The sequence below is a fragment of the Camelus bactrianus genome, chromosome 17 (assembly GCF_048773025.1).
Source record: "Camelus bactrianus isolate YW-2024 breed Bactrian camel chromosome 17, ASM4877302v1, whole genome shotgun sequence".
Taxonomy (NCBI): domain Eukaryota; kingdom Metazoa; phylum Chordata; class Mammalia; order Artiodactyla; family Camelidae; genus Camelus; species Camelus bactrianus.
In genome coordinates this window covers 34,372,961-34,517,139 of record NC_133555.1, presented here as the reverse complement: position 1 = coordinate 34,517,139, position 144,179 = coordinate 34,372,961, and the positions used below count along the sequence as shown (strand labels likewise).

The following is a 144,179-nucleotide window of genomic DNA, read 5'->3' as shown; positions in this document are numbered from 1 at the left end:
GCCTCTTGTCCAGATCCAAATAAATGTCCTCCACGAGGAAGGCCATGGACTCCGTCACTGCCTGAATGTGACTCAGACTCCACTCCCTGATTCTACACAGAGTGGAGACCTGAGGAGGGACCTCTGGCCCATCTGGCCCCTACTGTGTGGACTGGGCTCATACCCTCCCATCCTGCTCCCTGACCAGTGACCCAACATCGACAAAGGACCCCACACACCCTATGATGTCCACACACCTCACTCACATCTGGGTCAGCCCTCTGGCCTCTGCCATAGCTCTTGAGACTCCACGGCCAAGGCCAGCAAAGCACTGCCCTCTCTCGTGTCCTATGTCCATTCCTTCCCTGCAGCCTGAGAGACCTCTTGGCCACCCACATCTGTCTCATCTGTCACCTGCCCCAGATCTCACCTCCTCCCACACTCCCTGCTCTCTCCCCGACTCCGTGTTCCAGCCATGCTGGCCTTATTGCACTCCCTCCCATGAGCCAAGTTCGGTCCTGCCTCATGGCCCTCATCCTGGCTGAATCTCTGCCTGGAACGCTCTTCCTCCCTTTCTCCATCATATCCCCAGCACCCAGCACGATGAAGCTGAGAGCTGGAGCTCAACAACACCTGTCAGGTAAGGGCCGGACACAGTGTGAGGGTGGGGATAGGGCGGGGGCAGCAGGGTGGACCCAGGATGGCTCTGCTGCCCACCCTCACCTTGCCCTCTACCAGCGAGAGGAGGACCTGCTCCATGACAGGTGAGCTGGCCGGCACGGAGGCCTGGATGTGACCCACCACGACGCCAATGGCCACGCGGCACAGCTCGTGACTCAGGCCGGTGTTTCTCCGCACGAGCTCCATCAGCTCTGCCCCGATGGTCCTGGGCACGGCAGTCTCAGCCATGGCCTTCTCCTCTGTGGTCCCCAAGCTTAGCGCACCCAGGGCCTCCAGCTCATCAGGGGCCGAGGCTGTATCACCTGTCACCTCCTCTGTAGAGGGCTCAGGATTTGGCACCTTTGAGGGAGGGGGCTGAGCTTGGGACACAGTGGTGTGGGTGCCTCGGCGGGGCACAGGTGGGGGCGTGGGTGAGCAGCTGGGGCCTGGCTCAGATGAGCTGGAGCCGGTATAGAGCGTGTCAAGGGAGGTGCTGCTGACAGAGGAGCCGCTGGACACAGAACTCCCCCCGGAGGGTGTGGTGTTGCGGCCGCCTGTGGGCAGAGAGCAGACGCTGTGCTGGAACTGTTTCTTGGGGTCCCCCACCCTCCAAGCCCAGAGCCCCTGACCCCCATACAGGGCCCAGTTCCCCTGCCAGACCCTCCCACCAAGCCCAGAGCCCCCAGTTGCCCCGTCATGTGCCCTGTCTTCCCCCAAAGCCTGGACCTGACATAGGCACAGCAACCATTCCGAGCACAGGGCGACTCCCAATTCCCCCAACCCCGGCTTCTCACCGCTCCCCAAGGCCACCAGGGCCTCACGGTCTCGGCGCTTCACGGGTGGGGGTGGGGTGGCGGGTGCTGCTCGGCGAGGCTGTGGCGGGATCTGGGAGGATGGAAGTGGGGTCTGAGGGGACAGGCTGCCATCCAGGGTGCAGCGTGGCAAGGGCCCAGAGCTCTGGGCTGCATCACTGACCCAAGTGAACCCTTCGAGCCTCTGGACAAAGCCTTAAGCCCCACGCACTTCCCTTCCCCAGGATGTTCTCATCACGTACCTGGTAGAGGCCTCCATCAGCCCCAAGATACTCAGAACTGGGCAGGCTGTGCTGCCGCTCGAACCCGGCTCGACACACCCCATTGGGCTGCCTGGCAGCAGCAGCATCCAGGTGGTGGTCACTGGTGGACGAGGTCATGGCTGCAGGGCTGGGGGCTGAAGGGCCTCTGCGGGACAGGGTCTCTTTTCGGTGGTGGATCAGCTTTCTGACAGAGGGACAGCGAGATTATTAGGGGATCTACCTTACAACTCCCAAAGTCCTCACATGCTCCAGGGGGATGCTGCCCACCCTAGCCCAAGCCCCTCCCCACTCCCCCATGCTCCACCCCGCTCTGCACTACCAATTCTGCACTCTGGCAGGACCCCAACCTCACCATGCTCATTGGGAGGGGTCCGCCCCCCAACACTCACTGAAGGACTCCGCGCTGCTCCAGGCTGTACTTGCCACCATCCCGCATGGCCGCATTGTGCACAGCCTCAATGGCCCGGTCAATGGCTTGGAGGACATCCTGCTCCAGGCCCTGTGGGGGTGGACAGTTAGGCCTGGGGGCCAAGAGGGTACTAAACCCAGATCCAGCCCAGGACAGAGCCTGGGGCAGACAATGGATCATTGCAGCTAGTCTGGAAGACTAGATCTGAATAGAGCAAGTTGAACTAGAATATAAGGGTTCACAAACCACGTCACTCAGGGAGCTGGGGCACAGGGTGGGCCCAGTGCTGCTGCTTTATATTGGGGTCCCGCTCAGGATTTTACCTCGCAGTGAGGCTCTCAGCTAAGATGTCTCTGAAAGCCTGGGACCTAGAGGAAAAACACAGCCCAGGGACCCCGAGTTGGAGGCCAGGAGTACACACTTAGTCTATCCCCAGGCTTGGCTCAGGTCCCAGGCTGAGATGCCAAGCAGGGAGCCTCTACAGTCTGGAAGTCTTCTTAACAAATCACTCTGGATCTTGCTGATCCTTCACAAAACCAAGGTCACACTCCAGAACAGCCTTGTCCTCGTAGAGCCTCTTGCAGGCCCTGGTAGCTGAGGAGGGGCCGAAAGGATCTCCTCTTCCCACCCCTGCTGCCAGCCCCCATCCCCTCAAGCTGTTCCAGGAATCTTCCAGACCTGTTCTGGGAAGCAGCAATTCTGTATCTGTGGCAAAACACAGACATGAGAGCAGGATCTGGCCCTTGCCCCAGATTCAGTGCTGCTATCTGAAGCAACACAGGGGTCCAATCGACCAGCTTGGTTGGCATGGGCTGGGGAGCAGGGGGTGGCAGCTGTGGGACCAGCCACCTCATCCCTCCCTGTCCCTGGCGCACATGGTCCATTAGGCATAGGAGCCTCAGAAGTAAGGCAACATCAGTCCAGAGCAGGTTTGAGAAGCTTCTCTGATAGGGACAGACAGACGGACCCAGAAGTCAGTAAAGCCCTCCAGGTAGCATGGGTGTGCCAGAGTGCAGGAGACAGCAGACAGAAAGGGGGACAGGAGAAAGACAGACTACACATAGAAAGCAAGAAAGACAGGGAGAGGGAGAGAGAGAGAGAGAAGCAGAGGGAGACAACGCAGAAAGAAACTGAGATTCAGAGACAGAGAAGGAGAGAGAGTCAGAGGAAGAAAGAGACATACGTACGTGGAGAGTCAGAATGACCCAGAGATAGAGAGCCAGGGAGATGAAGACAGAGGGAGATATGCAGCAAGAAATCAAGAGACAGAGAAGATGGTAGCCCCTCTGCCCTCCCCAAACACCCAGCCCCTGTGGCCCTGGTGGGGAAGGGGCCTCACTGGCCCTTGGGGAAGAGGCAGGACTTTCCTCAGAGATCTCCAACAAACCCCCGGCCCCACAGAGGCTGGGTCTGACATGCTCACTCCGGACCCAGCAGCCCTGATGTCCAGGGCTCCCACTCTCTCTCCAGACTCTTCTAGGCAGGATGAGACCAAGGGTCCAGGGCCCAGGGCCCATCCCCTTTGGTAAGACCAGATGACATCTCCAAATTTATCCTGTTATTTCTGTCCTGAACTGGGTTGGGACAGGATGTTTCCTAAAGGCTAGAGACTAGGATGGGGCGGGGGTGTCTGGCACAGGCCAGGCTGGGAGGTTCCAGGCCCTCCTTCCCTCTGTGATCAGAATAGATCAGCTGGAGACAATGCACCCCTGCCCCCACACCAGGACTATTCTTGGGGAAACACGAACTGGGGCTGCAACCTCCACTGGAAGGAAATAGGGCCATGGTCAGACCAGGGGAAGCCATAAGGAGGTCCCACTTCCTCACAAAGGGAGCAAGGCAGGACGGAACTCCTTCACTTTCAGAGAAAGGAAGTCTGAAAGGTCAGGGTCCGAGGCTTGTGAAAGAGGTAGGGAAAGTAGTGGCAGGCGTGTCAGCAGGGGCTGGGATCTCCGGTTCAAAGTGGGTTGGCAGAGGGTGTCTTAGGAAGAGCTTAGGGGGTGACTGAGTAAAGGCTAGTAAAAATACTGAAGTCTCAGGGCTTGGGGGGTCATTTAGGGCATGGGGTGTGCATGGTTCCAGGGACCAAGTTGGGGACGGTGAGGACATGGAGTATGGTTGGGGAAACAGATTGTGTCCAGGGCTGCTGGGGTCTCAGCGGTGGAAGCTGAGGGATGGGAGGCAAGAGTACGGGATCCTGGGGATCCAACGAAGGGGCCGACTAAGTATGTGATCTCAGGGATCTGGGAAACTGGTCGGAATTTGGTGGTGCTAGACTGACTCAGGACTGACTCTTGAATTCTTTTCGGATGTGGGTTCAGATGTTGGGTCCCAATGAGTCTGGGATCTGAAGGAGCCTCAGTCCCTGACTTAGGCTTTTGGTAGGTCTGGGGTCCTCAGAGTTGGCTGTCAAGGGCCTAGTCTTTTGTCAGGGTGCGGGCTCTTAGGGTCCCAGTCCTCGTGGGGTTTCTGGGTCAGGTTCCCAAACTCCTTATTTCCTGGAGGTCCCGGCGGGCCTGGGGTTCCGGGTCGGTCCTTCGAGCCTGTGATGGAGCTCGGTCTGGGGCGGCGGAGGCCGGGGAGGGGCACACTCACCTGCAGGCGGCGCAGGTAGGCGGGGGGCACGTAGCCAGTCTCGCCACTGCGCGCCCGCGCCGCCAGCCACCAGTGCGCGCTGCTGCGCTCCAGCACCAGGAAGGTTTCGCCCGCGGCGAACGCCAGCGCATTGGGCTCCGCGGAGCGGAATGCATACAGCGCGCGGTACATGGGGCCGGGCTGGGGCAAGGGAGACCGCGGCTTCCGTGGAACGAAGACGCCAGGCCGGGAGCGCTTCGCCGCGCGCGCCTTGCCCCGTGACACACGGCGCGTGCGCGCGCGCGCCCGCTCGCCGCAGCCCCGCCCCAGGAGTGTATCAGGCCTCGCGCGGAAGCGCGGCGCCCCCTGGTGGCCACAGACGGCGCGGCCCGGCGCCGCTCGAGAGTCCGCCGCAGCTTTCGTCCTGGACTTCTGCGACTACAAGCCCTTGATCCACGCGCCCCGGCACCCCTCCTAGAGCCCCAGCCTCAGTTTCTCTCGCCCGGCCCTCCACTCCCTCTACCCGCTCAAGCTCGAGTGCTGCGGCCTGTCCCACTTCCCGTAGGAGCGCTCCTCTTGAAGCCCAAAGGCAGAGCCTGTGTTCTGTGCTGATAGTCCCGTGCGTCCCCACCACCCCGGGGGAGTGGGTCCTGACCTACTAACAGTAAAGACGGCAACCCAGTGAGTAGTCCCATTGTTGGATCTCGATACTTGGAGGCCCCGCGGGGGCTAGGTCTCCTCGATGTCTCCAGTCCTTACGACCCTGCTTACTGCGCCAGTGGTGGGCAATTGGGAGCAAGAATGAGGAAAAGGCAGTAAAAACAGAAACCCGGTCGGGCCATTTCCCTGTCCAAAGTCCTCCCATACTTGCTCCCCATTCCACCTCTTCTCCGACACTAGCTTCTCTCTTCCTGTCTAACGTGGGGTTTTGCATGTTGTTTCCTCTGCCTAAGGCACAATTCCCTCCCTCAGTGTATAAGGTAGTCACACTCCCACCCCTATCAAAATGCTATCACATTGCTCTGTTGTGGACTTTTTAGGACTTCAACTCCAGTTTATCTTATTTCAGACGTTTCGGAGAGCAGACGTGACTGGTGGAGGGTGGGAGTGAGGTACCCTGTGGCCTTAAGAGCTAATTTGACTAGCCGGCCCACTCAGCCCTGACCTGTTGAGGTCTTTTAAGCCCTATGCAGGTGGGGGAGGGAACCGAGGGGAGAGGCCCTAAGGGTCCTGGGGACCTCCCATTCCTGTCCAGGGGCTGGTCCAGACACATTCCCCTCTGGAAGCCTGGGTCAAGGGAGCAGGCCAGTGTAAGCAGCTGGCCTCTTTGGATATAGTAGACACAGGCATAGTGGGCCTTGGAGAGGAGATACTGAGAGGTTCAAGCGAGGAGTGGGGCAGCAAGAACTAGACATCCAGACCCTACCTTCTTGGCACTGGCTCTGTGTTCTTCTCCCTGGTGTCTGGTTCTGTAGTTCAAGACCTCCTGCCACACTTTCTCCTTCTTGAAACCCTCCTAGCACTGAGCAGAAGTAGCTCTCTTAGGGGCTACGCTGGCTGGAGCTACATGAAGGATGGTGCAGTTGCATGGGGTCCAGGGGTGGGCAGGAGTGGTGACAGGTGGTGTGGCCAAGAGGACCACATTGCGCAGAACACCCCCTCCCATCAAGCCCCCTATCTCCTGGGACCTCCTGGGACCTGTACCACAGAGCCAATGGCTGCCAACAGACCCAGAGCCTGGTGGCTACCTGACGCCCCAGTACTGGCTCCGGGACGTCTGACATCACAATGGTCAGCCATTAGCTGCTGCCAGTGGCACAGGAGCTGGACCCAAGGTTTGGCACACCTGCTGCCCAATTTTGGCTTAAGTCACATGAGAACAGGGAAAGACCTGTGGTTAAGAGTCAATTGTAGCTATTTACATAAAGGGTGCTGGGACATCAGGCCAGTACAGACCCCAGAGGGACCCATTTTAAGGTTTTGTGTGTGGGTGCTAGGGTAGGGGACTCTGAGGACCAAGCCAAGAGGCTGTGGTGACTTTAGGGTCCATGAGGTGGGGGCACAGGCAAAGAGGATGTCACTGGCCCTGGGGGAGGTCACAGCACGTGTGAGGTTTCTTGAGGGTTGGGGGGGGGGTGGCTGCCTATCCCTGGCAAGAACGACAGCAGCACTGTTTACAATTAACAAAAAGGTTTGTATTAGAACATTTACACTCAGGGAAGAAAGAGGTATCTGCATCATCAAATGTGGAATGTTGAAGAAATAGTTAAAATAAATAAAGACTCCAAGCGCGGCTGGGGCTGGCTCAGGCTGGGACTCACAGAGGCCTCTGCACATCAGCTCCAGGCTGCAGGGGCCACCGCCGGGCCATACTGGCCTCCTCCCTGGCGCAGCACAGCTGTGCCTGGGACACAGAGAGTCTCTCAGGTGCTGGTGCAGCCGGCAAGCTCACTCCCCACTTTCCTCACTTAACTCTGTGACAATGTCTATTAGGCTCTGGAGCCCGAAGATATAGCCAGCATCCTGGCCCTCGTGTACCACACTGTCCTCGCCATACAGCCTGCAGGTGGTGTGTGCGAAATCGATCATGCGCACGTCCACTGAGCTTGTGCCGATGGGCTTATAGGCATAGGCACCAGCAGACTCGTCGGCTGACTCCTCTGACAGGTCCTCCAAGTCCTCAGCATCTGAGTCCAGGGCCACCTCAGGCCGCTCCTTGCCATCATAGATGACCAGCAGGGAGCTTGAGTAGAAGCGGTAGGATTCTTGTCGCTCCAACACGGCCTTGAGCTCAGTCAGCTTCCTAAGCACAGGGCCCAGGAGCTCCCGGCGCAGATACCGCCCATTGTGGAAGAACTGGAAAAGTGCCTCCTTGAAGCCCTGCACTGACAGCTTCCGTCCATGGTATTTGTTCATGAACATGAGCTGCCCACTGCCTGCCTGGTATACCTGTGGGAGGGAGACCAGCAGGTCAGGTAAGACAGTCATCTATCTCAGAGCCTGGTCCTGGGGACTGCAATGATATGACAGCCCTGGATCAGATTCTTTAACTTGTTAAGTAAGAATACCAGTCACACAGGACTGTCCTCTCCAGTCAACACCCACTCAGGATATAGCCCTCTGACCTGGGTTCCATCCCCAGGCCCCCGGCTCAGCATATGGGTTGGTGGAAAAGGGCCTAACCCTCTTGCCTTTCTCCCCTTCCTGTCCACAACCTCAGGACTCAGCCAGCCAGGCCAGTCCCAGAGGGGATCACCCAGGCATGCATGCTTTCTTTTCTAATCAGAAAGTGACAGATTAGATTAGTCAAATCTGTAATCTTTTAAGAAAATGGGACTATGCCAGGGTGGGGGAATGGCAGTTCCTGTATGCCCTGGCCAGCCCACACCATGCCTAACACTCCTCTCACCTGCATGCCACACACACGCACACCGATGACCGCAGATGTGCTCTGCTGGCATTTGCGGATCTGGTTAGCCGCCTTCTCCTCTGAAGCATCGTCACCATGCTGGCGCGTACCCATCTTGAGGTCCAGGACACAAGGCACCTCATAACGGGAAGTCAGGTTTTCCAGTAAGATAAATTCTGAGTAGTTAAGGACAATACCCCTCTAAAGAAAAGGTGCTGCTCCACGAGGCCTGGGCACTCCCCGGGCACAATGCCTGCACACAGTGCTTCAGAGATCCTGCTACCTCCCATGCAGGGAGCCCAGGTCTGACAAGAGGGCTAAAAGGCCCCTTCAGTTCTTGTCAGGGAACTGGCCTGAAAACAGCCTGGGTCTGGACTCAACACAGTCCTGGTCTCCCCCAGCCTCGGTGACACATATACCATTTCCTGAACTCAGCAAGATGTGGGATCAAGGTCCAAAAACATACTGTCCTAAATCACAAACAGAACATCAAGTAAGTTTGGTAAATCCTCATCTTAAATATGAACTAGAAATATCAGTATGAACTTATGAAGTTTTCTCTTTAAAATAAATATGTATTTCCCAGCTGTGGGCAATGAAAAGGTCTAGAAACCACAGCCAGATGTATGAGCTCCCCTAGTGCCCAGACCAGTGCTCCTAGAGCAGGGACTGGTGACCCATGACCTACTGCCCGTTGCTCTACAGCCTGTAAGCTAGGAATGACTGGTTCTTACACTTTTAGGAGGTCAAAAAATATATACTTCATGACACATGAAAATTAAGTGAAATTCAAATTTTTCAGTGACCATACATAGAGTTTTATTGAAATACATCCATGTTTGTTTACTTACATTACTGTCTATAGCTGCTTTCATGCTATAAAAGCAGAGTTGTGATACAGTGCATGGCCTGCAAAGCCTAAAATATTTACTATCTGGCCCTCTACTGAGAAAGTTTGCAACTTCTGCCTTAAAGAAATACTGAATTCACATATGGAGTAGGACACATACATGACCCTGTACCATCTCTTCATACCAGGGAGTAAGACAGCCATCACAAACTACTGTCATTGTGTCAAAATGACTCAGAAGCCTATTTTAAAAGGCTCTCCTAGCCAAACGTGGGACAATTTGAGCATCAGTAAAGATAACTATAATGGACTAAAACACATCAAATGTTTAAATTCATGGATTCATAATAATGCTGAAAAACTCGGTGGTCACCTTTGAAGGATGTTAAAAAACCATCTCATTATTCCAAATATCTAGTAAATAAAGGAAAATAAACATTTAACTTGCCTTTCCTATATGAACTATACCTCAGAATAAGCACATAGAAGTTTCTCTTCACAGGTTTCCAGCTAATAAATGAAGAAGGAATGAAAAAATTAGAAAATCACCTAATGAAAAAAATGGATTTAAGGCAACGGCAATACAAAAGAGAAAGACAACTAAACACTGTGCTTCCTCATGGACAGGTACAATACCATCTCTGAGGGATTCTTGCCCCCACCCCCCTAAAACTGGACCTGAATCTGATCAAGCCTGTAAATCAAATTATCAACTTAATGGAAACAGAGAGGAAAGAGTAACATGTAAGAGACACCACAGAATGTAATCAGTAAAATCCAGATGGTGGGAAACTCTAGAAGACCCAGTTTTTTTTGACAAGAAATTTCCAAGAAGAGAAAAAAGAAAGAGTATTTTAAAAGACTTAACGTTTCAACCAAATGCAGTTTGTGAACCTCGTTTGGATCCCCATTCAAACAAATAATCAAAAACAGTTACGAGACAATTAGGAAAATGGGGACACATACTAGATATTTGATAGTAAGGAATTACCGTCCACTTTTCAAGGTGTAATAATGGTATTAATGTTTTAAAATGTCTATCATTTTGAGATACATGTTGAGGTGTATACAGATGAAATGATCTGACACTTGTATCAGAAGAGTTCAGCTGGGCGAAGCTGGGCGATGCTGGGTGTATAGAGACAGTCATGGCAGGAGGCTGATGTGAGTGGGTTAACTCAGTCTGGGTAACTGGTACTTAGAGGTTCAATGCATCATTCTATCTGGTACATCTAGGTTCCCTGATTCCCAAAAAAGAAAGGATCATGTATTTTCTTCATGTGCCAGTCTGGTCAGTCCTCCCCGTCAGCCGCAGACCTTGGCAGTTAGGCTATTTGGGAGTTTCCGCAGGAGTTTGAAAATATGAGCCAGCAACTTGCACTCTAGGCTAAAGCCTCCCTGATGCAGGTAGGTCCCGGTCCCTCCATGAGGTACCCCTCACCCCTAGGAACCCATCAAACCCCATTCCCACCGCCTGCACTCCCACACCAGCTCTCAGCCCCAAGGGAAGTGATAGTTGCCCGTAGTTACCATGTAGGGTGTCCTGGCACAATCATAACTAAAAAAATACAAATTCTCTCTACAAGTTCCAAGGGTCTCCTCACTTGCTTTCCCCTCCCCTCCAAGGCAGAGATGCCCTGTGAACAAAGGATACTGTACTGGTTCCGATGTTTTGCATTCTCCTTCATTCTCTGTAACTGTTGCTGGTGACACTTCATGCTCCATGGGTTATAGTGTTTAAACTGGGAACTTACGTTCCCCTTTTTCTCTACACTGTAGTACAAGACTTCAGATTTCTTCAGCCACTCAAATTCTTCTTCTAATTTATGGCTATAAAGAGACAAGAAACCAGTAAATCATACTGTCTTAATTCAAATTCAGGGCCAAAGAAGCATCAAGGAACTTTCTGGACTGATAGGAAGTTTGATATCTTGATGTTGGGTAGTTGTTTCAGCGTACACGTAAACAATGCAAATGGGTACATTTTACTGTATGTATATTATACCTAAAGACAGTTGATTTAAAAATATTAAGGGACCAGTTCACTGTTTTTCTACAATAAGGAAACCCTAAAATGCAAGAACAGCCTCAGCCTCCACTTTGCATCCTGCAAGGCAGCCTTCACTGCCCTCTTCTTCTAGGCAGTACCACCCCCCGACTTCTGGTACATTCAGATTCCCTGACTCAGAATGCTGGAGACTGGGACAATCTGAACTGAAGTTCCATGAGAATAAGTCGACCTACTTAGCTACATTTTATATGTGTATGTAATTTTGTGTTTTTACAAGCTTTGCCAAGGTGCAGTACTCGGTGGGCTCTGCTTAGGTGCATCCCCAAAATTTGGGGATGCACAACTGACCATTTTGTCTCCCACTATCAGTGAACAACCTGGGGTGAGCGGATGGCTCCTGTCTGGGTCACTGCTCCATCTCTAGGATGCAGCATAGTGCCTGGCACAGGGCATTTGCAGAAGGAATGAGTGACTGAAACCCTTTACAGCTGCCACTACAGTTATCTTACCCAAAGTGGCATGATCTAACTCAGAGTCAATTAAAGAGAAGCTGGGCATGCCATGTGGGAACTGATCACAGACTGACAAGGCACCTAAGTCCATCGTGTGAGTCCTTAGCCCCAGGGGACTGCGCTGTGACTGAGATCCCTCTCCACCCTCCCACAGAGTCCAGTGCCCTCTCCGTCTATACCCACCTCTTCATCTTCTCTTCTTTCCGATGTTGCCGCACCCAGTCCTTGGGGGTCTTTTCTGTTTCTAGGACATGGTGTTTTTTGTTCGTCCACCTTAGGAGCTTACTTTTTGGTTCACAGTCTGAATTATCTACACTGTCCACATTTCCATGGTCCCCTTTTAATGGATATGCTATTAAACACAAGTTCCTGTCTTCATCTTCTTCAAAGCGCACAGATACCACACCTGGAAGGAGGGTGAGGAACAGAGAGGACTTTTAATTCCATAGGAAGATGTGTTATAAATAACATGATTGTAACAGTTGTTTTTTTCTTACCCTGTTCCTTAGTCTCTATGTTGCCAGAGGCCCAAACTCATCTGCAAACCTAACAAATATCAAAACAGCTAGAAAAAATGACACCATACAAGACAAGTGATTAGGGAGCAAACATGGCTGAGAGTCTTCCTCAACAAGGCAAGAGCCAAAGAATTACAAGACACATTTTTCCATCATTGAAAATGTTTATTAATTTTTATGTAATTCTTCTCATCCTAAGAGAGATGTAAAAACATTTGCTCTTTATATCTTGTGGGAATTTTTAATGCCCTAAACAGAAACTCCGACGGCCCTGAGGCTTGCTTTAAAGCAGAGCCTGAACACGGGAACACAGATTTGCCTGAGGGGTATGAAGCATCCAAGGGTAAGGGAAGACTGGGCAAGCAAAACAAAATAAAGGAGCAAACAAAACAAACCACACAGCACAAGACACCCTAGCAAAGGCTTCTTGCAGCACCCCCCACATGGTGGGCACCCCAAGCCTTTTGTCCTTAAATATATTGCTTTATTGGTCTTTGCAGTCTCATGTCACAAAAGAACAAAATGAACACAAGGCAAATAGGGTTAGGCTGGGAGCACAGACGCGCAGTAGCCTTGAAAGCAGCTCTCCCCGAGTCTCTAGAACCTGCCATGTGTAATTAGACAGTCTTTGAGGAGGGGGCTGTCAGATGGGATCATTTCAGCAGGTGCCGACGAATGCCTTACAACCGACTGGCTGAACACCTTTCCTCCCAGGCCTCTCTGGCCTGGGTTCACTCAATTTGCTCAGTCCTTGCTGCCCGCCCGCTCGCTCGCTGCAGGGGAATGCGTGCTCAGAGAGACGACACTTCTGAGGTAGTCCCCAGCTCTGGGTGCAGAGGAGCCAGGGTGGGGAATTCAGGGGACCACGCTTCCCTGTGGCCATGGGGAAAGAACCAGGGGAAAAATGGGGCAGGGATGGCCAGCTAACAAGGGGCCTTTGGCTTTGTCCTGGAAAAAACAACAAAGAAGGACCAAGTGAGGGCCCCCAACTCCCCCACCCCCACCACAACACACATGCATATTCAGAGTACAGAGAGAGGCTCCCGGTACATTCTGTCTTCGAAGAGCATGTCTCAACAGTCCCAGAAGAACCCAGGTTGTTCAAGAGTCTTTTGTATAACCAGGCAATGCAACTTTAAAGTTAATTTCCTTAGTAGATTATTCCTTGGTTTACAAAGGATTCCCCGCCCCTCCAGGAAAGACCACACCATTCTGGTGGCTGTTGATGCCCCCTCAATTGCATTATAAAAAGGAAGAAAGAGTCACCATATATGAATCAAAGTGTTGCCGTAATACAGCAATTTCGGGACATTCCGTAATAGCAAAGGGCTTCAGCTAATCAGTAGAGGCCTCCCACTCCTGCATTCCATCTGACTCAACCCTGCTCCCAGCCTACCTAATCACCAGGGCTTCTGGTTTTCCGGAGGACAAAAAGCAGGCAGCAAGTATTCTGGGTAAAATCCTCCCAAAGTCTTCCCCCGCTGTCCCCTCATGGGAACTATGGGTTACCATTATCAAGAGACACCTGAACATAAAACACAACTACACTTCCACCAAAATAAACTCAAAACAAATCCACAAAACAAAACAAAATCGAGCAATCTTACCAGGGCTTGAAAACTGAGGGTGTGAGGTGCTGGGCGGAGGGCCAAAAGGAGGAGGAGGAGGGAAAACACGGAGTGAGTGGGAGGGGGTGAGGGCTCCCGGGATGGCTGCCCCGGCCTCGCATGTCCTCGCCAGGCGCTCGAGACCCCTAAGGCACCTGGGGGCTCACCTTTGTACTGGGGAGTGAATTTGCGCATCTCGGCTGGGAGGGTCTCGTAGAACTGGTGCTCTCTTGGGACCAGGGGCTTGCACAGGGTCGTCTCGTTGAAACGGAGCACGCACGAGTGCCCCCCAACCTGGTGGACAAAGGGCTCCAGCAGGACGCCCTTGGCGCGGGGCTCCACGTCCATGGCCCTGAAGGCTGGGCTCATTCTCCAAGTGCAGGCAGCAGGAAGAAGGGGGAGGCGGCGGGGTCCAGCGGCCAGCGCGTCCTCCGTCTGTCGTCAGTCTGCGCGTCCGTCCGTCTGGCCTCAGCTTCTCGGCTGTGCGGGCCAGAATGCTCTGCCGAAAGCGAACAGTGACAAAGAGTTGGAAGCGGCCTGGGAATTGCCTTGGAGGCGCTAGTCCTCCTCCTCCAGCCGAAAGACAAAACAGCATGAGCTTACGCGCGGCCCCGCCCACACCGCCCACTCCCGCCTCGCCTCCTGCTGCAGAAACAAACAGCCAGAGCTCTTGCCGGGCGGGACCGGATGTCGACAGGCAGTGATGGCTCCGGAGACCCCTAAACAGCCCCAATCACCCCGCCCGGCGTTGGAAAGCCACTACCGCGAAGCCAAGACAAGGTAAAATCACAATTTCAAGCCTAATATTGGGATTAATTCTTACATTTTCTAATAAAATTGTTAAACTTAAGGTAACTGACGTCCAAGTCTCTCCGTTAATTATATTTAATACTTTATTTTTAGAGCAGTTTTAGGTTCACAGAAAAATTGAGAAAATACAGAGATTTCTCATATAACCATCTGCCCCAAAGATGCATAGCTATAGCCTCCTCCATTATCAATATCCCCCATCAGAGTGCACTTGTTACATATGATGATGAACCTATACTGATGCAGCATCAAAGTTCAAATTAGGGTTCACTCTTGGTCATTAGTTGTTTTTATAAAACGCATTTGAAGGGAAACCTGCTTACGCACCATCTAGTAAGATTTACTCCCCCACTTTGTCTACGCACACTGCCCTGCTTAAGGCCAAAGACAAGCCCCATTAACCTTATTCGCAGAGGAGCTTGGGCCTAGCTTTAATGATTAACGTCTGCATCTAAAAACAACCGATCAAGGCTGGCTAACTCCTTTTAAAAAGATACACAGTGTTCTAGGTCACTGACTATTTTTATCGGTTCTATCTTGATCTTCAAAAGCTGGGGCACACCTTTAAACCAAAGCTGCACTCCTGGGGCACTCAGGGGTCTCATCCAGTGAGGTCCAGGGCCTTAGACCTGACTTGGAATCCCCAAGCACACTGGATCTCAGCAGAGCACAGCTGTATGTGCCTGTGAACCATTTCCAACTCATTCTGTTTTCTGTCTATAATTCAGACTACACAGTCGCTACTAGCACTACTAACAGGGCTTAGGCTACACTTCAGTATCTGTATAGGGTTCTTACTGGGAACTCCTCTGATTCCCATGACTCCAACTGCAAGATGGTGGTGGTGGTGAGAATGGTTCGGTTAGAGTGCCAACTGTCCTCTAAGGAGGGTAAAGCACTGACTCTGTGCTAGGCTCACTACGGGAATTTGCCTCATTTGGTCTTCAGGATACCTTCTATGAGGTAGATGCTGAAACCAATTAAATTGATTTGGGGAGCTGAGGAAAACTCACCCAGCGCTAGGGACAGTAAGCCATACTTTCCAAGTGAACCTCAATCTGCTGGATGTCCCCACACAGGTGCCTCTGGGGCCCAGGGTCTCTGGCATACCTGCTGTTGTATAGCACTCAAATATACATGGGACATTTAGCCTGTCCTGTGACAGTGCTTTCACCATGTATTTACATTTTCTATTTATAAAACATCCTCTTTTTTCAAAAAAAAAAGAGTTTAGCTGGTGTTAATCTCTTTCTTTCAGAGAGAACCGATGGTGGGCCCCAACTGAACTCGAGGATAGGAATAATAAACTTTCCTTTACGTAAAGAGCAGCAAACCAAAGGTTCTGATTTCTCATCTGGCACTATATTCTCACCAAAGGTTCTGATTTCTCATCTGGCACTACCTTCTCACCAAAAGTTCTGATTTCTCAGCTGGCACTTAGTTCTCATCACAGAAGCCCTCAGTAGGGCATGTGTTGAGGAGTCCCAAGACACTACAGAGGCAATCTGCTTAAAGGTTGAAGAACTTCCAGCCATTCCAGACTCTCTCCAGAAGGTGGAGCTCTGAGAGGCTTGGCCACACAAGCCCTTTAGGTTTATACAGACAGGTTCACACTAGTTTTTCAGTAGTGAACAAGCCCTCTTGAGTAAGAGCAACACCAAAGGAAAGCTACTGGCTTATGGTCAGCCTGCCAGTATCCAAGCAAGAACCAGGTACCATAATTATTCAATTATGAAAGAACAAGATACTCCTCATAGGCCAGGCAGTTCAAATCTTTCATAAACATGTAAAACTGTTCTTGTAACCAGAGTAATGCTAACACTAATACAAATACCTTTCCAACTCTGTTTGAGATTCCTTAAATGTATTGAGTTAAGTAGGAAAAAAAAATCTCTGTCCAGGCATCTCTCTTACCTACCCCCAATGAGAAATCCAAAACAAAAACTGGTCCTTCATGGCAACTCTCTACAATATGGTTCATGGCTGGAGGCTGAAAAGCCCAGTGAGGGTCTCCACCAGCTTCTCCCAGATCTCCTGTGTGTTCACTAGCTGCTGGGTATAACATGGCACCTTGCCACCCTCCCCCCAGCACCCAACTCAGGCAGTCCAAGGGACATTGCTCCTCAGAGAAGAATCATCATCAGGTAAGAAAGGCAGGAAAAATAAGGCTTATTCTCGCCTGTACCAATACTGATGACAGAGGAAACTCCTAAATGTGAGGCAGAATTAGGGAGAAAATGGATTATCCTGTAGTGAGGTGGAGCCAGCTTCTGGTCCAAGTTCTGCCACTCAGTTACTTGGAGAAAGACTCCAAGTCCCTGGCTCCCTTTGGATTCCAGTTTTCTGGTCTGTAAAATGGAGAGGAAAGACCTGGCATAGAGCTCTACTCTGTGGGTTGTGTAACCAAATTAGTGAGTGGTAGCCGGTGGGGGAAAAAAAAATCAAGTCGGAAAAAACAGTGAGTACCATTGTATTTCACATAGTAAGTCCTGTTTTGTGATTCTTTTCTTTCATTATGTTTAATCTCTGAATATGAACATAAGTATGGCTTCACGGTACAATATATTTCTCATATTTGGGGTTGCAGACAAAGAAATGGAGCTTTTGCTTTAGGGTCCTTTATAGGCCCTATCTCTGTGGGAAATGAAGGATCAACTTTCCAAGGATTACACAACAGATCAGCTTCCTCTCTAGTGGCCTCAGCCTGGTCAGAAGAGAGAAAAGTGCCCAAAGCACCTGCTCTGTTTCACTGCCACTCTTTCTCTGTTTCACATACAGTTTGAGCAGCTGGATCTCTTAAAGGTTTTTAAATATCTGAAGTCTAACGCCCAGTTTCCCAGGAATCCTAGAGTATTAATGGTTACTAAGAAGTCCATGCGATGTGTGGACCCTGAACCTATGGAGATAGAGAATAGTGTAAAATATTGGCTTCAGATTAAGCAACTGTTTTAGCTTTCCACATTTCCTCACGTTTGTCCATGAAACTATGACCAGGTAAGGAACACAGAACATGATCATCCTAGGAGAGGACACAGATTTCTCCCACAGCCCATCCCCTTAAATCTATCAAATTGGTTTAAGGATATATTGGAAACAATGCCTTAATATTAATAGTCTTAACTTTAAAATATTGCAAATAAAACAACTATGATTCATGAAAACCTCCGGGCCCTTAGCTCACACATCTAGAATCTAGTCCATGAGGCTACAAATGGGATCTGCTGGGGCCACTTACTCTGCCTTAAGAAAAACCCCAGGGTTAGGCAGTCACAGGGGATGGTGTGAGGCGTATTAGCCTGATGGTGAAAAACAACCTTCACCACATGCACCTCCTCTCCATAAGCCCCAGAGCCACCGCCCACATCTGCACACATCCATACACAACCCGTGATTATACCACCAGGGTTGCTCAATGGATTCCCCAAACATTGCTAGTAGGAATGAAAATGTACAGCCACCTTGGAAAACAGTTCGGCAGTTTCTTATTAAGTTACGCATATACTTATTATGTGACCCTGTAATCCTATTCGTAGGTATTTACCTAAGAGAAATGAAAACAAATGTCCATATAAAGGCTTATACATGAATGTTCACAGCAGCACTATTCACAATAGCCAAAAGGTGGAAACAACCCAAATGTCCATCAAATGGTAATGAATAAACAAAATCTGGTATATCCATATATGGAATATTATTCAACAAAAAAGGGAATGTATTGATATATACAACAACAAAGATTAATCACAAAAGCATTATGTTAACATTATGAAAAAGTCAACTACAAAAGACTATATATGACTGCATACATCTGTCAAAACTCATCAAATTATAGACTTAAAACTGAGGAATCTTATTGTATATAAATTACATTTCAATAAAAGGGCTGAATTTTTCTTATACTTATTCTGTTACAAAAATTTTATAGTAAGTACGTATTTTAATAATCAGAAAATACTGTAATTAAAAGATACTAGCTGTTAAATAGTTTCTACATGCAAATGCATTGGCTGAAATTAACCTTCCCATCCATTCTAACAGGGCTCATTTGCCTTACATTGAGCATCTTGCCTAGCAAGGTACACCCGGGTCACTATCTTGTGAAGATACTCTCTGATGGTAGAGACTTTCAGGGACAGCCATGTTTTCCCTCATAAATCCCATTGCTAATCCTAAAGCCATCTGCTCACTTTGAAAGCCTAATTTTTATCAGGGTCTTTTTTTTTTTTTTTGAGTTATAGTCAGTCTACAATGTTGTGTCAATTTCTGATGTACAGCACAATTTTTCAGTCATACATGAATATACATATATTCATTTTCATATTCTTTTTCACCATGAGCTACTACAAGATCTTAAATATATTTCTCTGTGCTATATATCAGGGTCTTAATACCAGCAAACCTGTACCAGTTGCATGGCTATCTTTTTCAATTCTTGTAAAGTGAAAGCAAAAGCATCCTTTACATACAAATGAGCAGAACAGAAGCATACTGGTACAATAAGTCTTTCTGTAGAAAAACCAACAGCAAATGTGCTCCAACTATACTGGCTTTTTTATTTCTCAAACAAGTCCGATATACACCTACCTCAGGGCCTCTGTCCTTGCCATTCCCTCTGCTTGGTACACTCTTCCCCAGATATCCTCTTGGCTCACTCTTTTACCTCCTTCAGCTCTTTATGCAAATGTCACCTCTTTAATGAGGTCTTCCTTAGCCACCCCATCTAAAAGTGCCTCATCGCCCCATCCACACTCCTTATAAAACCCTGCTCTATTTTCTCCTCAGCACTTAACTGCCATCTAACATACTGTTTTCTTATTTGTCCTGTTTACTTTGTCTCCCCCACTCTGCCCCACAAGAAAACAAAATCCATAAAGTTAGAGATTTTTGACTGTTTTGTTCTGAATATCCAGAGCCCAGAAGAGCACCAGCACAAAGTAAGCACTCCACAGGATGTGCCTCAAATTACAACTGTGTTATGAATACCTGCTGCACACAGATCAACAGAAAACTCAAGAGGTATCCACTGCAATTATCAAACCCACACCAACCATACAGAGTACAGTTATTAAAGAGGCATGCCATACACTTTACAAAATGTATTCTCAGCATCGACTGGGTGTTAATTTTCCATTTATATTCTCCCACCTTATTAAGTCTGCATTAACTGGGAAATATAAATGAAGGACCCAGCACCTAAGCACTCATCTGGGACCTGATGGTGTGGAAACATTTCATGTAAACAAAGTCTAAGCTCAGGTAAACAAAGCAACCTCTTGAAAAATTCCCTTTTGTAGAAAATCAGGCAAAAGAATGGTCCCTGAAGAATAAACTGTAAAAATGTGGCTATCAGAAGATTAACTATCATAGTTTAAAACAAATATACTAACTAGCATTCAGAAATTCTGTGTTGGTATTGAGTTCACATCCCAAAGACCCAAGGTTTTCAGGCTGCTAAGTTATAACTGAAAGGTAATTATCCCCATCTTTTGCAGGCAAAGCAAAGAAAGGCCATGGGTTGGTACTGGGTATCTGCTGAAGGACTCTTCAGCAATGTTGGCAGGTCTGCCATCCAGCTTTAAACAAGATGCCTCTGCAAGACAATGAAGAAGGAAAATTACTCCCTCCATGACCTGGACTTCCAGAAAAGCTGGGCAACAAATGAGGCACAATCTCTGGTGACAAAAATGAATAAACAAAAAGGAGTTTTAGCAAAATAAAGCCAGGAAGGAAGAGTAAAAGTATCAAGGACAGTGGCTGACCAGATTGACCCACCTGGGTCATGGGTATATGGCATCAAACTACCATCAACCCTAGGAAGACTCCCACCACTGCTCCATAAACATCAAGTCCCGGCAGGACACTTCTTATCCCCCAGCATGAACGCACTCACCTTCACATCCATCAGTAGGGAAGTGTATGATGAACTACTAGCATACTATAAAACATTTGCCTATTAATTTTACATGTTTAAACAATTTGAGAAAATGCTTATGATATGCTCTTTAAGTGAAAGAAGGAAGATACACAATTGTATGTATGATCTATATTGTCTGAACTATGTCATAAGACATACAGAGGAAAAGATGGGCAAAAAGTTCCAGCTATGCCACTAAATTGTACACTTAAAAATGGTTAAAATGGTAAAGTTTACATGACATATAATGAGTTATAAAGCTGACAGAAATTGTTCTAAGTTGTCAATAACAGAAAGCATATGAGGATTAACCAACCTAGAGTAGTGACTATGTGACTTTTCTATAGAAAAATTATGACACTGCTGTCATAGAATGAAGCAGTCAATATGCTGCCCAAAAATGTAGGGAAAAAATTACTGAAGTATTGATTTTTGAAATATATAATGTTTCGTGATTTCTTTTTTCAATCCAAATATTCACTTTTTTATACAATTGTTTTCATAATTATAAATCTTTTTATTTAAAAATGGTACTTATATATTTTGTAGAAAGTAAATTATATATATTACATTATATAAACTTCAGACACCACAAAACCTGGATCTGCCCTGTGCTATGTGGTAAGATTGCTATTCCCTCTCTTTAGTTTCCTGAATGTTCCAAACTTTTTGAAAGATTCTCAGACTTGGAGCACATATTTGTTACTTTTAAAACTGAAAGGGAAAATATTAGGGGGTAAAATAATTCACTGCAACCGAAACAGGAAAATCCAGATGGCTGCTCAGCTCTTTAAGGTTTTAAACTCATCCACACACATACACAAAAAACACACTGATCCAATCCACACTGCATGCTCAGAGCTCTACTCCATGATGGAGACCCTGGGAGATGGACCACATGCAAACAAGTGAGGATAATAACTCCAATACATGCTGTCCCTAAAGTGTGTACATGGTGCTGGAAGGTCAGAGGAGGAAGTGACCAACTCCTCAACCTTCAATGACAATGAGATACAACCATGCCAGAGACAAAAGCTACTGTTCATTGAGCACTTAGTCTGCTCTGTAACTCCTCCACTCCTACAGCAGCCTTCTGGAGTAGATACTAAGATCACTTCCCCTACAGATGGGTGCCCCTAGGCACCATATCTCCTAGGATAGATACTTTGAGATAAGAGTCACTGCTAAGAAGGCTGGAAGGGTCAAACCCATGCCATATCAGGGGCTGGCTCCACCAAAGGAAGCAGCAGGAGCAGAGAGACAAGACACAGAAGCCCTGCATTAACCTGACACAGATGCCTGGGGTCCAACAGCAGGTGTTCCTTTTCTCCCTCATTAGCATTTTATTCTAGTTTTAATGAAGGAGAAACTACAAGTTGTAGGTGGAACTATTTCACAAAAGTCACAATAATGCAGATCCTTTCACCAATGCTGAGGGACAAATAAAACAGCAGACTGTTCAAAAAATCCAGACAAGCTTTTTCATAAGGGAAACAGCAGCCTTTCAGAGGCTTCTCCTCCCTAGAACCACCAGCATGATCACACTGCCCCATCTCTTTGCCTCATCAGATCAGATTTCTGGAATGAAAGACTAGAGGGCCCCAAAATGGTAGGGGACAGGGAGAAGGCGCTTTCAGACTACCTAGAAATATGTTCATCAGTTACACAGCTAGAATTACAGTTTTAGCAATTTAAAAAGCTTCTTCTAGCAAAACTGTAGCACCACTCCTTCAAGAAAACTTAAATTATTGATTCTAAGGTGCCATATGTCCTCTTTATCAGAATATGAAATTTATTCATAAATCTCTAACACGTATTCCATACATACACCAAGAATTACCAGTCTTCCTTAAAAAGCCCGTTACTCTTCAAGAGTAAATCTCCATCTCCAGTCTCCTCCTCCTTGGTACAGACTATGACTCCCACCATCTTGCAGGAAACATATACAACAGGAACATGCAGAAGTGACCCTGTCAGGCTATGGGCAAAATTGCTACAAGGTCTCCATCTATGGGGACTTTCTTTCTTTGAGTCATGGTTCTCTTGTGTGCTAATAAGTAATGGTCCATTGGCTTCAGACAAGATTATATGCTCCCTGCCTGTGGTCAATGTTTACCCCTGCTCATCTCTCAGCAAGTCCCCAAACCAGATTAAACATGAACTCATCCTCTGAAGCAAATGGTGCCAAAAATGATTCAGTCTTCATGGGCAGCCACAGAACCCAGGCAACCCCGACCCGCCCAGGTCAGCACGAGTTCTGCACTTGCTGGAGGATGAACCACATGTGCCCTGCACTGCATCAGATCCTGTGCCCAGAGGGCACAATTTCCTCTGGGTCCTCACAATACTTCGCTCAGGTAAATACTCCCCGCTCCAGGGTCTTTAAAGAATCCAGGCTCACAGCACCAATATGGCATCTTTTATCACCCAACTACTCTGACCAAGGACAGTCAGTGTTCCTCCATGACCAGCGAGGAAAAGAACAAGATACAGGAGTGAGAAAATTCCTGACACTGCATAGGTCACAGTACTATGTCCTAACACTTGACCATTTGCCACTCGTCCTCCATGAGTCCTAAGATGTCTTTCCAAAATAAGGCACAGCAAAATATAAAAAAACTTCCTTGGGGAAATCAAGCTTAATTGCACCCATAGTTCTGAAGCAAATCACACACCAACTCCCTTGGAATCACCTGGCTTGTGAGAAGGGCAAGAGACTTCAGTCAGTCAAGAGCATGTGAGGATTGGGAGGGAAGACCAATGGGGAACTTCCACTTTCGACATCTTACCACTGTTCCCTTCCTGTGGTTCTATACAAGGAGCCTAAGGTATTTTCAGAGTAAAAACACTCTAAGAGTAAGACAAATCATTCTTGGGCCAAGGGCAGCCTGTCCCTTCCTTTCCCAGCCCTCACCTGTCCCAGATCTACTGGTCATATCCATCAGTTTTTGGGCCCAGAGTCTGTAAGCTGCCAGCTGGCACCTCTGGAAGGTCAAACATTCCAAATGCCCCAGGATCCTGCACCCTGGGCTTACCGTCCTCCTCTGGCCTCCTGATGTAAGTGCAGCATCCCAATCAACCCATAAGGTCCTTGCGCATGCAACCCTGGGAAGGTGCTGCTGTGTCTGTTTCTTAAGGCCAAGCATAGGTTCTACAAAGGACAGGGGCAGCTCAAAAGACCCTATGTGAGGGGATGATGGATACAGGACTTCTTTTGAGGTGAATTATATGGTATGTGAACTATAATGAATTTTAAAAGCTGGACAAACTGGGGCCTGCCTTATATTTGGGTATAAATGGTGCATTACCTACTCTTGGTGCCTGTCTTAACCTGTGAACTCTAGGAATGCTACAGTTTTATGGAGGTGCCAGGAGGTGGGACAAGGTTAAACATCTAGTCTACTGCCTGCATGCACCCCTCAAACATGAGCTACCCTCTGTCCACTATCCCTAGTTCCTACAAAAAGGGCACTGGGAGATGGAGGTCAGAGAGTAGACCTGACAGTGCAAGGGGATGAGGGCGGCAATTAAGCTGGCACTTGTGTAAGAAGCGTGAAGAAAGGAGGCTTCCACAACAGGTTGAGAAATGGAGAGCCAACAGACATCCTGCTTAGCTCTTAAATAACAGATTTTTAAACTGGTTACAAGTATGTTAAAATGACCACCATTATTGGTTTGGGGTCTCTTCATCCTGTAGATTTTCTTCAATACATCTTTCTGTTCTTTACACAAATAGGATTAAGGCTATATGTGTCATTTTGCCTTTTTCTCCCAAGTAAAATCAGCTTTCTTTTTCTCACCTAACTTTTTAAAAAGTGATAAAATATACACAATATAAAATTTACCATTTTAATTATTTTGAGGTATACACTTCTATGTCATTAAGTACATTCACAATGTGCAATAATTATCACTATCTATGTCCAGGATTTTTTCATCATCTCACACTGAAACTCTATACCTATTAAACAATAACTCCTCACCCTCCCTAACCCCCAGACCCTGGTACCTACCATACAACTTTCTGTCTCTACAAATTTGAGTACTTGAGTACTTCACATGAACAGAATCATTTAATATTTCTCCTTTGCCATTCCCCCCCCAACTAAGCCATATGCCTTACACATCTTTCCACATCTCTATGATTCCTTTCCAAGGCTGCATTATAGTCACACACAATCACAATGTATTTATTGACTTCCCTACTGACATTATTTCTAACTTTTTTATTACAATAATAATGAAATGAGCATCCTTGCATCTGGCTTTGTATACTTGTGAAGTACTTCTGTAAGAAAACTCCCAGAAGTAGAACTGCTGGGACAGAGCAGATTTAAGCGACTGCACCCATTGTTTCACTCTGACCTGACCTATAATGTATTCAAGCCACCATGGATTCTGAAGCAGGGTGGTAACACTTTACGTTAGGAAAATTAACCTGGCAGAGAAATAAGGAAAGCTTCACAGAGGACTAGCAGGTCACTACTATAATGACCTGGGTGGAGGGACAGTGGCAATAGGGACCAGCATTTACTAGGAGCCTTCTCTGTCCACATTCTTACTTAAGGAGCAAATAAACAGATATAACTCCTATAAATATTAGAAGCATACATGAAAAAGGGGGTTCAAGAGAAGAAAAATATTTAAACTTTTAAAGAAAAACTGTGAGTGCCTTAGAAAGCTCTCTCAAGCTTCTCTGTTACATGTCATACCATAGTAATGTTTCAGGCAACTCTGTAAGCCCATAAATTTAGTATTTGGTCATCTGAAGATGTTGAAACCAAAGATGAAAGAGGAGGCAACACAGATCTCACAGTCCTGAGCCTAGGAGTTTTCTGGAGGAAGGAGATGACAGCAGGAATTCCCCCCACCCCACCCCATACAGAGGTACAACCCCTAGGAGGCCATCAGGACCACAACCAAACTGACCTCTCCATCATCTCCCCTCCTGGGCTTCCTTCTCTCACAGGTCTCTCCTCTTTCATCCCCAGGGAAGGGGGAAGGGGATGCGGCAGGGAAAGAGTCCTAACAGCCCTTATATTCTGGGGCCACTAAGACATCAGACTGTTGTCTCCAGATGCCTGTCTCACCTAGAATGACCTCCTTAATGTCACCTCCCCTGACTCAATGGCACCCCTGGCAGGGCACAGGGTCTCCTGTCTTCTCCACTGTACCCACAGAGCCTGCTGCCCTGTCCAGCTCACACAAGAGAATTAAGGAAGGAGTGGGGTGGGAGGGTAGAGAAACAGGACCTGGTAGGTTGCTTAGGTCTAGCACACTGTCCTTAACTCTCAAGGGGGCGAGTGACCCCTAGAGAATCTGAGACAACTGTGGGCCTCTCTCCTGAAACATGCACACCACCACTGAACTCTGCATACAATCTGTGGAGCAGGCAACCATGGACAATACTTTCTGAACCCCTGATACAGGGAATCAAATTAGAGGGATGAGTCAAATATTGAGCCTTCACAACAAGTCAGAACAAGGATGTTTTGTTCATGAAGTCAGAAACAGCTGAGAAGACAGAGCTGAGCTGCAAACACTTAGTAATGGATGGTCAAGGAATCAAGAAGAAATGTTCAGAAGACAGAGAAGTACTGGGATTGAAGCTTGAGTGAACCTAACCTGAAAACAGATCTGGGAATTACCTACAAAGGGAATTCAGAAGGAACCCCAAGGGTAAAGAAGGAGGAGCACTGGATCAAGGCCCGCATAATGGTGAACAGCCTGTAAGCAAGGGTGCAATGTCAGTGTGAGAGAATGAGGTCTGTAAAGAGACAAGGAGCAGAACATCTACATCCTCCTGGAGGCTAAGGGGAAGAATCTCCTCTCCATTGCACACAGAAGATCTGGACCACATGACACAGGGGGAGGAGGAGGGTCTTGCACTGTGTTGTCCTTGAGGTCCGTGACAGTCCTGAGTTCACAGTTCAGGGTTCATTTTTGAATGAGCCTTGGCAGTTCCTTCACAATTTTTTCATCAAAAAGATATACAGGTGTGACTCCTTCAAACCTGGCCACTAGAGTCAGAAGGTCTCAATAAAAAAAATAGTGGGACAACTGAGGACATTTGACCATGACTGAATATTTGAAAAAATATTAAGGAATTATCGTTTTTTAGACAGAATAATAGTGTTGTAGATAAAGTGGGTAGCTCCTTGTTTCTAAGAGATACACAGTAAAATACTTACGGATAAAATACATTTTTTTGGATACGTTTCCTAAAACTTCAGCAATTTTTTTTTTTTTAAGATAGGGAAGGAAGGCAGAGTGTAAATGAAACAAGGTTGGCTAGGAGTTGGTAACTACAGAAGCTGGTGATGGATGGATGGCTAACAGACCCAAACCAACTATCCATCATCTTAGAAGACTTTCCTTCAAATTCTGAGGTAAATTCTAAATTCAATTTTTTGGGAAAAGAATCCTTTCTTGCTACCAGAATATACTATGAAACGCTAGTACTACTTGTTACTTTCATTACTCCGTATGCAAACAGGCCAAAATATAATTTATTTAAAAAACAAAAACATGCTTTAAAATGTAATCATATAAAATGTAATCATATGAGAGTAATCATCTACTTACTTTCCATTATATAAGTGTGTACAGTTTGTTTAAGGTGATTATCCCACTAGGTAAAATAACTTCACTTATGGGAAAAATTCTTCCCCAGTGCATCCTCTTTATGAGCCAAACAATGGAAAATTTTCACCTCAGCAAGCTGGCCTCAGGGAGGCTCAGTCTCATCCGTGTTGCCTAGATACCAGTGACATCTCCGGTGCTTACGGAAGGCTCTGGCATCCCTCGCACCCCTCTGTAAGGAAGACTGGCTAAGATTCATCAGCCAGTGGTTGCACCTTCTTTCACACATTCCAGTGCTCAGACAGATACCAGGCAGATATAACGTGTACCTGTCTGTCACCTGCAAAGCCCTGAAGCAAAAAGAAGTCTATTATATCTGCTAAACTGGTTTTTAAAATTATATCAACTCTAGCCCTAGTTCTCATCCCATGATTTCTAACAATTCCTGTGAATTCTATTCTGAAGTCACAAAGCAGGTAAACCAACTGGAACAGCCATTCAACTGACTTTTTCCTCCAGAAAAGTTAATAGGTGATCAACTAGCCTATTACATCAACATGATAAAGTATTCATTTTGCTCGGTTGCTAATTCTGGCACTGGCTAAAGTTAAAACAATAACAGTACCACCCTGAAACATCTCTTTAAATACTTAACACTAGATTATAGGACGCAACTACACAAACTCCACAGCAGCAACCTCTGTAAATAAGCATCTTAGTTCACTTTAAATGTTACCCTGCTAAAAATGCAGATACAGCAAATATTTTAAATACTAGAATTCATCAAAAGTACTTTAATCATGGTGCTTCAAACAAAATATCATGAAACTGGTGATCTGCAACACTTCTGTTACCAGTTTTAAAAAGTTTCAGTACTTTTTCTTAAAACTATTCTTTCAGATGATTTTATTTTATTCTTGTTCTGTGTACATTTCTGCTACCAAAATGTTTCATTCCAAACAGTGATTAGTTCTATTTCCCCTGGTATTTAAGTACTCATTTCCCCTGGTATTTATTAAGATTTTACTGGCTTCTACATTTTATTTTCACAACGTCTGGACTCACTTTTCTGCAATTCAGTTTTACTGTATGAAACTGAATAAAATCCAAGAATAAATCATTAGGATGAAAAAGACAAAAAGCAGTCTGTAATCAAATGTGAAAGAAATGAAAGCTCCACGTACGGTGAAGCTTATCGCTATAAAGACGTTCTCGGATCCATTTTAGGCCTTTAGGGACAATAAGGCTAGGTGTGCAGATTTCCCCACCAGCTGACAAACCCAACTGGCATTCAACACTCAAAATGGCTGCACATCTGCCGGCCGCAGGTAACTGTACCTGAGGCGTTGGGCTGACTTCTCCAACCGAACATTCAAGGAGACGCCCCTCAATGACCCAGGAGATCGTGGACGCCAATGTCCTGGAGAGACCCCTCAATGACCCGAGAGATCTTGCCTTCCCTCCAAAGACCTGAGGAGACTTCAATGACAGGGGGAGATACCGCACCCCCAAAATATCCGGGGAACCCCCAATGACCAGAGAAGACTCTACTCCTCAAACCCAGGAGAGCTCTTCTCTCCCCAGTAACCTGAAGACATAATGCCTCTCTCAAATGATGACCCGAAGAAATCTGGCCCACAAGGACCCTACATCTCTCCCACCCCCATGATCGCGGGAGAGCCCCTCCCCAAATAACCCAAATAGCCCAGGGACACCGCTAATGACAAAAACCCCTTCCCCCAAATGCCCAGGGAAACCATCCTCTAAAGTCCCCAGGGTGGTAGGGCCGCAGGCAGGGCCCCAAGCCGGGCAAAGCGGGCGTTACCTGCTGCCTCAGCCGGGTCCCGCGGTGCTTCCGTCCTATTGTTTCTCTCGCACCAAGATGGCGGCGGCCGCGCCGAGCCCCGCCCCCCGCGCCTCACTCCCGGAGCCCCTCACTATTGGCTCGCACCGAGAGCCCTGCTCCCGGACTGGACCGCCCAAAAAGCGCTGTTGCTAGGGTGCCGGGATTCGTTGTGGTGGCTTCCGGAAGGGGCGGGGGGTGGGGCGGGGCGAGAGGGGAGTGGAGCCTTGTCAGCCTCCACGGGAGAAGGTAGCCAAGAAGGTAGCCAAGAAGGTCAGGTTGGGTGGACAGATGGGCTTTGAGCTGATGGGTGCAATGCGGGATGCTGGGTTTGGAGGGGATCGGACAGATGAATCAGCCAATTGTACCATTTTTCCTGGGTCCAGGGGGTTTCCCAGGATTTCAGGACTTTCAGTGTTGACATTGGGACAGTATGCAGCAAACTGGGGAGTTGGTCACCCTAGCAGATGGAAGGACAGAGGGCTGGATGTGGATGGACAAAAGAGTGGATGGAGACGGTGGATAAAGTGGTGGCTATATGCACAGGTGGACAAATGACTGGGTGTAGCTAGATGGACAAATGACTATATATAGAGGGGTGGACAGAGGAATGGCTGTAGAGTCCTTTGTGGACTGGTGGGTGTCCCAGTGCCCAACCGAGGTCCCACCAAGCTCCATACTACAGGACTTGTCTGAGGCTCATTTGTCCTGAGCCCTGCGTTGGCCAGAGGGGCTCCCACGTGAGTGAATGTCAATGTAGCTGGCAAAGGCAAGGGAGTAGGGGATGCTCCTGAGAGTGGGCAGAGTGGGCCCTGTTCTCTGCTCTTTCTGTAAAGAAACCCCTGTGTGCTGGGAGTTTGCAGAGGTGTGGATTCATGCATATACTCATTCATTCAACAAGTACTTATGGGGCACCTATGCTCCATGCTGGAAATACAGCAGTGAACAAAAACAGTAAAAAAAAAAAAAAAAAAGAAGAAGAAGAAGAAGAAGAAGCCTGCCTGTATAAGGGTAAGCAGGAAAGACTTTCTGTGACCAGCTGATCTCTCTTCTCCTGTGTGGATTCCAGAGCTCCATGCCCTCCTGGTTTCCCCTGGCCTCACTGGTTCCTCCTGTTCATCTTTACTCTGTCTACACACTCTCTCATAATCTTTCCCAGGTTCATGGCCTCAAATTCCACCTACATGTCAATCACTCCCAAAGGTGTATGTCCAGCCAGACTTTTCCTCAGTGCCAGACTCAATGTTCAGCTGTTGACTAGGCACTGATATCTGACTTCCACTTGGCATCTCACACTCAACATCTGCCATCCTAGTTCTGGCTCATCCCCCAAACCCACTCCACTCCATCTCCCCCAGTTCAAGAGATGGCTGCTCAGTCCTTCCTATTGCTCAGGCCAAATACCTCCGAGTACCTCTTGACTACTTTCTTTCCCACTTAGATTCAGTGCATCAGGAAGTCCTGTTGTTTACTTGCATCATCTGCCCAGAATGAGACCACTTCTTGCCAGTCTATGGCTTCCACCTAGTCCAAGCCACCACCATCTCTCCCCAGGACAAGGTAACAGCCACATCCCAGTCTCTTACTGCTACCTTTGCCACCTTCAGGCCATTCTCCACACATCAGCATAAGGAAACATAAGTCAGAACCCCTCATCCCTGCTCAGAACCCTGCAGTAGCACCTCCCCCCAAGGAAAGCCAAAGCTGGCAGGGGCTCCACTTTTCCCCATTAGCTCTATGATTGCCTTTGTTTGCCTCCAGCACACTGCTCAGCCTCCCAAAGTTTCTCATATATCACACTCTGTGCACTCTCATGGCTCAGGGACTGGGCTTCTGTTGTTCCTGGTGTCTTTCCACAAATTTCTGCAGGAATGACCCCAAAACCTTCAGGGCCCCTCATTTCAGAATGCAACATACACCTTTCTGCCCCTAGCATTCAAAGATCACCTTTGTCTCTTACCCTGCTCTACTTTTACCATAGCAGTTACCACCTTCTCACACATATTTTTAACATAGGTATTTATCATCTTTATATGGCATTGTCTGGCATCCTCCACTAGAATAAGAGCTCGTGGGGTAAAAATCTCTGTGTTGCTCATGGATGTATCCTGAGCACCTCAAACACCAAGTAATCTCCAGAAATACCTGTTGACTGACTAAATAAAAATAATGCCATGTGGTGTTAAGTGGTAAGTGCTATGGAAAAAGAGTAAATGCAGCAGTGGGAGGCTGGGGTAGGGTGAGTGTACCCCAGATCAAGGCTAGCCCTGGGTCAGACCGAAGGCCCCCCACACCCAGTGGGATTGCACCCAGCCCAACTCCTGCTCCTATTCCCTGCCTGTGGCTTTAGGACCTGCGGTGGCTATTGAAGCTGCAGAAGAAAAAGCCCAACATGCACCAGTCATTCAGGCCCTCGCAGACAGGCACTGCCCCACCTTCTTCTGCCCACACAGTCTCCGGGTCCAGTGCTCATGAGTAGGGGTGGAGGCTGGACAGGGCAGGGTCTCCCTGGGGGCAGCCCCAGCATTAATTCACTACTCCATTACTTCCATAAGTGCTTACCAAGGGCTGACCTGGGCTAGACACTGGGTACGTGGCAAGAATGGACACAGCAAGAATTCAAATGATTTACAGAGGCCCTACCCTCCAGTGTGGAGTGTGTATGGGAGGCAGGTGAATGATGGATACGACAGACAGTGAAAGAAAAAATAACTTACTATGGGCGACCTGAATACCGTGGAGAAAAGGCAGTAAGCTGACATACAGAGTATGGTGTTTATGTCCAAGGCAGCAGGAAAGGCAGATCTGAGAAGGGGACATCTGAGCTAAGATCAACCCAAAGGCATGGCTGAATAGGGAAAGACCTAAGAGAAGCCATTCCTGGCAGAAAGCATAGCAAGTACAAAGAACCCGAGGAAAGAACAAGTTTGGCTTGTTAGAAGACTATGAAGGAGGTGCTTGGGTTGAATGGAAGAAATAGCTTAGAGCTCAGTGAAAAGGGGAACAGAGCTCAAAGGCATGAGGAAACAGACCAGAGATCTGGAGGCTAAATCCAGGAATCCTGATATACAAATAACAGAAGTCACAGGAGTTAAAGGGATGGATGGAATAGAGGCACCAAACAAACAAATTACAGACGAAAACTTTCCTGACATGAAGAAAAAGCTGTGATTGCATATGGGAGGTATTGACCCAGGCAGTATAAAAGGGAAACACTGTAGTAAAATTCTGAAACTCCAAGGACAAAGAGAACACTGTACAAGCTCCCGGATGGATAAGACAAGTTACCTACCAAGGAAGAAGAGCCAGCTGGTCTCAAACTTGCCCCCTTAATACAGGCACGTTATTTGCCTCCCTCCTATGCCAAGCCAAGGGACACTCCCCATGCCTAGAGAGGGAAGGCAGCCACTGATGGAATGGAAACGTAGTAGAATTTCCAAATTACCAAGGGGGAAAATTAAATGAATGGCATATTCTTAAAGAAGGGAGAGAAAAAAAGGAAAGTAGTAAGTTGGCTGTATGGAATTGCTAGTATTCAACTGTTTTGACCTGCAGAAATGGTAGTTTCATATAGTTCAAATGAATAAAAAGATAAAACCACAAAGTAAAAAATAATAAACAGAGTAATTATGGAATGAGTCGAGTCAAACATCTTTGTCACACTAAATAAGGACACCCGAACCCCCTTTAAAGACCCAGAGACTGTATTAGAAAGACAAAACCCAGCCACACACTATTTATGAGAAAGACACTTGAAACCACAAGAAAAGGCTGAAAATAAAAGAGTGGACAAAGAGTGAGATCAGACCAGCACAAACTAGAAGAGAGCAGGAGAAGCCACATGACATCAGAGAAGGTAGAATTTAAGGTGATAGTCATTGAGCAAAAAAAAAGGGCCATTATATAAAGGAGGCACAATTTATGAAAAATATATGAAATATGAAATAATCGTAAGTCAAAATACATCAGATACTAGTTTTTTTTTTTTTAATCAGGAACTGGACAGGGTTGGCACCAACACTAGTATTGTTACACATTGGCTTAGAGTTCTAGCAAAAGTAGTAAGGCAAGAAAATGAGCTGTTGTAAATATTGAAAGGAAAAAGATTACACTATCTCTTTAGTTAATGCCATGATCGTAAATCTAGAAAATCCAAAGGACTTTCTTAAAAGCTACTGCAGTAAATAGGAGGAAATGTTAAGGTGATAAATATAAGAAAAATATATTTAAAATAATAGCATTTATACAAATAAGCCCCTAGAAATAAATAGAAACAAGAAAAATATTCAGTTAACAATAACAAAACTATAAAATATTTAGGAATAAATTTATTAAGAAAAGTATAGAACTGTTCTAGGTAGGAAGCCTATAAAATCTTATTAAAGGACATGAAACCTATAGAGACATACTCAGTTTGTGATGTATTTTCTGTACTGTCTGCTCAATTTTGCTATGAACCTAAGACTTCTCTAAAAAAGAAAGGATTTTTTTTTAAATAAAAGAGTAACAGTGAGGTAAGTCATTTTATATTTAGTAGATTAGCAAAAGTTAAAAAGAGCTACACCAACCCTGGCTTTCAGGGATATGAGGAAAAGGATTCATCCAAACACTGTTAACAAAGGTAAGATCAGTTATAGCCTTTTTGGAAAGCAATTTGACAAGCCCTAGTAAAATTAAAATGCATATGCTTTTGGACTCTATAATCCCAATCTTGGGATTCTTACTTTTAGAAAAAAAATGTGGTGGGAAAAGTTGCAAAGCAATGGCCCATCCACAGGGGTATGGTTGGTGACATTTTGGTACCTCCATACTGTTCTGGTTACTATGCTGTGTACAAATTACCCAAATTTAGTGGCATAAAACAGTAACATTTATTTTGCTCACGGATTTGCCATTTGGAAAGAATTCAGTGGAGACTGTTCTCTGCTAGATCAGTCTAGGCAGCTTAAAAACTAGGGCTGGAATCATCTGAAGGCCCCTCACTTGGAGTCTGGTATTTGATGCTGGCTGTCAGCTAAGACTTTAGCTGGCACTGGAACACCCACATGTGGCCCCTCCATGTGCCCTGGGCTTCCTCACAACATGGCGGCTAGGTTCCAAGGATGACTGTCCCAAGAGAGGAAGCCAGGTGGAAGCTGTATCATCTCTCCAACCAAGACTCAGAAGTCACAGTGTCATTTCTGCCTTGTCCTATTCATTCTAAGCAAAGCCACTAAAGCCAGGCTGTATCCAAGGAGAGGGAAATTAGACTCCACCTTTTGTTGAGAAGTATCAAAAAATGTGTGGACCCATTTTAAGTTACCATAGGAAAGAAGGAATTGGAATAAATAATACCACTGGATTTGGAGGGCCTGCCACAAAGTTGGGATGTGCAAGAAAAATACAATGCAGAAAAGTGTATACAAAATTATTTACACATATACAACAAAGACAAATCACTCTGTGTAAATGTGTTTATTTATTTATGATTCTATAAGCAAGAAGAAATATAGGGAATATATATCTTGTAAACATGGGTTCCAGAGAGTGACGGTGGTAGAAGGGAGACACAGAGGTGAGCAAAGGAGAAAAAGATAAATGACTGTGTTAAAAGCTAGCAGTTAGGATGGGTTCTCCCTTATGCATTTAATTATAGGTTTTTGTTTCACTCTGTGGACAAACTGATTTTTTTTTGCATTCTTTTTTATTGAAGTTTAGTCAGTTTACAATGTACTAATTTCTGGTGTACAGTATAATGTTTCAGTCATACATACACATACATATATTTGTTTTCATGTTCTTTTTCAACATAGGTTACTAAAAGATATTTATTATAGTTCCTTGTGCTATACAGTATACACTTGCTGTTTGTCTATTTTATATATAGTAGTGAGTATCTGCAAATCTCGAACTCCCAGTTTATCCCTTCCCACCCTCTTCCCCCATAAGTTTGTTCTCCATGTCTGTGAGTCTGTTTCTGTTCTGTAAATAAGTTCATTTGTGTCTTTAGGTTCCACATATAAGTGATACTATATGGTATTTTTCTCTTTCTTTCTGGCTTACTTCACTTAGAATGACAATCTCCATGTCCATCCATGTAGCTGCAAATGGCATTATTTTATTCTTTTTTATGGCTGAGTAGTATTCCATTGTACTTATGGACCATTCATCTGTTGATGGACATTTAGGTTGGTCTCATATCTTGGCTATTGTAAATAGTGTTGCTGTGAACATTGGTGTGCATGTGTGTTTTCAAATTAGAGTTTTCTCTGCATATATGCCCAGGAGTGGAACTACTGGATCATATGGTAAGTCTATTTTTGGTTTTTTAAGGAACCTCCATAGTGGCTGCACCAATTTACATTCTTTCCAACAGTGTAGGAGAGGTTTCTTTTTCTCCACACACTCTCCAGCATCTATCATTTGTAGACTTTTTAATGATGGCCATTCTGACTGGTGCGAAGTGATACCTCATTGGAGTTTTGATTTGCATTTCTCTAATCATTAGCGATGTTGAGCATCTTTTCTTGTGTTTGTTGGCCATATGAAGGTCTCCTTTGGAGAGATGTCTATTTCAGTCTTCTGCCCAATTTTGGATTGGGTTGCTTTTTTTCTATATTAAGCTGCATGAACTCTTTGTATTTTTTGAAAATTAGTCCTTTGTCAGTCATATCATTTGCAAATATTTTCTCCCATTCTGTAGGTTGTCTTTTTGTTGATGGTAACCTTAGCTGTGCAGAAGCTTTTAAGGTTATTAGGTCCCATTTGTTTATTTTTGCTTTTATTTCCATTACTCTAGGTGCTGGTTCAAAAAAAATATTGCTGCAATTTATGTCAAAGAGTGTTCTATATTTTCCTCTAGGAGTTTTATAGTATCCAGTCTTATATTAGGTCTTTAACCCATCTTGAGTTTATTTTTGTGTATGTTGTTAGAGAATGTTCTAATTTCATTCTTTTACAGGTAGCTGTCCAGTTTTCCCAGTACCACTTATTGAAGAGACTGTCTTGAAAAGTGATTTTTTTAGAGAGTCATGTTTAGGTGATAAAACAATCAGGAAAATAATGACTACCTTACTAAAAACTCAGGATAGCACAGGGAGGAATGACTAGAAAAATAAAAGGAAAGAAAAGCAAACTTTGCAGAAGGTTCCCAGTGGGTGGAGTGAAGAGATGGGAGAGGGACCCTGGCCAGGAACCACCTGAAACTCAGCTCAGCAGTGTCCTAGGTGGAGGTATAAATCTGGAGTGACCATGGAGGTAACACCCAAAGTCATGCTGTCCCGGACAAGACTTCCCAGGGAGGGAGGGAGGGAGGAAAACTTAGGGTGGAGCCCTAGGTCGCTTCAACATTTAACTGTTGTCTGGGTTAAACCTGGCAACTGAGTGGGAAGCAGAGCTGGAGAACTGGATGTTCTTGAGAAGATGGTTCTTGAAGAGGGAGGCATCCACCATGGTGATTTCAGCTGAGACTCGAGAGAGCCGGCTTTACCCTCAGCTAGGCATCAGCTCTGTCCACCCCATGTTAACCACTGGAGACTGCATGGGGGGTGGGGAGGGCTGTGACAAATAGGAGGTGAGGAGGCCACTGCTGGTAAGTCTCAAGGCTTTTGTCATGAAGGGAGAACAATGGGGTCAAAGCTAGGGGAGGACGTGGGGAAAAAGGAGGAGCCCAGAGATTCTGACTCATCGCTTCTGTTTTCTCCCTAAAAGCAAGGTTAGGTCATTGCTGGGGGTTAGGTGTCGGGGGGTGCAGAAGGTTAGAGATCAGGGCCGAGGGCCAGGCAGCACTGCCAAGGGCCTGGAAGTAAAGGATGGCAGGGAGGTGCTGATCAGAGACCTCACCTCAGGGATGTAGACAACCAGGCCCCAGGCAGGAATGGCCCAGAGTAAAAAGAAGTTGTCCAAAGGTAGAGGGAGTGAGAGTTGGACCAGGAGGTGGAGGCGGCCCTTCTGTGCTGGGGACTGCAGCTGGGAAGCCCTAAGTTCTGTGTGTGGACAGCTGCGGCTCCCCTGCGGCACTTTATCCCTTCCATGCAGCCCTGGCCTGGGCTGGGGCTGAGGTCGTGCTCCTCCCGGCTAGAGCCTGGGCCAGGGGAGGGGGTGGGGATCAGAGTGCATAGAATTAGAATCAGACATCTCTCGGAATTCTTTTCCCTTCCTGTTTCTCAAACCGAGCTGGCCATTCTCACTCACCCCTACCTCCTCCAGCCTGGACTCCTCCCAGGGTCCCCAGTGCTCAAAGGTTGGATGTGCATCTCTGAGTAGGGAACATGATGTTCCCACCCAGGCAGGGGAGGGACTCAATTCTCAGATGTCCCCCCACCCCTCAGCCAGCCCTGGGACTGGACTACACGGGGAAGGGCTGACTGCAAATCATTCCTTTTTTTAACCCCTAGAACAAAAAGAAAAGGATCCCGCAGGCCCAGAGTGGAGGTGACTCCCAGCACATCCTAGATGCCATACACCCTTGTCACCAGTACATTCAGGGAGCGAAGAGCCTAGTGAGGCAATTGGGGAAACTCCCATTGTGAGGGAAGCCAGCCTGGTCTCAGAAGGCCCTGCATCTGCACTCGGAATGTGCCTTTGCTTGCATGTTGTAAACCTGGCCCTTCAATCAGTTCCCAGATGTGAGGCTAGCCCTCCTGTTACAAATTAATCTTACCCATTTACCAGGCAGGAGGATAACCGACCCTGGTTTTCAGTTGTGAGGCCAGCTCTGTCAGGGAGTAGGGGCTGCTTTTTCCGAGAGCCCGAGATGCCCAGTTTCAAGTGAGCACAATGGGAGAGACCACACTAGCCACTGGGCCCCAGCCCACTACTGTACTTGGGCCTTGGCCCAGCCCAGGCATGTGAAAGGCAAGGCTGAAATCCTCCTGGGGTGATGCCTGTGGGCAAAACCAAGGACCGGGGCTGGGGTGATGGGGGTTGGTGAACACCTTCCTATAAGTCTACCTCTTTCTTTACAATGGAGCAAGCCAAAGCCTTAGATGATGACTCCAACTCATCCTCCTCTGGCTGGCCTTGGGCAGGAACTGCCAGCCTGGAGGAACCATCTTGAGTTTTGAGGTAGAAGCAGTGGTTGAATTTGGGGTCTTGGGGTCATATACTCTCTATCCTCCAACTCCATCCTGGTTGGGAAAGTGCTCTGGCATCTAGAGCTGCCAGGGAGAACAGCCCCTTACCTGGGGTCCAGGCCGATTCCTGGGGGCCTCTGAGCCCGTGTGAGGCTCCATTTCTCATCCCAGGCATGAGGCCAGCTGCACCACTCTGGGAAAGGATGCCAGTGGCCCAAGGTGGCTCATGCAGGGTTCTGATTTGCCTGGAATTGATGCACATCTGCCCCAAAGGCCTCTTCCCTGCCCGCCCTGCAGGCCTAAGACTCAGCTTCAGGTCCCTCACTCCTTCAGCTGCCTGGGTTGGGCTCATGGCAGGCAGGGGAGTATACCATATGTGTCTCTTCATGCCCAGGCCCTTCATTTTCAGAATAAAAATGTCCAGTTTAACTATGCTTGAATGTTATGCTGGAAAATGCTGGTTTGCTCATCTGGTGGGTCTGGACTTTAGCTTTTCCTTTTAACTAGAAAAAAAACCAACTGCATACCTTGTCTCCTCTTTCTGGGGGTTGGAGGACCTGGCCAGAGAGGAGATTGCTGGATCCCAGCTTCCAGAAGCATACACAGTGACTTTTGACCCTTGCCTCAGTGCAATTCTGCAGAGGGAGGAAGGGGTGAGCCCATGGCCAAGAAGGCCATGGAGATTTGGTTCATACCATTTGTTTCAACTGCCTTCCCCAAGAATTGACTGGCAAATACCCATTCTTCTGCCTATCAGGATGGACTGATTGGTCCCTGCTGGCTTTTCTAGTGTCTGGGGTAGCTCTCAATCCCCCTTTGGTTTCACATTCCAGCCTGGCCAGCCTCCTGCCTCGTAGTCTTCAAATGGGCTTGACTCTGTGTACTTAAGCCAGATTACTGGTTTTTAAAAATAGAATGAAGTGCCCACAGGATCAAGGATTCTATCTGCGAAGAAGTCAAAGAGGAAGGGGTAGAAATGTCACAGAAAAATTTCCATAAAACTTGGTTCTTAGCACATCATCACAGAAGGAAACCTAAGTCAGAAAGGCATCTCCAGCCAACCTTCACTTTGATGTTTATTTAGGATAACTAGCATGAAGATGACAACTTCTGAGGAGTCTTTGCCTGGAGGGAATCTTCCTTAAAATCTTCAGTCTAGTCTTTTTCCTTTGACAGCTTCCCTGACACTTCTGTAACCAGCATTATGTGAGGCAAGCTAAAAGAGCGGGGACATTGCACGCTTGTGTGTCCAAACTACTCATTTTAAGAAGAGGTGGGGCGTTGGGGGATTGGGGGAGTGAGGAGGGAGAACTGTGGAGGGTATAGCTCAGTGGGAGAGTGCGTGCTTAGCATGCACGGGGTCCTAGGTTCAATCCCCAGTACTTCTGATAAAAAAATAAGTAAATAAATAAACCTAATTACCTCCCCCACCCCAAAAAAAATCCCTGAAAAACAACAACAAAAAAGAAGAAGTGGGAGCCATATAGGGAAGAGCAGCATGACTAAGGGCAACAGCAGGCACTGGAACCATGATCACCTTCAAACTAGGAGACTGGGGCTGCTGTTTATGTGAGTCCAGAAACATGAGGATAAGCCCCAGAGCACTGGATGAAAGGCCCAGGAATGCCCTGGAAGACCCCAGTTAGCATTACTCTTGATAATTCCTGGAACTTAAACAGTGTCAGGAATGTCCACAGCAGGCAAACAAGATTCTGTTCAATGACCAAATAAGCTGGGTCAGGCCTAATTTCTGACATTCTGATTCAGAACTTGGATAATACTCATTTGAATTCACAACTGACTATTCAATACGTTCCTGGTTGACACTCTGCATTTTCCCAATCAGGTAACAGTATGTATCACTGGCCATTATCTGTGATAAGGCATTTGTCTGTAGACAGGATGGGTAAAGGAAGCAAAATTCATACTTAACATGAATGATGACTTGTGAAACAACCTCAATTTCCTTAACCACTTTAAAAGTAACACTGTTTTAATTCTGTTGTTAAAAAATTGATGCACTAAGATCACTGAGGATATATTCAGGTAATTGTGATGGGACAAACTTCTAGCTCCCTGTTAGAGCATACGTAAAAGGCAAAGTCCTCATGTGATGTTCATTCTTCAAGACTGAGACTGTGGACAATATGATCTTGTCATTATCCCAGCACTTCTGAACGGTTCATAGCAATACAACCACCAAAAAACACAAAGGCCAAACCATATTTAATTTTTAAAGCCTTGAAATAAGGCTAGTTTGGCTTTGAGGGTTCAACTACCAGTTTCTCGGGCCCCACATGGGAGTTTTGTATATTCACCCATTACTTGGCCCTTTTGTACTGCCAGGTGAAGGCAAGATCAAACTGGAACACGAGTTTGTTACAGAATGAGCTTCCTTTGGTCACTGGGAAAGAAACTGTAGGTATAGAGGACTCTCACAGAGTCATTGCTAGTGCTGGTTATAGCCCTGTTACAGAGAAGGAAATCATTAACATTGTCAGATAGGAGACGCTGACTCTCCCAAGTAAGAGAGAATTTTCCTGCCTGACTGACTTCAAACTGGGACATCAGCTCTTCCTGGGTCTTGAGCTGCCAGCCTTTGGATGGGAACTACACTGTTGGCTCTCCTGGTTCTCGGGTTTTCAGACTCAGACTGGAATTAAACCTCAGCTCTCTTAGGTCTACAGGTTGCCAATTCACCCTGCATATCTGTGTGATCCAATTCCTTATAATAAATCTCTTTATACACACACCACACACACACACACACACACACACACACACACTCTCTCTCTCTCTCTCTCTCTCTCTCTCTCTTTCCATTGGTTCTGTTTCTCTGGAGAACACTAATACATATATACTCAGGCCTCCTCTAATTTTCAAGACCTCACACCCCAAGATACAATAATGTATCTGCCAGATGAATACTTTGCTGGCCTAGAGCCCTAAAACGAGAGGACAAACACATAACACAAGGCTGCACTGTAGTTTCAGACATGATTTGTCAGCCTTTATTAACCAAGAGCAAAGCCAAGCCCTAGAGTTTCCTTTTAAAAAACCCAACCTTGTTTATGGCAAACAATGATTTAGTTATATGGTCAATACTATAGAGCAAGAATTGATCACTTTCTAATCACTTATTCTTCTGAGATTAAAATACAATGTAAAACAGGTTAAAATAAGATTCTCCCTAATGATTTAAAAATAATTCCAATTGAAAGACATTTCAAACACTACATGTAGAATTCAGAACCAAAAAAAGACCATAAAACATTTTTACCTTTGAGGTAGCACAATGATGCTGAATTAGATTTCTTTTATTACAATGAGCTTAAGAAAACAATGAGGAATCTACCTTCTGCTCAAGGTGGGCTAAATGGTTTTCTGCAAATCCCCCATGAGTTTAGTGACAGTTTTCTCCTTTTTTTTTTTTTTTAAGTATAAAGATAGCCCTACAGTATGTAAAAGGAAACCCATGGGAAGGCTGCTTCCCATAAAATAGACGTTAGAATCATTGAGGAACGTCAGCAGTCAAGACAGGAGGAACAAGAGGTAATCGTAGTGAAAAACCAAAACAACTTGTATCTTGGCAAGACTGGTTTACAAGTGCATGTCAAGAACAAAATTCCAACATCAGCCAACTGAAAACAGAAGATAAAAGATGACATTCATGGGTCTTGTTCTTTTTCCTCTGTGCAAAAATGCTCTTTCAATTTTACTAAATGAGAGAGATTGTACGCTGTGACACGACATGGATATGCTATGTGTCCAGGGGCTGCTGGGTGCCAGCGGCACCTCTCACTGACTACTCTATCATTGTGACTGGAGAAGCTGTGCAATAAAGGGATGAACATGACCTCTCCTGGCTGGAGAATCATTTCTTGCCACTTTGCTGCTGAATTTGCTCACTAAACTGTTCAAAGAAAAGCTCCATCCTGATTTCTGAGAATCTACTGCAATTACATGTAACACAATTATATGTAAGGATGACTAAGAGGAAGAGTGCACAAACTCTTTCTTCAGAGAATACAACTGAAAGAGAAGAGTGGGTGTGAAAACTGGGGGCAGAAGGAAGAATAATACTGCAGGTTGGACCTCAAGGCCCTCAGGAACGTTCTCCACCATGTGAAATCAATAGCAAAGCCAGAAAAGAGAGTGTGAAGCTCTAACCCACAGAAGAGAACAACATAAAACAACTATCAAAAAGACCTCTTCCCAACACCTGCTCCTCCCTGTGAGGCTCAACTATCCGTGCAGGGCTTGCTCAGCACAATGTGGACACCAGAGTCCCAAGTCGAACTTGGTCTGCCACCTTCGATTCCCTATGCTGCAAAGAGAACTGGAACACTGTCCAACTCCTGGCACTTCGATAATGGCTGTGCCCTTTTCACACACACCGGTCCCTGTAAAGTCTCTCTCAAGCCAGACCCTCAAGGAGCCGTATGTGCAGTAAGGATCTGGACTGATTATCCATATGTCAATCTGCAGTTAGAGCAGGAGGACTCAAACCTGATGATTTCTACTCTGTAAAACAGAAACCATCAGTAAGTCAGGGGTGTCAAAGAGGCTTCTATGAAGGGGAGGACTAAACTGGGATGTTCAAGAGGGCAGGATGAGAAGTCCCATCCCTAGCAGCCTTCAGGAGTGACTGGCTCAGAGTTCACAGCTGGCATGGAGTGGGGGGTACAAAGAGGACGTCTGCTCAGTGTTTAAACAGAGTCCTCACATAGTCTGGGGCTAGAACTCTGTGTCACTCCTGAAGCCCAATGTACCTGTTAACCTGTTTAAGAAACAGGTGTGGTTCTTGTCTGCTAAAGTGCAAGATCTGCTTTCTTAATTTATTTGATAATAAAGCAATCCCATAGAAAAGAAGAACCTTGGAAAACAGTAGGGAAAAACCACATGGGCTTTCCCAGTACTAGCTGCCTGTTTTGGAGTATCAGTTACAACCTTTCACAATTCTGAGAGCTGCGACACAGGTTACCTAGGGCAGTTTGACGGAGTCCTTCTGCTTTCACTTCACAGAGCACAAGAAAAAGGGAGAACTGACCAAGGTTGTGATAGGTCACTATTCTGGAAATCTTCCGACCATATTGTCCATGGCAAGAGCAGACAGTCTGGCTTATGAGTCATGACAGTGGATGGTGACTGTGTGGGCTCCATCATTATCAACAGGAACAACTTAAGCCCCAGCACATAATAATCTCGTAGGGATTTATTAAGTTATACAAGGTAAAAAAATTTATATTGGAAAGGGCCTCTTGATTTAATATAAACTTGGCTATGACATCCAAATTTATCTTTGTGTAAATTTCACACTGCTCTTAGGATCTCTTGTAGCATCTGATTCTGGGTCATTCTGAAGGAAAAAAAAATTCATTCTGAAACATATCTAGTTAATTATGATAATACATCAGAATTCTACCTGATATAATCAAAAGGTTAAAAAAGATTTTAAAATACCAACTAAATTACTTTCCTCTGGGATTAATGATTGGAACCCCAAATATCCCAACATCTTAATTAGAAAGGTTTCTGCAGTAATTCTACAAAATTGTAAATGACGCTGATTTTTGAAAACTAACGAAAAGAGTTAGTCTTTAGGATAAATGCCTGAGTCAGCTGACAAACTGATATATATGACCAAGGGGACTTCTGTAAAAGAGAAATAATCTTTTTTCAAAAAAATAGCTGCTTCTTCTTTAAAGAGTTTAAAAATTGATAGTTCAACAGCAAAGCTATGCAACAACTCAGGAGTAGAAGGAAAGCGCTCTCTTTGCTGGCACACTGCCATTAGCCGGTAGGCACAACTGGAAACAAGAGATGGCAGGAGTTGCCCAGGAAAGTATTTGGGTCAGATACAGTGGTGGCACTCCCAGACCCTGGCTCCTTGCAAATGGACAGCAATTCACTCATGTAAACTGCACAGAGATTAAACAAAACAAAACAAAGTCTACTAAAACAAAACAAAACAAACTCCCCCAACCCAGAAAACCTCCCTGGCTCTCTGCTACCTGAAGAATGTGCCAAAACCAGTTTTCTGCTCTACCATGAGTCCCGATGGCTGATTAGTGTGCTTTGGAGTGCTGATCTGCTGGGTCCTGGGCAGGGCCGGTCCCTAAGCATCACTGAGAGTTTGGAGACAGCTGTCATGTGTGCCGCTGTCAGCAGACAGTACAATGCCACAGGACCCCACAGACTTCCATCACATTGACCACCATTTTTGTCGGTAAAATCAAAGGCTACAATTGTGAACAAATGTGGACTTTCTCATAGGACAAATGAGGAGATGGAAGGCTACAACATGTCCTCCCTTGAGAAAGGTTGAGGGGAGGTGTCTACAGTTATACAACAGGTTTGTGCCAACCTGCGGTAACTTCTAAAAGCAACAGTAGCAGCAAGAGAGAAAAGGAAGATGTTTACACTTTGGACTTTGTATCAGGCACTTAAATTGTTGGAGAGACATGCCATTTTGAACCAAAGATGTGAAAACTGGGTTGGGGTAATCATTACAAGTGGTCTAATAATGGGCTTTCAGAAGCAAAGTGGAGGTGTGGGTTGAACCTCTACCCATCCTTTAGTGCTGACTTTCAAGTTTTCTAAATGCCCACGGCCATAGCAATGGCAGCGGCGGTGGCAACAGCAGGAACAGTTCCGTCGTCTCTACTTTCTGTTTGTGTTCTGTGGCTGACCGGAAGGTTTTGGTGTCACACTGAGAAGGCTCCTGGGTGTGGCATACCTACTGCCCAGGATCGATCAGATCCATGCTGGAGCCAAACATCTTCACCAGCTGTTCCTCATAGTGAGAGATGTTCCTCTTCATGATGTCCATGCAGGGCCCCAGAAGCCTCTCAAATGCTTGAACATCCATAACTGCATTGTTAAAAAGAGGTGGGGGAGAGAATAAACTCTCTACACCAACAATTCAAAGTCATTTCCCTTGTATAAACCTTTTCTTCAACTTATCCACTCACGTTATAGGAATTAGACTTTTGGATACTCGGCACTTGGGAAAAGAAGGGATGTTTCTACACAGCAGGACTATGTCATCTAAGTCAGAGACTGTGTAGAGCTCAGTAACACCTATTCTCTCTGTCCCCACACAGCCCTGGACACCTGCCTCCATTACTGCCCTTTCCACACAGCCAGGGGGCCTATATGCCTGTCTTGCTCACAGCCTACTGTCAGTGCTCAGAAATGTTTGCTAAAACATTTCTATTTCTATTCACCCATTTCTGGTTGGTCACACAAACTGTTCAAGCCTAGATGTGAGTGAGAGCTAGTGGAGTAAGTCAAGGCTTGCCAATGGGAAAAAATACTGCATATTAGAAAAAAGAATGCATTAATGCATAAAGAAATTTTCTTACCTAAGCATTTGACATCTCCCACTGCATAAGCTGAAGCAGCTCTGGGTTTGTTGGTGACCAGTGCAAGCTCTCCAAAGTACTGCCCCTTATGGCAACGGGCAATCTCGACCTCCTGGTTCCCACCATCCTTGTTTGCTTTAGTCTAGAACAGGTAGAGAACATGACCTGGGCTGATTCCAGAATCACAACTAGGCATGTCCAGTTGCACACACTTGCATTCCTTTTCAGTACACTAAACACAATTATCTAGAAATTCACTTTGCAGAGACTCTAACTGTACCATGTAAACTGCATGTGTTAATCTCAGCGGTCTACTCTAATCAGAAGAGTTGGCTTTTACCTGGGGCTTCATCAAAGTCCTAACACCTTTCAAGTAATGGCTAAATATCAAGAGGTAAGGTGAAGGCCATTTTCCTTGGAAGATTTATATATATATATGACATATTAATATATTTATTTACATATATGATATATTAATATAACACATAAAGTAATATATAATATTATATGTTAATATACTATAAATTACTATATATTAACATATACATATAATATATGGCACAGGGGAGAAGACAAGATCTTTTGCTAATTCTTTCTAAACAATGTCAATGCTTCTCTTAGGTAAAGAATCACAATCCTGAGCTACTTCTTTCTGATTTGAGGCCATGCTTTTCTCAGACAATACTTTACAGTGACAAATTTTATTTTTAGGTACTGTCTGCATCTTAGGTTAGTGGTCCCCGTACCACATTTGTAGAAGAGTTAAGTAACTTTAAAAAAAATAATGTTCAACCTTGCAATTTGGTAGTTTAAGAATCAAGCAGGTTATACTTGGTAACTATCAGATTACTGAAAATAATATACTATATTTTACTTACTATCTAGAGTTTCTTATTTTTTTTAATGAATCCATCTGCCAAGCTAAGCAATAATTTTTTAAATAAAAAATTATTTATAACTTATTACTAAGAATTAGTCTCAGTCTCTAAGAACCACTTTGTGTTATGGACAGATAAATTTTTTGAAGGTTAATTTAGAAAAATATACAAAAGTGCCACACTAGCTTACACAGTTTGTCTTTTCCTCCCTCCACACTTCTGCCCTGACATGTTAGTTCTGAGGTCAATCTGCCCCTTCTGAGTCAATGCTCTCTCTCCAATTTCTGTTGTATTCTCTGGGACTGCAGACATGTTCGTGTCCACCTAGTCACTTCTCTAGAGTAGCACTTATCACACTGTACTGTGAACACCAGCCCCCTGGGGGTTCTGATACAATGCAGATTCTGATTCAGTAGGTCTGGAGCAGAGCCCGAGACTCTGAATTTATGACAAACTCCCCCTTCCCCAACCCAGTGCTACAGCTGCTGGACACACACATCCACACTATGCTGTGATTAATAGGTGTCAATGAATATGTCAGAAATGCATAAACATATATCAGTAGTCCAAAAACTATAAATTAAAAAATATTTTTAATTAGGAATAAAGCCATCTTATAGTCAGTAATCATTTTTTTCTTTCTTTCTCCATACTTAACTTTTATAAAAAGCATTCTGTAAAAGGTTTCATACTAGGTTGATTTAGTATTATATATAACTATTTTGACAAATTATTTATTCTTTTTTAACATTTTTTATTAATTTATAATCATTTTACAATGTTGTGTCAAATTCCAGTGTTCAGCACAATTTTTCAGTCATACAGGAAATATACACACTCATTGTCACATTTTTTTTCTCTGTGAGCTACCATAAGATTTTATGACAAATTATTTATTCTTAAAAGAAATCGAAACAGGAAATCTGATGATGATGGATTTTTGGTAAGAGTCACTCTTCCCAACTACAGGTCATCAGTTTTCTTGGTCCCCCTATCACCAGATGGCCATGATAATAATTGTCCTAGAGACCTCCCTTCCTTGTGCTCTAAAAGGAACATTTTTTTCATACTTAACACCCACATTTTTTTTACTAGAAAATTTCCCCATTTTCTATTAGGGTACTTATCTTTTTCCTACTGATTTACAGGCCAATATTTTTCATGTCATTAATTACATAACAGAGGAAAAGGCAATAGGAACAAGAAAAATATATACTAAATCTTTATCAATGAATGGGCTTAAAAACCAGTCTTTGCCAGTCACACATCTCACAAAACAATGATGGTTTTGGTACACTAAACATAGTTCACATTATTTAAACCAGTTACTTTCTGTGCATACACCTGACATCTGGATCTCCCCTGGCATAACTCACACCACAGCTCATAAACTCACCTTGCTTTTAATCAAGATGCTCACTTCGCCGGATGCTATAATGTAAAAGCTATCAGCCTTTTCACCCTGAAAAGGGAGAGGAGGTCAGGTCAGAGCCATACATATGTACTGAAGAGGGACACAGAAATAGATCATTTTTTCATGACACGAGCTCCAATTTGTATTTATTTTCCAAAACTATAAACCAACCAATGGCTAACAAATTCAGAACAAAGCGAGAGGATATCAATTAAACTATGACTGACAAATATCTCTCACTTCCTAACATGGAATATTCACACTTGTCTCCATGAATATGCTAACTGGCAACTGCACAGAGCATTGCTATTCTTACTGCTCATGTTGGTCTTCTACTGAAACCTATGACAAGGGGTCAGTAGCCAAGACTGTCACTGACTGTATCAAGGTGACTCCTGACTAGCCCTGGGTCATGAGGCCCAGGGATAATCTTGACCATCAAATGTAGCACTCTAGAGGACAGCGCAGATATGGAGAAAGCCCTGTCTTGATGAGGGAAGTGTTTTGTTGTTGGTTGATGTCATCTTTATGAGCCTCAGGCTTTTCTTTGCTTGTTTTAATTTTAAACCACTTAGCTGAACCAGTCATTCAGGTAATTCAACAAGTAATTAACTGTTTATTATATACCAGGCACTGTTCTAATAAGCATGTGAGATAAATCAGTGGACAAACAATATTCCCACCCTTGTGGAACTTACAGTCTGGTAGGGTAAACAAACGAAGTGACCCACATAATTAATCAGTAAGTTACACTGCTGAACTGGAAGGCAGTAAGGACTCTAGGAAAAAGTAGAGCAGGGAATATGGGATCTGGAGAGCTGGGGGAGGAGATGTTATAATATTCAATAGAGCTTCATTGAGTGGGTGAGATTTGAGCAAAGGCTGGAAGGAAGTGAGAGGTAGGCAAGCAGATACGAAAGATGAGGCTTTTAGACATACTTCAGTCTCAGATCGCTCACTTAACTTCTGGAGCTATGACCATCTATGTTAAATAATTCAGTGCTAATTATGTGCTCTCATTCCCTGTGGGTCTTATGTCTTCAGTGAGAATCTATACATCTTCTGAGCATTCATAAGACTTCACGTCCTTCGACAACCACACAGAGCTCTAAGCAGGCACCATACAGAGCTGTGGCTGACATTCTGGGGTCAATCTCGTGCCACGTTACCATGTAATAATCACTGCTCCATGTGAGTGAAAAGCCACAGCTTTAGAAAGGGGTGTCTGTGGGTCCCCCTGCTGCTATGTTGGGTAGGTACCCTACATTCAGCAGAGCCAAATTACCAAGAAGCTCTAGCATGACAAAAATAGCTTCATGAGAGGAGTTGATGAAGGATGGGAAGCCATGGAGGAAACTAAAGAGAAGTCAGAGGAAGGGTCACCAAGAGGGAAGATTGTTTCTATGTCCAAGAAGAGAGTTTCATAAATGACGATGTAATTACTAGTGTTCAGTGCTGCTGGGAGATAAAGAGTAATAAAGATTCAAATGTATGGAAACACCCTGGTGACCAAGAATAGGGTGGTGAATGGTAGAGAAAAGCCAAAAAAGTCACAGGTGGTAGAGGGCGGTGCCTGAGCTGTTTGTTTAGATAGATATATGACATCCATAATTTAAAGTGCTTACTTCAAGGACTGAGGGAATATGCATGCAGGCAGCAGTCCTGGGGGCTGGCTTCCGGTACAGACCTGGGACCTGCAGAAGTTGCTGGCATCCTAACCCCGCCCAAGCAAAAGCTGCAATAGAGGCTGCTGGGACAAAGGGTCACATTTTGGATAGATGCTGCTGGTACCAAATGTGAGTTTAGTTCCATTCAGGGAACTGGGGAACCAGTACAGCTATTGAACCTTTCCTACTGCAGGCAAAGAAACCTGTGTCATCTCAAAGTGTAAATCACAGGAAAGGTACAGGGATCACTTCTTATTTACTTTTTATTTTTTTTTTTTTTTGGTTTGGCTTTTTGTTTTTGGAGGGGGGAGAGGTATTTAGGTTTTTATTCATTTCAATGGAGGTACTTGGGATTGAACCCAGGACCTCGTGCATGCTAAGCATGCACTCTGCCACTGAGCTATACCCTCCCCCTAGGTATCACTTAATAGTTAGCCTGGGCCTCCTGCATAGCCCCCTGCTGTGGCTGGTCTTACATTCCTCTGCTCTCACATATTTCTTTTTTTTTTACATTTTTTATTGATTTATAATAATTTTACAATCATAATATTTCTATTGAACAGTGCTTGCCTACAAGTAAAATAGGAGAAAATCTCACTGATTGTGCAAAGAACTTTTTTTTAAAATAGAGCACAAAAAGAATGAATTACAAGAGAAAAAAATAGCAAACTGGACTCATCAAATTTTTTTAAACTTTTGCTTTTTAAAAGATATCATTAATAAAATGAAGAGACAAGCTATAGACACATTTTGGGAGAAATATTTGCAAACCATTTCCCTGATAAAGGATTTGTACTCAGAATACATAAAAAACTCTTACAACTCAGTAATACGAAGCCAAATGACCTAATTTTAAATAGGTCAAAAGATGTGCACAGACACTTCACCAAAGACCACATGGATGGCAAGCAACCACAGGAAAAGATCCCCAACAACATCAGACATCAGGGAAATGCAAAATAAAACCAAAATGAGATATCACTTCATACAAAAATGGTTAAAAATTAAAGATACTAATACTAAGTGCTGATGAGGATACAGAGCAATTGGAACTCTCGAACACTGTGAAATGGTAGACATTTTAAAAACCAGTTTGGCAATTTGTTAAACATACATTTACCACACGACTCAGCAATTCCATAAAAACGTCCATACAAAGACTTGTATGTGAATGTTTATTGTAGCTTTATTCATAGTTGCCAAAAACTGGAAAGACCCCAAATGTCCCTCAACTGGTGAATGGAAAGACAAAATATGGTACATCTACACAATGAAATACTACTCAGCAATAAAAAGGAATGACTCTCTGATACGTACAACAACATGGATAAATCTCAAAAACATTATCCTAAGAGGAAGAAGTCAGACACAAAAGACTACATTGTTATATGGTTTCATTTATAAGAGGAATTTCTATACTGATAGAAAGCAGATCAGTGGTTTCTAGGAGTAAGGGGGTCGGGGAGGGGACTGACTAAAAATGCAAATGAGGGAACTTTCTTGGGTGAGAGAAATGCCATACACTATTATTATAAGGGTGGTTATAAAACTCTAAATTGTATATTTAAACTTGGTAATTTTAGGGGGAGGGTATAGCTCAGTGGTAGAGTGCGGGCCTAACATGCATGAGGTCCTGGGTTCAATCCCCTGCACTGCCATTATAAACAAACAAACCTAATTACCATCCCCCCCAAAAATTAAAAAAAAAATTAAACTTGGTAATTTTATTGTATGTAAAATATACCGTAACAAAGCTGACCACATAAATAAACAAAACAGCATAAAGCACAGCTTCTGCAGTAGGTCTGCGGTGGGGCCCAAGAACTGACATTTCTAACAATTGCTAACATTCCTACATGAAGCCACTAGTCCAGGGACCTCACTTTGAGAACCCTTGGTCCAGAGACACTGCCAAAAGGGGTCTATAATAAGCTGGGTATCATCTTAATTTGTGTCCATTCTGTACCACCACCTAGCATGTCTATCTTCAAGAACACAGACATCCCAGAAAAATACTGTAGCTTTTCACACCTCTTGACATACTTACTGAAAATCTCTTGACAAATCTCTTGACATACCTCCTGAAGGCCTAAGGCTTTCAGGATGAAGGAGAAGTCCTTTGGGGATAAATTAAAATACCTCAGGTTCAGAAGCAAATGTGGCCAGTCAATATGTCCCATTCCCGCAACTCACCCTACATTCTTACCGTACCAGGATACTTGCCCTGGAAGACAGCTCACACCCACAGGCCTCTGCACATATTGTTCTCTTGCATTGAAAGACCTTTCCCTGACCTCAGCTGCTGAAACTGTACCTGTTCTTTAAGCTTAACTCAAATGGTGTTTCCTCCATGAAACCATATGCAATACTTCCTTTTCTATGTTTTCACTGTCATTCATATGCTCCTTCATAGCACTTGTATCTGGTCCTACCTGTCTACCTTAATAAATGTTTACAGAATCAAACCAATTACTAATCAAAAGAATTATTAACCATGGGGATATCTAGAAAACAAAGGCACTTAGGGGGGAAAAAAAGGCATTTAGAGATGCCACTAAGAGTAGACATCATTTTTTGGTTAGTCGTTTTTCTCTGGGAGCATCTCTCTCTCTCCTTCTGTGATAAGCCTGACTAATCCCTGTGGTACTGGTCGGGCAAGCTCCAGTCACAGGCCCCAACAGGGCTGAGGACTTAGGCTTGACTAATCTGAGTCCTCTTTCTAGCCCCAGCTCTGGGTTCAAGGAAGGACACATTCCCTAACCCAGACCAACAAGTTATCTTCCCAGTAATCTTGCCAAAACCATAAGAAGAGTTTTACCCCTGGAAAAGTCTGTAATATCGTTTACATATAATTAAAAACGTAAACATAGTAGACAAGAAAAATTATTACACAGCACTCATCATAATGTTCTAGTTCCTTGTGTGCTGATTCTTATAGTACCCAAAAATAACATGAGAAAAAGGCACAAAGGAAACACTAAAGACACCTTACAAATCTGAAGACTGAAGACTCTGGTTTGTGTTGGATTACCTTAGAGGGCACTTTGTGCCAAACATAGCAAAGATAAAGGGCACAACCCTTCGATCTCCAAATTTTGACAGCAATGAACGAGGCTTACTCAGGATTAAAAGAAAATGACACCCAAGAGAACAAACACCAGAAGCCAAGGAAAGGTGAACGGAGGCAAGAGACATGTATATGTCAGTGAGATGAACGCCAATGGTCTTCAGAAGACTCTGTAGGAAGTGTGCCTGAGTACCTCACAACATGAGCTCTGAAAGTGAGAGGACAATGACGCACTAGTCCTTCAGGAGGTGACTTCCAGGAAAGGAGGCCCTGCACAAGGCCCCCACTCACCTGAGTGATTATGCGCTCTCCATCCTTATAGATCTTCTCTCCTATTACATCCACGATCTTCATTCGTTCTGACACCTGAAACAATGGATATACTCGCAAATTACAAGGAAAAGACCTTAACGGAAAGTCACCAATAGTATATCTGTACAACACAGAAATGGGCTAAAACAGCATGGTTTTAAAAAACTAACAAGAGGATAATTTTAATAGCTTTTTTCTTAAACTCCCACAGACTCATTCAAATAGACTTTTTACCTCTAGTGATTTAAGGAGTGGCACAGATTCAATAAATGATTCAAACATCTTCCTCTTTTTTGCATTGTTTTTCACTATGATTCTTCTAAAAGTCACACGGTCCTACAAGAAAGAATATGAAAATTCTGATAAGTGTCTATGTAAGAGAACGTGTACGGTTTAATTAACTAGGCCACAGCAAATGTTAGAGGTCTATGGAAGGTACTGGGTCAACTGAGTGTTTAATGATATCTCAATCTGAGTCATCACGGGAAGAAAAAGTCCTGTGCCCTGAGCCAGGCAGACGTCCCACATGTTGTTGCTTGCTATCTAGCACTCAGTGGGTGCCACCTATGGGTCATAAATAGAACACAAAAGAAAAAACTCCCAGTCAAACATTTGTGAGCTGACAGTCATTGTTAAATGTGAAAAGATGCACCTTCAAAAAAGAGAGATAAAATAGTCAGATGGTTTTTTCCCTCACGGACTTTACAGTTTCAATGAGGAGACAACTCAAAACTTATAGAAATAAAAAAATCTACAGTTCAAGATAGCATGTGAAATGTGCTAGATAAACTATAGAGACAAAGTAAGTGCTACAAGAATTCTGAGGACAGAGAGATCAGGGTAGGCTGGAGTGATCAAGGATAATTTTGTCACAAAAATATAAACTTGTCTGGGACTGAAGGAGAGGTAGATTAACAGAGAGATGAAGGAGGCTCAAGATAAAAGGCAGGCATATGAAAGGTACTTTGATCCTAGCAAGTTACGGATTCGGACTTAGGAAACAGCTAACCAGAGCTATAGCCAGGCACCTCTCAGATATGTGTATGCATGTGTGGGGAGAGACCAGCAGCCAGGAGAATGTTAGCTGCTTAGGTTCCTAAATGGGTAAGTAGTTATTTGTACCTAAGTTAATTGTACCTTTCTTCCACTTCGGACTCTCAGGAATAGAACGATTTTTTTTTTTTTTGGTGGGGGGAGTATAGTAATGACATCCTAAAGGCTGGCAGAATGAAAAACAGCAAGGGGGTAAAGGCATGGTTAGCTGTAGGTTTGCTATTTTAGTATTCTTGATGATGGGGTGGGAGTAGGGTGGAGAAAACACATAGAAAACAACTGAGTTGAGGTGCCTAAATAGTTTTCACTGGCTCATATTTCATCAGCTACAGAATTCCCTGGCCCTAACCTGTGCCATGTTTCATCTGCCTTACAGAAGTCACCTACTGCGCCCTACATTCCTAGTGTAAGGATGGCAGACTCCTACCCTCTCTTCTTAAACTGCTCCACAAATAATGTCTGCTCACCAGCATTTAGCAAGATTCTGCCCCCATTTTATTCTCCATCTGTCTGCTTGAAAAGAGCCATTCAATCTTTGATTGCTCTAATGGGTTGCATCACTTGCCACCACTATTTTGAAGTCTAGGGTTAGGGATGTATCATTTTAAAAGTATTTTAAAAGTTACTGTTATACTTTGGAATATTACTCTATTATCTTTAGAATTCAGAAATTTAGAACTTCTACATGTTTTTGCAGTCCATCTAGGCCAAGACAGCTGTGGAAGGAGAATAGTCAAGACTGAGACAATGGGAATTATAAAGCTCCCTTCCTTATGTTTGAGTAGTCACTGTCAAAAAAGCAGTATTTAAAAAATCCACCTACCATGTTAGAAAGATGACTACGATCGCAGCAACAAACTGTATTTCTAGCTGAAAAGAAAGCAACTGATATTTTGTAGAGTGACTTATCTGTGTTCCAACCCTTTCTACGTATAATTTTGTACTTTCCAGAACTCTCAGGCTGTGCAAGGCCAATTCCTGTGACTATGGAGGATATAAAAAAGCACCAGACACAGACTCAGCTTTCAGGGAGCTTCCAAGGGAGCCATCAAGAGGAAACCCCTACCATGAAATGGCAGCTCCCTCAGGCAGCAAGTGTTCAGAGTCAAGTAAATAGCCCTGAAGTTCAAAAGTGAAAATGAATGCTACCCTTTCCTGTGACTGCAGAAGTTCCCTAAGAAAGTTTCTACTGACTTTCACTCAAGCAAGAGAGAGTGTGAAGAGGTAGAAGCAGTTTTTCCTTTGGTATTTGGCTGGAGTAAGGTGGTATTGTCAAAAAGGTTTTCTGTTCTGTTCTGCTAGGCTGCCCTTTTCCTAGTCCTTTGGGTAAAGGGAGCAAACTTTTCTTGGGGTTGTTTTTATGTGTACCTGTCAATGGTCTGGGTTGTACGTTTTTCCAGAACTCTACCTGGGATATATGGAATTAATAAGAAAACTTGGGGAACTCACTGTTATGTCCTTCCTTAAGTCCTGAGATCCCTAGCCAGTCCACCTTCTCCTTTCCATCTTTCAGGGTCTCCTGTGTTTGTTTGTTGTATGATATCCAGAGTTTTTTAGTTTTAAGAGGGAAGACTAGTGAGGAATGCGGCTATTCCATCTTGGCCTGGTACAGAAGTTGGCATCAGTGTATTTTAAAACTGAGTTTATTTTCCTCCATTACTTATTGATCTACCTTGAGATTTTAAGCAGTGGGATCCCAAATGTGTGATATATTCTTAAGCCATTATATCTTTCATCTCTCAGGGGCATTCTTAATTCTATATTAGTATATCACAATGAAGTGCTCTACTATGGCTTTAAAATGAGATTTAATTTGAGGAAATATATTGATAATTCCATGGTATACATTTAATTCTGTTTGTAGGGTAAATGGAAATATATTTCGATAAATGTCAACATTTTAAAAATAAAATTTGTAATTTGTAAAGAAGATGATTATTGTTTAAGAAGGAAGACAGTTATATATTCTGAAGGCTTGATACTGAAGGAAGCAAGGTAGGTCATGTACAATAGAGGACAACATCATAGCAGTATTATGCCTAAGACATTATAGGAAAGTTCTCTTTCCCAGAATATGGTTATTAGACTTTCAAGTCATCTAAGTCAATTAAATATTCACATGGACCAGTGACCAAGTAGATGGCTGAACACTGAGAAAAGGTGGTTCTGGGATAGTCAGAAATAGGCAACACCATTGGCAGAGCTTTCAATGACCCTTATTTTTCTAGGCTGTTTCTTGTGCAGAGAGTTATCCCTCCTCTCTCTACTTGTCTGATAAAACCATAAACAGAAAATGTAACAAGAGCTGACATGACTACAAGGTCATAAGACCTGGTCTTCTCCCTATAATTTGGAATATATGTTTTGTTGATAAGTCATTTCAGAGAAATGGAAAAACATACTGGTACAAGACCTTCCACAATGTCTTTCAGATAACTGAGACTATAAAATATAATGTGAACCAACAGCTCAAAGACAGAGAACCAGAAGTAAGGGTAATTAATACCATGCCATGCAAGGAGAACCATTTCTCTAACTCACCAGTCCCCAGAGGGAGCCTTCTGAAGTGGCGACAATGGTAGCAGCTCTCGGGGTGTTGTACATCAGAGCTAGTTCTCCAAAACTGCCATGGTTGTCATACTGACCAACAGAGCGGGTTTGATTATCTTTCGTTACTAAAATATCATAGGTTCCCCTGGAAGTATAACAAGAAAGAATGTCATTTATTACTTCCAATAATAAATTTAATAACTGGCAGGTGTACATGAATAGAAGGTACATATGATATAAAACCTTGTTATAGGGCATTTCCAACAGATTTTTGCTAGTATATAGAAACATAATAGATTTTTGCATTTTGACTTCATACTCTGTGACCTTGATTAAACTCACTTATTAGCTCTAATGGCTTTTGTATAGGACGTGGCATTTTCTAGAGGATCATGTCATCTTCAAACAAAGACAGTTTTATTTCTTCCTTTTTGTCACTCCCTCTTTCTCTGTTCCTTCTTTTCTTTTTTCTTCTTCTTCTTCTTTTTTTTTTTTTTTTTTTTTTTTTTTTTTTCTCTATTGCACTGGTTAGGATCTATAGTACAATATTGAACAGAAGTGATGAGAGCAGACATGCTTGTCTTGTTCTCATTCTTAAGGGGAAAACATTCAACCTTTCATCATTAAGTATGAGGCTGGCTGTAGGTTTTTTATAAATGCCTTTAATCAGGTTGGAGAAAAGTCCCTTCTACTCCTAGTTAGCTTAGAGTTTTTATCATGAAAAGGCATTGAATTTTGTCAACTGCTTGCCCTGTAGGTATTGAAATGATTGTACGGGTTTTGTTTTGTCTGTTGAAAACTAGGATGTAAAACACTGATTAAAATAAACAAAAAGATGCAATTTTCTATCTATTGATAATGACTGCTGAAGAAAAAAAATCAGAACAGACAAGTATTGGGATAACTAGGCACTCTCAATACACCACTGAAGTAAATGTAAATGTTTCAAAGTTTCTGTAAGATAATTAACAACATAACAAATTCCTTAAAGAGACCCTTTGACACAGCAATTTCATTTCTAGACATTCTAAAGAGATCATCAAAGATATTGGAGAATATTTAACTTCAGGGATGCATACCAGGTAATATTTACATCAGCAAAAATCACAATTTAATCTGCTAACAATAGGGGACAGGTCAAATATATCTCTATATTCATATTATGCAGTGAATATAAATGCTGACATAGAATAATATTGCATCCCAAGGCAAACTACTTAAAATAGATTTTAAAAATCAGGTCACACAACAATCTATGACCCAAAAAGTGTGTGTGTGTGTGTGTGTGTGTGTGTGTGTATTTGTATAAATATATATATATATAAAAATAGAGAGTTGACTACGTTTCTCATGTTTATTGTTAACAGCTTTTAAACCCTACCTCACCATCCTTCTTCCTCTTCTGTCTCACATATGGGAAAGCTGATAAGAAAACCTGGGTGTCCCTCACGTGGTGCCGACGGGAAATTCAAACAACACAAGCACCTGACCATATATAACAGCAGCCTGACTCTAAGCTAGTCACCTCTCCCTGCTGTCTCAAGTCATTTCTGGACCTCTTGGAAACCTGCCCTGCTCTCCCTCAAAAGCTTTGTTGTGTGAGTAGTAAATCTTTTCATACCCTGTTATTCTGTGTATGTGGTAATGATCAGTCTTGATATCTGAACCAAATTTTAGGGTAATGGATCTGACCTAACAGTAAAGCATAGGAAAAAAATAGAAGACTATACTCTGTCGATGAAATCATAGCTAAATTACTTTCTTTCCTGTTTTTCCCCCTAAATTTCCTACAAAGAGCTTCCATTTGTTTGATAAAATCACTAAGTATCAAATGTTACACAAGAAGCAGAGAATAAAACCAATCACTCAAATATCAGTTACATGGCACCAACCCTGTCCTCAAGGGAGCTCACCACTCAGAAAGGAAGCTGACCTGTACCAGACCTGATGGACAAGGCAAAAGTAACAAGGCTGCGAGTAGAAAACATGGAATTCAGGGTAAATTCACTTATGTATTTTCAGTCTCCCTTCCAGGAGACACTAGCATCTTAATTTTGGGAACAACACAATTTCAGGAAGCCGCAAAGCAGAGTCCTCGCCCACTCAGGTTCTCTTCCAAATAACGGGGCATATTTTTTTATCATTGTTGTTATCACCAAATTACATAATAATTATCTATTTAAGTGTCTATCTCTCCAACTAGAAAGTGAAATGAGTTTTCTGAGGCTAGGAACAGTATCTTTTTATTTAAATGACAGTCTCTTCAATTTGTTAATAATTACTTTCACTGCATACAAAAGATAGTCCCTCTCATTTACACATATCACAACAAATAATTCCCTCTGTAGACAAGCGTTTCAACCTTTAAGCTATGGATATGCGCAGGTAAGTGTTTATTTCCCAGACTGAAGGTAACCACTGGGAGCACATGGCAGAGCAAGTGGGAAAGGTGGCTGCTGGAAGTGGTGGCATAACTTTAAAAAATTATTCTGTCACTACTTACAGAACCCTATATAGGAAGCATGAGCATAACAGACAAAAGTAAAACAGTCTTTAAGAATGTATTACTTGTATCATCTTCACACTTTAATGAAAACATTTCTTCCAATTGTAATCATTTGTCACAGATATCAAGGGCTCAAAGGTTACCCAAGGAGTACATTCTTGAAGATTTTCTGTTCAAGAACCTGAATGCGCAAAGGTTTGACAAGAGGACTAACTGAATCTAGTACAGTTACTGGACGGAGATTAAAAGAACCTCAAAAATCAGAGAATGAATAGAAAAAAATGAATAAGATCTGTACAGTAGATGACGGTACTGTATAAAATGTCAATTTCTGATTTTTATAATTAGTTTATGCTTATGTAAGAGAATGTCCTGTTTTTAGGAAATACACACTGAAGTATCCAGAGATAAAACAGCATTATGCCTGCAAATTACTCTCAAACAATAACGCTAATGTGGTAAAACATTCACCTGGGAACCTAGGTTTATAAGAATTTTTGTACTATTTGTGTAATATTTCTATAATTTGGAAAGTACTTTGAAAGGAAAAAATGAAAAATAATTAATGGAAGATACTGGCGAAGCAACATCTTATTGACCTTAAATTCTGATGAGGGTGTTCCTTTCAGGACTGAGAGGTGGTCAGAAGGAGACCCCCCAGATGATACTTATAGCTCAAGAGGTTAGGATACCCCAAGGCGAGTGGGTCAAATCCACACATTTTATGTATCCCAACACGGCTAGACGGGGCTAGGGGTATACAGGTTGAGGCAGGATACTCAAGTGTAAAATTAGGCTAGGATTAAATGATCCAGATAACAATAGTGTCATGGTTATTCTTCAGGAAATCAATTCATTTGAACACTGGCAAACAACATGTCTATAAAGCACACCTTGCACATCTTATGTAACTGTAGATAGTGGCAACCCAAGTATGGGTCATACTGAGGACTTAGGGCAGCAGCAGACAGAGCAGGGCAGGCTGTGGACAGAGAGGGGAAAACTTTGAGAAGTTTGTTCACTTGGCCATAAGTCCTGTCTGGGCTGAACAAAGCAGAGCGTGGAGCACTTGCCCTCAGTCATGAATCTTATTAAGTACAGCCATGCAATTGCATAGCTCTGTCTCCTACCGTTCAATGACATAAAAGTTGTCTCCATCATCTCCTTGGTCAATGACATGCTCATCAGCTTTGACTGTTCTTTCAAACATAGCATCAAGGACTTGAGAAAGTTGTTCCTACGGGGAACACACAAGGAGAAAAGATGGCTTTCACATTTGTGGGGAAAAAAATAACTGCTTATCTCAGTTGGTGACTACATGGTAGAAGTCCTCACATCAGACTGTTCCCCACATTCAAGCAGAAACCTAAGTGCTATCGGAAACAGATGCTTTCCTGTGACCATTCAGCTTTGCCTCTCCATGTACACAGCACAGTTGCTAAGTTTTCTGAGGCAGTGTTATTTTGAAAAAATTCTATAATTTATGCAAAAATAGGTGTCTAAATCATGAGGCCCATTCTCCCATGACTCACAAGACTGTCACCTCCCTTGATGGATCCATTATGTCATGTGTAAAGGCAGGTGATGCCACCTTCCTACAGGTGTTGATCTTACCAGGATTATAAAATCTAAAGGGCTGAAGTGCCCTCAGAGACCATGGAACAGTACAACTGCTCTAACCAGCCAAGCACATCAATTAACTTCGCTGAGCCTCAGTTTCTTCATATGTAAAAAGGCTTTAATAGGTAGTTTCTAGCTTATCAATTTTTATGACTAAAGGAGAAAAATCTAAGGAAAGTATTCATCACATAACAGGTACTCAATAAACAAGATCTATTATCAGACTGCTCATATTGCTTCAATCATTTATATACAACACATACAATTACTTACTTACCAGTGTTACCTGCCATAACCAGAAAGTAACTGTACTGATACGTATAATGAAAATAAAACAATGCTATTAAATTCTAACAAAACGGGGGTCTCAATCTAGGGCCAGTGTTCCTCTGTCAGGGAGCTCAGTGACTGTGAGGGGGCACTAAACACTAGCCTCAACTCAAAGAAAATTTTTCTCTTGGGAGGAATGTGGACTGAAGACCTGGCAAGGAAATAATTTTACTGCTGCATAATTCCATGTGATTTAGTGTTCTGTCAGTGTATCTGTGCTACCCGAAATAATTATCACCAAAAAGCATCTCTTTAGTTTCATAGTTCCATAGGTATTGAATACTGTATAAGTTGACAAATATTAAAAAGGAAGGCTTGCTACTCATGTGTCATCTGCAATCATGTGGAATGTGAGCCCAGTATTGCCAGAAATCTCATGTTTAAATACAGGTAACAAAGTCAAATTTTCACATACAATACAGACCAAACACATATATCTATACCTGGCTATATCTGGCCTGTGGGCTGTCCACTGGCAGCCTCTTGTTCTGAGTAATTCTTATTTTGGCCTGTACTCTCCAAAAACATCAGTGTCATGAGATATAGAATAAGGTGCAAAGGAAGTATTCTAGGTTAGAGGGGACTAAAACGACATCATGACAACCAAAAGCAACATGTGATTCAGGATGGAAAAACAAAACAAAAAAGCTGTAGAAAGCTTTACTGGGAAAACTTGAATATGGACTGTATTTAGGTAGTATTATTACACCAGTGTTAAATATCTTGGGTTTAATAATGGTATTACGTTAATGTAGGAGAATATCCTTGTTCTTGGAAAATACATATTAAGGTATTTAGTGGCTATGAGTCATGATGTCTTAAACATATTCACAAATGGCTCAAACAAAAAAAAAATAGTTTACACATATATATGTGTGTAACTACACAACAAGAGAAAGAGTGTAGCAAAATGTTAACAACTGATCAGTCTAGGTAAAAGATATATGAGTGTTCATGGTACTATTCTTTCAACTTCTCTGGAAATTTGAAAATTTAAAAACAGAAATTTGCAAAATAAATTTTTTAAAATGGAAACAAATACAGTCACCAGAATATCTAAAATTTGAAAAGCTAAACAATATAAAATGTTGGTAAAGATACAGAACAACTGGGAATGTCAAATATTATTGGAAGGAATACACAATAGTACAACCACTTTGAAAAAGAACTGGTAGATTTTTATAAAATCAAACAATACCTACCCTATGACCCAGCAATTTTGCACTCAGCTATTTTACTGAAGAAAAATGAAAAAAAAAAGTTCATAAAAAGGCTTGCACAAAATGTCCACAGCACTATTCTTAAGAGCCAAACCCAAGAAATAGACCAGGTATCCATCTCCAGAAGAATGGATAAGCAAACTGGTATTTTCATACAATGGAATATTACTCAGCAATAAAAGGGAATGAGCTAACATCACTAGCAATGACACATTGACATCACGGACCCCTGGATATGATGCTCTGAGAAGGACATGATGTAATTTCTGTGGTAGCCTGGCTAAAAATACATAACCATATTTCAATCATGAGGAAACATGAGACAGATTCAAACTGAGGTACATTCTATAACTAGCATTCTTCAAAATGTCAAAATCATGAAATGCTAGGAAGGACTGAAAACTATCACAAGTTGGAGGAGACTAGGGGACTGGATCATTGACTAGAAAAAAAACATTAGTAAGAAAACTGATGAAATCTGAGTAATGTTTGTAGTTTAACTAATGGTATTGTAACAATGTTAATTTCCTGGTTTTGATAATTGTACTATGGGTATATAAGATGCTAATATTAGGGGAAGCTAGATGAGGGGTATATGGGAACTCTTTACTATATTTATAGCTTTTTTATAAGTCTAAAACTAGTTCAAAATAAAAAGCAAAAAAAGAAAATGGAATGTTGGAACTACTGATACATGTAACAACATGAAAGAACCTCAAAAACATTGTGCTGAGTGAAAGAAGTCTCACACAAAAGAGTACATACTGTATGATTCCATTTATATGAAATCCTAGAAGGCAAAATTAATTTATGGTAGAACAAATCGAAATAATAGCTGCCTCTGGGGAAGGGGAGCAAGAACTGATCATAAAGGGGCATGAGGCAACTTTCTGGGGGTGGTGGCAATATTCTATATCTTGGCAGGGGTTTGGATTACCTAAGCGTATGCATTTGTCAAACTTAAGTGAATGCACACTTAAAATTCATGCATGCATTTCATTATATGCAAACTTTACATTAAAAAAATATAAACAAATAATGACCTCTAGTTCATGATATGCATGCCAAAGTATTTAAGGGGACTTATACTGAGATCTGCAATTTACTCGGAAATGTATGCAAAAAAAAAAAAAAAAAAAGAGTTAATGCAGGGGCGAGCAAATAGCTGTTTTTGTAAATAATGTTTTATTGGAATACACCATACTCTTTCATTTATGCATTGTCTGTGGCTGCTTTCCTGCTACAATAACATAGTTGAGTAGTTGTGACAAAAATATTTACTACCTGGTTCTTTAAGAACAAGTTTGCCAACCCTTTTGCTGAGGGTAGATGGTATATAGCACAACAAGCATAGTAAAATGTTGAAGTTAGAATCAAGGCAACAGATAAATGCATGTTCTGTAAAATTCTTTCTACTTTATTGTATTTGAATAAAATGTTAGAAAAATATAATTAAATGTGAAAATTCAGTTTTCATTCTTCAATACTAAAATGGTAAAATCATGTTCTCCAACACTTAGAAAACTCAATATTGGACTGACACAGCAAATTCCTTTAGAACATCTGCTGTATAACATTTACAAGGGGTTTTATTCATAGTAGATAAAGAAGCAAGTCCCCTTTCTATCACTACAGATGAGTCTTCCAAGGAAAACAGCTGACACAGACTAGTATTTCTCACAATCCTTTCCTTGAAGTCATGTCCTTGTTTTACTCAGTCTCAGACTAATAAAACTCTGATTGAAGTTCTGGCTATTCCTATAACCACACAGTTACCAAGCAGACTGGTTTACAGACACCAGGGATGGTTGATACCCTTGACTGATATATCATGAACTCATGTTTGACCAGCCAGATTCCCAGGGAGGGCTGTGGGGATATCTTTAGAAGACTTATTTGCAGGAGCTGGGCAGCAGGAGAATTCCATTTCCCATCCTTCCTGTCTCTGTACATTCTGGGATTCCCCGTAGGCCCAGCACCTTAGCCATTCATATAGCTTCAGGGAGCTCAAACCAGAGAAGAAACAGAAAATTTGAAGAGTCTCTGTTCTCAGGACGTAGCCCCTGTTCTCTGTCTTCACCCAGGGAGGGAAGACAGGCACAGGCATAGATCCTGTGCTTGGGCTTTGCAGACACATACTACTCTGTGTGTGCCCCATGCCTGTCGTCTTTGCTGAGAAGTAATCACAAGAGGTGTTTCACAACAAAGGTGTGAGAAGACATCACAAAGTCACACACTCTTAGTGGGTTAACTGCTACCAATGAGGAGAACTCTACACTGGCATCTTTGGAGAAATTACTCTGCAGCATGAATTCAGACCCTCCAAACTAAGCCAGCATCATGCAAATCTGAACATTTCCTTTTTTTTTTAATTGAAGTATAGTCAATTTACACCATTGTGTCAATTTCTGGTGTACAGAATAGTTCAGTCATAATACATATATTCATTTTCATATTCTTTTTCATTATAGGTTACTACAAGATATTGAATATGGTTCCCTGTGCTATACAGTATAAACTTGTTGTTTATCTATTTTATATATAATAGTTCGTATCTGCAAATCTCAAACTCCCAATTTATCCCCTTCCCACCCCCTTACCCACCGGTAACCATAAATTTGTTTTCTATGTCTGTTGAACATTTCCTTTTAACATGACCAAACCACATGGTCCTCAAATGATACTGTCTGAGAGGAGTACCAAAGCAGAGAAACACTAAAAGTCATCTGAAAAGTTCATTATGTGTTGTGGTGCTCAATACAATGCAAATGTTTGTAACTAGGGTGGATCTAAGGTTTTATGCTTCATTTGGCTGTGGCTAAGATGCTAAAAACTGTTTAAATGATGAATAGAACAAAAACTGAAAAACAACAATATTTTTTAAAGCAATGTTACCTGATCAAGATTTTTGAAAAGAAGAATATCTTTGCAAGCTTCCTGAAGTCTGCATCTCTGTTGATCAGTTTTAGGATGAATCACCTGCCAATTCAAATAAAACCAGGGAAATTTTAAAATGGAATTTTACAATATTACTTTACTTACAAATTGGTATATTTCTTTCTCCTAAAAATGGGAAAGATTAAGAGCACATGCTGCAATTTTATTTCTTTACAAATACTAAGCAGTGCTCTGATCATGGATGGGCAATGTGATAGGGGGTGAAGAGCACCCACCCTGGACCACCCACCGGCTGTGTGCTGGCAGCAAGTCAGCTATTCACTGGGAACCTCAGAGTCCTCATCCGTAAAGTGGGGGGTTAGATATTTGTTCATTCAACAAATACTAAGCACCTATTAGGTGTCAGGCTCTGTCTTAGCCCTTGGGACACAGCAGTGGACACAAGATAAAAACACCTATTCTCACATTCAATGAATACATAAAATATGTTAGAGAGTGACAAGGCTAAGGAGAGAAGTAATACAGAAGGATGATTAAAAATGTGTGTGTGAGTGTGAATAGGTGACATTTGTATAAAGGTCTCAAGGAAGTGAGGACAACCTGAGGGAGTGGGTTATGTGGACATCTCTGTGCAAAGAGCAGCTCAAGCAGAGGGAACAGCAAGTGAAAACAAGGTCTTCTTGCAGGTGAACAGCATGCTTGAGAAGAAGCAGGAGAGAGATGCGACTGATGCAGAGCGAGGGGGAAGGATCAGAAAGAGATCAGGTTTGGGGATTAGGTGGAGGTGATGCCCACATTCACAGAGGGCACTGCAGGTCACAGAATTGGTTCTTTTCTCTAGTGACATGGGGGCAACGTGAGGAAGGGAAGAGGTCTGACTAATGTTTTTAAAGGCTCACATTGGCTCCTGAGTGAAGATCAGCCTTGAGGGAGGCAAGAGTGGAAGTCAGGAAGCTACTACGATTATCCTAGTGTTAAATAGTTGTGACTAGGACCAGGGTGGTAGCCATGGAGGTTTGAGAAGTAGGGGAATTTTGGATATGTTTTTAAGACTGAGCCCAATGGATTTGCTGAAAAATTGAACATAGGTGTGAAAAAGTGAGAGGAGCTGAGGGTGACCCTAAAATTTTGGACCTGAGCAACAGGAAGAATGGAGCTGCTATGAAATGAGCTGGGGAAGACTGTGGGTGAAAAAGAATATTTAAAGGGAAAGAATCAGGAGCTCAGTTTGAGTTGCCTTTTGAAATCTAAGTGGAGATGGCAAGTAGACAATGGCTAAGCAAGCTATAGTTCAAACATCAACAACTTAGTATTACCAGTAAAAGTAATGATATCTACAAAATTAGAGTTGTCAAAAGGGTTGAATGAGTTACTACATGCAGTGTTTAAAACAGTACCTGGTATTTAGTAGGTGCCTCCAAATTATTACTAATATTATAGATATTCAGTAAATGTTTATTGAATTATTTCTATAAAAAGAAATAATTCTTGTCTAGCACTGCTATTATAATTGAGACCTATCAAGCTCCTTCCTAAGTATTATCTTTACACTAAAAAAAAAGTAGCTTCTGAACCCACTTAATTTGACCAGAAGTAACAGATGTCAAGTATTAAGTATTTTAAATTTATGATATTAAAAAGTTAGCAAAAATCATTTTAACTTTTTAAAGTCATCAAGAACTTTATAATATCCAGAATAAAAAAATTTTTAAACCTACGTATCTATTATATTCACACAATGGTAGCATTTTATTATTAGAATACTTCAGAAATCTTTCATAGTCTACTCATTGTAAGGCATGCTTGGAAGATCATTAAAGTTTCTTTTATAACATCAATCTTTTTAAAAAGATAGTTTTCAAATTTGCTTTTATAAAAGTAATTTGTAAATTGTACAACCTTGTAACCTTGAGATTTTAAAAAAGCACCCAAAAGTCAACCTAGTCCTGCCACAACTGCTGTTAATATCTGGGATATGTCCTTCCAGGTATAAATCTTTATGTAAATAAGTAAATAGATAAATAAATATTTTAAAGTTATTTTTATTTTACAAAATGATCTATAAAAATGTACCTCAAATACACATCATTCCATATCATTTAAATCCAGTCCAGTACCATCATTTCCAATGGCTGCAGATTCTCTTGACTCGAATGTACCATAATTTAGCCCCTGGAATCCCCTACTTTGGTTCATTCATGCTGTTTCCATTTTTCACTATTACAACACTGCAATAATCTCCTTAGGAAGGATCTGACCGTTAGGGAGGAATTCTCCTTCAGGTAACTGCTGAGTCAGCTGGCTTGACAATAAGGCTCTGACGGCTACAGCTAGGCACCCCTTCTTACCACAACCTCAACCAATCCTGCTTTCATTCTTCTTAATGACTGTCAATCTTTTACATAAGAAATGGCATCTTGATGAGATTTTAATTTGTATTTATTTTAAATATCAGCATGACTAGATCTGGCATGTAGAGAGGAGGGGAGTGGGGACTAAAACAATTCTACCTAATACCTTTGCTGCAGGTCTTACCCTTGGATCAGTATCTTCCTCTTCCTCATCAGGATTATAGGTCTCAGCACAGACTAAATTTGGAAAGAAAAAGTAAAAAGAAAAATGAATAAAACAGATGTGTGCTTTTACTGGAAAAATAGGAAATGAACACAATTTCATTTTATTCATTGTTTTCTAAAGTTATAATGATTTTTACAATCTCTTCCTTCGATTAACAAATATATTAAGTAGCTAGTAATGCCAGCCTTTCTTTAGGTGTTGAAAAGCAGCTCTCTAGGAATTGGCAGTCCAAATAGGAGAGAGACGATTAAAAAAAAAATCTACTAAATCCTATGGAAGTAGCAGGAACAAGTAAGGAGGTGCTGTCTCTGCTCAGTTATGAAGAAGAGATGGAAAACCACAAAGTACAATATATGCAATACAAACACATGGGTATGGAATTTGAGCAATTACAAAAAGAATCAATTAAAATATCTTAACATCATTATGTACATGAATGACTTAAAAAATAAGAATGAATTTTAAACAAAACAAATACTATGTGTCAGGTTCTGTTCTAGGTACAATATTACATAAATCTAAGACCAACTTGATTTTCTTTGTAGGTAACCTGTGTTTGTGCCAGGTGGCTGCAAGACTTGTCTTTGTTATAATTCAAAGATTTAAAAAATATTTACTGGACAATTGTTTATAATAGCAGAGTATCAGAAATGATGTAAATACCCATCTGAACAATACAGTTATAAGAAAGGAGGAGGAAGATCTCCATAGGCTAATAAATAGTGAGTTCTAGGAGGAAAAAAAAGCAAGGTAACGAGTATACTACATAGTATGCCATCCCTTCCATGAGAAAGGACTTCCATGAGAAAGAAGGAGAGCTAAGAATGGGGGCAAGGGATAAACATAAATATGAATATATACATAAAAAATAACCTATTTATTCTTCCAAAAGGAAATAAGAGAAGCATAAATCAGAAAGTAAAAATTGTTTTCTAAAAGGTAGGCAGAAACAAAAAAGAAGGTATAGGAAAGGGAATGAAACTTCTCCGAGAAAACTTTCTCTTAGTTTTGACATTTAAGTCATATTAAAATGTTTTATATGTTTAAAAAATTTAACTGATTAAAGATGGAAGGACCCTATAACTGAAAACAAAGAGAAACAAATGAACCTAACCACATATCAGGTTGGTAACAGAACCTCAGAAAAGGAAAGGAAGATTATTTTAAGTAGCTTCTGAACATAGTACTCTGACCACCAATCCTCAGTGGGCTATATTCCAGTGACAAAAAAGAACTGCTGTTGGTTGTGGTATAGCAATTCAAAAAGTCTTCTGTTTTGAATAAATGAATAAACACACAGATGTTTTTCATTGGAGAAAAGGGGAATACAAATATGGAACAGAAGGATTAGAACTGGAGATGTCAGTACAAGTCATGATTTTAAAATCTTACCCTTAGGTGTCACAATGGCAGACACAACGAATTATCTAGTGAATAAAAAAGTTAATGTCCTCACTAACAAAACTGTTTTGCCAGGAATGATCTAGACGTGATCACTGGTGTTGCCTAGAATGCAACTGTTTCTTCTTCACAATACATTTATTACAGGCCATTACAGCTAGGAAATTTTTCTTCTAATAAATCCTCAATTATCTGCGATAGCTGTGTGACCTGGGGTGATTTACTTCAAGTTTCCACCTTCTCTTCTGCATAATGGAGCTAACAGTAGTGATTCTCCTCCGAGGACTGCCATAAGGATTCAAGTAGACAAGTGCCTGGCACACAGGAAGGAGGCAACAAACGCCAGCTCTCTGAACTATTACTTTTATCACTTCTGCTCCATTTGTCCTGGTTTTAGGAATATTAATTATTATTGCCTTGGTTCTATTCTCTATCTCAGCTCTTTCAACAATCTTTAAGGCTGTCTTCCATCACAGATTTTGCTCTTAACAATTTTGCTTTTTTTTGGCCTTCTCTATGTATTTTATTTCTGCTTATTGCATTTAGTTTCCATATAGTCTTTCCTTATCAAACCCATTTCTTGTTTCACTTCAGCCTATTCTTTCCTTGGCTTTTTACTCAGAATTCATAAAGGCAATGATTTTTGTACTCTATGAGCATTTGGCATGGACCTTTCTAATCTTCATTTTTCTTATACCCTTAATCTGCCAAGTTCATTCATAGGCCCTGTATTGTTTGTTAGGGTTTATTTCTCATTTTTTAGCAGGTAAGGAATATAAATGGTTCTTGACCCTACACTCAATTCATTGTGTGATGGCTAAAAACTATTTATCTACAACAAGGGGATAAGCTGATACATACCACTCTTAATTTAACTCCTGGTTTCTTAGAGACATTTACTCACTGCAGCCCTGGTCTAGCTGCATTCCAGCTTCCCCTTCCTCACGGATTCTCTGAACTATTGAAATACCCGAGAAATGGCGACTCCCAGCATGTCCTATTGACAAGACTCCCTTCTCTGCCCAGCCTACAGTACTCTGCTTGTGTAGACCACGCCTTCCGTACTGTAATGCCATCAGTACTCTGCCTGTCCAACAGGGGCCCAGTATCCTTAAAGAGATGGGAAAAATGAGGGAGAAGAGAGTATGAGGACAGACACCAATCTGGTCCCTACAACAATATCAGGTGATATTCTGCACAGAGCCCTGCCCAGTCCCTGGCTGGTGCAGGCTTTGAGTATCTGAGCCAGGGAAGTGACAATGCTACATAGATAATAATGACTATCTTTCTCCAAGCCATTTCTGTTTACACAAGGAATCAGAAGTTTATCTCAGATCTGTCCTAAAGATTAAGATAGACACCCTCCTGAGTTTTTAGACATTATTGCTGCCACTTTTTGTACCTTCATAGGTATTTGGGGAGAAGATTGAGGAAGCTGCATTGAGGGCAGCTAACCAGACACCATATTAAATTGCAAACCTCCTGGTTCTCTGTGTTCTTGATTAATGTTGTCATTATCAGGCCAGTTTTCTAAACTAGAAATGTGGAATTCATCATGGCTTCCTTCTTTCACAATGATCCAATGAATACATTAGACTCTACTTTAGAAATATTCTCGTATTCAAACTTTATTGTCTACTCCATTTACTACTCCTTGGTCCAGGATTTCAAAATGTCGTCTTAGAAAAATGCATTTTGGGGGAGGGTATAGCTCAGTGGTAAAGTGCATGCTTAGCATGCATGAGGTCGTGAATTCAATCTCCAGTACCTCTATTTTAAAGAGAATTAAATAAATAAACCTAGTTACCACCCCTTAAAAAAAAAACCTTAAAAAAAAAAGCATTTTAAAAAACCTCATTTTGGAGATAGATTGGTACATGGTTATTATTATACTTTCTCTACTTTTGCATATGTATGAAAATTTTCATTTGAAAAGTTTAAAATAATAAGCCTTTAACGATGAGACTGACAGGATTTTACTGATAATGACACTTAGTCTTGAGCTAGCCTATTTCCAGGCTTGCTTTTCCTCTGATTTTTGCAGGAAAGTATTTTAGCAACTTAGTTCATTTTTATATTTTTAGATACCAATGTAACTTGAAGCAACAAATGTTATAGTTTTCAAGTCTTAAGGTACAGCACTATGATTTAAACAAAAGTAGTCATTTTCATTAAAATTATTAATATGTTTCTACTTGTGGAAAAATTCTTTTATTTTTCTGATTTTTTTCTCCTTTCTTTTGAACTTCAGGCTCACCTCCCTTTGCCCTCTTCCCCTGTTTACACTCAACCTCCCTCCTTCTTCCTGGTCCTGATCCCAAATTAGTTTTCTTATTTTCTATACAAAAATCCATTTTTAAGTGTCTATGTGACTGTTGCCCCTCATGGTTCTACACATCAGGAAGCTTGTCTCAGGGTACAAGTTACCAGAGGAGGCTCAGAGTCTGTATGATCCCATATGTAGTCTCAAGAACTACACTGAATGTCATAAGATGCTCAAGACCTACTGAAGATGAAGACAAAAAGAGCGGCACAGCCCCTCATTTGAGGGAATTTATTTTGCCACAGTTCTCCAGCAGATGTCACTATTTAGTAATAGGAAACTGTACAAAGTGATTATAGATGATCCAACACAATTCCTTCTTCCAAATATTAATTGGTGCTTCCTTTATCCAGAAACGTGAATCATTAAAATATGCTTGTAAGAGAAAACCTCTTCACTTCTGTAAAGAAGTGAGCACAGATCCCAGTCACAGGTTTGAGGCTCTGTGCTGTCCTGCCAGCCCCCATGAAGAGTTGATACAGCCTGGGTATATTAGTCATCTAGGGCTGCCATAACAAAATACTACAGGCAGGGTGGCTTAAAAACAGAAATTTATGAAATGAAGGGGTTATATTCTTTTGGATGAAGTTTTTAAGTTAACAGAATCACACTAACATTTAAACTCAAAAACAGTTAACATTAATTCACTACTATTTCAAGAAAACTGCCTTTAAAGGATTTATGAACTCTTATTTGATGTATTTATCACTTGCTGTAGAGGGACTGTTCTGCTAGAATTTAGGATTTGGAAGGCACAGCTTTTCAATTTCCGTGATTTACAAGGGAGAGGCAGCATCAAGGAGGGGAAGAGCTTATCTTCAAAGCTACATGCACTGGTGTCTGAGCTTGGATTCATTCACTCCTCACTTGGTATTTCTCTGTGGCCTCAATCCTCAGTCTCTTCAATGGTAAGAGGAGATAACAATACTAGACCCACGTAAAGGATAATAATAGAAGGTGACATTTAAAACACAAGGTCTGGCTCACAGGAGACACTCCACAACAGCTAGCTTGCCTATGCTGCTTTACGTTCCAGATTATTATTCAGTCAGACACCCTGAGTTGTTGAAGTCTTCGACACAGCACACGTCCTCACACAGCTAGTTTTAGCTGAAATCCTTGGATCACATCAGGAGCCCATTCCTCAACTCCCTTTCCAATCTTATTTTATCTCCTCCACGACAGCCAGACAAGCCAGGTCCAGTCCATCCCCCTTTCAGTCTTAAGACATTCTTCCACCTAGAATACATCCTTTTTGGCACCAGCCAAATAGTAACCATGTTTTTCAATTTCCAGTGCATATTCCAGGATCATATTCAACAACACAAGGCAGGCATTTAGAAAGATCTTAAAACTGTGCAGCTAGAACACAGCCTGCACTCAAAAAATGTTAGCTATTGCTAACAGTTATTTTCTCTCCGGCATAATCATTTTGGATTCTATTAAGAATCTTTTATTTTCATTTAACATTTGAATGATATTAAAAAGTTTTAAATCTTCAATAAGATTGTAAAAGCTAAGGTGGAGGGTAATACCAAGTACCTGTCTGAGTCCTCTACAGAGTTCAAGGGCTGAACCACACTGACGAACAGCTCAAGCAGCAATTTATCTGTGACCATCTGTGACCTCTGGAGGAGCTGTCACTGTACTCTCCAACTCCCAGGCCTGTCCTACAGATGTCAAGAGCTATTACTAACCTTTGGGGTGAAAAAAGGGTGCAGGGTAGGTATGAACAGAAATGGGAGATAGTAGCTCATGGGTCTCATACCAACCTTAATTCCTACTCTGTTTCCTCTCTGTAAATGACTTTCTATACATAACAACACATTCTTCGATCTCCTTCCAACAGACTTTGGTGTACAACCTTACCAAAGGCTTTCTGAAAACATAAATAAACAGATTTTTTCAAAGAAAAAATTGAGAGATAGAAAAGGGATTTTGAGCCTTACCAGATGTTAGGTCATATGACAATTTAAGATCAAGAAACCTTCCCAGAACAAGGGATATGAAAAAACGATGTTTCACATACAGCTCACATAGCACTTCTGAAACACATTAGCATCCCAACTGTACAACCAAATGAACTCTAGATGTATCCAAAAGTCAAGCATTTTAATTATAAGAAAAACTTTCAGAAAACATATTTATCAACTCTATGAAAAAAAGAGGACCTTCTCAGTTTAGGAACAATTACGACAAAAAAAGAAGAATATATATGTATTCAATAAATATTTACTAAGTAACTGCCATGTGCCAGGTAGTGTTCAAGGTACCAGTCACAGATCAAAGTTTTTGAGTAAATAAAAAACAGCAAAATTAAAATAAGTAGCACAATCAATCTGGAAATTTTTGTATTACAAATTTCAAAAGGTTAAAAATCATGATAGAAATTTATACACACTTATTAAAAAATAATCCAGACCACAATAAATAAATGGGAAAAGTATTATCAAACTAGTCCCATACAAGAAAATAAAAACAGATTTCCATATCTGGAAAATGTTCATTTTTGTTAATAATCAAAGGAATGTCAAATAAATCTGATGTACTATTTTACACCTAAATGATAGGAGAAGGCACTGTCCATATTAGTGAGATGGTGCTGGAAAAGAGGCCTCTGCAGCCTTTCTCCCTGCAGCCTATGTTGTAGACTGTATCTAGAAGGCAATACACAGAAAAAACCCAGGCAAAATTCAGTCTCTGACCAGAGAATGCTCCTCCCAGCACTATAACTGAGGCGATAACTTTGGTGGCTCAACAATGGAATGCGAGAAGTAGTAACATGAAAAGTAGTGTTTAGAAGCCATAATTATGACCTTAGAAAAAGATAATGACATAAATGAGACAAACTAATTATAATAATATAAAAATATGAACATATAAACTTAGAATTTAAAATGAGACACAATGAAAGAATCACAGTAATTTTTATAATGTTCTATATTGCTATCAATTTATCTTTTTATTAAGAAGATTAATTTATTTTTATGTATGATAATCCTATCTCAAAATAGCATTTGAGTAGTATTTTATGAAAAAGAACACCCACCTGATACTCGCCGATCAAATCTGCTAGGAACCGGCACTGCAAAACAAAGAAGCAACATTTAGTCATCATTATGTCACATGACCCCATCTTTACCCTCTCTTTTTGCAAGATCTTTGACAAGAGAACTAAGCACCTCAATCCCAAGTGGTGGGTCAATTCATACCCTTCCATAATCAACCACAGAGAGTAGTTCAACATGATCATATAAAGACAATATAAAGGATAATATATCTCTTTCAAGATGAGCTCTATAACATCAACATACTGAGGCTGGCAATTTTATTTCTGCTCACATCCAAGTTCCATCTAAGGTTTATATCACACCAAATGAATAAGAAGTCTACTAAATTTACTGGTAATATTATGATATCAAATAGTTTTCTTCTTTAAAGATAATCCCAAGACCTGCTGGTTAATAGCATTTACATCTCATTTTTAAATAATTTAATGAGTATTACACTAAAATGAAAAATTAACCATCAATATGGTTATAATTTTCCCCCAATATGGGTGGGTTTTCTCCACTCATGGTGGGTGATGGGTGATCCATGGTCAGTATATTAATCAGAAAAATGTATCACATGTCTTTAGGTTAAAAAAACACAAGAGGTTTCTTTTTGCTAATTTCCTACTTTTCATGTACCATTCCTTATGTTTGATGGTTATCTATATTCTTACTACTGAATTATATCATTTGAACAAGGTGGGAGTTTTTATCTTCTTAGTTTAATCTGATTATTTTTATTTTAAAAAATATATAAAATATAGCTTTTAACCCTCCAAAAAACAGAAACTTGAAGATTAGTGAAAAATAAATAGAAGATGGCCCAGAGATCCAAACTCTAATGTGAGGAGGCCTCTGAAACAAATATAGACCCAGGAAGAAGGCAAATGCTCATTCATCACAATAGGATTAGAATTATCTTTTTTGCACAGCATGGAGTCAAAGTCATGTTACTGGAACAAACAGGTGAATACTCAAAAGAAAACCCCAGCCATTCCTGAAAGTACCTACAATAGTCCCTCACTACTTTCTCAAGAAGAGTCAATTAGTCAAAATTAATCCAACTACCAGGAAAGAAAGATAAATTCAGTTCAACAAATATTGATAGAGTACCTAGTATGTGTCATGCACTGCAGTAGACAATTTGGGAAACATTAGTGAACAAAACAAAGATCCCTGATTTCATGGAGCTTGCATTCTAGCTTGAAGGATGCAGGAGAGTTTCCTTTGATCATTTGAAACACATGTGCTTGTCACTCAGGTAGGCAGATGAAATGTACACCAGCTTAAGCCTTCAACCCCGGGCTCAACAGATTTCCGTAATTAAAACCCTACCGAACATCAGTATATAACCTAAAATTATAAACTGAAACAATTTAGCATGGGTGCTTTCAGGGATACCTCAAAGGTCTAGATATCAAGATTATAGAACTAGCATAAAATAAGAACAGTATGTGTAAAACAAAGACATAAAAGAAGGAATCAACATTTTAAAATGCAAACTTAAAATCACAACTTTCATGCATCATGCAAAGAAGACAAAATGATTTTTAAATTCCTAAAGCATTCCCTCTGTGAAAGAATTCAAAAATGAAAAAAAAAAAGTTGACTTGCAGTGTAAAATGTAATTAAAAACAAAAAAGAGATAAGGCATTTAGCTTGAATGGATGACTGAGTGGATGAAAAGGTAAGCAAAATGGGTAAAAACATGCTGCCTGATAAACCTACATGTTATTTCATTTTAAATTAGTACACGTTATAAGCCTTTATAGGGCCAGAGGAAACAGCTACAGTTTGGAGCAAGATATACTGCCAAGGCACACAGAGAATGCAATCAATGACTACAGCAGTCAGACACTGTCCATTCTCATTTCACCACTGCTTAGAGTTCAAAACAGAGCAGATCAGACCTTATGTAGATCCACCATATAACAACCAGTATATTTAACCAGTATAACAAGTATGAGAAAATCTTTCAACAGAAAATTATGCCTTAAACGCTCTCCTTTTTCTATTATAAACAAATACTGGTAAGAAATCTGAAGCCTTCAAATTTAGGTCTCCTGATCTAAAAATATATGCCTCAAAACATTAACAAATGCAATCTCAGTGGAAACTAAAATTCATCATTCCTGATTAAACGAGCTCCTAAATGCTGAAATGCCCTGAAAATTCTGGTTCTTTGAGCAGGCAGAATATTTTATTTGGTGATATTAAGAACCTGCTGGAGAATTTGAAAACATTTCCAAAAGTCTCTCCTATTTTAAATTGAAACATGATGAACAAGATAACAGAATCTTCATTATGAATGTGGCAGGAAATGGTATAAAAACCTGGAGAACATAATCCAAGCACTGCTAGGGCAGGGCAAAGCTCAGGATACAAGATTCTATGACTGCTGGAAAGGCAAACAATAGGCACACTCAGCTTAAAGCTAGGCTGGCAGGATGTTAGCAGCACCGGCTCTGTACACAAGTAGATAACAGGAGCAGGGCATTCATGAGGGTCTTGTATTGAGGGGACCTCAGCATGTACAACACAGCATAGCATAGTAAATCTCAAAAGGGGAATACAAAGTAGCTGTTAGGGCAGGCCCATTAGAGTGGTTTATCATAACAAGGGGACTGCCAGGAAGGACTGTCACCAATAGGTGGCAGGTGTGCTGGGCTCCCATAGGCCAGGGGATGAAAGTGCACCTCTGGGAGGATGAAATAGTCTGAGAAAAGTTGCAAAGGCATGAAAGTATTTGGAGAATGTAAATGTCCCAGGGTGCCTAGAAACATAGATGAGGGAGAATCGGGGTGTCAGGAGGACCAATGAGGTAAGAAAACCAACAAGAAAAGTGCTGGGTAACTTATTTAGGGTTCTGTGACCCAATTAGTAAACTAGAGGGCTCACTGTTGGCTGACAATTAAGAAAAAAGGAAGAGAAGGGAAGGGAAGGAAAACAAAAGCAAAAGCAGGGGGAAAAAAAATCCACCATCATTTCACACACAGATTCATTCTGCTTTCTACATGGGTCAGAGGAGGGAAATCATGCTGCTATTCTTTACTTTTTCTCTCTTTCTATAGAATCTTGTTAAACCAGGTACATGGTCATCAAAGTTTAAAGCAAAAGCTCCAATGATGTGTCTGCCTAGGTATGGTAGTTTCTGCTGGTACACGTGACTGTGTGCTAACAACGGGGCTCACCCCACTGAGTCTTTTCTCTAGTCTGTCCAACATCTGATATCCATCTTCCCACTACCTATGGAAAGACTCTTATCTGACCCTGCTAGGGCCTCTAGTTATATAATTCACAGAGCTGCTTCCCTCAAACACCAAGCTTCTCGAATGAGTTGTTTTGTGAGCTGACCATCTTTTTTTTTTTTTTTTTTTTTTTTTTTTTGAGGCTTTTACTACCTGGCTCATTAAAGTAGCCTCTTCTAAAAATCACAATTTTCCTCTATATTGTTCTTCTATATTGAATTTCTAAACTAAATAAAAGTCACTCAGTGTTGGTTGGTGCCAAATACACATTCATACAATATACAGCAAGTAATTACTGAGCCCTCCCATGACAGGCACTATGCTATTCAGAGAGGAAATGAAAGTGATTCAGATATGGCCCCTGCCCACAAAGATCTTAGGAGCTAGCTGAAGAGTGACCAAAAATAATCATATCATAATCATAACAGTGTGATACATACTACAACAAAGGCGAGTACTTTGTGAGAATATAGGAAGAGTATCTAGAGAAAGGGAAGGGAGGTCTAGGTCTACAGAAAGTAAGGTCTAAGCATGGTAGGGCTTGTGATTTCAGGAAATGAAAGAAGTATGATAAGACATGAGCACGAGCACTATGGGGAAAGAGCACAGATGAGATGGTGAAGAGGTGAGCAAGGGCCATTTTGGAAGCCATCTTATGGAAGAGCAATATTTAGAAGTAATAAACTGGTTGTTTCTATGAATTTTCTTTCTCCTCCAGCTGGGGGAGAGGAGCAGGAATAAAGACTTAAGTACCTGATAAAGATTCCCTTGGATGTGACTGCAAAACCAGAAGGGAAAATCTGGAGAACAGTGACCAAGGCTTAATGGGAAATGAAGTATTAACTGCAAGAAGAGGAAAGAAAGGACTCTCTGTCTCGATACTGGGGAGCAGCAGGAGAGTCCTCCAGTATAGAATATCTATCTTCTTGCTCCACTGATACCCCCAACTGAGAGCTCTCTATTTCCCCACAGTCCTCAACAGCTATAAGACCACTGGAAAGAGGATGAGGAACCTATATACCTCAAAGAAGGTAGAATTGAACAGAACCACTTGGAAATGTTCCCTGTGAGTGGGTCAGCTGTGGACACAGCACTTCTGTTACACTATGAAGGAACTGGAGCAAAAGGAATCATCACAGGCTGGATTTTATAAAGATCACTCTGACTGCAGCTGGTGGAGGAAGGCAGTTCATTGGTTAGATGTGTGGCTGCAAACAGGAGGTAAACAAATGGATTCCAGAGATTTACAGAAGATAAAATCTGTACAGTTTAGTGATAGTCAATGTTTATCCATTTAAAAAATCAATCAAATAAAATTACATGCCTACCATTATAAAAGACAAAGTATTCAATATGGGTATCATTCAATCTATAAATAAAGGTGTTGTCACGGATCCCCAAATCATAAAATGTCAGCACCACAAAGTATCTATGAATTCATCTAATCTGGCAATGGCAAGTAGGTTTCATCTCACATGGCAACTCTAATTGATGTCACTGGTCCCCTGCATCATCCTGACTCCTTCCTTCCTTTCATTACTCACATCTACTTCATTAACAATTCCATCTGTTCTCCCACCCACTTTATTTCTTGAATCAATCTACCTTTCTCCATTTCCACTGTTACCGTACTCTGAAGTGCATTATTTCTTGCCTGGATGATTGCAACAGCCTCCAAACTTGTCTTCCCACTGCCAATCTTGCTTCACATCAAGCTATTCTCCACACAGTTATCAGAGAGATCTTAAAATTTTGGAAGAAAATCTGGCAGCTTCTGTCAAAATTTTAACTGTGAACTGTCTTTGACCTAGCAATAATTCCACTTCTAGAAATATGTTTTACATAAAATCTATATCTACCTCATAATCACCATAGCATTGCATGTAATAGCAAAAAAAAAAAAAAAAGGAACTAATTGTCTACAAAAAAAGAAGTTAAGGAAATACTAGTATAGCTAGAGGACAAATCTCTACGCAGCCATTAAAATGGATGTAACAGACCCATATGAACTGCCATGGAGACCTTCAAGATATACTGTTATGTGAAAAAGGTTGCATAAGCACTGTATTAAAGAACATTAACTTTCTAAAAATTTTGTCTTTATTCAAACTTTTACATGGCACAAATCTAAAAACCAATTGGGATAGCCAGTAAGGCTATAACTAAGAAAACAACATCAACAAAACACAGCAGTCTTCTAATCCATCTGTCCCTACTTGCAATTCCTGCTCCCCAGAGGCAACTGCATCAACTCTTTTGGCTATTTCTCCTGAGACTTTATTTTTATTTCTAAATAACAATTACATTCCTAGTCTTATTTGTTTTAATTATCTTTTGATTTTCAACTATAGAAAAGAGTAGAAATACGCTTGCAGAGTAGCAAGACAGGATGACCTGGATCCCTGACAATTTCATGAAGCTCACTGTCCTACTGGCCTTGGATTTAAGGCTTCCTTTAAGTGCTATTATTTTGGATTTTTCTGTCACTCACAGACAAACCTAATCTTTTTTTTAAACTGAAATATAGTTGATTTACAATATTGTATTAGTTTTAGGTATACAACATTGTGATTCAATACTTTTATAGATTATACTTCATTTAAAGTTATTTTAAAATATTGGCTATATTCCCTGTGCTGTACATTATATCCTTGTATCTTATTGATTTTATACCTGGTAGTTTGTACCTCTTAATCCTCTTCCTCTATCTTTCCTCTCCTCTCAGCCCTCTCCCCACTGGTAACCACTAGTTCTCTGTATCTGTGAGTCTGTTTCTGTTTTGTTACATTTATTCATTTTCTTAGATTCCACATATAAGTGAAAACATACAGCATTTGCATTTCTCTGTCTGACTTATTTCATTAAGCATAATATCTTCCTGGTCCATCCATGTTGTGGCAAATGGCAAAATTTCATTCTTTTTATGGCTGACTAATATTCCACTGTGTGTGTGTGTGCCCGCGCGTGCCCTGGAAGGATAACATCCAAGATTACCCTGAGGATGCTAGTAGGGTAACCAGGTAACACTGCAACTTTGTGAAAGCACCTTCTTTCTTTAAAGGCCAAATGTCTTTTATTTATTATTATTTAAATTTTTTTTCCTTGGGGGGTAATTAGGTTTACTTACTAAAAATTTTTTTTTCTAATAGAGGCACAGGGGAATGAACGCAGGACCTCATACATGCTAAGCACACACTCTACCACTAAGCTTCCCTGTTAAAATGTCTTTTAAAATGAAGTTGGGGGGGTGGATATAGCTCAAGTGGTAGAGCACATGCTCAGCACACAAGAGGTCCTGGGTTCAATCCCCAGTACCGCCTCCAAACAGAAATAAATGAATAAATCTAACTACCTCCCCCTCATTAAAAAAAAATGAAGTTAAAGTCCTCATTAGAAATTTGTACCTCGAGTCTTAACTGAATAATTTCTGAGACTAGCTCAGTTTATCAAATATTAGTACTCACAAACTAATCAAAATTAACTGAGTACTTTTCTAAGATCAGTATTAACAGTTAAAAAAAACTGGGTGTTTTTCACTTAAAATAAATTAACTGCAAGTATAAAGACTGAGTCAATATAAATAAAAATAGAAGTAACCATAACTGTACTTGGCCATAGCTTAACTTCTTAGGGGACCTAGTGCTGTAATAGCTGGAGACAGAATGGAGAAAAAATAAAACAGCTTTGTTTTTCTTAAAGTAACAACTTTATTGAGACATAATTCACATACCACAGTTTACCACTTGAACTGTATATAATTCAATGGTTTTTAGTATATTCACAGAACTGTTCCTCCATCACTACAAGCAATTTTTGAATATTTTCATCACCCCTAAATGAAACCCCATACCCATCAGCATTCATTCCCCACTCTCCTCAATCCCCTTAGCCCTAGGCAACCAATAATTTACTTTCTGTCTTCTACAGGTTTGCCTATTCTGGGCATATCACATAAATAGAATACAATATATGGCCTTTTGTAGTATGTATCAATATTTAATTTCTTTTTGTTGCCAAATATTTTTCCATTGTATGGATATACTACATTTCTTTATCCATTCATCAATTGGTGGACATCTGGGGTTTTCCTACTTTTTGGCTATTAAGAATAATGCTACTGTGAACATTCGTATGTACACATTTTATGTAGATATATGTTTTCATTTATCTTGCATATACACCTATGATTGGAATTGACGGGTCAAATGCTAAGTCTATATTTAACTTTCTGAGGAACTGCCAGACTGTCTTCCAAAGCCACTGTACAATTTTACATTCCTACCAGCAGTATATGGGGGTTCCAATCTTCTGTATCCTGGCTAACACCTATTATTGTCTGTCTTTATTATAATAACAAGTGGGTGTAAAGTAATATCTCATCATGGTTTTGATTTGCATTTCTAATGGTTGGTATAAACTGTTTTATTAATTACTGCTAAACATCCTTATTTTTCCAGAGCTAACAGGATTTTATTCACTATAATCTTAAAAACAAAAAACAAAACAAAACAAAAACCTCATCTCTGCCCCTCGGTGGCCTGATGCTGAAAAACAATTCTCAAGTTCATGATCGCTAAGGTAGCCTGTATTCACAATCCCTGTTCTCTTGCCCATCTTGGATCTTCTTTCTTCAAAGAATTACCTGTTATAATAATGATAATCAACAGAAAGTTGCTTTAATCATAAAGAAGAATTAAAGTTAAAATGTTTGTTAATCTATCAGTGAAGACATCTGTACGGGCATATTCATTATCATTGGTTAAACAATGGCTTATCCTGGACATACTCATTTGCCTTGAAAAATCTGTTACATATCCAGTAGGATGAGATGTGACAAAAAACACCACATAACAAGTAAATGCAACTCACCATAATAAAAATCAGTACTTGTTCAATTGGCTCATAGCTTATGTTCTGCTACCATTTCTTTCCATTCTTTGATAGCTAGAGATAGTGTGTATGCTATTTAGAACTCTAAACTAAAACCTCAGACACAGGCAATTTTCAAGACCCATCTTATAAACCTGAAGCCCAAAAGAGTCAAATTAGATTCAACATGCCATTCTTAGTGTAATGGTGGTCTACCTCTGCATCTATCTCCCTTTCTCCCACCATCCCAAAGTACTTTTAATGAAAATAAATGTTTAAGGAAACAGCTTTTGAAAAAAAAAAACCTAATGAAGGTTTAATTAGATAAAAGGTTCTTTATCATATAACATTGGGCAGTTGAAGATTATGTGAAAACAGAAAGGCATTATATAGTACTCTCATCTACCTTGTTTGTTCAATTTGTTCTGGCTAATCAAACATTCTATTAAGTGGAGTTTCTGTACAGTATCGACAAACATCCTCTCTAAACACTAAAATCTAATTGGATTGATACCAAATCTAATTGGTGAGTTAGTGAAAAACTAAAGTGAGGGCAAAGGACATCCAACTTTTTGGCCTGGATACCACTGAAATGGAGAACAAAGTCAGTTCTGAGGCTAATGACATTAACAAAAATGGAGTCAGACTAGAGTAAATGTGCTCTATCTTTTTATAGACATGTTCTATTTACCTTTTTTCTTGAAAAATCTCACCATCAATGTCAAGTTTTCTTTCTTTCTCATTTAGTATAAAAAATTTACATGGAGTCAGCTTTTTAAAAAGTATTAACTATTTTATAACTCTTTCTACCACTTTTATAGTTGATTTCATCTTGCTTCTGTGGAGAGAAACTATAACACATTTAACGATCTAAACTAAAGGAAACTGAACCTAAAGGAAGCAGAACCCAAAATGGGAAAAGTTGCGACATCTTTATTTTCTTCACTGTGTAGTCTATGAAAGTACATTCTTCAGAAATTTCTAAACCAGAACAACACATTGTGGATGTTTAATTAACTTGACTGTGGTACTCCTTTCACAATGTATACATATATCAAATCATCATGTGGTACACTTTAGATATAAACAATTTACTCATCAACTATACCACAATCAAAAATAAAATAAAATAGATAGAAAGAATAACAAAACACACACATACAAACATACTGAATTTAGATAAATTCTTTAATCTAAAATTTACTTGCCTTTCTTATCCTGTGGGGCATGGAGAGAAGTCTAAAAAGTCTCAGTGCTGACCACCAACAGAAACTAAGTAACATGAAAAAGACGGTAACTCTTCATAGTAAGACATTAACTTTTTAAAAGATACAAAGTAAACAGATGTTTCTAAGCTTTTGAGGTTAGCAAATTCAGGGGAAAAAAAATGTTTCTTAATAGTCCAGGCAGTTTGTTTGATAAAGCATGTAGAAGTACCCATTTGATAATAAATTAAGTTTTCCCTTAGGTGAAACTCAGGCATACTCTGATGGCCTCTTTTGTAGAAATGGAAAAGCTAATCCTCAGATTTATAGGGAATTACAAAGGCTCCAAATAGCCAAAACAATATCAAAGAAGAAAAACAAGGCAGGACTTACACCTCCCAATTTCAAAACTTACTATAGCCTCTAGAGCAGTCAGAAATAAATTTCTGTTGTTTATAAGCCAAAAACAAACAAACAAAAAACTTATTACAAAGGTACAGTGTGGTATAGGCATGAGGACAGACATATAGACCAATGGAACAGAACTGAGAGTCCAGAAACAAACTCAAACATCTATGGCTAATTGATTTTCAGTAGTGTCAACACCATTCAGTGGAAATAATCTCTTCAGCAAATAGCGCTAGGACAATGGGATACCCACAGGACAAAAAAAAAAAAAAAAAAAAAAAAAGAAGTTGGAATACTACCTGACTCCATATACAAAAATTAACTCAAATTGGATCAAAGAACTAAATAAAAGAATTAAGACTACTAAAAAAAAAAAAAGAGTTTTAAAATTAGTTTTATTAGAAAAAAACAGGAGTAAATATTCATGACTTTGAATTTACCAATGGATTCTTATATTTGACACCAAAATCGCAAGCAACAAAAGTAAAAATAAACTACACTTCATCAAAATAAAAAATATCCCTTTTATGCCTTCATCAAGAAAAAATGGAAAACAAATATTGGCAAGGATACAGAGAAATAGGAACCCTTGAACACTGCTAGTAGGAATGTAAAATGGTGTGGTCACTGAGGCAAACCATTTGGTGGTTCCTCAGAAAGGTATATGTCGTTACCAAGTGAACCAGCAATTCCACTCCTAAATAGAGTGGAACTCAAAAGCATGAAAACAGGTAGTGAGACATTTGTTCATAAATGTTCACAGCAGCACTATTCACAATAGCCAAAAAGTGGAAACAGCCCAAATGTCCATCAATAGATGATCAAATAAACAAACTGCAGTATATCCATGCTGTGGAATATTATTCAGCCATAAAAAGGAATGAAAAATGTTAAATGAAATAAGTCAGACACAAAAGTTTAAATATTGTATGATTCATATTCTGAATATGAGTTATCTAGAACAGGTAAATCCATAGAGACAGAAAGGAGATTAATGGTTCAGGGAAAAGGGAGAAGGGATAATGAGGAGTGATCATTTATTCAGTATTGGGTGTTTTTCTGGGATGATGAAAAAGTACTGAAAACAGGCGTAGTGGTTGCATAATACTGAGTGCACTAAATGCAAAATGTCATTGAACTGTACACTTTTAAATGGTTAATTGTATGTTCTGTGAATTTCATCTCAATTTTTAAAAAATTATGCTGAGTGAAAGAACTCACCTCAAAAGACCACACACTGCATGATTCTATTTATATGAAATACCCAAAAACATCAAAGCTAGAGAGATAGGAAATGGATCAGTGATTGCCTGGGACTGGGGTAAGAATGGTAGTGATTGCAAACGAACACAAGGGATCTTTTGGGGGTAAGGAAATGTTCTAAAAGTATGGTGATGGCTGCACAACTCTGTAAATGGAGTAAAAATAATTGAATTGTACACTTAAAATGGATGAATTTTACGGCATAGATTATACATCAATAAAGCTCTTTTTAAAAAAAATGATTGAGACGTAACATTGTAAACTGACTATACTTCAATTAAAAAAGAACTATTGAAAGCCATTAGCTATGATTCATATCAGTATTAAGTATGTAGAAGGAAAATGGGGAGGAAATGAAACAGAGTAAAGAGAAGAGAAGAAAAAAATAGAACTCTTCCATCCAATAAATATTTATTGAGTACCTGCTATATGTTAGGCACTGGGGTTAGAGTGGAGAGCAAAACAAACATCTGTCCTCATGGTGCTTATAATCTAGTTGTGGTGACAAACAATAAGTGAACACAACCTACAACATAAGGCAAAGATTCAGTAGGTTCTGAGGTTTACTAATGGTAAAATAATTCACCACACGCTTTATTCATTTGAGGTTACAGGCAACCATGAGCAGAAAAGGCTTTCACTACTTTATTTGAAGTCTTATGTTCTTCTTAAACTTTTAAAAATTTATCTATGAAATATGCTTGGATTTAGTAAGCTCCAAGAACCTATAAACTGTCTTCTATAGACAGCAAAAACTTGTCTAATCTTGTGTTAGTCACAATACTCAAATTAGTCATACACTCTATACATACAAAAGTACAAATAACTAAAGATAAGAGACAAGGACTGAGGTATGATTCTGACTGAAAACAGAAGGTACCTTTTCTAGCTTCTGGATATAGAAGATAAAAATCTATTTGAGTAGAGATTTGGGCAAGAGAGGCTCAATTTTCCCTGGGATTGACAAAACTGTCTGCAATCTCTAAGAAGTTTTATACAATTTAGGTAACTAGTATGAATCACATTAAAGGTTCTAAGGAAAGTCAGATAAGATAAAGGAGGGAAGTTATCAAAAATGTTAACAGTGAAGGGTCACTGAACGGTGAAGGGTATTCAACCGACTTTACAACCCTTTCTATTCAACCAAAAAGTAAACAGGTTTCCAGTTTCTTTTAAGAAAGATACATTTTAAATTTAAAACTAAAGTTTGGCCTTTTCACTGATTTTAAACAGTCTGCAACACCTTGTTCTATTTGTATTTCCATAAAATTCCACGAGATAAGTCTTGATATATTTTTTAAGGAAGAATAAAAAATGTTGTCTGTGTATTCAGAATCACACACAAGTTACTTTTATATAGTTCCATTTACTATACAGAAATCATTTGGGCTTTATATTTTCAGTTAAATTCTGAACTGAGATTACAATATATGTTTTTAAAAAGATTGTTACATTAATTCAGTACTTTTTCCACATACAAAATTGAAATACATAAGTTCAAACTTCAAATTTATGGCTAACAGTCTTCAAATAAAATACAGACAATTTTAAAGTTACCATTATTATTCACATATCATATTTGCAACTCTGAGCAAGTTATGCACAGAATAGCTCTCCCATAAATACGGCAAAATTGACATGCCATGAAGTTCAAAGTTATACAGTCAAGCCAAGGACTCAAAGCTGTATCATCTTTTAAAAGATTTGGCATTTCTGGACCAAAAAGCACAACACAGAGAATCATTGCTGTAAATTGATAACATAAAGAATCAGAGTATTTCAGAGTTTATTCAGTCTTGAAATTGGGGTAGCTTTCCAGCAATTTAGAGCACATCCTGTCCACAGCAGCAAACAGCTAGTCCATTCTTGTTTTCCAATTTCAAGCTTTGAGCTTTTCAAATATTTAATCATGATTTTCAACGGGTCCTTCAGGATATGAGGAAAATGGTTTAAGTTTCAAGTCTCCAGTTTTAAAGCCTTTGATACTCAGAAATGCTGGAATTTTCTGTGAGAGATTGAGGTCAGCTTTAACATATATATATATATTCCACTTAAGATTTTTGTTTCTTTTGAAAGCACTAGCATTTAGAGGTGTTAAGCTACTCAAAAACTGGAAGATTCTTAATCCTCCAAGTACATAAATGTTGCAATTTAGAAGAGGGAAGAAGTCATTTTCCATTCCCATATGCACTAATTACTCCATAAATATTAACACACCCTGCAGCTAAGAGGTACCATCTAACACAGACTTTGCTGTCTCAGCTGTACTCTGGCCTGATGCAAAGGTGTGAAGAGGTGGGTGTATCTTCTTTCACATGCTAGTCATACAGGTAGGCACCTACTCCCACACCCAAGGCATCCTTTCCAACAGAAATGAGCCTGTTAAGAAAACGGAAAGTCAAAGATCTAAGCCTATGAAATTCTTTGTACAAGGAATATCTGCCATATTTTCAAATGACAAAAATTTTAGTCTGTCATTTTACAATATAGGTCATTTACTCTTAATATGTGATAAGACTTTGAAGAACAAGTGAATGACTTAAGATTTGAAGTCAAAAGATAGATTTGCATTCCAGCTTCAGAATTTAACCTCTCCAAGCCTTCGGTATTCTCACAAATTCAATGAAGGTAATATCATTGACCACAAATGACCCAAGGAGGAACTCAATGGCTCTATGTATGATGGTGCTGTGACTATAATGAGAGGGATATCATAGTTTTGCTTTATATTTTTTCAAAATTATGTATCTTTAAAATTTAGATTGGAGCTCAGTTTCACGTTTTTTCATAGTTGCTATCTCACCCTATGTATCTTGTTCAAACATTTTTTGTTAGATTCAATTTCTTGAGTCTCACTATGCATATTATGCCAAGCATTCTAAATGCATTATCAAATATAATTGTCACAATAATCCTATTACCATCCCATTTTGTAACTGAGGAGACTGAGACTCAGAACTGTCCTCAAGTATAAGGTCACACAGCTAGGAGGTGGTCAAGCCAGAATTTGACTCATCTAAATTTGACAACTCAGGAAAAGCAAAGCTGAGAGTAAATACAATGCTCATTTCATACTTTGGGGAAAAAAATGCCCACCATTACTTAATTATGAACCATAGCAATACACTGTATATTCAAATTTCCCAGCTTTCTCCTGTGGACATGACATGTTGCTTGATTGCTTGTTGCTGCCCCCACCAGATGAAAAGCTCCTACACTCTTGCCCTCCTCTGTACCCCAGTGCCCAGCAGAGTAAACATGTCCAACTAAAGCATAAATGCAGGGAGAGACTAAAGGCTGCAACAATATTTACTCACAAGTGAGTCTACCTGCCCTTCTACGGTACCACTCAATACCCTTTCCTCCTTCTAGCTACATCCTTCAGGAGTGGACTCTCCCAAATCTCAAGTCCTTGTGAGGCTTCACACCCAACCCTGGTCCCCCACTTCCAACTTGGCCATAGGAAAGGGCACAAGATTCAAGCTAGGCAAGTCACAGTGTTCCCACTGCCCCAGCACAATAACTTGTTCCAGAATGGGAACCTGACCCAAGTCAAGCCAAGCGAGGTCCTTCCCTAGAATATTCCAGACTGAGGGCAGAAGAAGAGTTCATTCTTTTGACTGGATTAGGAAATGCTACAGGCACTGGGGAGTCAATGAAGGATCTTCTGCAAGTGGGTAACAGGGTCACATATGCATCTTGGAAAGATGACTCCAGTAATAGCATCACCAAGGAAATAAGACACAGAGGAGGAGACCAATAATGGGCCCACTACTCTAGTCTTGACAAGAGATCAGAAGGGCCTGAACCAAGACAATGGTAATAGAAACAGAGAAAAGAGAACATTTGGGGATTGCCTTTTGTTTCACCAGAAATATTAGCCTAAAAGGAAAAACCTGTTTCCCTGAACCCCCTGTGGAGAGATGACCAACGTGAACACTTTACTCATACAATAAGTACTTACTGAGTGTCCAGTGTCACTTTACTTACTAGTGGTGTGACCTTGAATAAGTTATTTAACCTCTACATCTCAATTTCCTCATCTAAAAAACCAGTATAATAATAGTACCTTCCTTACAGGGTTGCTGCTTTGCAGGAAAAAAAACCTTTGAACTGGTTGATAAAAGACAAGTTGTAGTTCACTTCAGACAAACAAGGGGGGAGGACAGCATTCTAGGCAGAAGGGAAGGTATATGTAATGAAGAAACATGAAAAATGAGCTTGACTCAAGACCTTTGCACTTTATAGACTCACACTCCCACTAAATGCCAACTGGAATTCCAGCTCCATGGGCTGGATCTGAAACTCAGCTGGTCCAGAATGGAGCCAGTCACCTTCTCCGTAGCCCCTGCTCCTCCAGGCTCCCTACCTCAAGAGCAGCATCAACCCATCAGTTTAAATTATTCCCTGTGATGTCTTAAACATAGGGACTATAACAGTAAGTCAAGGGTGGACTGTTTAGTCTAATGTAACCTACGCCTCACAGGAAGAGACAGAACACCTCCCAGGACCCCCAAAACAGGACCTGACTGTGGCAAGGTCAAAAGTAGGGAGTAGGGGAGACGGGGTGGCACAGAGCATTGCCTACCCAGGGGCAGAAATTCCAGCTCTGGGAACACAAATGGTCCAGGCCCTGAAGAATCATTCTCTGCTATAGAAAGAGTAAAGATAAATTTTGCATCAGGCTTTCCCAGAGCTAGGGAAACAACTTCTCCTGCCTACCTCCAACCCTCTTTGGCCACTGCTATTTCGATAGTTCTAATCCTGTGCTTTTTAATCAAAGTTCTTATTGATAATCCAGATTCCTAAAGATTTGTGTGTGTGTGTGTGTGTGTGTGTGTGGCAGGTTCCCTGGTTTTCGGGGATATGAGTTCAGAATCAGTAGAAAAGGTTGCCCAGTCAACTAAAGTTATTATACCAGACACTAAGGTATATAGCATATAACATCTTTAATTTTCCCCACCTTTGAAAAGCAGTCAATAGAGAACAAACTGATGGTTACTGGGGGTTAAAGGGAGTGGGGAGGGATAAACTGGGAATTCAAAAATTGTACCTCTTGGGGAATGATGGAAATGTTAACTATCTTGATTGTGGTAGTGGTTTCATTGGTGTATACTTCTATCAAAATTCATCAAAGTATACATCTGAAATATGTGTAGTTTACAGTACAGGAACCATATTACAATAAAGGTGCTTAAAAAAAGTAGTCAAGAATTTCCCTTTTTAAGAATGAAAATGCTGAAAGTCTGTGCTATGACAGAGCAAGGATATAAACCTAGGTCTACTTAATTCCTGTATAAGTCAGTTTCCAATGATTTTAATTAACATGAGTCCGTTGTCAAGGGACTAATCATATGGGTGCATTTAAATCTGCTTTCTGGACCTGAAAAACGGAGAAACACATCTTAGAAGTTGTGACTCAACTCAAGGAAAATATTTCTTTTTATAACATTCCTGATAGCTCCTAACACTAACTCTTTCATTTGGTTCAGTTCAGACCCTAATCACCATTCACTTGTATCAACACAACGGATTCCAATGGAGTCTCCTAGCATCCATTCTCACACTGGTTTGGACCAGTTCTCCACACTGCTCGCCTAGGGTACAAACATGATAACGCCTCTCTCTTTTATAAAGCTTTTTAATGGGTCCCCAATCCACAGCAACATTTCCCAAAGTGTGTGGTTACAGAACTATTTTAAACTGATAGAATGTCAGTTGGCACTCACGATACCTACTGAATGCTTGGATTAGAGCAGAGAGAAAAAAATGGCCTCAGTGACTGATTTAAAAAAAAAAAACTTAAACTTTGTAACCAAACAAAAAACAGATTAGAAAAATTAAGCCATTTTCATTTTATTACAAACAAAATTTCATGGTATAATTAGAACACAAGCCACAAGCCACAGACTAGTATGTAATTAAATGGGTATCACACACCATGATAGTATATTTGAATCATGCAATAAGATACAGACCCAAGTCACATGTGTGTTTATGATGCCCCAGGATTCTTAACTTTTAGAATTATACAAATTTCTTCCTTTTATACTTTAAAAATATATTTTAGAAGAAAAATTACCCGACTGTTGCTTTTCTTAAGTCCTGTAACATCTATTTCATTGGCACTCTTCAGTTTAAGAAGGTGCACAAACTATTTCATAGCTGTTGATGTGTTTTCCATTAGAAGGCACATAAGGCTGATTGGTCTCTCATTTATGATGCTGATGTTCATGTTGATCATTGCCTAGGCTAAATCCATTAATTCACTGGGGTTGCAAATGGCATCGTTCTAATTCTATCATTCCTTCTTCATGCACAAGCTAGAGAAACTTTCCCTCATTAACTCTTAGGTTACTCTGTAGAATAGTTTGTTCAGGAAAGGCAGGATAAATGCTTGAGTCTTTCCTTTTATTTGCGTGTTTTCAGAATAATAAGTTGGTTCTCTAGCATCCTCCAAAGATGAACAATGAAGTCTTTTTTAAAAATCAGTATAAGGATTCTCAAGGTTTAACTATATTTGGTGTTTTAGTCCATTGCCGTTTTGTTCTTATTTGATGCTCCTGTTATGCTACCTTTGGATTATGGGAACCTCTTCAGGTTTCTCCAAATTCCTTTTGACATGATCTTAGCAGTCTTTTATGATGTCCTTGACTTCTGGTAGATTTTCCAATCTTGTTACATGTTTAGCTCCAGAACAGGAATTAGCAATTTCTTCAAGGAACACTGTTTCTTTTTAGATAAAAATGGCAGAGAACACAATTTGCATGGTAGGGGTATTCATTGTTCCTGAAGTTAGTCAGTATTTCCAATTTAAACAGAACCATAATGCTTTTACTCAACCTAATGTATATTCTTTCTTCAATGCCAGCAAATCCCAGTATTCAATAGCATAATTACTCATTTTCTTTATCCCATAATGCCCACACAACAGTCTCGGAATCATAAGACAAGCAGTATGATTTCTGAAAACTGAGATTTTTTAAGTTCTTGTTATTTTTAGAATATACCTCACTAGAATATCCAATTAAAGTCATTTGAAATAGTTCTTTATGTGGTGCTTTGCAAAAGTACTGCCCTAATACATACATCCAGCCAGTAAACACAATCACTTATTCTGAAATAACCACTGCCACTCACAACAACCTGTCTCCATGCACACTAGTACGCTGGCCATCTCTCTGTTCCTTAAGTACCCATCTCCAACCCAGCCTCAATGTCCTGTCAGAGAAGACAGCTCCATTCCAAGAGCTGAGCACTCCATCTCTATCACAGCACACAAAAATTCCATGTGTCTACTACATCACATTAAAAGCTCCTAGTAGGAATAAGGACTTTCCTGCCACCATTTACCTTGTACAGACCTTGTCGTACATAGACACTAAATGTAAATGGACTGAATGAATGATTTCCTATTACCAGGCTGGAAAGGACTAAAAGCCGTATCTCCTTTCTTGGGTATATCATTTCATCAACTCATATCTGGCTACCAATTTAAGCAGAATTATAACAGGAATATAAAACTATTTGATACCAACTGGTATATTCAGTACAATTCTGATGCTGACCACCCAGAATAGCATCAGACTCCATGGTTAAAGGATATGATCCCCAACAAGACTGCCCTTACTTCAGTTGCCAGCTGCACTTTGGGGGTCCCCAGGTCACCAACATATCTGACCAACTGGCTACAAATTCAGAGGTTCCCACAACTCCTCAGGTTTGATTTGGTAAAACAACTCACAGAACTTTAGAAAGTGCTATACTTAAAATGACAGTTTTATTATAAAAGATACAAATCAGGGCTAGCCAAATAAAGAAACACATAAGGCAAGGCCTGGAAGGGATCTGAATACAGAGTTTCCATGCCCTCTCCTCACAGCATCAACCTTGCAGCATATAAATATATTCAACAACCAGGAAGCGCCACCAAATTTTGGTGTTCAGAATTTTTATTTCATTCCACAGGTATGATTGACTGAATCACGGGCCACAAGATTAAACTCAGTCTCCAGCTCCCTACCTTTTCCCTGAGGTCAGACTGGTTCAAAGCCACAATCTTCTAGTTACATGGTTGGTCTTTCTAGGTGACCAGGCCCCATCTTGAATCATCTCATTAATATAAACTGAGGTGTGATCCAAAGAGGCTTATGAATAACAAAAACACTACTATCACTTGGAAAAGTCTAAGAGTTTTAGCTCTGTGCCAAGAATCTGGGACAAGGCCAGATACATTCTTCATTATGCAACAAACTGTGAAAATTCCCTTGCCAACTTACAAAAATAAAGACAAACATTAAAAAAAAAAAAGATATGCAAGACCACTCATTTTAGGGGCACTAAATCCCATTTTCACCTATTAGCACTTCAGACATGACTCATCTACTAGACTTACACACCATTTCTAAAATTTGGTATACATTAAATTTAACCATACTCTGAGAATTATCTATGGATTGCTAGGGAAAAATCCCTGGAGCATTGCCAACCAGATGGGGCTTCTCTTTCGTGAGCTGAGAAACCAACCCATTAGTTAAGCATTGGATACTTGGCCTGGTAATGGCAAAACAAATCACCTGCCCTGTTAATGATCATGGAATCACCAAACAAAAAAGCCTCAATAATCTTTCCCAAAAGAGCCATCAAGAACATAACAAAAAGTGATAAATATATCTATTTACAGCATGAAGCAAATTCTCCTCTAATCATAATTTTACTTTTAAAAAAATAGTGGATGCCTCAAAAGACAAGTGTTTAGTTATAACACTGTAAACTGAACAATAATTCTCCAGGCACCAGTTTACCCAAAAAATCTTTATCCAAATTTATACATCATTAGCCACTGTCTTCACACACAATATCTTGTGGGTATCACATTTTAAAAACTGTTGCTAACAAATTCCCAGGCAGATATCAGGGCTTGAACTAAGAAAAACTGAAGCTGTCTATTTTTGGACCTTAAGCTCATTTAAGTGGAACTTCAAATGAAAAAGAAATAATACAAGCTAAAAGTTTTAGCTACCAGTCTGAAACTGCCTACCTTTTTAAAAAAAATTCCAATGAGTTGTACACTAAATTTTACACTAAACAAGAAAAAATACATGAGAAAAACACACTGTGAAGATACAATATGCAAGAATAGTCCTAGGAAGCAAAGAAAAACAAAAGAAAGAAAGAAAGAAAAAGAAAAAAGGAAAACAAAACAGAAAAAAAAAATAGTCCTCAGAGACCACGTTTTTATATTTTTTATTTGAAGTATAACTGACTTACAACATTATATTAGTTTCAGGTGTACAACATGGTAATTTGGTATTTTTATACATTACAAAATGATCACCACAATAAATCTAGTTACCATCTGTCACCATAAAAAATTATTGCAATATTACTATCTTCCCTATGCTGTACATTACAGCCCTATGACTGACTTATTTTATTACTAGAAGACTGTATACCTTAATATCCCTCACCTATTTCACCCAGTTCCTGATTTAACCCTCTCTAGCAACCATCAGTTTGTTCTCTGTATCTATGATTCTGTTTCTGTTTAATTTTTTAATTTTTAAAATTTATTTTTATTTTTTCTAGGGGAGGAGATAATTAGGTTTATTTACTGACTTATTATTTAAGTGGAGGTACTGGGGATTGAACCGAGGACTTTGTGCATGCTAGGCAGGCACTCTACCACTGAGCTATCCCCTCCCCAGTTTCTGTTTTAATATGTTTGTTCACTTGTTTTGCTTTTTAGACTCCACATGTATGTGAAATCATGCAGTATTTGTCTTTCTCTGACTTATTTCATTCAGCATAATACCCTCTAGGTCCATCCATGTTGTCATAAATGGCAAGATTTCATCCTCTTTTTTAGCTAATATTCCATTTAAGTATATATCACATTTTCTTTATCCATTGACCTACCAGTGGGCAATTAGGTTGCCTCCTTATCTTGTTATTGTAAACAATGTTGCAATGATCATAGGGATGCATTTATCTTTTTGAATCAGTGTTTTCGTTTTCTTTGGAAAAAATACCCAAAAGTGGAACTGCTGGATTTTATGGTAGCTCTATTTTTAATTTCTTGAGAAACCTCCATACTGTTTTCCATAATGTCTGCACAAATTTACATTTCCACCAACAGAACACGAGGGTTCCTCTTCTCCACATCCAGGCCAACACTTGTTATTTGTTGTCTTTTCTTTTGGACTCTATGGGGACTTTTGCGTTTCCACTCAAATTTTAGAATTATGTGTTCTCATTCTGTGAAAAATACCATTGGTATTTTGATACGGATTGCACTGAATCTGTAGATTGCCTTGGGTAGTGTAGTCATTTTAACAATATTAATTCTTCCAATCCATGCACACAATATATCTTTCTATTTGTTTGTGTCATCTTCAATTTCTTTCATCAGTGTCTTATAGTTTTCCAAGTACAGGTCTTTTACCTCCTAGGTTAGATTTATTTCTTTTGATGCAATGGTAAATGGGATTGTTTTCTTAATTTCTCTTTCTGATAGTTCATTGTTAGTGTATAGAAACACTATACAGATTTCTGTATATTAATTTTGTATTTTGCAACTTTAGTGAATTCATTGATGAGTTCTAATAGGTTTTTGGTGGCATCTTTTGGGTTTTCTCTATATAGTATCATATCATCTGCAAACAGTGACAGTTTTACTTCTTCCTTTCCAATTTCAATTCCTTTTATTTCTTCTTGTCTGATTGGTGTGGCTAGAACTTCCAACAGTTTGAATAGAAGTGGTGAGAGTGAGCACTCTTGTCTTGCTCCTGATCTTAGAAGAAATGCTTTCAGCTTTTCACCACTGAGTATGATGCTGACTGTAGGTTTGTCATAAATGGCTTTTATTATGTGGAGAGACACCACTCTTTTGGACAAAACTGAAAATATTTTAACAGTAAGTATCAAAAGCAGAGCTGAAGAAAAAGTAGGAAATCTTCTACATTCTCAATTAAATATCTCCATCAAAAAACCAATCCAAAGATAATTCAATCACTTAACTGTTGATTTTAAATTATCTATCTCCAGAAACCACAATATAAAAATTTAAGTGATTCAATCATTATTACAATTACTTTCCATATTTTTATCATAGTGACATCTTTAAATTTCTTTCATTTATTTTGAGAGAGTAACTAAGAAGTTTATAAGAGCAACAAATAAAAAATTTCAACAAATAAAATCACCCAGAAATAGCTTATTATCTTTCATCAGATACTGAAGAGTTTTCAGACTTAAAATAGTTACCAATAAAAGCTGCCTTTCCTTCACTTTTAGGTAAAAGATTTTTTTAATGGAAAAGTTCATATTTTTTAAAAAGAAATCTCCCTAAACAGTCTAAATTATAGAAACCTTTAAAAACACATTTGGTTCTTTTTCACATATCTATGGCATTCAAAATGGCAAATAGAAAAGCTAGAAAAAAATCAGTAACCTCTTTCAAAGAAATCATGTTTCCTTAGCTTACATATTCATCTCTATGAGATTCAAGCAAGTAAAAGACAAGGCCTTTCATCAAGGGCACAAAGAAGTAAAACCTTGAACTACCCTTTAAATAATGGCTAAGACAAATAATACTCCTCTCCAGTTTCTGTATATGAGATGTTCCTACTTTTTCTCTCCGTCCTAATTCCGCCACTCATTCTAGAACCTTGCTCCATCAGCTGCTACCTCTTCAACGGCTCCCTTCTCTCTGCTTGTGAACATGCTAACGGTGACTCCAACCTAGTAAAACAAAACCAAAGACCTTCCCTCACACCCATATCTCTCCTTCAAGCTACCATGAGTCCTTTCTTCACTACTTCAAAATGTACTCCCCATCCTTCTCTAAATTTTCTACAGCCCTCATCTCACACACACACCCCAACTCCCTGAACCACTGGCACCTGACTTCTTCCACCACAAGCCCACTGGAACCTCTATCCCTGAGAATTACAACTGGGTCCAACCACTTCAACACTGACCTTAACCAATTTGACCTCTCCACCCCTTCCAACACCACTGACCAACCAGTTCCTTCGTTAGCTCCCATCTCTGTGCTCCCACAGTGTACTCTATATCTGTTTCTAAAATCAGCTCCTCATTCATAATTTCACTCATTTACTCAACAAGATCTTTTTAAGTACCCTCTATAGGCCAGTATGCTAAGTACTGGCGACAAAGCAAAGAGAAAGAAAATATCCCATCCTCCTAGAGTTTCTATCCCAGTAAGAGAGAAACAGAAAAACAAGTAAGAATTCTAGATCATTAACAGAGCTCTAATGTAACCACCTGGGGTACTACTGAACCCCAACAACAGAGGGACCCATTCTAGGCAGGGCAAGATTGGAAAACCCTTTCTGAAGCTGAGGCCTAAAGGAAGAAGAGGCGCCAGCTGGTCAGAGCCTGGGGAGAAAGATTCAGGAGCGGCCAATAGTAATCACAGGCCACTTAGGGAGAGAAAGAGCCTGGCAAGTGTAGAAACAAGCTTAGCAGACAAGGAGGAGTAGGGCTAAAGAGAGAAGGCAGAGAGAAAAATACAGAACATATCTTGCAGGATTGTGTAGACCACAGATGATATGTGGATTTCACTTACAATGAAAGGATTTGAGCCGAAGAGTAATATGACATGATCTCCACTTTTTAAAAATCTCGCCGGCTACTGGGTGGAGAATGGACTGGAGAGGGCAAGGCATGTGAGACAAGAAACTTCTATGGTTGTCTAAGGAAAAGAAGAGAGCTAGGGTAGTGACAGAGAAAAAGCAGACTGGGTATGAAACCCAAAGCACAGCAACAAAATAAAAAAATAGATAAACTGGACTTTCTCAAAATTTAAAATTTGTGTACTTCAAGAATTTAAAAAGACAACTCACACAATGGAAGAAAATATTTGCAAATCATGTATCAGGTAAGCAACTAGTATCCAAATATATAAAGAACTCTTACATTTCAACTACAAAAAGACAAATAACCCAATTAAAAAACAAACTAAGGGCCTGAAGAGATACTTCTCCAAAGAAGATATACCAACGGACAACAAGCACATGAAGTGATGTTCAACATTATCAGTCATTACGGAAATGCAAATCAAAACCACACTAAGATACTACTTCACACCCACTAGGACAGTCATAATCAAAAAGATGAGTGTGGGCAAGGACATGAAGAAACTGAAATCTAAGTACACTGGCAAGAAGATAAAATGGTTGAGCCACTATGGAAAACAGCTTGGCATCTCCTCAAAAAGCTAAACATAGAATTGCCATACGACCCCACAATTCCACTCTGAAGTATATACCACAATAGCCAAAAGATGGAAATGGCCCAAATGTCCATTAACTGTAATGGATAAACAAATTGTCTTATATACATACAATAGCAATATTATTCAGCAATGCAAAGGATGAAGTACTGATACATGCTACAACATAGATGAACCTTGAAAATATTATGCCAAGTGAAACGAGCCAGACACAAAAGATCGCATTTTGTATGATTCTATTTATATGAAATGACCAGAATAAGCAATTCCATGTATGCAGAATGCAGATTGGTGGCTGCCAGGGATGGGGGCGGGGTGAGGGGAATGGGGAGAAACTATTTAGTGAGAGTTCTCACTTTGGAGTGATGGAAATATTTTAAAATTAGATAGAGTTGCTGCACAACACTGTCAATGTACTAAATGTTACTAAATTGTTCACTTTAAAATGGTGAATTTTATGTTACACGAATTTCACTCAATGACAAATTTTTAAAGACAATAACAAGTGTTAGAGAGGATGTGGAGAAACTGGAACCCTCATACATTCCTGGTAGAAATGTAAAACTGTGCAGTCACTCTGGAAAAGAATCTGACAGTTCCTCAAAATATTAAACATAGAATTATCATACAACACAGCAGTTCTACTCCTAGATACATACAGTAGATATTTCCTCAAGAGCAAAATTTTGGGGATGTAATGTACATCATAGTGACTATAGTTAGCAATACTGTACTGTATATTTGAAAATTGCTTGAAGAATAAATCTTAAAAGTTCTCATCACAAGAAAAAAACTCCTTTGAGGTGATGAATATTAACTAAACTTACTGTGGTAATCATTTCACAGCATATACATATATGAAATTGTTATGTCACATACTGCAAACTAATACAATGTTATATGTCAATTATATCTCAATAAAGCTGAGAAAAAAGCTTGCATAAAATTTCATACACAAATGTTCACAGTAGCAAAAACTTGCTAGTATGAACTTTTTTATACAAATGGCTACTTTTCAATAACTGGTAATTTATTAAAATAGTTGATTTAAGCATCTGCAATGATGACTTCAACCTTGATTCCTGGCTCAGCACTGATGAAACTAATCTATTTCATAATCTCAGAAGGACTGTGAAAGTCAGTAACTTGACTGTGGATCCTTGTTTGAAAAAGATCCCAAGTTTTAGTACCTTTACCACAAGGAGTTTTTCTTAAGTAGTATGTTAATTTACAAAATGCAATTATGATAACAAAATACTAGCCAACTAAATCCAGCAGCATATTAAAAGGATTATACCTCACATCACAACCAAGTGGAATCTATCCCAAAATGCAAGGTGGGTTCAACATACAAAAATCAATTAATGTAATAAGCCACATTAATAGAATGAAAGGGAAAAAATTCACAAGATGATCTTAACTGATGCAGAAAAAGCAGCTGACAAAATCCAACACTCTTGTAATAAAAACACTCAACAAACTAGGAGTTAAAGAGAATTTCCTCAACATGGTAAGAGCATTTATGAAAAGCACACAATTAACATCTTACTTAATGGTAGAAGACTGAAAACTTTCTGCCTAGATCAGTAACAAGACAAGGATGCCTGCTTTAGTCATCTTTATTCAGCATAGTACCGGAAGTCCTACAGAGCAATTAGGCAAGGTAAATAAAAGGCATTAAAATTGAAAAGGAACAAATAAAATTATTTACAAATTACACAATCTTATATACAGAAAGTTCTAAAGAATCCACAAGTTGCAGGGTACAAGATCAACACAAAAAAATCAGTCGTAGTTGTATACATTCACAATCAACAATCTGAAGATGGAATTTTTAAAAAACAGGCCCTTTTGCAGAAGTGGAAAAGCTAATCCTAAAATTCATATGGAATTGCAAGGAGTCCCAAAAACCCAAAACAATCTTGAAAAAGAACAAAATAGTGGTGATGGTTATACAAAATAATGAATGTACTCAATGTCCCTCAATTGTATACTTTAAAATGGTAACAGAGTAAATTTTACATATATTCTACCACAATAAAAAATTCATTGTGACATCTATGCAGAGAAATTTTTAAATGTGTACAGCCTTTTCTGTAAAAAATGAGTAAGGCAAAAAAAAAAAGGCAATTCAGGCATGAAATAATATGAACAGTATAGTAAGTCAAATCCTATTTATTATGTGATCTTGGGTAATCTCTAGGCCTCAATTTCCTCATCTATGAAATGGAGATAATTACAATTCCTACCTTAAAAGACAGGAAGGATTCAATTAGATAATGGAAATAAACCACTGAACACTGAGACTAATACAGAATAAGGGCTTAATAAATGCCAGCTGTCCTAACTGCAAAACTGTATTTATGGTTACAATTATGCAAAACGTATGCTCCTGATGTGAAGGTGGTCTCAGCTGATGTTTCCTGATCTAGTTGATGGGATACGCAGGCTATCTGTCCACTTTATAATAATTAAGCTGCACATTTACGATTTGTGCACCTTTTTGCATGTATACTTCAAAATAAGTTTACTTAACTGAAAAAGAAAGGTGATTGCACAACATTGTTAATGTACTTAATGCCACTGAACTGTACACTTAAAAATGGTTAAAAGGTAAATTTTACATTATGTATATTTTACCATAATTTTTCAAAGGGGGGGAGGTGATTTTGGTAATGGTGTAGAGAATAGATGGGGTGGAGGAGAAATGAGTGGAAGAGCTACAGATGCTCAACTGCAACCAGTTAAGAAGCAATAAAAAAGTAACTCAAGGCAAGGCTAGTGTGAAAGGAGAAAATGGGAGATCAAAATGAGAGAGAGAGGTTCAATCTACTATATATAAAATAGATAAACAAGGTCCTAATGTATAGCACAAGGAACTACATTCAATATCTTGTAATAGCCTATGATGAAAAAGGATATGTATGTGTAACTGAATCACTATGCTGCACATTAGAATCTAACACAACATTGTAAATCAACTATACTTCAATTAAAAAAACAATAATGATAAAACGAGAGAGAGAAAAAGCGACTGATTTTTGGGTTTCTTAAGAAATTAAAGGAAACAGCAGTCTGACAAGTAAGTTAATGACATCAGTTTTAGGCATCATGAGTTTGAGACGAATGAGAGATGAGCAGCTGGGAAGATGAGCATAAATAGGTGTGTGCCTTAGCAGAGCAAGTTTTGAACTGTAGTTCTGATTTTAAAGGTTCAAGTTGAAGGAAGTAAAAAATGCTTAGGAAGATAATTTCTCACTGAGGGAGAAATGGTAACAAACTAAATTCTTGGGATCATCAAAAAGCATTTAAAGGGCAGAGAGGATGCCAAGTGGTGGATGAAGGCCCAAGGGAATGAAGACACAAATGCCAAGGAAGGAGAGAGTTTCAAAGGGGTTGGCTCAACAGTGCCAAAATCCTGCTGAGAGATCCAGATATGTGAACTGCAGGAATATTATTATTAAGCAACTTCCAAAAAAGTTCAGCTAATTCAATTTGGACCAACTCATGCAATTTGCACCAATTCATGCAATGTGGGACAAATATCCTAAGGAATCCACTAAAAACTATAGATCTAATTAACAAGCTCAGCAAGGATGCAAGACACAAGATCAGTATTTTAAAAATTAAATGTATTTCTATACACTTGCAATGAGCAATCTGAAAATGAAATTAAGGAAACAATTCTCTTTACAATCACATCAAAGAAATAAATCACTCAGGAATAAATTTAATAAAAGAAATGCAAAACCTATACTCTGAAAACTATAAAACACTGTTCTTTAATTTAGTAATTACAGAAGATCTAAATAAATGGAAAGACATCCCATATTCATAGGTCAGAGGACTTAACATTGTTAGGAGGCTATACTCTCCAAATTAATCTACAAAGTCAATGCAATTCCAATCAAAATCCCAGTTGGCATCTTTATAGAAATTGACAAGCTAATCCTAAAATTCATATAGAAATGCAAAGGAAATGTAAATAGCCAAAACAATTTTCAAAAAGAACAAAGTTGGAGAATTCATACTTCATTCCAAAACTACTACAAATCTACAGGAATCAAACAGTGTAGTAGTGGCATATGGACAGATACACAGATGAATGGAATAGAATTGAGAGTCCAAAAGAGACTCTCACATTTACAATCAATTCATTTTCAACAATAGTACCAAAAGAATTAAACAGTGAAATAAGTCTTTTTAATAAGTGGTGCTGGAACAACTAGATATTCACATGTAAGAGAATGAAGTACCACACTTCTTAAACAAAAAGAAAAAAGTACCATGACTTAAATGTAAGAGCTAAAACTACAAAAAAAAAAAAAAAAAAAACAACACCTCTTAGAAGAAAACATAGAGGTTAATCTTCATGACCTTGGATTTGGCAATGGTTTCTTAAATATGACACTTAAGCACAAACAACAAAAGAAAATGATACCTTGGACTTCATCAAAATTAAAAACTTTTGTGCTTAAAAGACAATATCAAAAAAGTGAAACGATAACCCATTAAATGAGAGAAAATAAAGTCATATAGCTGATAAAGGACTTGTTTAGAATTTACAAAGAACTCTTACAACTCAATAATAAATACATAAACCAATTTAAAAATGGGCAAAGGACTTGAACAGACATTTCTCCAAAGATACACAAACAACCCACAAACACATGGAAAGATGCTCAATATCATTAGTGAACTACAAAGCAAAACTACAGTGAGGTATTACTTTCTACCCACTAGGTTGACTATAAAAAAAGATAATAAGTGTTGACAAGGACGTGGAGGAACCAGAACCCTCAATACACTGATGGTTAGAATGTAAAATGATGCAGCCACTTTTGGAAAACAGTCTGGCAGCTTCTCAAAAGATTAAATATAAGAGTCACCATACGTTGCAACAATTCTAGTCCTAGGTACATACCAAAGATAAAGGTAATGTCCACACAAAAACTTGTACACATGAATGTTCACAGAAGCATTATTCATAATAGTCAAAAAGTGGAAACAACCTAAATGTCCATCAACTTTTGAATGGATAAAAAAATGTGGTAGATCCATACAATGGAACAGAATTCAGCAATAAAAAGGAGTAAGTACTAATAAATGCTATAATATTGATGAACTTTGAAAACATTAGGCTAAGTGAAAAGAAGCTAGAAGCAAAAAACCCACATATTTTATGATTCCACTTATATAAAATGGCCAGGATAAGCAAATCCACAGAGACAGAAAGCACATAAGTGGTTGCCTGGGACTGAGTGGAATGGGGGTATCAGCAGTTGATGGTTAAAGTACATGGGGTTTCTTTCTGGGGTGATGAAAATGTTCTAAAATTGATTATGGTGATGGTTGCACATATACGTAAATATACTAAAACTACTCAATTATATACTTTAAATGGGTAAATTCTATGGTACATGAATTATATCTCCATACAGTTATTACCAAACAAAAAATGCTAGGAGACCCACAAGTATAAATGTTTTATGGTAATTACAGAAGTGAATCAAGTCTGGATGTCAATTTATTGTTCTTAAGAGGATGTACTTAGAGTATCTTATTAATAAGTGTGAACTCTTCAGGCTTTCCCAAGAATTAAATACTCATTAAATACTTCACACTTGGTGTGCTGTTTGACACCAAAACTGTTATTAAAACAAATCAATAACAGTTAATAAAGTTTTTGAGTGTTTCTAATAGCATACAATTTTATAAACTGAATTGGTGGTTAGGACCTTACTAAACAAAGTCTCTTTGATACATACAGCTCTAACACTACATATTCTATTTTTAATTTTAGGTACTATAGGCTTATTATCCTAATGTTCCTAATCACTGGATATGCAATGTTATTTCTTTTCTTGTCTTTTTTAAAATTGTGGTAACATATACATAAAAGTTATTTTAACCATTTCAATGTACAATTCATGGCATTACGTACATTCACAGTGTTGTGCAACTATCACCCCCGATCCAATTTCAGAACTTTGTCATCCTCCCAAACAGAAACTCTGCCCCCATTAAACAGTAACTCCCCACCATCCACTCTCCCAGCCCCTTGTAAGCTCTACTCTACTTTCTATCTCTATAAATGTGCCCATTCTAGGTTCCTCATATAAGTGGAATCATAAAAGTATTTGTCCTTTTGTGTCCTAGCATACTGCACTAGGATAATATTGTCAAGGTTCATCCACGTTATTAGAATTTTTTTCCTTTTTAAGGATAGTGTTCCATTGTATGTGTATACTACATTTTGTTTATCCATTCATCGTCAATGGGACACTCAGGGTTGTTTCTGTCTTTTAGCTATACAGAATAATGCTGCAATGAACACTGGCATACAAGTATCTGACTCTCTGCTTTCAATTCTTTTGGCTTTATACATAGCAGTGGAATTGCTTGATCACATGGTAATTTTATGTTTAACTTTTTGAGGAACCACCAAACTGTTTTCCACAGCAGCCAGATCATTTTATATATTCACCAGCGATGAGCAAGGGTTCCAACTCCTCTAAATCCTCACTAACACTTTCTATTTTCTGAATTTTTTTTTCACAATAGCCATCCTAATGGGTGTGAAGTGGTATCTCACTGTGTGCAGTGTATTTTTAGTCTATTATCTGTAAATGCAAGTTCACCTTGTGTTGATTTCTATAATTATACATAACACAGCCACTTAAGAGATATAAAAATATTTAAATACCAATAAAACAATGCACAGGGTTATAAAGACTGAAGTCAACTCAATTTTGAAAAAGATATTAAAGATGACAAAGAATGAAGACATAACACAAAACTTGCACAAAACTTGTAAATTCCATTTTACTTACCCCAGACTAACTGCTAAAATACTAATGCTTTGTGTAAATAAAAATTGTCACAAAGCAGGTTACAGCTTTGTGATTTATAGTTATGACAGTGGAACAAATGTAGGACTCACTCCTGAAATAAAGCTTTTAAAAACACATTTATCCCTGAAAGATTGTTATCACTATCCCCATTTTAAAGATAAGTAAATCTGAAATCAAACAGGTTCCACAAGTTGGCTTAGACCACAAAGCAAATCTGTGGCAGAGATCTGAAAATACTTCTCATTTCCAGGGTTAAGGTGAAAAAACCCGTAATTTAATGTACATTAAGTCAAGGGAAACAGGGAAGAGCAATTTCCATTCTTAGCAAGAATAAACTTAAGGAAGTTGTCCAGATCGCTGAAGCTTACAACTTCCAACAGCAATCACCAATAATTAACTCCTTACCAGCCTGACTTAAATGTGGATTCAACTCAGAACTAGGTGGTTTGTTTTGCTTTGTTTTGTCTTCAGTATGATCTAATAACACTAAGTCTCTTTGTCTCTTGAATGTTTTTATTGTTTTGTTAAATTTTGGCTGTACAAAAGTAGGGTAATTCTATTGTGAAATTGACAAAGCCTATGTTTAAGCAACTAAGGAAAACGGAATTGCTTTTTGAAAACCTCGCTTAAATCAGATGTAGAAAGTGTTACTATCTTTTTTCCTGCACCCCATTAGCTAAAAAACACAGTTGTTTCTCCTCACCAAATCTGATCCAATCATTTAGCCAAATTAAATAAATATGTATACATATATATATATATTCATTCCCAGGATGCATATGTTAAGAAATGAATATTCAAGTGTCAAGGGTGAAATGCTGGGATTTGATTGAAAATACCTCAGCAAAGAAGAAAAAAAAAGGTATCGCTTAAATATTTATGACAGATATTTCAACTGTGGGATGTGGGCGATGGCATACGGGGGTTCACTTCACCTTTTCTCTCGATTTTTGTCTGTGCTTAAAGTTTTTCACAATAACTTTTCACAAAATGAATTATTTCCAAAGTTACCGTCCTGGTTACGAAATACGAGTCAGTAGATGTGAATGCTCTTCTCTTCGGAACGAAACTGGGCGAAGGGTCTCCAGCAGAGGCGAGACGCCGGCGGGCTCCACGCCCCTCGGGCTCCGCGCCACCACGCGGGCCAAAAGCGCGCACGTTTCCCTCACGGCTGAATCTGACAATACGCTCGATGCGCTCCAGGGCTCGCAGGACCGCGGAGCTCAGTTTGGAAGTGGCGCACGCGGGGCTCACGCCGGGTGCTCGCGGAATCCCGCAAACTCGCTCGAGGGCTCCAGGTCCTGGCCCAGGGTTGCTGGCCTGGGCCCCCGCAGCCCCCTCTGGACCTTTAGAGACCCCCGGCACCGCTCCCTCCGCCCCCCCACCGCGAACCTCGGCCCAGCCCGCCGCCTACCGTCCAAGTCCTCGTCGTCCTCCGACTCGCTGTCCGCGACCGCGTCGGCGACAAGGCCAGGGCTGGGCTCTTCTAGACCCTGGGAGCCGGAAGGAGGGGCGGCGGGCGGGGTGGAGGCTTGGGAGCGGGCCTCGCGCAGGCGGGTGAAGTAGTCCACCGCGAAGTCGACGAGGTCGGGCGGCTGCTGCCGCAGCACCTCCACGGTGTAGCCCTGCAGCAGCTCCGTGAGCCCGGGCGGGATCTGGATGTGGCTCATGCCGGCGGTGGCCGCGAGGACAGGCGGGTCCTGGCCGCCGGCGGCCACTGCCTGGGCACTCCCTCACGCCGGCCTCTCGCCCGGCGCCCGCGAGGTCTCCTCAAGCGCGACCCGGGTCGGGCCTCCCTCGCGCCGCGCCGCCCTTTTGCCGGGTGTGCGTTTCTGGGCCGCACCACCCTACGCTACTCCGGCCGGCCTGATGCCGCCGCCGCTGTCACTGGGCAGCCGCCGCCACCGCGGGCACCGACGAGCGGTCGAGCGGGACGGGCGGGGCGGGAGCCCGGGTTGTGACGCACGGGGCCGCGGGCGTGCGCGCCCCCGCCGAGCGCCGGCCCTCAGTGCGCGTGCGCCAGTGGGCCGCCAGACTGGCTGCCCAAGGTAGCACTGGGTCAAGGCGCTGGAAAGAGCGGTCTACCCGCGAAGGGGAGTCGTTAGTCCCTCTCACCTTTCATTTCTTCTTTGAACACATTCTAAGATCCTCCTGTTTGCTAGCACTTACTAGATGCCAGGGACACAACCAAAAGCCAGAAGGACTACACATTACCATCTCAGTGTGGTTCCGGCTATGGTGGAGAGCAAGAGGGCCCACTTTAGGGATGACATTCAAGCTGACTCCGAGGCCTGAGCGGCATCCGACCACAGGAGGATCTAGAGGAAAGCCATCTGGGCATAGAGGACAGCAAGAGCAAAGGCCTGATAAAGACAGAACCACCCTGGAAGCTGGGCAGAATGGTGGCATGACCATAGGATCCTCAAAAGTCTGGCAGGATGTCTGAGAGATGTAAAAGGGGGAAGGCCTTGTAGATAGTAGGAGTTTCAATGATATAGTAATTTGGTAGCCACAGGCAGACAAATAAGCCTGGAAGAGCTCAAACATGTTCCTTGAGAAAAGGGAGTAAGGTTCAGAACAAGAACGACCACTGTGTTTGTTTCTCCTCTTGAGCATCCTCATCAGGACTCCCAGGACTAGGTCTGCACGCTCCTTCTCTCCCCACACTCTGCCCTGGGCCCTGGGCCAGCACTGCTTAATGGAGTTGAGCAGACCACAGGCAATGTTATCCTTTGCCCCTGGGGAGGGGACAAAGGTAAAGTGGAGAGGCCATGCTATTTCCCAAGGTGCCCCTTCACCCACACCAGATTGGAAGGGGATAGAAAAAGGTGGAAACCTTCCAAGGATGTCAATGCCACAGACTGGGCGCTGACCAAAGGCCCAGTGGGCATAGAACAGAGTCATCCCTCTCTTTGCTGGACTCAGCCGGAAAGTGACTAGATGTAGCCTTGGGAACCTGAAATGCATTTGGGGTGGTTAAACACCACCTGGTAATTACTCAGTATTAATTAAAATCCTCACTAGGACCTCTTGTATTGGCTTGGCACACACCCAGGAGCTCTGTGCTGCTGGGAATTGTGCTCAGCGCTCTAGGCCAGGCAGGCTTGTAATTCCGAAGTGTCTCCCTGGACAAGTTTCTTGACTCCTTGGAAGAGTACTGGGCCATCAATTTTGTGAGGGGAGGGCTAGTTTCCAGCTTGTTCCCTGCTAAGTCCTTACTGCATACTTTTGAAGAAGATTTACTGAATAAATGAACAAATGAATGATAAATTTCCACACAGCAAGAAAAGCCTGTGAAACTGCTCTCCTGACTTCAGTCTCAAAACTAGGATCCTTTGTTTCAAAGCTGCGCTTCTGATCTCACAATATGAAGACTTTACTAAGGACAGGTAGTGAGGGGCTGGGGATCAGGGTTCCTCTACTCTTTTCTGCTATTTGGTAGACTGACCCTTCCAAGTGTTCCAGGAGTCAGCCCATACCCAGGAAACTGGGGTGAGATTCCCACTGCCACACCTGGAATCTGACCTGCTTCAAGCAATCCTACCACTAACCCTTTGGAAATGTCTTTCATTTCCAAACTTCCCAAGTTGCATAACTTCACTTCCCAGTTTGCCCATTTCTCCCCTGTATGTTTTAAAGGTGGACAGGCACCTGTACAGTTAGGACTCCGACTTCAATTACAAAATAGGGTAGAGGGAGGCTACTCCAGGGCTGACAACAGAGTAGGGCGCAGCATCTCCCAGCCACTCCAAGGAACCCGTCAGTCTCTGCCAGAAACAGGCTAGTCCTCCTGGCTTGTTCTCAGATGCCCCACAGCTTGACCATCCATCCATATAGCACACATGGCATTCAATGACATCCCTGGACCTGAAGAGAATGAGGGCCACAGAAAGCAGGGACCCCATAGCTGCTCCTCATCTGTCTCCACAGACCAGCCTCAGAGTAAGGATGGAAATCCTGTCTCTAGGCCCAACTTGACTTCCATCCCCTTGCACCTGGTCCCTAGAGTAGGGATCCATCTCTGCCCCTTCTGGGAAACCCTTCAGTAGCAAGGGGAGTCCCAAGGGCCTACATGAATGCCCAGTTGAGCTGGCAAAAGAATAGGGCCCTGGAGCAAGAGAATATAAGGGGCCTGAGTCCCACATCTTCTACCTTTACCCTCCTAATACTGCCTTCATTCAAGCCTGTCCAGCTGCACCACTGGGAGTTACCATGGCAACCAAACCCATAGGCAGCCAGTAACTGGGAAACAGCTGCCAACAGCAAATGATGGTGGGTAGAAAAGGTCAAGAGCAGAGACCCTCAAAAGCAAGAGAAATACAGAGACCATGGTAGAGAAAAGGAGGCCCCAGAGCCCTGACAGGTATTCAGCCCCAACCTCCTACTCACTACCCAGCATATAGTCATCATTGTGCACAGACTACCACATCACCAACCTCAGACAGACACAGACACAATGGGGCCAGTTCTCAGAAGTGCTTACAACTATGGATGCCAAGTAACACAGGTAGGTCACATGTTTAACCTGACAGCAGTGGGTCTGATGAAAATGAACACGGGTAGGATACCAACTGCTATTTCTAATGAAACAGTAGATTTCATGTACTCTTGACAGGTTTATTATTTAAAAGGTTTTTTTTTCTCTCTTTCCAGAAGAAGGTACATACCCAAACTCCCCCAGATTCCTCTAGAGGACAGCCTGCTCCTAGCCCAGACCCCCTCATTCACACCTTCTGCCCTCTGATACCCTCTACCTACTGTGACGGACTCAGCCCTAACAGGAATACTTCCCTCTTCTCTGCCCAAAGAGGCCACTGTTCTAAGCCACTCCAGTCCCCTACCCATCTCCTGAGAACTGTTGGTCACTTAACCACCTCTACATGCCAGCCTCCTGGTCCAGTTCTCCCAGCATATTTAGTATCTACCACCATCAGTTTCTATTTTGCCTTAGAAGTGTTCATGAGCCTCTGCTGGACAGAAAGGGTTGGGGAAGTGGGCTATGTTTCATCTACCCTCACCCAAGCTTCCATAATGCCTCCCCCATGAGGCCACTGTTTTTGGTCCAGTTATTTTAACGAGCGTTCATGCTCAAGAGAGCAGTTAATTCCCAGGCTGCCTGTTTCTATACCTGCGAGCCACCCGCTCCCCAGGACACTGTCCTGAGAAAGTGTCAGTCTCTGTAGTGGACCTAGGGTCTGCCTCTGAGACAGCTCAGGGCAAGGACAGAACCTGGGAAGCAAGGGAGAGCCTGGCTGGAGAGCCACAGGCCTGCATGCTGAGTAGAGCAGAGAAAGCAGAAAAGGGAGCCCTCGGGAGTACTTGGCTCTGGGGCCTTTCCAGTGCCTGTTGGGACTCTGTGTGCTGCCCCTGGCCTAACTCACCGGCCAGTTGCCTGGGCTCTGACCCCACAGTAGACAGGCCTCTTGGAGCTTGGGTCAAGCAGTCCCAGGACAACCTCTGATAGCATCACAAGCTTTTCTTCAGGCCTGTGGACACCCAGACACCACTTTATTATCCACACTTTATGATCAACTTGCTAATGATCTTGGCTGGTCAGTTTATGGTATCTGAGCCTTGGCTTCTACATCTGAAAGTAGGGGTAAAAATCCCTACTCATTAAAAACTGAGTTACATGGGGATAAAGCAATGAGAATGAACCCATGAAGAGGTTAGAAAGGGCATAAGGGGTTCTAGCCTCAAAAGAACTGTGGGGAAAGAACTATGGGTAGAGATGCTATGACCTTACAGCAGAAATGGCACTACCATTGCTTCTAATAGGCTGAGGTTGCAACAGCCGGCCCTCTGTTCTTCACCTCTGACCCAGTTATACTCTTCTTTGTTCTTGGGTGAGGCTGTTATCACCAGCTGGTTGTTTTAACAATCACTGGTTTCTACTTACAACTGCCCATGACAGAGAAATTGCTTGGGAGGGCCCCAATATCTCCTGCACCCTTACCCCCATCAGAGAGAGAAAAGATATATCAGGAACAGGTGGCATTTCAAAGTGCATCATAAACAGGAAGTGCCAGCCAGGAGGGAATAACTCACCATCTGCTCTGCTCCGATCAGAAATATGGCTCCGCAGACTTCCCTATTTGACTTAACATCTATTGAACACTCAAGGGAGTAAAAGTATCTATCACCACTAACATCAAGGAACCAAAACATTCCATTTTAAAATAGAAACTGTTTCAAAGGGCAAATCATCCAGAAGCAGAGACTGTAAAAATGATCCTGAGCCATGGGAATGGTTGGCATTTGGCTAGAATACAAATATACTTAAAGGGGCTGTAGGCAAAGGCCGAGGCTTCAGGACTGTCCCAAGGACGGGAGGTGCCAAGAAGAGCTTCAAGAGCCACAGATGTGGCCACCTCCTAATCAGTGAGAGATTAAGCAAAGATACCCTGCAGCATGAGAGGAGGCAAGCATAACACTGAAGTAATCTTCCCAGGCAGAGGGCACACAATTTTCATCCCTAAAACTGTTATTTTATTTTTTCACTTGACCATCATCCAGAAATATCTTCCCAAGAATAAAGCCTCCTTCCTTCAACCCCTAAATTTTCAGCTTCCAGCCAGGTTGGCCACACCCACTCCCAGATAAGGGTGGGTCCCTTCCCCTTTCACCCATTTACAACAAGTGATGGCGCTAAAGCCAAAGTCCAGGGATCTCTGTGCAGCGACAATGAGGCGGGAAGTGCCAGCGGAACTGACTGTGACTGCCAGTTGAGACAATGCCAGAGAAGCCGAGCTCTGATAGCCTCTCCCTCCACCAGACAAGACAGACTAGCTTGTGAATCTCCATTTCTCCCTCACCTCTGGCAGCATCTGCACATCATCGTCAGCCTGATTAGTAATGCTAAGCTGGTGACATCGGATCACACAGTGACCCCAAAGTCCATATGAAAACTCAGGATTGCTTTTGGCCTCTAAGAACAATTGACTCTCCATCTGTTAATTGAGACACTCATGGCTGAGGGTAGAGAGGTAAAAGAATGAAGCGGTGGGCTGCAAGCTGGGCCTTGGCAGGGCCTGCATGCCAGGCTTGCAGTCAAGTTGCCCCATCCTACCCCACCCCACCCTCAAGCAGCTGGGGCTGGGGCAGTCAAGGAAGGCTGGGCTGGCCAAAACTTCCTGCTATTTCTCCTGTTGGAGCCCCAGCCTGAAGCAACCAGGGAAGGATACTGGATCCCTGACAGCCTTCACCAAGGCCAGAGGCTGCCTGCTGAAATGACCCAGAATCAAAAGAAAACAATTTCACACAATGTAAAAATTAGAAACAATATTTATTGTTTCCTGTTAAAATAGGGTGCTCTCATGAGAAAAGAGTGTGCAAAAAGAGCCTTCCTACACCCTGGGATTTCTCACTTATCCTAGCAAGCTGGGATTGTCGATTCAAAACTCTCCTCACTGTAGGAGGGAAAGCTCTCCACCTACTCCTGGGAAATTAGGCTACTCTAGTTTTAATTTTGATTACTTGCGTGCATGAAAAAGAAATAACCTGATGGTTAACAGGCTATCTGCCCCAGGCACATTTGCTCAGTCTACATGGACACACAGATGTGGGCCTCAAGTCCACATTCCCACATGCAGGCCAGGATTAGATGACACCCTGGAAATCTGGTAAGTGTTCCTGGCTAGGGATCAAAGACGGGCCCAGGTCCTGGTCAGCTGGCTGAAAACATGCAGTGTCTCCAGTGAGAGGCTGAGATTTCCCTCTTTCTCGGGGAGTATTTTGGGTGTAGTAGGGAGAGTAGTCAACCAGTAGACAACACTCTGGCCATAGGTGGTATCCAATCTAGAAGCTACTTGCTCCATCTCCAAATCCTCGTGAGATCCCTTCAATTGACAAGAGTGGATTCAAGTTTCAAAATGGCAAATTATACCAGGTAGAGGATGTCATTAAGGCAATGGTCTCAACAAGCCCATGCACAGGGTTCTCATCCAACCATCCCCCTCCCCTCACCCTTCAGGGTGGCCTAGTCCCACCCATTGTTCCTCCTCGGGCGACAGCTTCCAGCATCCTGAAGCTTTGAGCAGCCTTCAGCCTCACAAGTTGGGCATGGCCCAGTTAAGGAACTTCATGGCAACTTCAAAGCCAAGGAAACAAGCCTGAGAAGGGGTTGGAAGGAAGAAAAAAGCCAACAGGAGTTGAGACTATTCACAGAGACCTCAGCACCATGCTTGGCTGGCCTCATCAGGACCAGAACTCCTCCCTAATAGTACTCCCAACCCAGGTCAGGGAATCTAGCTGTGCTTTCTCCTGCCTAAAAGGGGAGGAAAACGCATGTCCTACAACTGCCCACTTCAAATGGCCAGATCAGGAAATCAAAGCTTCTCATCTCAGAGAATCACAAGGGCAGCTTCAGGAAAGGAGGAAATAAGGAGGCTCTGGCTGAGTGTGGGGTTTTGGGAAAAGTGAGCCCCCAATTCAATCCCAGAAACAAGCAAAGTCAGCCCATCTGCACCCTGTTCTGAGCCCCAAAGGGAAAAGCACAGCCCCTGCCAGTCACTCACCGCGTTGGCTGGGAAAGCTCGGATCATCACTGCATTGAACCCCTTATACAAGGATGTGATTCCTTCATCCCGGATCAGCTCCCTCAGCACATCTCTGAAACCATTAGGATATTTCCCAGGAGGCGCTGTGGGCAGAACCCAACTGTTAAGGCTTCGGGAAGCTTCCCGACCTGACCATGATGACCCACATGGGGACAATGTTGTAGTCAAGTCTTCCTGCAGGGCCATAGCACCAGGGAGAGGACACCTTGCAGGTCATCTGGGACCCATCCACAGACAACACAGTTCACCTTGGGACGAACAGACACAAATATCTGGATTACTGGTGCCAAGAGGGTAGAGAAGGGAATAAAGAATGAAACAAACAGTCCTTCAGCTTAAGTTGGGGAAGGAGGGTGGTTCTGACTTATTATCTCAATTTTGTGTTTAAGCCGACAAGAAAATTAGTCTAGGGTTCTAAGAACACAAATGACTGCAAGGGAGAATGTTGATCAGGCAGATGTTGGGTGCTGCTATGGAGAGTGAGTATCCCTAAGGCCTTAAGAGCTCTGTACCCCAGGGGCAGCCAGTTTTGGGACCCACTCCACCCCCAACCTGTCCCACTCTCCTCTACTAACCAGTCTGGAAGCGGGACTTGAGCACGTCTGGGGGGATTGCCACAGCCCAGTTGAAGATCCCCGCGATGCCCCCAGCCACCAGGATCCGAGGTACGCTGAGCTCATTGACACTGCAGAATACCAACCACAGCCCCAGTCAGACAAAGGCTGTGAGAATGCATTCAGACCATCCCTCCAGTGGCAGACAGGGCAGCCACAGAGAAGGAGAAACTGGCTGGAGGTCTAAGGCCAGGGCTCCTGTGGCGTGGTAGCTGCTGCTCCTTGGAGGAGGCTTCCTGTACTTGTTTCAGACACTTGCTCCACTGGGTGAGGCACAGAGTAAGAGGTATTAGCTGGGCCTCAGCAGCAACAAGAGGAAAGCAGACATGGAGACAGAAGCAAGCCCCACTCCTGCCTTCAGACCCACTAAGAGGAAAGGGCAACCTACCCACGACTGGGAAAAGTGACTTTAAGTTCTTCTGTTCTCACCTCTTTCCCTCTGGAGTGAGGGTATTTTTCAGCCACTCATATGTCATGAAATACATCCCACTGGCTGGAACATCTATAAGTGGCAAGAAAGAGGTCAATTAAATGATATAAAATCCTCACAGATTTCTTGCTCTTAGGAGAGCCAAGCTTGGCACTGGACCCTTCAAGGTTTCCTTAGAAGTTCCTCAGCAGCACTTCCTATTTGCAATAATCACTTTGCAGTGATCAGATGCTGTTCTTGAGCAAGCAAGCACTGGTGTGAGTGACTGCAAACATGCATGGCATCATTTCATCTTCAAAGGCCTTCTGAGTGGTCCCCACTAATATGCCCACGCCAAGCAGTTATAACCACAGCAAGCAACTGGCTTCCTTCAAGCTGCCATCTCAGGACAAGGGTGGGCCTGTCTCTGCCTCTCCTACTGCCACCACACTAGGACATGCCTCTCAAGCCACAAGAGCTCCATTGTTCCTAAGTCCTTCTTTCTTTCCACTCATCCTTCCAGTCACGATTTCTGTCTACTCCACTCCAACTGCCGCTATCATGACTTCCAACCTTAAAGGCCAGCCGACCAGAAAGATGGAAGGTCCCCCCATCCTCTTTGTGTGCATGCTGGCCAGAGGTGAGATGGCCTATAACCAGGACACACAGTGCCGGCCCTGTCATGTTTGGTGCCAAGGCTAATCTGGTGATCCAGGCCAGACCCTCTGTGGCAAATCCACTTCAGGTGAGTCCCCCCATCCAAACTGACCACAGGTGGAGGGCCTCAAAGGTTACCTCGCATGAGGGTGAGTACAGTCCCCTTGTAGATGCCTCGGATCCCAGACTCCTGGTATAGCTTCTTTGCACAGTCCAAGGGACCAGCGTACTTGGTGTCACCTGAAGAAGCCTGAATCTGAGAAGGAGGGAAGCGTCATCAAGTCAGCACCACCATCAACAGACTCAACAGGTTACAGAAGATTACAAAGTGAGTGTGGGAGTGGTCATTATGCGTTAGACCAATGAAAGACTTCATTGTCCAATCGATAGTTATTTAGAATGTGCAATATTGGTGGAAGTCATTATGAAATAAGGCTGGGTGAAAATGTGACAAAGTACACATACATTAACCAGGAAAAAAATCAACAGACGAGTTGGAAAATAAGTTGAGGAACTTTCCCAAATATAAGAGCATTCCAAATAAAGCTAGTTGGAAGGTCTAGAAAGGAAGAGACAAATACTTCAGTCATTCACTTATTCCTTCAACAAATATCCACTGAACACCAAATCCATCCCAAGCTCTAACTGATCGTGAAACTTAGTTAAGAGAAGGTGAACCAGAAGTTGTATTTGGAGCTCTAAGCACCTGGATAGAGGTTCTGTGCAGAGCTAGGGGAGGGCCAAGGAAAGGCCCCTATCCCAGCCTCTGGACTCCAGGGCCTAAGAGCCAAGAGCCTGAGGGCAGGCGGGAGTAATCTCAGAAAAGATCTGAGAGAAATACAGCCCTGTGCAGGATCCACAGCAAGTACACAGTCAAGAGGAATCAGAACACACAAGGGCATCAACCAAAGGTAATTAAAGCTGGAAAGCGAGTTCAGATTTAAAAGCTCCAAGGAGAAATACTTACAAAATAAATATGTAAGTCCAGTAATTTTCTTACATACCAACAATAACTAGTTGGAAAATAATGGAAAAGAATCCCATTCAAAATAGCAATAAAATACATGTGCATCAAGCAATATGATTTGGATAAATAAAACTCTGAAACATTTCCAAGGGGCACAAAAGAAAAGGTGAATGAAGAGAGTCATAATTTTGGTTACGAGAAGTTTTCAATCAGAAAGACATCAACTTTTCTAAAAATAATAAATTTAAGACAATGTCAATCGAGTATCCATGGCTTTCTAAAAATATAACTTTCCCAGATGGTCCAAGCACAGGTGAACCTGGTGTGTCTGAGGAACACCAGGGAGACCCATGTTACCAGAGGACACTAGAGCTGATTCACAGTGACCTGGGGGTGGGAGTAGGCCAAAGAGAACTGGGCATGGAACTGACATATTAACAGAATCTTCTCACTGTATGTACAGCACAGACTATAAGCAGGGAAACAAGTGAGGCCCTCACAGTGATCCAGGCCAGGGCTGAAGGTGACCTGGAGCAATGTAATTGTGACGGAGGTGATGGGAAGGGATAGATTTGGGATATGCTGAAAACCAACTTAATTGTTCAACAAATGGGATATGCACAGTGAGACAAAAAGGAATCTAGGAGGAGTCCTGGGTTTTAGGGCTAAAAAACTAGGATAGTATTGCCACCAACTGAGTTGCAGAAGGTTGTAGGTAGAGCAGGTATAAAGGAAGACCAGTTCAGTTTTGCACATGGTGACTTTGAAGTGCTTATTAGCATGCAATGGAAGTGTTAGATAAACTATTCTGGAGTTCGGGAAAAGTCTGGAATTGGAGATATAAATTGGAAAATCATTAGCATATAGATGGTATCTAAAAGTCATGAGACAAGAAGAAATCATCAAGGAGATGAGTGTAATAGGACTAAGCCCTGTGCACATGAACATTAAAAGATCAGGAAGATGATGATGAATCAACAAAGGATACAGAGAAAGAGCAGCCAAGTAGGTAGGAGGAAAATCAGGAGAGAAGCCAAGTGAAGACAGCTCTTCAAGGAAGATGAGGGGATTAGCTTAGTCAAATTTCTGTTGATGCATCAAAATGGATCAGTGTTCAGGCCCAAGAACTGAACACTAAACTTAGTGTAAAGGTCACTGGTGAACTTGTCAAAAGTACTTTCATTACAGTTGTAAAGAAAAAGCCAGACTGAAGTGGATTTAACAATTAGCAAAAAGGAACTAGAGACAAAGAGTAGGGGAAAAAAAAAGAAAAACAAAAACTTTTTCAAGGAGTTTTGATGTAAGGGGGAAAAAAACAGGAAACACAGAAATTGATGTGGCAAGCAGAATAAAGAGAAGTTTGTATTTTTAAAGGTTACTTTCCATTTATAATTGTTATAAAATATTGACTCTATTCCCTGTGTTGTGCAGTACATCCTTGAGACTATCTTACACCCAAGAGTTTGTACCTCCCATTCCTCCAAGAGAGAAGTTTGTGTTTTTAAGGTGAAAATACAAACATGCTGATGCTTGTATTGCTGAAAAGAACAATCCATTGAAGAGCAAAAATTTATGTTGAAGAGGAGAGAGAGAATTGTTGAAGTAAGGTCTCTGGATGAGCAAAAGGGGACAGGAGGTAGGGTCAAACAGAAGCATGGGCCGTCCTTGGTGGAAACAAGCTGGGCAGTCACGGACGTAGCAGCAGATGCCAAGTGGGTGGCTGGAGGCAGTGGAGGGCATCTGGTAAGGTCCTCTCCTGGTGGCTTCAGTTTTCTCAGTGAAATAGCAAGCCAGATCATCTGCTGAGAGGATGGGAGCTTCAGAAGAGAAGTGAGGTACAAAGTAGTCACCCAGCAGAGTGGAGGAATGTAAGAGAAGAATATGGATGGGGACTGTCTCCTGTAGGAGAGAAAAGGACTACAGGCATAAAAGAGAAAGAAGGGGGGGAAAAAAGAAGAAAGAAAAGAAAGAAGAAACCATGAAGGAAAAGACTAACAGACAAGCCTACTGAAAATAAACATTCCCTTAGTCAAAACCAATATATAGACTTGCACTTCTAAGAAATATTTTCCCTAGGTGGGAGGGTATAGCTCAGTGGTAGAGCATGTGCCTAACATGCATGAGGTCCTGGGTTTAATCCCCAGCACCACCATTAAAAATGAATAAATAAACCTAATTACCTACCCCCTCAAAAAATAAACTGAAACAAAAAATAGTAATTAAGGAGTATTTTCCCTATTCCTCATGCTGAACACAACAAAAAGCCCTAGATATTATTTTTTTTAAACAAATATAAGAGGACTCTGAGAGTTTAGAGGGAAGAAGCAAAGTGGCTAAGGACTTTGGGACTTGAGGAATGACACAGTGGTGAGTTCCTGTTTTTTTGTTTTGTTTTTGTTTTTGTTTTGCTATATCTCAAAATTGAGGCAAAAGAAACTGGCAATCCAGAAATGTCAACAGGCACAGACCAAAAAGAAGCCCCAACAAAAGCTTACATTCTCTAGGCAAAGGACCAGGAAAGGAACAGCCTAGAAAGATAGAAAAACTTCAGACAATGAACACTCTACTATAGCAGTACACCGTAGAAAAACTGTGGCCTCACCCCCATCCACGCCAGCAAAGACCATGAGGGGAGCCTAGAATTCCCCTTTTACAGGGTTATAACGAGGTACCCAACATACTGCCTGGGTGGAGTCAGAGAAGTCTAAGTATGGAATAAGGACTTTCATCCCTGACAGCCTGGCACCAGCACTCTCCTGTCCTGTCTTGTCAGTGGAGACAATGGAATTCCCACACCCACCCAGCAGTAAAAAGGAGCGCCCCATCCTCAAGTGTCAACAGAGGCCGAAGTGGGGAACCTAGACTTCCACCTGGCAGTAACAAGGTAGCATCCTTCCCTTCCTGCTGGAGTGGTGTCAGAGAAAGCCAGCTAAAACAGAAAGTTTAAATAAGATCCAGAATCTCAATGTAATATGCAAATATCCAGGTTTCAATTGAAAATCATACATCATATCCAAAACCAGGAAGCTCTCAAACTGAAAGAAAAAAGAAGCAATAGATGCCTACACCAAGATGACAGTGATCTTAGAATTATCTAACAAAGATTTTAAAGCAGCCATTGTGAAAAAAAAATCCCTCAATGAGTAATTATTAACATGCTTGAAATAGATTAAAAAACAGAAAGCCGCAGTAAAGAAATGAAATCTCAGCACTGAAATAAAAGATATAAGGAAGAACCAAATGGAAATTTTAGAACTGAAAAATACAACTGAAATAAAAAGCTCAGTGGATGGCCCCCTCAACAGCAGAATACAAGGAAGAGAGAAAAAAAATCAGTATTGGAAGATAGAACAATGGAAAATATCTAATCTGAAAAACAGTAACTACATACATTAGAAAAGAGGAAAAGCCTCAAATCAGTAATCTAAGCTTGTACCTCAAGAACCACACACACAAAAAAAGAAAAGCAAACTAAACCCAAAACAAGCAGAAAGAAGGAAATAAGAAGATAAATGATAAAATACAAACAGAAAGAAATGAAATTGAAAACATAGAAACAATAGAGAAAAATCAATGAAAACAAGATCTTTTTTGAAAAGATCAATAAAATTGACAAACCTCTAGTGAGGCTGACAGAAAAAAAAAAAAAAAAAGAGAGAGAGAGAATTCACAAATTACTAACACCAGGAATAAAACAGAAGATAACACCACAGAACCTGCAGATGAGAAAAGAATAATAAAGGAATACTACAAACAACTTTACATACAAATTTGACATCTTAGATAAAAAGGCAACAACAAAAAATACCACAATTTGCCCAATATAAATTAAGTAATTTGAATAGCCCTGTAACTATTAGGGAAATTGAATTCTTAACTTTAAATTCCTTCCCGCAAATCCCCAAGTCTATATGGTTTCACTTAAAATTCTACCAAATGTTTAAAGAAAAGTTAATACCAATTCTACACAATCTCAAAAAACAGAGATTGTTTTTTGATTCATTTTATGAAGCTATGTTATCCTGATACCAAAACCAGAAGAAGACAATACAGGGGGGAAAAAATGACAGACTAATATCTCTCAAGACTAGACACAAAATTCCTTAACAAAATATAAGCAAATAGAATTTAGCAATATATAAAAAGAATTATACACCATGACCAAGTTGGGGGATTTATTCCAGCAATGCAAAGTTGGTTCAATATTCGAAAATCAACTGATGCAATCCACCATATTAAGAGGTTAAAAAAGAAGAATTACATGATCACATCAATCAATGCAGAAAAAGCATTTGACAAAAGTCAATATCCATTCATGATAAAACTCTCAGAAAAAGAGGAATAGAAAGTAACTTTCTCAATTTGATAAAGAGCATCTAACAAAAAAAAAACCCAAAACCCTACATCTAACATTATATTTAACAGCAAAATAGTGAACAAGGCAAAAATATCCACTCTTATCACTCTTACTCAATTTAGTACTGGAAGTCCTAGCCAGTGAAATAAAGAAAGAAAAGGCAAACAGTTCAGAAATGAAGAAATAAAACTGTCCCTGTTTGCAAAGGGCATGATTATCTATGTAGGAAATCCCAAAGAATCCACCAAAAAAAAGCCATAGAATTAATAAAGGAGTTCAGGAAGGTTCACAGTATGTAAGATTAACAAACAAGAATCAACTGTACTCCTATAAATTAGCAATTAACATGTAGAGAATAAAATAAAAATTATAGTACCACCATTTACAATGCCATTTTCCAAAGTCAAAAAAGAGAGAAGCACTTAGGTAGAAATATAAGAAAACATAATAAGGGCTTATCCTGAAAACTACACAATGCTGATGAAAGCAATTAAAGTTCTGAATAAATGGAGAGACAGAACATGTTCATGGATTGGAAGACTCAAAATAATGTGTTAACTCTGCCCAAATTGACCTATAAGTGTAACATAATCTCAACAAGATTTTTCTCAATTTTCTAAGTTATCCTAAATTTATATGAAAATACAGAGGAATTAGAATAGCTAGAACAATTTTTTTTTAAAGATTAAAGTGGGAAAGATCAGTCTACTCAATTTCATGACTTAGTATGCGGCTATACTAATCAAGACTGTGAAATATTAGTACAGAGATAGACACATAGATCAATGAGGGGGGAAAAATAGCTCAGAAGTAGACATGCCCAGTTGATTCTTAACAAAGTTGCAAACATAATTCAATGGAAGAAAGGTTAAGTCTTTTCAGCAAATGGTATGGTACAACTGGACAGCCACAGGCAAAAGAAAAAAAAAAGAACTCTGACCTAATTCTCATATATAATATAAAAATTAACTCAAAATGGAGTCACAGACTTAAATGGAAAACATAAAACTTTTAGAAAAAAAACACAAGAAAATCTTTGGGATTTCAGGCTAGGTAAAGAGTTCTTAGATCTGATGCCCCAAACATCCAAAACCCAACCCATAAAAGAAACATTAACAAACAGGACTTCATCAAAATTAAAAATGTTTTCTCAAAAGACTGTTAAGAAGATGAAAAGACAAACTATAGACTGGAAGGAAATATTTGCAAACCCACATATCTGACAAAGGACTAGTATCTAGAATAAAGGACTGTCAAAACTCAATAATAAAAAAACAAATAATCCAATTAGAAAATGAGCAAAACACATAAACAGACATTTCACCAAACAGGATATACAGACAGCAAATGAGCACCTGAAAAGATGTTCAACATCTTCAGCTATTAGGGAAATGCAAATTAAAAAGAGATATCACTACACACCTATCAGAATAGCTAAAATTAAAAATACTGACAACACCAAATGTTGATGAGGATGCAGAGAAACTCGATCATTCATTCGTTGGTGGGAAAGTAAAATGATACAGCTACTCAGAAAAACAGTTCAGTAGTTTCTTTGAAAACTAAACATGCAACTACCCTACTCTATGACTCAGCAATTATATTCCTGGGCATTTATCCCAAATAAATGAAGACTGATTTTCTCAGAAAAAAATCTCTGTACATGAATATTTATAGCATCTTTATTCATAACAGCCAAAAACTGGAAACAACCCAGATGTCCTTCAATAGATGAAAAGTTAAATGTATTGTAGTACATCCATACCATGGACTACTAAAAAGGAATGAACTATTCATACAGGCAACAATCTGAATGAATCCCCAGAAAATTATGTTGCGTTAAAAAAGCCAATCTGAAAAGTTTACGTACTGTATGATTCCATTTATATATACCCGTCTTGAAATTACAAAATTACAGAAATGGAGCTCAGATCAGTGGTTGCTGGGGTGGTTAAGGACTGGAGAGGGGTAAGGGAAGTGAATGTGGCTGTTAAAGGGCTACATGAGGGATCCTTGGCATGATGGAAATGTTCTGTATCTTGACTATATCAATGTCAGTATTTTGGTTTTGATATAGTTTTACAATATGTTACCTGTGTGGAAAAACTGCGTAAAGGGTACATGGGCTCTCTCTGTATCATGTATTTCTTTTTTTTCTTTGTATTATTTCTTACAACTGTATGTGAGTCTATAATTATCTCAAAAGAAAAAGTTTAATTAAAAAATGCACAAAATCAAGTGACAAATGGAAACCAGGAGAAAGACTTGCCACATATGATAAGAAGTTAATAAACTTAATATGTCTGAAGTTTTTAGGGGTGGGAGGTGGAAGGTACAATCTATTGCGTGTAAGACAGGCTAGAAGAATGTATTGTACAACACAAGGAATATAGCCAATATTTTTATAATAACTGTAAATGGGATGTAACCTTTAAAAACTGTATAAAAATGTTTAAACAATATATTAAAAATATGTCCAAAGCTTTTATAAATCAATTAAAAAATAAGTGAGCAAAGAACACAAGTAGACACTTCACAAAGGAAAAATTACAAACAGCTAATATGCATCAAAATAATTAATCTCACCAACAATTAAAAGCATGAAAAATTGAAACTGCAAACTGCAAATTTTTCACCCATCAGACTAGCAAACATTGTAAATTAGATGCTGCAGAGTCTGCTGGGAAGCGGGTGCTCTTCTACTGTTGACAGAAATAGACAGGGACAGACCTTTATAGGAAGGCCATTTGTTAATATGCATTAAAAATATTTTTAAAAGTACATACTTTTTAAACATACTAATTTCAAGCCTAGACATTTATCCTAAGAAAATAATCAGGTACATCGGCAAAAACTTATTGAAAGATCTTCACTATGGCATATAATTTATCATACCCCCATATGAGGTATTATTAGGTAAATGACAGCCACATATTGAAATAAAATGTAGAAAATGATGCTTGAGAAAAATAATCACAAAAATATTGTGATACAGCAAATGAAAAAAGCTGGTTACAAAACAATTGCACCATGTGACCCCAATTTTATTTCAAAAGATAACATTTCTTAATATACATGTTTATAAAAAAGACTAGGAGACACACAGAAAGCATAAAAGTGATTCCCTCAGAGGGGTGATAACATGAGTAATAAATACATTGTTTTCTTTGTGCTTCTCCACAGTACCAAAATTTTCTAGCAAAGATTGTGTGTTAAATTGCTCAGCCATTTAAAGAACAAAGCAATGACACTTTTTTTTAAAAAGGAGCCCTGTGTGGTAAAGCAGGCAGCCAGTTCACATCCTCAGCCTGGGACCAAGCCAGGCACTCGAAGGGCACTGAGACTTAGGGCAAAGGGTAAGGGACGTAAGATATGTTGGGCAGGAGCAGCCTCCCTTCCACCTCTGATGAGACATGACTCACCTTTCAGAGTTCCTGAAGTAGCTGCTAATGAGGGTGGATAAGTCTGGTCTGACCTGTCACAGGTGTGACATTTGGTTGATTTGTTATACTGTCCTGGTTCTTGATTCTACTATGATTCCTTTCATGTTTCTGAAAACCTTGAAACTGTTTTGCTCACCTGACCTGAAGCCTTTGTAAAGGGTGAAAGGACATAAACATCCAAATAAAACTGTATACCCAGTGGGAAAAGCTAGCCACCTCCCTCCCAGATCGCATCCCCCACCCCGGATCATACCCTTACCTGTAACAAGCACTTGATCCGTTCTCCAGGGGTCATAATTCCCGTGGTGAATACACCGGATAACATCCCAGCTGCAAACACTTGGGGGTAGCTGCATTGAAAACAAAAACAAGAGGCAAGCACCCGTGACTTAACACCCAGGACAAAGGCAAGCCCAGCAAAGAGGATAACTTCGTAAGAAAAAATAGGTAATTGGACTGGGCAGAAGTCTAGCACAAATATATCATATCTTGCACAAAAGCCAAGTTCTAGGTATATTCGTAGGGCAGGGGTCTCAGTGCCAGGAACATTATGAGCCATTCAGATGGCCTCATGACAGAAGCTTTAGAGTCAGAGATGGTTTCCACCCTAGTCCTGCCATGCACTGTGACTACGGACAAGTTTTCCAGCCTCTCCGAGCCTTGAGTCCTCATCGGCAAAATTCAGGGTTGTTGCGGAAAAAAGCTTCTAACCCATGATGTAAACCTCAGTCAACCCGTTTCCCATCAAGCTCACCTCCTCTGGATCACCAAGAGCCTGAGAACATTTTAAGTCAAACGTGGCCACTTCCACAGGCCAAGGGGCAGCCCTGCCAGTTGCAGGGAATGTGTTGTAAGATGCTAGGAAAGGCCCAGACAGGGATGGTACCCAGACAGACTGATGGGCCCTGTGGCCCTCTGTGCAGGGAATAGTTCCCTAGTGGTCAGGGATATGGATCTTCACCATGGCCCCCCCAGAATGAGCCACACTGAGTATTTGGAAGAGTTGGAGGCTCCTGGCATCACTGCTTGTGCTACCCCTGGCATCTCCTTTTCTTTCTGAGATTAGCAATACCAGAGTGGTCTGGAAGCGATGCAGCACAAAGCTACAAACAGAATTTCAACAGAGTCTCCACAATTTAACAAATGTTGCTGAAAAACTTGACTTACTAGCCTAAGCCTCAGGCCCCTCCTGACCCCAAGCATCTGACAGCTAAGCCTTCAAGCCTGGTGTCCCACCCTACAAGGAGCCCAAAACCTGGAAAACAGATGTTAAAATGGGATAGGGAGACAGCCACTTCAGGTCCTTTCCCCTAGACAGGGCATCCCTGGTTTTCCCATGCACTCAGCCCACGCAGGGCTCACACACTACCCCAGGCATGCAAGCCCAGCACATGAGCTGACTATTGAATAGTCAGGAGACTTGCTTTCATGCATGGCCTCCTTCACAGTCTCAGTTCACACTGCTGTCCCCAAGAGGAGCCCTCTCAGCAACTAGACTTCCCCTCATGACACCAATATGCTCTTTTTCTCTTTTGGATCACAGGGGAAAATAGATCTTAGGCTGGGCACACTTCCATCTCCTGGGACTGGGGACTAGACTCTGAATGGGGTCTCTGGGTATACACAGGGTACCACGTAGATACCCTATGACCCCCGGGCCATTCTGCTACCCCTCACCCCCACACCAGGGGAGCATCTGTGAGTGCTGGGCTTCCACCGCAAGGTCTTGGTAATGCTCCTTTCCATATTATCCCCAAAGACTACTGCAGGGAGAGGAATGTGGCCAGGCTGACGTTCAAGAACGTGGGGTAGGATTATGGCGGCGAGGGCCTGAGTGTCTCAACCTTTGCTTAAGCAGGAAGTGTGTTTCTCTGAGCACAGATGCAATAGTACAGGGAATACAACCCACAGGCTGAAATAGTAGCAGTGACCCCACTAGGGGTTCTTCTGCATGGCCCTGGTACGGCTGTGAGCTGGCACATGAACTAAAAGACCAGGTGCTCAGAGAGGACATGTGTCCAAGGGACGTTTGAAGGACCAACAGTCAAACACAGCTTCAAAAGGACCCCTAACACCCACATTTGGGGCTACCTGTGACTGTTTATAGAAGCCAGTCACATTCAAAGGATCACAAGGACTCCAGAAATAGTGCATCACATTACTAGCATCTCTGTCTACATCTAGACCCTTACTCAGCCTGCTGTGGCCTGAGGTAGTGACAGAAACAACCACATAGCACCCTGGGCTTCCTCCCCTGAGCTCCTGGATCCCAGTCCTGGCCAGCCTCTGCGAGTCCTGTGCTGCCTACAGCCCCTCCCGGGGGTTGTCACCCTGCACAGCTCAGACAGAGCGTGTCTTTCCTCCCATGTCCCCACTCAGAATTCCCTTGCATCCCCAAAAGCCTGTTTTCATTAACTATTTGGTAAATTCTGAACTATAATTCTGCCTCACCTGCCTCTTCATACCCAAATCCAACTTCTTTAAGTTTATTAAAAGGAAATATACTTATTTATTTCACTTGAACAGAGAAGCCAGTATCTGAAATAGTCATAGTCATGTTATAAAAATGAAGTAAAACAAAAGCTGGAAATTTCCCTTTTCCCAGCCCAGGCGATGGAAAACAAAGCTGCTGCTGTCATTACTGCAGCACCAGGTGCCTTCATGGTATTTTACACACATGGCATTCAGATCTCCCTGTGCTGTGGGGTTGGTATTACTAATGCCCCAGTAAGTGATACTACCTCACAGAAATTATGATGACTTGGTAAGGGGGTACGGGAGAGCTTTGGGTTTTCTCTTTTCTCTTTTGGTTCACAGGGCAAAGGAAACTCAAGTATCTCCCTCATGCAGAACAACCAGCAACCAGCCTTGGGGACCCAGGAGGACAGTCACTGACTGTCTGCCAAAGATCTCTCCTTTAACCCACATCACACCACCAGGCAGGACAGCATAAAGTGCTGCAGGTCTGCAAGTACTCACCTGAGCACATCCTCTGGGTGTTTCTGTTGCAATTTCTTCCCCAAACCAAACCCAAAGAAGCACACGGCAAACATGGGAGTGACCCCAACGATGGGAGCAGCCATGCCCCGATATAGACCCATGATGCCCTGCAAGGAATCACAGAAGCAGAAGCTCTTTACAGAAACAACTACCCTTTACATCACTGAAACAGGGAAGCAGTGTGTCCTCTGATACTCTGGCTTCCTTCCTTTACTTCTCCTCCAAGCAAGGAGAACTTTTAAAAGGAAGAAGACCCCCATATTCATCAGAAATAGTTGTCCTCTTATATTATATATAAATAGATAAACAACAAGTTTCTTCTGTATAGCACAGGGAACTATATTCAATATCTTGTAGTAACCTAAAATGAAAAAGAATATGAAAATGAATATATGTATGTATATGTGTGACTGAACTATTATGCTGTACACCAGAAATTGACACAACATTGTAAAATGACTATACTTCAATTAAAAAAAAAAAAAGAAATAGTTGTCCTCTTACACATTGCTGGAGAAACTGGGAACAGCTGCTACTCTGGAAGGCAATTTGGCAACATGTAGCATACACTTGCATCGGAACATTCTCTGTCTAGAAATGTATTCTAAGGAAATACTCAAAGATATAAAAAAGAATGACATCAGGCATTTACAAAGTACCAAAATTTTGGAATGAACCTGAAAACTCCCAAATAAGAGATTAATGAGAGAAACAGCAAGAAGTCCATAAAATCACATGGTAACATGAGAAGAGACTACTCGTAGAAAAAAAGCAGACTACAAAACAGAATGTACATTGTGACTTCCTTGGGATGAGATTACGGGTAAGTAAGAAATTTTGGGATTTTCAAGTATTGAGACATGGGGGTTTTATTGTTAAAAACAATAGTAAGACTCCACATCAGTTTTCACTAGTACAGTTTGGTAATGAAAGGAACCATGTAGTAGCCAATAAATAGACAGTCAGACAAATAGGTATCCCAACCAAACAGGTTAGTAAACCAAGGAAGAGGAAGATCTGGGACTGAGGAGACCACAAGTTCAGCCCAAGAGAGGTGGAGGGGATTTCTAGGCTGGTGGTGGGTGCAGTGGGCCTGAGAAAGAGCCAGTCCGCAGGAGAGTACCAAGACAGAGGACTCTAGGAGGGAAGTTTCCAAGAAAAACAAAGCAGAACAACACGCATTGGAAAAACAGATTATAACTGTTCAGGCAGTGGAAAACCAAACAAAAATGTATTCTACAGAGCATTCAGGGTACGACAGAGACAGCAATTCAAAGAAACACAAGCAAAAGAAACTGACACAATTATTAACCCAACTTCATTAAAAACAAAAAATTGCACAAGAAATGCACATTATACAACATTAGTTAACAGAAAAAAACATATATAAAGTTGTAATCATGAAAAGGTTAATTGTGTTAAACCACAAAGTATGACAAGATTATATGGGCAGGGCTGAAAGAAGAGATAAGGAATGTAAGAGTTAAAATCATCTACCACAAATAGGTAGCTAAAACATAAAAAATGTATAAAATATACATTATGTAGCTAGGTAGAAAACAGCATTAACACCTGAAAGAGCTGAAAGTAGCTGTCTCTGAAGAATTGGGACTGGCAGGTCACTTTGTTACAAGTTCTTCAATAACAAACTAAATGCTTGTATCACTCTAATACAAAGTAAGGAATAACTTTTAAAACAAAATACAAAAAAATGTTAAAGTTGCTCCCTACAGAAAGTAGGAGGAGAAACAGGGTGGGGCTGCACCTGGGGAGGGTCCACAGGCTCAGGCTGAAGAACTGCCTGGCTGCAGACTCTGGGCATTCACAACCCATCTTCTTTCCAGAACTAAAGGGGCACAACTGTACCTGTCAGCACTCCTCCCAATCCTGCAAAGGTTTAACACTTCTACAGGCTGCAACTAGACTCTCCAAAGACAAAGTGCAGAGGCAGTAAATAGGAAAGGGTGAATAGGAAGAGAAGGTTCTGAGGAGGATCTACAAAAGCGGCAGGTGACAAAGCCCCTCGAGACCTCCTCCCACAGCTCCCCACCTGGGCTGAGAAGGATGCCCCAGGCCCAAGGGCCAAACCTATGTCTCCAGACAGCTCCTCTAGCCTTCTTTTCACTGTCTGACCCACCCAGTTCCACTCAGAACAATCAATACCTGTCTGGCAGCTCAAAGCAGAGAGCTCAATCTGACACAGCAAAAACCGGGGACATGCAAAAATACAGACTAAGGAAGCCTATTCCATTCTGTGGGGAGATGGATTTATACAAGCCCTTCTCACCAGGCCCCCGGCATCCAACACATTGCCCAGCTGCTAAATAGGTGCTCTTACAACAGTTGCTGACCAAGAGCAGGTAATCTTGCCTCTCTGTAAGGGCAGAGGACTCTGAGCAGACCTAAAGTCCAAAGACTGCACCCTGGGCAGCAGAGACAAAAGAGAGCCGTACAGAAGAAAATGCAGCACCATCTCACTCATGGATGGTTGGATAAGAGCCACCTCAAAATCTTCCTCCCATGCCTGGGTCCTGCAGGATCCCTGGGAATAGCTTCTCATCCCAGGCCGAGTCCATCACTTATCAGCATCCCTTCTTTACCTGGGTGACACCTGCTTCTCAGTTTCTGTATATTTAATAAAGACTATGTATTTATAGAGTATTTATTCATATGAGAGTTATGTTTTAGGGAGCAAAGGAAAAGTTCTCAACAAGGTCTTGTCACATATGTGCTAATGAAGTGAGTAATAGACATCATTAAAACTTTTTAAAAATCCCATGTTTTCACTCTGAAGAACTATCTGAAAATTATGTAATGCAATAGCACCAGACCAATTTAGTGTCCTTGTCTAGGGGTTTGAAGACACTGCTGGCCTTTTTCACTGATCCTCAGACTGGCTGACTTTTCCTCTAGACTTTAAGTTAGCTTCTGTCACTGAACCCTCTTGAATTGATTGATCCAGATTTGCATTTTCTTTCATTTCATGTCTCCGATTATTCCTCACAAACTCCCTGTGGTCTAAATTCTGCCCTCCAAAATAAAATCATTCTATTAGCTTCAGTCATCCACATAAAACAGTAGCCAGAACTATCATAGACTCCAGAGCAATGACAATAGGAGGGATGGCACACTGAGAGCTGCAGCTGTGGGCTAGACCTCCAGCAGAACTGCACAGTCACCCTATCCCACAGGGAAGTAACAAACCAACCCTGTACACGTGTTCCTCTGATAAAAGGAATGGAAGCCCGGCACCAAGATACCATACCTCCCTCATAAGAGTCTTCCGGAAACAGTCAAAGGTCCCAGAATACATGGGAGGTTGTCCAGGCAAACTCGGAGGCTGCGTCTGCAGCCGGACCTGAAACCAGAAGTTAAAACAATCATTTCCCAGAATCAGAACTGCCTGTCAGTAACAATGGCCCAACTGTCTGCCAAACTCTGAGCAGAGAAAGCTGCACCTGTGTGCATGTCTTTGGCATTCACTTTCCCTGCTGGATTCAATCTTCTCTTTCCTCTAGTTCATTCAAACCCTGCACTTGTAAGTCATTAGTTGCATGCTTTTAGAGAATGACAGTTTCTCTGATTTGCTCAGCCATTTACTTCTGTCATTTATTTCTTAGTTAATGGACCCCACAATGAGCCAGTGGAATAGGTATTACTGATTTATAGATGAGGAGACTGGGTTTAGTGAGCTCAAGTGATGTGACAGAAACCAGACCTGGCTGATGCAAAGCTCAGCTCTAGGCACTCCCTATGCCCATGGGCAGCACCTTTTTGGTGGTTAGGTAAGGTGCTCCAACAAAGGTATTTCAGAGTGAGGTGGATTTAATCCTACTTTTCTTGGTCCTCATCCTTCTTGACCTTCTGGTGTATCCAATGACTCAAACTGTCTCTCTCCTTAAACTTCCCTCCTTTGTCTCCTTTTCTACTCCAGGTGTTCTCTAAGGCTAAGTACCATACTCATCTGGTCCACTAGCCCTTTCAGAAAACTCAGATTCCAGGGCTTCAGCTTCTGCTCAGTGATGACTTTTACTTGGCCATTTTCAGACTATCTCTCCCCACCTTTAGGGCTACATTTCCAACTGCCTGGAGAAGCTCTCCCTACTCAAATTATCTCCAGAATGTCATCCTCCTGATGAACATCCCATTTGTGCCAGAGCCACCAGGCCACCCTCTTTCTAGGGATTTGAAATTCTAGCATCTGACTACTTCCTGTTGCTTTTCCTCCTCTTACTCACATGGGCATCAAGTCTATTGGAGAGTTCCTTCAAGGTGTTTCCAGAATCTTAATTTCTTTCTCTTTCTGTATGGAGTCTTCTCTTAGGCCAAGTCCTCACCCATCCTTACCCAGCATGGAGGTTTTAAATTATGTCCACTAACTCTCTGACACTTTTCCCTTCAAAAGTTAAATCCTAATTTCTCTCTTCTTCAATACAGGCCAGACTCAGTGACTCACTTCTATCTAATAGAATGTGGTGGTGTTAATGATATGTGAATTCCAAGGTGAGGTGACAAAAAGGTCAGCTTCTGCCTATCTCCATCTCAGGTTACTTGTGTTGGGGAAAGTCAGCCACCATGTCATAGGACTCTCAAACTGTCTGGAAAGGCCATGTGTAGAGGAAACAAGGCCTTCTGACTACAGTCAGCACCAACACGCCAGCATATGGATGAACCACATGGAAGCCAGTGCTTCAGATGAGTGCAGTCCTGGCCAACATCTTTTCTGGTTTATTTTTGGTGGGGTGTCTTTGGTCCAATTTTTTTATCAGCTTTATTAAGATATAATTCATATACCATAAAATTCACCCATTTAATGTGTACAGTTAAATGGTATTTAGTATATTCAGAGTTGTGTAGCCTTCATTATAATCAATTTTAGGACATTTTCATCACCCCTCCCCAAAAAAAACCCCCACCACACCCATTAGTAGTCACACCCCATTCCCCTCTCCCCTCAGATCCTGGCAATCACTAATCTATTTTCTGTCTCTATGGATTTGCCTATTCTGTATATTTCATATAAATGAAATCATACAATATGTGGTCTTTCATACCTGCTTCTTTTACTTAGCATAATGTTTTCAAAGTTAATTTATGTTATAGAATACATCAGTCCTTTATCCCTTTTTATTGCTAAATAATATTGCATTGTATAAATACACCACTTTTTATCTGTTCATCAGATAATGAAAAATTGCATTTTTCCCATTTTAAAAATTATTATTAATTATGGTGCTATAAACTTTCGTACACAGGTTTTTGTGTGGCTATATGTTTTCAGTTCTCTTGGGTATTGTACTGGTGAAGATTCTCCAGAGAAACAGAACCAATAGGATATGGAGATCCATTTCTTTCTTTCTTTATTATAAGGAGTTGGCTCACACAGTTATGGAGGTAGGTAAATCCTAAGATCTGTAGTCAGCAAGTTGGAGACTCAGGAAAGCCAATGGTGTTAAGTTCCAGTTCAGAAGTTGGCAGGCTCAAGACCCAAGAAGAGCTAATGCTTCAGTTTGAGTCCAAAGGCAAGAAAAGACCAATGTCCCAGCTCAGTGAGTCAGGAAGGGGGAGTCTCCCCCTTATTCATGGGAAGCTCAGCCTTTTGTTCTAAAGAGGCCTTCAACTGATTGGATGAGGGCCACCCACATTAGGGAGGGCAACTGCTTTACTTAGTCTACCGATTTAAATGCTAATCTCATCCAAAAACACCCTCACAGATACACCCAGAATAATGTAATAATGTTTGAACAATACCTAGACACCCCATGGCCCACTAAAGTTGACACATAAAATTATCACAGGAGAATTTCTGGGTCATATGTTAACTCTATGTTTAGCCTTCTGAGAAACTGCTAGAATGTTTTCCAAAGAGCCTGCACCATTTTACATTCCCACCAGGAGTATATGAGGTATATAGTTCATAGTATATGAACTATCGTGTGTGTGTGTGTGTGTGTGTGTGTATGTTTTTTCTTTTTATCGCCATCATAGTGAGTGTTACGTGGTATCTTACTGTGATTCTGATTTACATTCTCATGATGGATAATGATGTTGAACATTTTTCATGTGTTTATTGACCATTTGTGTATTGTGAAATGTCTATTCAGATCTTTGCCCCTTTTTTCCTTCCCAATTTTTTTATTGTTGTAAAATATACATAAAATTTATCATCTTAACCATTTTTAAGTGTACAGTTCAGTGGTATTAAATACATTCATAATGTTGTACAACCATCACCACCATCCATAACTCTTTGCCTTTAAGACTAAAACTCTATATCCATTAAACAATGACTCCCCATTCCTCCCTACATCCAGCCCCTGGCAACCACCATTTTATTTTCTTTCTCTATGATTCTGACTACTCTAAGCACATCCTGTAAGTAGGATCATATACTATTTGTCTTTTTGTGACTGAATTAGTTCACATATTAGTCTAATGCTTTCAAGATTCATCCATGTTGTTACAAGTGTTAGAACTTCTTTCTTTTTAAAGCTGAAAAATATTTCATTGTATGTATATGTCATATTTTGCTTATTCATTCTTCCACTAATGGACACTTGCTTCCATATTTTAGCTATTGTGAATAATGCTATGAACATGGATGTACAAATATCTCAAGACCCTGCTTTCAGCCAAGACATGGAAGCAACCTAAATGTCCATCAAGAGATAAATGGATAAAGAAGGCGTGGAATATACATGTACAATGGAAGGTGTATATGTATGTGTATGTGTGTATATGTGTATGTATATATATGGAATATTACTCAGCCATAAAGAAGAATGAATTTATAGCAACATGAATGGACCTAGAGATTATCATATTAAGTGAAGTAAGACAGGGAAAGACAGATATCATATGATATCACTTATATGTGGAATTTTAAAAAGTGATACAAATGAACTTATTTACAAAATGGAAATAGACTCACAGACAGAAAAGAAATTTATGATTACCAAAAGGGAAAATGGAGGTGGGGGTGGGGAGGATGGATAAATTAAGAGTTTGGGATTAACATATACACACTACTACATGTAAAATAGATGAACAACAAGGACCTACTGTATAGCACAGAGAACTATATTCAATATCTTGTTTGTTTTTTTACCCCTCCATTCAATATCTTGTAATAACCTATAATGGAAAAGAATCTGAAAAAGAATATATATATATAACTGAATCACTTTGCTGTACACCTGAAACTAACACAACACTGTAAATTAACTACAATAAAATTAAAATGGTTAAAAAAAAGATTCTGCTTTCAATTCTTTAGGGTATATACCGAAAAGTGTCATTTCTGGATCATACGGTAATTCTATGTTTAATTTTTTGAGGAACTGGCATATTGTTTTCCATAGTAGCTGTACAATTTTATACTCCTAACAATAATGCACAAGGGTTCCAATGTCTCTACATCCTTGCTAACATTTGTTATTTTGTTTTATTGATAGTAGCCATCCTATTGGGTATGAGTTGGTATCTCATTGTAGTTTTTATTTGCATTTCCCTAATGATTAGTGAAATTGAACATTATTTCACATGTCTTTGGCCATTTATATATCTTCTTTGGAGAAATGTCTATTTAAGTCCTTTGCTTATTTTAAAATTGGATTGTCTTTTTGTTATTGAGTTGTAAGTTTTCTATATATCCCAGCCAATACTCACAATCACACAAGAAACCCTAAGCCAGACTACCCATCTAAGCTGCCTCACAGACTGTGAGAGTTAATGAATATTGTTATTGCTTTAGGCCACTAAATTTTGGGGTAAGTTGTTACACTGCAAGAGATAACTCATACACTCACGTCACTTTTGCAGTCTTTTTCCTGGCTCTTTTTGTGCTTAGAGTTCTTCTGCTTCAAAATCCTTCTCAGATTACTACCATACTAACCTTTCCAAAACACCATTTTCATCATGCTGTTCTTCTATTTTTTTTTTAGTTTCTCATTCTTGTATTTGTTAGGGCCTTATGATCCACACTAAAGAAATCATTCTCTAGGCAATGGAGGTGATATGCACATCTGAGGAGTTTATAGGACACAACAGTAGAAATGTTCCAGAGACTCCTACTGCTTACATCCAAAGCCCCTTATTTGGCCCTCAGATCCTCCATGCTTAGGCATAAGCTCCCGTAGTTAGTGGGGAGAGAGAAATAGATCAAAACATCTGACTGATATCTTTCCGTGATTTTGTATAAATCTCATACCTGTCTTATGACATTAGCCATCCAAGCCCAGCAAGAACATAAAAGTCCTCATGGCTAGTCTTAGTTTACACCTGACTCTCACTGCCAAGCCTATATCTGCCTCCATTCCTGCCCTCCCCCAGCCCAGAAGTGCTGAGTCTCCCTACTTATCCAGTCAGAACTCAGCCAGCCCTTCACCACCTGCCACAGAGCCTTGTGAGCTCCAACTCTGAAGTGCTGCAGCTCCTGCCTTCTCAGGCCACTGTGAGTTGCCTTGGACCTTTAGAAGTGCCTCTAGGCCAAGCTTTGTTTGAAGCCCACCTGGCTCGCTGAGGTCAAAAGATAGCAGTCAGCAATTTGTGGTTTTGCTTTAAGCTAAAAAGAGACTTTCTGGCTATTAAAAATCCCAGTTAGTGGGTAGCTATAGCTCAGTGGTAGAGCACATGCTTAGTAAGCATGCGGTCCTGGGTTCAATCCTCAGTACCTCCATTAAAAAAAAAAATACCAAAGAGCATTTTCAGTCAGTTACATTTCAGTACAGAGGTCACTGGGCCCTTCCTGGGATTGACATCTGATTGGGAGGAAGGGCAAGAGGATATGGAGGTAAGAGCAACATTTGTATTAGGGAGAAACAGGGTTTTGCTTTTCTTTAAAGAGAGGCCCCAGATGCCAGGAACTAACAAGATCTCTGTCTACATGAAATCAACAGTAGAAGAGAGGCCAATTTTTCTCCCTTACTAGACAGTGCCACTTAGAATGACCACTGTCTGCGAAGCCCTAACACACACAGCATTCACCAACTACTGAATGAACATCTGATTTCATGTTTCTCAGTGCCTAAACCAGCCTGGTTGCTGCTTAACCTTGGTCTTGTGTAGAATGACTCAAGATCCTCTCCTAGATGAAAGGCATCAAAGAGCTTGTTGCCAAACTTGCCTAGAGAATATCCCCAAAGCAATTTCCCTGAGGAAGAAACCTGATCCAATATTCTAATAAATCCCCTACATAGGGTTCCCACTCTATAAGGCTCATGTCTGCTCCACACAGGCACACTCTAGCCATGATCTGTCATTTTTCTCCACCTGTTTGTCCAGAAATAAGGTTAGAAAACTAGCATGAAGTTCTGAATGCTAAGTCACAGGGTATGGACTTTGGTCTCCAGCAAGGCACTGCTGAGAGTGTTGCAAGGGATAGAGTTGAGGTGTAATGTGAGGATAACTAGGGAATGAACCCTGATGAGTTTACTCCCTCCTAGAGTCAATCTGACCATGGTTTCCTCACCCCGATGTTGTGAGGATCAGCCTGGCCCTGGGGAAAGCTGATCACTTGCTTTCCTTGGAAGGGGCTCAGTCACTGAAGACATCATCGCTTCCCACAGGAGGCCACTCAGGCTGATGTGCAGCGACAGGCTTAAGATGTTGTCAAGCCTCTCTCTGGGGCGAGAAAGGTGCAAAGGAGACAGTGATGGACCACTCTGACTCCAGAGGTATGTGTCAAAAAACCTCTAGACTAACCATGCTGCAGTCTTTATTACTGAGGTGAACTATTTCAACCCTGTTGATAATGTGAGGGTTTGCAGAAGTCAGAGCTTCAGGGAGGCGCTTTTTCTTTCCCATCCCCAAAGAAGTGGCGCCAGATCAGAAGAGATTAGGGGACAGAGAACTTTAAACCAAGAGCCCTTGGTGGGCGGTAAGAGGCTGCTTACTCTGCGCCGTCCAGCTCTTTGGGGTGCAGGTAGTTTCCCCAACCCTCAAAAAGGGTGAAAGGGAAATTCCCTAGACTTTTCAAGGACGCTGCCACGGACCTCCCTTCTGTCACGGGCCAAGCCTCGCGGGAGACCCTGCTTTCCGCGCCCTGCCACGGCCTCCTTCCTCCAGCCCGCGCCCCAGCCTCCTCGCACCTTGACCGTGTCCAGCGGGTGCCCCACGAACACGAGGCACATGCCTCCAAAGCCGCCGGCCAGCAGGTTCTTGAGCGGGCTAATGGGCTTCACCTCGTCTGCCATGGTACGTCCGTCCGTCACAGAGTCCGTGGGTTCCCGGCCGGCCCCGCTCCACTGACCTAGCCGCCTCGCCGGCGCCGCCGACCTTTCACCCACTTTCGGGTGGGCGGGGCATGAGCCCGGGGCAGGCCGGGAGGAGGGCCTAGACCGCCAGGCGGGCCTGGCTTCCGCCGTGGGGCTGCTTCCGGCCGCAGCCCCGCCTCGATGGGCGCGGCTTGAGAGAGAGGGGCTGGCGCCGACGCCTTGTGGGCGGTGTTTGGGAGTAGCGGCGAGTGGTGGACTTACTCCTCCAGGAAGTCTTTCCGGACTTAAGTGGTTTCTCCCTTAAGTTCCCATTCCTACACTCACTGCGCAGAAGGCGACTGCTATGTGCCAGGCGTCTTTCCAGGTGCTGAAGTCACGGCTGGTAACACAGCATATAGGTCCCTGTTCTTGTGGAACTTACAGACCATATCAAAAGTAAATAAGTGAAAGATGCATAGTGTATCAAGCGGTGACAACTGCTATGAAGAAACATAAACCTGGAAAGAGACTTAGAGCGTATTGGGGAGAAGGATAAGTAATTTGCAATTTTAATTGAGTAAGGGAGGGTTTCACTGAAAAGGTGACTGGATTCAAGACCTGAGAAAGTGAGGAAGTGAGTCCCCGTCCATAGATATGGCATGGAGGATGAACTACTTTCTATGCAGAAGAAAAGAATGCAAAAGCCCTGAGATGGGCTGTGCCTGGCCTGTTTGAGGAACCACAGGGAAACCCTGGTGACTAGAGCAGACTTCGGGAGACGATGACGTGGAGGTAATGGTGGTATGTCAAACAGGGCTTTCTTGGCCACTGTAAGGACATCAGCCTCTCCTCTGAAGGAAATGGGAGCCATTCTGCGGTTTTGAGCAGGGGAGTAACATAGTCTGACTTTTGAGTTACTAGGATCCCTCTTACTGCTGGGTGAGAATCGACCAGGGAGCAAAGAGGAATCAAGGAGCCTTGAGGAGGCTTAAGGTGGTAGTCAGAGATGCTGACTGGATCAGAGGATAGCCAACGAGGTGGTGAGACATGTTTGGATTCTGGATATAGTCTGAAGGAAGAACCTAAAGGAATTGTTAATGAACAGAATATAAGATATTTAAGAGAGGAGTTAAGGATGATGCTAATGTTTTTGCCTTATTAACTGTAGATGGACTGTATCCAGGTGGTCACTATATTACTTTGTCATTGTTTCTGTATGTTTAAAATTTCTCAAATTAAAAAGCTATGAGCAATAAACATACCCCTCCTCTGCACCAGGTACCTCACTATCAAGCTGACCTGATAACAGTTCTCCTCTGTAAGGCACTCCCAGGCTAGCAGGAAGCCTAGATCAGGGAGGATGGAACACATATGCTAGAGGTGGAAAAATTAGTGACAGATCACGATTGGGGTCAGGAAATGACTGGGCCTGCCTGGTCCAGAAGGCCTGTATGGGAGTAGAAGGCAAGGAGGCAGGGACAAGTCTCAAGCGCTGCCTACTTTGTACTGTGGGCTTTTTCTAGATGGTGATGGGGAATCATGGAAGGATTTTTAAGCACAGTGGTGACAGATCAATTTGTTTTAGCAAATCTATTTTGGATGGATGAATTAGAGCCTGGTAGCAGGAAGACCAGTTAAGAGAAAATTATAGTGGTCCAGGCAAGAGACAGTGAAGGCATGAACTGAGCCAGGGATCATGGAAGGATGGGAAAGGAGATAGAGCCCAGAGGCATTACCAGAAAACCTGCAGCAACTCTGGGTTTCGGACACACTGCAACTGTAGTGCCCATGGCATATCTGGGTACATATCTGGTCAGTGTCAGGTGTACAGCATGGGAACCAGGAGAGAGGTGAATGCCAAAGACAGAAGCCAGGAAGCCTTCAGAATAAAGATGCCTATGCCACCCCTGGAAGACAGTGCCATGTGAAGAGGGGTGGGAATGGAAGATGGAGCCCCCAAAGCCAAAGTTGCTATTAGAGTTTTGGAGGAAAACAAAGAAAAAGTGGTGCTTTTGAGTTCAAGGAATGGAAGGGTCAAATGCTGGGTCAAGATAAGGAATTTTGATTGCTCATAAGGTTTAACTATTGGTCATTGGTGACATTTAGGAGAAACTTGCCAGGAGTGTTGACAACAGTGGATCAAATACTGAATAGGCAGCAAGAAGGCAGAAGTACCAAGAGTCAACTATGGGTTCAAGGAGTTTGGCACAGAGGGAAGGGAAGGGGACAAAGGGTTAAAGGAGAGTTTAGAGTTCAGTGTTTGTGAAGGTGGGACTGAGGCTGAGGGAACTATCAAGAAAGGAGAGAGAAAACTGATAAGACAAGGTTCCTGAGGTGGTAGTGGGGGGATCTGGTGTGTGTGGCATCACCTGGCACTGTGGCATCACTAGTTTCTTCTAAATGTCCAAGTATCTCCAGGACTCTAACTCAATCTCTGGAACTGAATCCTGGCACAAGAGTCTTTAAAGCTCTCTGACTGAGAAGCTGCATTGTTAAGAATCTCCAAGAGAGAAGGAAAAGTGTTCAAGCTAAGCAAGGAGACAGCTCACAAATATAAAATACAAAAGACTGTTGTATAACACATGACACACTGTAGGTGCTTAAAAAGTTGAGTGTAGTTGGGTGAGTTATAAAGTGGGTGCCTGTCCTTAAAGGGCATCAGTATGGCTGAGGGGAAGAATCTCAGACTTTGGAACAAGAAAGGCCTGTTAGGAGAGAGCTCAGGTACAAAGCAGGTTGTGAGCTCCTGAGGAGGCCTGAGGTTTCCTCCTGACTTCCTACCCCAGGGAACACTGTCATCTTTGTGTCCCACAGATTATGTCCACCCCCTCCCCTACCATAAGCCTACTTATCTCACCATGAGAGGGCAGGACTGGGTCAGTATCCAGGCCACTCATTTACTGAACACTTCTGGTTTGAAAAACTCTGTATTCACCACTGGATTGGCCTCAGGAATTTTATTAGACAGAAAATCCAAGATTTAAGGTTTGGCAATGGGACCTTGTTTATCTCATTTATGACCTGTAGTGTTCCAGCTGCAAAAGAGGAACAATTTTAGAGTCAGTCTGCACTCAGAGCAGCTTCAAGAAGAGATGGTGTTTGTTATAGAACAGCTCTTCTGGTAAACTCTCCTGGTAAACCTGGATATCTCCATGACAGACCTGAATGTGGACTCCACACAAATCTACCAGGTTCTATTAAATCCTCATAGGGTAGCTGATAATCCACTAAACCAATGGTCTTCCTACTTCCTCATCTGATAAGCCTTACACACAGAAAACTTACCTGAAATTTAATTTGGCTATGTCATTCCCTGGCCAGAAAACCTCCTCAGCTGCTCAGAATAATATGTAAGGATGATGATAATAGTAGTAGTAGTAGTAGTAATAATAACAACAACAACAACAATAATAATAATAAATATATAAGTGGTTAAAGGGCAGTCAAGGCTTTTCATAATTTCATGCTAGTTTATTTATTCAACCTTGTTATTCTGTAGACTGCATCTTCATCTCTGAGCAAATTGAGCTTCTCCTGGGTTACCACACAGACCTGTTACTTAACAGACCCCTTCCTACTGTCCCCTTTACATACACTGTCCCTTTTAGCATAGAGTTTCCTTCCTCTCCCCACTCCATAACACACTGATGCAGGAGAGATATACCAGGCTGCCCATATTCTAGACATTGTCCACCCAGTGGTTCTTAGCCTTTTTAAGGGTAAAGAATTCCAGGAAAGTGCACATATGCATATGCACTTCCAGGTTTGCTATCAATTTCATGAGAATTTAATGCCATTCTTGAACCTCAGATGAGAAGCCTTGTTCCTAAATCCTGGGTGTCAAGCATGGATAAGAGAGATTAATTTTTCCAATGTCTTTTCTTCTTTCCTTCTTTCCTCCTGGCTTCAAATTCCAAATCTGGCTGAAATCTCCCCAATCTCTATTTTTCTCATGGACTTCAACCCTGCCTCTCTAGCTCCCCACAGGGATCTCAAACTCAAAATGTGCACCTGAAGGTAAATTGTGTCCAGGAAAAAACAACCCATAAGAAATAAAATTCTAAAAATATTCCACAGGTGATTGGAATTAAAGCATAGACACTCCTAGAAATCAAGAGAAAGCTGACTGATCAACCTGATAAATTCTCTTAAAAAGACAGAAAGAAGATAAACAAGTTTCAGCTGTATAGCAACGGGAACTATACTCAATGTCTTATAGTAGCCTATAATTAAAAAGAATGTGAAAAAGAATATACATATGTATATGTTCGACTAAAACATTATGCTGTACACCAGAAATTGATACAACATTATAAACTGACTATACTTCAATTAAAAAAAAGAAAAAACCCCCCAGATGATTGGATTTTTAAAAAGACAGAATGAAAAAAGAAAGCCTGAAAAATAAGAGAGAAATTGAGAAACTGTGGGACAGAAGATAGATGTTGAAGTTCCAACACCTCTCTAATAGGAGTTCCACTAAGAAAAGATGGAGAGTAAGGAGAGAAGAACATAATCAAAGAAATAGAGACAAAAATATCTCATATAGGAAATGTAAAACTTTCATGTGAAGAGGGCTGGTAAATACCAAGCAGGATGAATAAAAAAGACATCTATATGCAGTGTGGCAAATTTTCAGACATTACTCATTTCTAACTTTTAGAGGCTATGGCATAACACTGATGCCAGAATCAGATAAGGATGGCATTCACACACAAAAAGGAAACCAGAGACCACTGTCACTCAACGTATGAATACAAAAATATTAAAAGTAAAATATTAGCAAATCAATCCCAGCAGTTTTAAATGGATAAGGTATTTTGACCTAGCATAGTTTAAAATCAGCCAATCTCATAATGTGATCAGGACACTAACAGTAATGGATGAAGATCCTATGATCATCTCAATAAATGCTAAAAAGCATGTGATATTTGTGGTAGACATGGAGTTGTGCCTCCTAGAACCTCCTTCAAGGAAGGTCTGGCTACACAGCTGCGGGGAACATGGCAGCTGACAGCCTTCAGCTCTCAGTCCTTCAGGATGTGCCTCAGCTTCAGAGAACTAACTCCCCTTAGGTTACACCCTTCCCAAGAAAGCCCATACCCAGTGACTAAGCAAGGCAGGGATTTCATGCCAGGCCAGTCTGGCTTGGTATAAGGTACTCTGACAGGCAGTATTCACTCCAGTGCTCCCTGCTGGGTTGTTGGCAGCGTCATTTGGCCTGCAGTTTAAATCCTACCTCTGCCCAGTTCTGCTTCCTGCCCCTTCCCTTTACATATGTTGGTCCCTAATAAATATCTTGCTCTCCAACCTCCATCTCAACATTTCCTTCTAGGGAGTCCAGACTGCAATAGTAGTATTCAACATCATTCCTTATTAAAAACTAGATAGAATAAAAAGGAAAAGAATATAAAACTGTAAACTTAAGATTTGAAGTAAACTCCCTTGTAATGGATAAAGAGTAACTACCTTTTTTTTTTTAAAGCAAACTAGTAACTATCATATTTTTCTTAGCAAAAGTATGTAATAGTAAAATATTAGAAAGTTTCCTATTAATGACAGGAACAAAGGTAAAGATGTTTTAAATCATGATTACTGCTGAAAGTTTTACTGGACATGGTAGCTAATGCAAAAAGACCAATAGGAAGGGAGGGAGGGAAAGAAGTAGGAAAGTAAGGAATAAAGAAAGAAGGAAAGAAGGAGGTGGGAAAAAAAAGGAGGGAGAAAAGAAACAGAAGAAAGAATAAATTTAAAAATTTAATACTAAAAATCGAGTTCAAAATATCACTATTTTTAAGGGATCCAAATGCTTACTTTGAAAATTCAAGAGACGGGGGAGGGTATAGCTCAGTGGTAAAGCATGTGCTTAAACACAAGACAAGATACAATAAACTTCCTAGAAGAAAATGTAGGCAAAGCATTATCTGACATACATCTCAAAAATGTTCTCCTAGGACAGTCTACCCAAGGAATACAAATAAAAGCAAGAATAAACAAATGGGACCTAAATAAATGTACAAGCTCCTGCACAGCAAAGGAAACCATAAGTAAAACAAAAAGACAACCTACAGAATGGGAGAAGATTTTTGCAAGTGAAACCGACAAAGGCTTGATCTCCAGAATATATAAGCAGCTCATATGACTTAATAAGAAAAAAACAAACAACCCAATCCAAAAATGGGCAAAGTACCTAAACAAGCAATTCTCCAAGGAAGAAATACAAATGATCAATAGGCACATGAAAAAATGTTCAATATCACTAATTAATATCACTAATTAACAGAGATATGCAAATCAAAACTACAATGAGGTATCACCTCACGCCAATCAGAATGGCCATCATTCAAAAATCCACAAATGACAAATGCTGGAGAGGCTGTAGAGAAAAGGGAACCCTCTACACTGCTGGTGGGAATGCAGTTTGGTGCAGCCACTGTGGAAAACAGTATGGAGATTCCTCAAAAGACTAGGAATAGACTTACCATATGACCCAGGAATCCCACTCCTGGGCATATATCCAGAAGGAACCCTGCTTCAAAATGACACCTGCACCTCAGTGTTCATAGCAGCACTATTTATAATAGCCAAGACATGGAAACAGCCTAAATGTCCATCAACAGATGACTGGATAAAGATGATGTGGTATATTTATACAATGGAATACTATTCAGCCATAAAAACTGACAACATAACGCCATTTGCAGCAACATGGATGTTCCTGGAGAATGTCATTCTAAGTGAAGTCAGCCAGAAAGAGAAACAAAAATACCATATGAGATCACTCATATGTGAAATCTAAAAAACAAAACAAAACATAAATACAAAACAGAAACT

At 41.4% G+C, this 144,179-nt stretch overlaps 4 protein-coding genes across 5 annotated transcripts in view; all 4 read right to left on the bottom strand.

Annotated features, from left to right (window-relative positions):
- The window catches only part of NCKIPSD (NCK interacting protein with SH3 domain), a 10,236-nt gene extending 5,238 nt beyond the window's left edge, over positions 1–4,998 (bottom strand). The window contains exons 1-5 of the mRNA XM_074344926.1: positions 4,719–4,998; positions 2,104–2,213; positions 1,694–1,898; positions 1,434–1,524; positions 703–1,193 (exon numbers count right to left, since the gene is read on the bottom strand). Of these exons, the coding sequence (XP_074201027.1) occupies positions 703–1,193; positions 1,434–1,524; positions 1,694–1,898; positions 2,104–2,213; positions 4,719–4,889 (1,068 nt within the window). The 5' untranslated portion in view covers positions 4,890–4,998. The remainder of the gene's footprint in view (positions 1–702; positions 1,194–1,433; positions 1,525–1,693; positions 1,899–2,103; positions 2,214–4,718) is intronic.
- Positions 4,999–6,870: 1,872 nt separating this feature from the next.
- IP6K2 (inositol hexakisphosphate kinase 2) lies at positions 6,871–28,889 on the bottom strand. 2 transcript variants are annotated; one of them, XM_010969216.3, is made up of 6 exons: positions 28,736–28,889; positions 13,772–14,103; positions 11,663–11,885; positions 10,611–10,786; positions 8,107–8,282; positions 6,871–7,646 (listed from the first exon to the last, which is right to left on the bottom strand). In XM_010969216.3, the coding sequence occupies exons 2-6, from the start codon at positions 13,971–13,973 to the stop codon at positions 7,146–7,148; spliced, it is 1,278 nt and encodes a 425-aa protein (XP_010967518.1). In that variant the 5' UTR covers positions 13,974–14,103; positions 28,736–28,889; the 3' UTR covers positions 6,871–7,145. The 2 variants fall into 2 exon arrangements, with proteins under 2 accessions (XP_010967518.1, XP_074201026.1); XM_074344925.1 differs by lacking the exon at positions 28,736–28,889 and adding an exon at positions 28,249–28,643.
- An 11,900-nt stretch (positions 28,890–40,789) lies between these two features.
- Positions 40,790–107,119, bottom strand: PRKAR2A (protein kinase cAMP-dependent type II regulatory subunit alpha). The gene is made up of 11 exons (XM_010969215.3): positions 106,562–107,119; positions 74,039–74,074; positions 67,224–67,276; positions 64,686–64,769; positions 59,751–59,857; positions 56,106–56,259; positions 52,746–52,847; positions 52,491–52,565; positions 47,448–47,513; positions 45,174–45,315; positions 40,790–44,679 (listed from the first exon to the last, which is right to left on the bottom strand). Exons 1-11 carry the CDS (start codon positions 106,815–106,817, stop codon positions 44,546–44,548), a joined length of 1,209 nt encoding a protein of 402 aa, XP_010967517.2. The 5' UTR covers positions 106,818–107,119; the 3' UTR covers positions 40,790–44,545.
- Positions 107,120–112,413: 5,294 nt separating this feature from the next.
- On the bottom strand, positions 112,414–137,456 carry SLC25A20 (solute carrier family 25 member 20). Its single transcript, XM_010969214.3, has 9 exons — positions 137,241–137,456; positions 130,418–130,510; positions 127,132–127,259; positions 124,412–124,502; positions 115,524–115,641; positions 114,749–114,821; positions 114,281–114,390; positions 113,664–113,788; positions 112,414–113,258 (listed from the first exon to the last, which is right to left on the bottom strand). Exons 1-9 carry the CDS (start codon positions 137,343–137,345, stop codon positions 113,196–113,198), a joined length of 906 nt encoding a protein of 301 aa, XP_010967516.2. The 5' UTR covers positions 137,346–137,456; the 3' UTR covers positions 112,414–113,195.
- Between the last annotated feature and the right edge of the window lie 6,723 nt (positions 137,457–144,179).

What these genes read in the sequence shown, in the direction of transcription:
- IP6K2 (XM_010969216.3), bottom strand. Translation starts at nt 13,973, where the DNA reads ATGAGCCCAGCCTTCAGGGCCATGGACGTGGAGCCCCGCGCCAAGGGC. An exon ending in AAAGAAGAGAAGATGAAGAG is followed by an intron (nt 10,787 to 11,662) that starts GTGGGTATAGAC and finishes GTCTCTTTATAG; the next exon opens with CCATAAATTAGAAGAAGAAT. An exon ending in AAAACATCGGAACCAGTACA is followed by an intron (nt 8,283 to 10,610) that starts GTATCCTTTGTT and finishes TTAACTACTCAG; the next exon opens with AATTTATCTTACTGGAAAAC.
- PRKAR2A (XM_010969215.3), bottom strand. Translation starts at nt 106,817, where the DNA reads ATGAGCCACATCCAGATCCCGCCCGGGCTCACGGAGCTGCTGCAGGGC. An exon ending in ATTTGATCGGCGAGTATCAG is followed by an intron (nt 67,277 to 74,038) that starts GTGGGTGTTCTT and finishes TTCCAAATTTAG; the next exon opens with TCTGTGCTGAGACCTATAAT. An exon ending in AACTTTTATGTCATTGAACG is followed by an intron (nt 56,260 to 59,750) that starts GTAGGAGACAGA and finishes TTATACTTCCAG; the next exon opens with GGGAACCTATGATATTTTAG.
- SLC25A20 (XM_010969214.3), bottom strand. Translation starts at nt 137,345, where the DNA reads ATGGCAGACGAGGTGAAGCCCATTAGCCCGCTCAAGAACCTGCTGGCC. An exon ending in GGATCAAGTGCTTGTTACAG is followed by an intron (nt 115,642 to 124,411) that starts GTAAGGGTATGA and finishes CCTCCTTCTCAG; the next exon opens with ATTCAGGCTTCTTCAGGTGA. An exon ending in GAGCTTTCCCAGCCAACGCG is followed by an intron (nt 113,259 to 113,663) that starts GTGAGTGACTGG and finishes ACCCCTTCTCAG; the next exon opens with GCTTGTTTCCTTGGCTTTGA.